Consider the following 144,179-nt stretch of genomic DNA (forward strand, 5'->3'; position numbering starts at 1 on the left):
TGATCCTATGACGCTTCTTCAGGACCCAAAAAAAAAGGAATTGTTATTAAACTACTTCTCCTGTATAGCAACAATTAATCAAGTGCTAAAAAGTCACTTACAAGTAGAAGCCAAAGTATGTCTAAGTCAGTTGGTCAGTAAGGTCGCCCATCCCATATTAGAGATTGGGCTTCCTAGGTCTGCGCTAGCATCAACCAAGGAGATAGTATTGGTTAGCTCCTCGGTGTTTCGTAAAACCTGCCCCATGCCGCGTAGTATAGTCTGCTGGTGGTGATGGCCTGGATGACCCTCTTTCTGGTTTCAAACGGTTTACATTTGAAGATCTTACGTAGCAGGCAGATGTTATGGAACCTGGAGGAAGCAACTGTTTTTATCTGCTGTTTGAAGGTAAGTTTGCTGTCAATGATGATGCCCTTAGGGGTCGAAGGTTGTCCAAGCATGGATGGCCACCCGGAATCGTCCCAGAGCGAGTGGTTGCTTCCGAAGATGATCACCTCAGTTTTGTCGGTGTTCAGTTTCACTCACTTGGAGCTCATCCATTTGGCGACGTGTGTCATGGCATTGCTTAAGTTGTCTCTGTGGGTGGCGTGGTCTTCGGAGAGCGAGAGTATTAGTCCCGTGTTATTGGTGTAGGAGATGATGTTAAGTCCATGGAAGCGGACTAGCTTGGCTAACTGCGTCATGTAGACATTGAAGAGGGTGGGGCTGAGGAAGGATCCCTGCGGGACGCCACAAATGTTGTTCTTCAGTTCTGACGTGAAGGGTGGGAGGCGGACCCTCTGGGTGCAGCCTGTAATGAAGGCATGGATCCATTGGAGGGCTTTGTTTCAGATCCTGATGTGGTTGAGTCTGGAGGTGAGGGTGAAGTGGGAGTTAGTGTTGAATGCAGCAGAGAGGTCTAGATGGATCAGGGCCGTTTTCTCTCCGTGGTCCATGAGAGTCCTGATGTCGCCTGTCACTGCGATTAGGGCAGTCTCTGTGCTGTGGTTGGAGCAGAAACTGCATTGGAAGGAGTCTAACAGGTTGTGTCTTTCAAGGTGTTCGGAGAGTTGTTGGCACCATTGATGATACATTCAGAAGCCTACCTGTGTCAACACCAGGGCAGTGCGCGCTGTATTGGCGACTAGAATGCAAAAACCCAGCACTCTCAAAACAACGTAATTTATGCATTGTGCTGATATGTTGTTGTTTAACCTTTTGCATTGCAGAGTTCAATCCTGAAGACTTATTTTTAATGTGCTTACAAATGCTGTTCATTTGCAATGTATTGCTGCATGCTTTCAGAGTGTGTTAGGGTGTGGTCCCTTTCCAGGGCCTTCTAGAAACTTTCCCTGCAACATGCCTGGGTGTGGTTGTGGGCTGGGCCAAGACTCTATAAAAAGGAGCCAGCCCAGCTCCAAGTGCTCACTATTCAGAGGTCCCGGTGCAGAGCAGCAGCTACTTCCTGAGCTCCTGTCCCGGTGGCCTATTTGATCTTCCAGACATCTGACTTTCATTCTTCATTTGGAGATCCTTGTTCTGGGCGGTAAGACGGTGGTTGGGCTGGCCTCCCGACGCCGTTATCGAGAACTCTCATGTTCTTGGGCCTAATTATTTTATGATTTGACAGAGTACTTTGCGCGTGTGAAATATGGGCTTGAGTGTTTGTGACATTTGCAGGGTGACTTGCGAATCGGCAAGACGCGCAATTCGTTTCATGATAATTTAATCTTGTTATACATTGCGCGCTACCATTTCTTGACATTTACATGGTGGCTTGAGAATCGGCAAGACGTGCGATTCGTTTTATGGTGTTTTAACTTTGTTGTTCATTGCGCGCTACCATTTCTAGACATTTACATGGTGGCTTAAGAATCGTCAAGACGCGCGATTCGTTTTATGGTGTTTTAACTTTGTTGTTCATTGCGCGCTACTATTTCTTGACATTTACATGGTGGCTTAAGAATCGGCAAAAGACGCGCAATTCATTTCATTATACTTTGATCTTGTTATTCCTTGTGAGCTGTTATTTCTTGGCATTTACATCGTGGTTTACGAATCGGCAAGACGCGCAATTCGTTTAATGATGATTTGACTTTCATATTCATTGCCTACTACCATTTCTTGGCTTTTTACATGGTGACACTCGAATTGGCAAGACGCACAATTCTCTCCTCGAGTTTAATTCATGTTGTTTATTGTATGCCACTATTCTAAGATATTTATCATGTAATATTCGAGTTGACAAGTTATGTGATTTGTTTTTCCTGAATCCATATTGTGTTATTCATGGTGCACAATCCTTTTATGGTGTTTACTATATATATATATATATATATATATATATATATATATATATATATATATATCTACAATATGCGCAATTTGTGTTGAAACATTTTAAGAGTACACAGAAGATCAGTGTCTAGATGCAATATTGTATGGTCCTAGTATGCATTCTCAAAAAAGGATTTATATGACTGGTTTAAAATTTAGTCAGAAAGTTTTTCTGATTCTCATGTAAAGGAAAGTACTTGAATAAGAAAGTTTTCATTTAATCCATCTTGATTCCCTTACAGGTATCCGGCCATCTTGAAACTTAGTCATTTTAAACTTAATTCTTAGATTGTTCATGTTTTCAGAATGACTATGCTTAGAATCATAGTCTAGTATTGATTTCAGGAGATATAATTTTCATATTGTGTGTTCTAACTTTTTTCTTACTACAGGTCTCCTTCCCAGCTGTTTCCCTTCCTAATCCCCTCTTGAACTCTCTTAGCCTCTGTGATTTCTCCATCAGAGTCTTGGAGCTGTTCAGTGGTGGACGTGTTGGGAACGTGCGCAGACCCCGACGATCTGGTGACTCTGACAACCTGTCTGTCTGCTGATGACCGGGAAACTGGTTGTTTGGATTGAGATTTCTCCAGGAGCAGGAAATTGGGTAGGAAGATAGGAGCACTGGAAAGCTGCGAGTTCTTCATCCCTTTCATCCGTTGTCTGCTTGTCCGTTGGTCAGGGATGCACTCTCAGCTAACATTGAGAGATTTTTCAGACATGATCAAACCTGATTAGTGGCTGCAGTGAGTTTCTTCTTTCCTGGTGTGGTGATATGGTTGAGGGTGGGGCTGCACTCTCAAGGACACTCTTGTCTATGAGCCTGGGCCAATTCTCTCACAGGAGTATGGACTGAGAGGTCACCTTCCTTTGTCTTCTAGGTGCTGGCTGGGGATGGCAATGGGGTTAGAAATGGTGAAGCATCAAGGTCACCCCAACACTCCATTCTAGGTTGGACTCCATTCAGGGCTGCATTACACAAGGACCCACTACTGTTGCATGAGAACTTTTCACCTCAGCACTGAGCATCAGAAAGGGAAAATAGGGTGGCTGGCATACAGGGTCAACCAATACAGAGAGTTGGGAAGGTTAGACTGACTTGGCAAATGGATAGGGGAAGGGGCATTATTGTGAGCATGGATGTCAGAGAGGAAAGTAAGTTGAATGACATTAGTCTATCTGCCTAGGCTCATACTCCGCTGTCAGAGAGAAGTTCCTCAGACTAGGTTGTGTGTATGAACCTAGTCACTGGAGCACTGTCAGAATGTACCTCATTAAAACAATATGGTTCTGGGTTTCTACAGTGTAATCTTCCCACGCTTCACTTGTGTCCTTTGTTCTTTAACGGAAGACAGAAGGCTCATTTCATACAAACATTTGATGTTGCTATTTTACATCTATACCCGCTGGCAATGTTTTGCAGAGGATCCATGATTGTCCGTTTTCTGTCCTACCCTCTTTTTCTGAAAGTTCGAGGCGCAGGAGGCGAATGGAAACCCACCAGACTGTGAAGTCGGCCCTCTGAGGTAACGATTAGAGAGGGTGTAAGTACTGGTGTTACATTCGAGCTTGTAATCACCTATTGACAGCACAAACCTCAAAAGCACAGACACATTTCGGATCGACTAGCTTTCCACAGAAAAAGGTGAGCCCAATTTTAAAGGTAGAGTTATCCCAGGGGAGGTATCTTTCCAAATTCTAGTGGATACATTTTGCGGTTGCGAAGTCTGCAATCTGTTCAGTAAGTTTTGCTTAGAATTAATGTATTTCTAGGTATCTAGTTTAAGTACCTAGCCCCAAAAGTATGTCAAAAAGGGATATTAATTGCGGTTTTCTATTCTGTAACTTTCAGCTTTGTACCAAATGCTTTGATTTCTACACAAAGTTTTGCTAAAAAAAATAGTGTGCCATTTAAAAACAATCCTTTGCGTTTTGGTACAGGACTGCTGTAATGTTCATGAGAAAACAGTCTGCTTTATGAGGCCTGACTGAGCTGACTAGTGTAGGTAGCGCTGTCCTCCGAATAATATTTAAATCTATGAGGAAGTGGCAGAAAGCAGGTCTTATTTGGAGCTGTTGCTACCGGTAGTAAGTATGCATGTCATTACATCTACTCATAACGCCAGCATACTACCTAATTTGTCAGCTACTGGTGTTATACGTTCGGACAATGTCAATACATTTGCACAATTTGGAAAACAGTACGAGTATCAATAATGTAAGAATAATTAGGGCCCACGATCGAGCTGATGATAAAAAGTGTGTGATTAGTTTGTTAGAAGAGACTTAACTAAAAGAATCAATAAACCAAGATATATATATAGGCGGACATAAACCTTCACCAAGTGACCTACCACATTTATGATAAATAGATTAAAATCTAGAAAGGTTTTAATCTATTTCCTCAATCTCAGTATTAAGAGGCAATCCTTAAGAGGCCTTGAAAGAAAAAGAGATGCAGCCTACAGTACTGGGGTTTAAGATTTGACCAGTTGGTATAACTTGAGCAAGTGATTGAAAGGTGGAAGTTAGGCAAATGTTTGCAATGCCTGTGACAAAGAGATGCAGCAGATTCCAGGAGAGACAGAAATGTTGAGGGAGCAGAGGCCAGGAAAGTGGAGTAGGTGCCTGTGGGAGCAAAGAGGTGGGGAAGGAAGTTGGGGGAGGTAAAGGTAAGAGGGGAGAACAGAGGGTGTGAGGCAGAGGATGCGAGGCAGAGGCAGGGATGTTGCCTGCAAAAAAAATTCAACTAGCAAATGCAGTGAGCTACAGGATTGCCTGCATCTGTACCCGTATACATTAAACAAAGCTAGCCACAAGAATGCAAGTGCCAGGATCTATCCGTAGATATAGACAGACGAAGGCATTGTGCATCAATACGGTTTACTAACTCTTCAGTAAAACACCTATGGAGGAGTGGAAAAAAGAGAAATATCTCCTCATTCAGTTAGAAAACAATTATTGGACAAACGATGATTATTTCAAGAGAAATTATGTGAAACCATTTGAGGAGAAAGGATGATTATTTCAGGTGGAATACAGTCCCAATGAGCAAAGGTGAATGGCTGTTAAGTGTACAGAGAGAGAGTGGATTTCACTACTATGACTTGTAATGATGATGATGATGATGAGGACCAATACCATGGTTTTCAAGCAAAGTAGCTTCATTTCATGGAAGGTCACTAGTTTGAGAGGGTTGCACATTAGACAGCCGTGATGCTGTTGGTACGACTCATCACTGCTTTGCATCTGATCCCCAGAAGAAAAGTTTCTAAAGCTATAGGTTACAATGTACCTCTGAAACATAGGTGTGATGGTACCCTACAGTGGAAAGTAGATGTGCATGCTGAGGAAGATCGGTGTAGCAGAAAAAAAAACACTGGGACAAATGGATGTTACCTAGAGATGTTGATATATCTCTATATAAGAGTTTTGGTATAAAGTGCAATAGATACGTGTCAAATTACAACTACGGAAATATTTTACAAATATGGTTCAGTTCAGTGCCATACATCAGAAGAAGATCCACACTGTGGGCCTGATTACCACCTTGGCGGATGGGATACTCCGTCATAAACGTGATGGATATAACGTCTGCCGTTTTACAAGTTCCATAGGATATAACGCACAGCGGATAGGATACTCCGTCACGTTTGTGACAGAGTATTCCATCTGCCATCGTTGTAACCAGGCCTAGTTTGTTTCCAAATTCCATAAATTAAAGTGCCTCTCTTACAAAATAATACTTAAAAAAATATGTGTGCCCATCCACAAAAGCACTTATGAGTACAGGAAGTGGTACTACAGGAGTACTCTTTTACATACTCTTATAAGCCTTTCTGAATCAGCAAGGAAACACCCACCTCTTTATTAGTAAAAGTGCAAAGAGGGCAGAATACTTTCTAGTTGTACTAATTGTCCCTTTATATATTCTCGATATTACCATTTTAGATGCTTTGGGGCCAATTCACAATTGGATGTGAGAGTATGTAAAAGAGCACTACGGGAGGCTTGTTTTATGTCCTCCAAATGCCTTTGTGGATAAGGCCAATAGTTTCAGTCACATGCTAAAAAAGTTGTGCTTTGTCCTATTGTACAGGTCAATGATGTTACATCATGCATTATTCCTTAAGAACGTTTCTAATGGCTGAAAATCAATTTGAAAGTCGCCAAAAGGAAGCAATGTATTTAGATGTTTCTTGAACCAACCTTTCGTTGCATGCACATGCATGTTCATATCATGAGACCACAAACAGCATGAGCCACAGAGATACAGGTGTCAAAACCCCTTTCAGGGTGCACGCTGGGGCTAGTGGTCTCAACTGTGGTGGTTGAGGCCAATTACTCCTGCTTTCCCAGTGTCCTGTCTACTATGGGTCCTGAGCACCTGGGCCAAATACGTCTTCTGCACTTGACTCCCAGTGGTAGCTGAGGTCGAGCAGTCAGGGTTCCCTCATGGGGATGTAGATACAGGTCAGTGAACATGGCTCATAATTCAAAATACAAACAGTGGACACAATAAATCAATGTGGAGTCCAATACTTGCTTTTGTAGAGAAAATAAGTATTTTATTTCTAATTCTACACATGCAAAGGTATACGACATTTAAAAGCAATAACCCAATCCTCCCTTGAGGTAAGGACAGTAGTAGTTATCAGGCAAATCCCTGTCCCACCCTCCTTCGTGTAACATGCTTGGAGTTTTCCCCCATTCACTGGTGGCCTCATCCAGGGAAAGCAAACTATTAGGCTGTACTCGAGTTCTCCCTTTGAATCTTTTAGGAATTAGTCAAAAGTTTCTATGGTGCCACAGTACCATTAGCAAGTCCCCTGGATACCAAAGGCAATCAGTCTTATCCGCTCCTGCCATATGGAAGTGGTCAGCAGTGCAGCGAGGGCCCTTTCTTCAGTCGCTCCCAAGTCCGAATCCTGTACGATTAACTTGGGGGACCTGCGATTGCTGCAGCACCTGGGGGCGCAGGCTCTTCCTGTTGAGGAGCACTGCCAGTCAGTTTTCAGTGATCGGAGCTGCTTCCACATGGTGGACTCACAAAGGTAAGTTGCTCTTCTCCTACCAGTGTCAGGGGGTATTGCTGCTGGTGTGATCTTCCGACTCCTGACTGGAGCTCCAACAAGGGTGTGACATTCTCAGTGACATATCGGTGAACCCAGGGGACGCTTCGTCAGGTGCAGATCACAGCATGCAGGCTTGACCCGCTTGCCACAGCAGTTCCCCTCTGGCCTGGGCAACAACCTGAAGCCTATGTCAAAGTGGTACCAGCAGCCCATCATGGCATATGGGGTTGCCAAGGCAATCATGATCTTGGTGAAGACTTTCCCTATGCAATCGCCTCATTACAGCAGCACATCCAGGCATACTGGACCACCAATTTCAACATTTACAGGTCCTGCGCATCTAGCCCAAGTCAGTTCATAGGTGACCCCCTTTGGCATATGGGGTCACCGTGGCAGGGTGGTGTGGCTTGGTGCTTCCTGCCCAGCGCTTCCATAACAGCTCAGAATAATGCAACCCTCTCCTGGCATACAAGGGCCGATACTGCACATGGGCAGCAGCTTGATTGGTGTATAGCCTCACACCTCGCTCAGGGAATTCTCTTGCAGTGCTCCCCACTGGACCTCGCTCGCTCCTGCGCTCTTCTCTCCCTCACAGGACACCCTAGTCCAGGCAAACAGGCAGACAACGGTGTTTAAGGGCAGGTGATCTTAATGTCCTAAATGATGTCTCCTCAACCAACAGGGAGACTAGCAGGCCTTTGCCCCAGTCCTGGTCACACAAAGAAGTCTTGCAAAGCTTCCCTGTCTCACACAGCCTGTGTGGCTGCTTGCCAGATGACATTTTTGGGAACTCGACCTCCCCTTCTTATAATCCTTTAACAGACACCAAATGTGAATTTGGGTCTTAGTTTCTTAAGTTTTATGTTGGGGTTCTGCTTCTTTTGAAGTGGAGACCTCTCTTTTTTTCCATATGAAGGATGTCTGTTCAGGTTCACAAAAATGCAGCAATCCACAAATCTGTCTTGGGGGTATTTCTCTCCTCATGGCTTCACAAGCCAAGCATGGGCTTCCCAAAATAGAATCCAGGGTCCTTCATTTGATGCACCCCTGCAGGCACATTTTCTCAGTGTACACTGACAGAACACTTACTGTCCAGCACTAATATCTCTATGTTTTGTACCCCTGCATGTACACATGCATTCAGCACACACGCACAATCTGTGTGCACTGTTCAGTACTAAAGCTTTCCTATACTCAACCAGGTTGTGCTTATTTTAAAACATACACATTGTCAGCATACACACTCACTGTGTGTGCGCTGCACAATACTTCACCCTTTGTGTATTGTACTTCATACAAGCACATATACAGCCACTACATGCTTTCCTCGCACCCACACTACACAGCACTATGTTTCTCATGTAATATATTCCTCTCAGGCATACATACACCCAGTACATGTAGTAAGCATACACGTGCACTCCACATTACTGCTCCAATCTGGTTCTATACCCTTCCCAGGCACACATACAACCAATGCAGAGTCACTCCTCCTACATTGCGCACTACTTCACATCTACTTGATGTAGGTGAGGGGTGAGTTAAATACACAAATAAAACTTCTTAAAAGGTGAATTAGCTTGCAGGCCTCACTCCAGTAACCCAGGGTAAAAAGTTCCTGTTCCCTACTACTCATCACTACATGGTATGCTGCCACCACTATGCTCGTGCTACTTAACTACTGGTGAAGGCAGTACCCTTCCACCACTATGAGGGTAGCACTCTGGGCACCCCTTCTAGTCCAACAAAACCACAATATGTGAGAAAGGGCTATGTCAAGGCGCACACGCATGATCCGTGTTTGCCTATGATAAAAAAAAGTCAACATTAGGGATCCAGGCAACAGTACAGTAGGGCATGCACGCATGATACATGTTTGCCTATGATAGAAAAGTCAGCAGTAGGGATTCAGACAACAGTACAGTAGGGCACTCCAGGAGGGGTACACATCTTCACAATGCCGAGGACTTTTCCATCTCAACTACAGGTTCCCCTCAACAGTCGCTCAAGTGTGTCTTCAGTCTGCAGTCTTAGAGAGATTCACAGAGGAGTAATGCATAGACTTCTTCCATGAGAAACATGGAAGCCACGAAAATGTCTGCATCTGTTCAGAATGGGGCATTATGAGAAACGTGTGAGTTTCTGTCTGTCTCCAAGAACGAATCATTGCACTAAACTATGACAAAAATACTGATAAAGCAAGGACTTGAAAATTCACATAATAACAATATTTTTCTATTTATCTTGGCCTGGTATACGAAAATATTGATTTAGTATGCATTGCTGCAGAGCCTTTATGCCCAATTGCTGCCAAGCTGTAATTCCTTGAGAGGGTATACTCTGTCCACCAGGCTGGAAAGTAAAAAGGTCAGGAATGGTTCTTCAGGGTGCACGGTGTGGTGTGCCCTTCCTAGTGACGTTTATCCTGGAGAGGACAGGATTCCCAAGAACCACTCGCACCTCAGCGAGTCTCTTTAAGGCCACGCCTCCCCTGCTCACACAATAGCTCATAATAACACCAAGGAAAAGCTACTTTATTGATGCACAAGTGTTCTACCAACTCTCATATGTAGATTAAGTGTGACTTGTTCCTTGTTGGATCATCTGTGTCTCGGCCCTCATGGATGCTTCTGTGCATACGTTCTTGGGATGCCCGAATTTTGATTCGCGGTTTTCCAGAAGGCCTATGACCAGTCTGATTTTTTTTCAATCTGCCAATGGAGAGCACAGATTCTGGCCCTTCACAAAAATATTACCCCACAAATTGTAAAATATTTTTCAGCAATATATATATAAAAAAAATATGGGACGCCTGACGGAAATCCCAAGCAAGCATTCTGCAGAGGAGATGCACAGGCAGTGCCTTACACGACCAGAATGACCATGTGCCAGTTACTAGTTTGCAAGTTTCTAACAGGAGGACGGAATACATACAAGGTGCACCCCAATTTAAAAAGAGAAACAACTTTTAGTGTACAAGTTTTATTGATGTTTGTGAAACATTACAATACGTTTAATGGGAACAGAGTACATCTAATATCTAATATCTAATATCTAATATCGACACTGCAGCAAAGAAAAAGAGAAAAACAGTGAAAATACATACTACGTAAGATACAGCATTCCCTTTTCTCTGGTGGAGAATTTCCAGAGTCCCTTTCCAAACTGCCAAAGGACTGAGCTGTAAAATACATCAGATTAAGTAGCTCCAATAAGTCATGCACAGAAAACTTCAATTTGCGTTTCATCAATTGAAATTAGAACAAACATTTTCAAGATGTTTTTTGCTCTACTCAAACACTAATTGTTGCTTGTGCTTCAAGTATAGCTCTTCATAAGTAGAGATTTTCGTACCATGTATTTTTGGCCCATATGTTCATGGAAAAAGATCATAGTGAGGTACTTATTCAATATTCTCAAATAGAACCTAAGAAATATGAGGTTTTGTTAATTTCACACCAATGTAGTGGCCTAATGTATAGCAGCAAATTCGCAACTCAGCTGGTGAATCATGATTCTATCAAATCCCAAAATCACTTACAATGAGCTAAATACCTGTAGACATTTGAGTGCTGACCAAAAAAAGCAAGCGAGCGCAAGGTTTTCTAAAAGACAAACAGCTTGACCTCCAAACGAAAGGGCATATTTTCCTGATGTATACACATAGCATACCTGTTCCAGAGCTGAGGAGTGTGGACGACAAAGCTCCAACCCCAAAGTCCGATTCTCATAAATCGTGTACCTTATCGGAGGACCACCAAACATGTTCTGATTCATACACCTTACCCAAAACGGGTAACCATTTATGGAATCTAGAAGGACTTCATCACTTTCAGCTTGTGATGTAAACTGTTTTGCAATACCTGCGTACAAATCACTGTAGTAATTTAGATCCAACATTAGGAAATTGTGGATGGTTCCCACCTGTGCATAAAAAACTGCTACTTTTTTGGGACAGCTTTTGGTATTAAAATGTACCTGATAAATCCACTTTGTATTGAACATTGTCTTACTTCTAGGTTTTCACATTATTTGTTCTTCTAAAACCTTTTTACTTAGAATATTTCTTCTTCATTTTTTTTATTCTTTCCCCTGTCCCCGTTTTTTTATTTACCCTTTTTCTTTTACCTTTTTATTTCCATCCTGCCATTTATTTTCTTCTTCGGTCAGTTCTTTTTCTCTATTGCTTAATGTATTTAACCGTTTTTAAATCTTTTCTTCTCCATAATTAATGATACATTTTGTAGTTGTAGCTTACACCAAGTTTTGTATGTTTCCTTACAGGGGTACCCCCCTTTTCTCTCTTCATTCCTGGTATACCTGGTCCCTCCTCTGTGCTGTTCTTTGCCAGTGGAAATGCTTCCTTTTCTTGTCAATGTCTATTGATTTTCTAACAAAAACAAATGGAAAGAGGGACCGGGAGTTTTCTGGTCCAGTGTACAATCTCCCAACAATAGTACTCAAATGTAGGTACACTGTTCCAATAAAAATAATATACCAGGAGACCTGCGATCTCAGGAGCTAGAACCCTCAAGCATCACATTGGATGGCTGGCTTCATCATTGGGAAAAGCTCCTCACCAGGCTGGCACTGCAATGCCTAGTGGGCACCCCAGTATGGGGAGCTCTCAGCCAAATTGACGTGGTAGCGACTGGTACGTTCAAATGGGCAATCGTGATGCTCAAAGTCACCACCAAAAAAGTGATAGAAAAGATTAAAATTGGTTATTCATCCACTAATACCATCATTTAATCAGTCTGAAATAACAAGGATGAAGACCAAGGTTAAAAAATAGGAAGGCTTGAAAGAAGAAATGAGGATTATGCTCAGGTCTTTCAAAGGTGAAAAATGTAGTGGAGAGTCCTTAACATTGAACGGACCTCTATTCACTGGTCGACATGTTTCGCGTCTGTTGGTCCAGCCGGATCCATTGACGCTTCATCAGGACCTATGTAATATAATAGTGGAAATAGGTATCGCACATAGGGATACATAAATATCAGTCACTTACATTGAAAATAACTGGTTAACACAGGTAACCGACCCCCAGTCGAGATCAGGTTCCTTGGGTGGTGCGTTTCAGGGACACAAGGGGACAAGATTCGTCCAAAGTATTGGACCAAGGACAAATCTTGTCCCCTTGTGTCCCTGAAACGCACCACCCAAGGAACCTGATCTCGACTGGGGGTCGGTTACCTGTGTTAACCAGTTATTTTCAATGTAAGTGACTGATATTTATGTATCCCTATGTGCGATACCTATTTCCACTATTATATTACATAGGTCCTGATGAAGCGTCAATGGATCCGGCTGGACCAACAGACGCGAAACATGTCGACCAGTGAATAGAGGTCCGTTCAATGTTAAGGACTCTCCACTACATTTTTCACCTTTGAAAGACCTGAGCATAATCCTCATTTCTTCTTTCAAGCCTTCCTATTTTTTAACCTTGGTCTTCATCCTTGTTATTTCAGACTGATTAAATGATGGTATTAGTGGATGAATAACCAATTTTAATCTTTTCTACCACTTTTTTGGTGGTGACTTTGAGCATCACGATTGCCCATTTGAACGTACCAGTCGCTACCACGTCAATTTGGCTGAGAGCTCCCCATACTGGGGTGCCCACTAGGCATTGCAGTGCCAGCCTGGTGAGGAGCTTTTCCCAATGATGAAGCCAGCCATCCAATGTGATGCTTGAGGGTTCTAGCTCCTGAGATCGCAGGTCTCCTGGTATATTATTTTTATTGGAACAGTGTACCTATTGATTTTCTAAGGCAAATTCGAAGGTGTACTCTTTGTATGTAAAGCGCAATTTGAGTTTTTGTTGTTGTTTTGTTTTACAAGTGTCAACATTTCAAAGTGATCATTTCCAATCGAGGTAATACTATTAGTAGTAGTTAGTAAGAACTCGCTGCTGAGCTAACCAGGCCTTTCACAGTCAGAGAAGGGTCGAAGAAAATGCAGAGGCTTGTAACTTTGGACAAAGGAACAATGTAAGAATCATCAAACCTAATGCGTGAGATACCCATGTTCATTCAACCAGCTCACGATCAGAGAGAAATAGTGGAACCTCAATCTTGGCAATGATCACTTTGATCCAACTAACTCATCTAGTTTCTCATTTTACAGAGACTGGTTGGTGCTCAGTAATATCAAACAAAATTTGCAATGATAGTTTTAAGATCACATACGTATTATCAGTATATGTAGTAAAATGTAGTCCTACGCCCCAAAGAAAACCTTGAAGTGGCTACAGAGGCACATTAAATAAAGCGGGGGACAGGCAGGTTTACTCTGTCACCAAAATGAATTTTCAAGATGGAGACTTCACCTCATCCTAGATCTCCAACAGGTTATTCTGGCCTTCTACAATGGTCAGTTCTGTGCCCTGCCCAGACCTACAGCCAGTCTGAAAATCACCCACGAAATTATACGTTTTGAAGTGATCCTGGAATTGCATTTTTCTAGGATTTTAAGTGGAAAGGTGATAAACAGAATCAATGGTTAAGCACAGGAAAGTGCTGATTTCAGTGACGGCTTTTTGAGTTAAGGAAGAACCCAACCTTTCTTAGTGGCAGAGGCAGTGGTATGACTGTCTGGCAAAATGGCCACACGGTAGTGCAGCTTCAATGCCGCTATAACAAGTTTGAATATCCTGCAGACCAGCCCGCAATAGGATTCGCACCAAAAGGACCTTTCAAGAAGCACTGCTGAACACTCAAAAAAGCACAAACATCTACAGATAGTAGTGCAAGCATTGTTGAGGAGGATTGCTCGAGGCCAGATGTGGGATGATCTTGGGTGGCAGGAGACAGGAAGCCAGATGCTGCCAGGAGCCTGCGTGAGGTCACAAAGGCAGAAACATGCAGTAAGCGGGTGCAGGCACAGAGGGAGTATGGAGAGCTGCAGCGCTGCACCCAGAAATCGGATGGCTGTGATTAGCTTCTAGTTCTGGCGGAAAGCAGGGATGAGACCCCGCTGGACTATTTTGACAAAGTATATGGCAGTCTGTGAGGAAAGGATTAGTTGGTGGGACAACAAGAGGCTGCTGGTCCATGCAAAATAGGCAGACTGGAGTTAAGCCTGGGCTTCTTCTGCATTGCACCGCATCCGCATGGGCTGAGAGAGCTGGCTATGGTGTGATCGGTGCTGTCTGCTTGGCAGCAGTAGGTGAAGGGAGGCTAGGCTATCTAGTTTTTGGGCCCGGCTTTGTGCCTCTGAGGCGATGCTGCTGATCTGGCTCCTGACTGCCCTTGAGAAGGAAAGTCAGCAGTAATAACAAACTGGACACTGGACTGATGTAACCTTCACAGTGTATATTAAGTACCATTGAGACCATCAGGTTAATAGACAACACATCATTGGGCCTGGATCACCAGTTTCCATTTTTACGTGCTGATAGGAAGCCCTGGTACACTGCATACAAGGTTGTGAAGAAGAAAGTATATTTATAAAGTGCAGAGTACCCAACAGTGTTATGGCGCTGCTGACACCATGCATGATGGGAAAATGAGATCATCAGCAGGGCAAGATGATGTTTGACAAAAAGAGAACTTCCAAAAAGCAAGGTGCGGCTGATGGTGGGACTTGCACCACATTCAGGAAGGCTCGGCACAGAGCGATGAAGCAGATGTAAAACATGTTGGGCTGGATTTGAGCGGTAATCTGAAGTCCATTGATACCATCACTATGTTAGTGGATAAGCTAAAAAAGAATCTCGATAAGCAGCATATCAGACTCGATAAACCAGTATGCTGAATATCTGATTTGGAGGAAAAGGCCACAGCTACAGGTGAGAGAATAAGCAGGCTGCAGAAAGAAGTGACTAAGGTCAGACCTATTTAGTGAGACACTGCTTTTTGAACGTGTGGAATGTGCGAACATCTCTGAGTTTTTCCAAAGTGGAGCTAGGACAAAGGCCACTGGCGCCAGGACCGCCACTGCCGAACCAGTCTGCACCCAATCACTGTAAAATTATTAAATACAGAGACCGTAATGTAACTCTCCAGCTAGCCATAGAAAGAAGGCCCCATAAGATACCAAGGATTATCAATAGAGATTTATCCAGATTTCATCACAGCAATGGAAGCAACGGGAAAGTACTTCAAAGACATTAAGAAACAGCTGCAATGTCAGGGGATTAAATATTCCATGCACCATCGCGCTAAGTAGAGCGGCTAAGGTGGTGACAGTATTCAGGGATGACAAGAAGGCTGCCACCTTTTTCACGAAACCTGGACTAAAAGCCAGAGGGAGGAAAGACGCTGACAAAGATGGTGAAGACCTCCCCCGCGCACCTGCAGACACGGGGAACCTCGGTGGCACTAAACTATGGGATGCACAAGCATCTCTATGCTCCTTTCTGTCATCTTGTGCTCTATGATGTAGAACATGACTACAGACCCCTTGTTGGGGTTCTTGGTGAACCTGACACTACAGAATGCTTCCATACACCCATGCGCACAATTGAAACTTATAAACCCAGTAGGATGCTAAATAATCCAAAGATTTAGCTAGTTGTAGCGCAGATTTAAAGGCTCAAAATGGATTTAGCAAAGCTACAAGGGACAAAAGTACCCCAGGAAATGCTCTCTCGCTTTGGCACTTTTTCATTCATTTTTTTCCTTTCCCACTTTTTTGTCTTTCTCTCTCACTCTTGGTCAAGGTCTGATGAGGAAAAATAAGTGCCAGTCCCCAATCATGAGTGCTGGGGGGTCCCACCTGCAACCACTGGCTCCAATTAAGCAGTGGCTGTTTGACTCTGTGTCACACAGAGACCATCCATTCCTAAGCTTCCAAGCCAAAATAGGGCTGCTGAGGCCTCAAATTGCAAGATGCATACCAGGATTACAGTAATGTTGCAAATGACTCCAAATTAAATTCCACTGTTTGAGTTCGCCACACTGTAGCTCTAGAAGACAAAATGTTTTATGATTATAGATTGTATTTTCTACTGTATAGATCTTGGGAAAACTAATAATGTTATAGGATGCAGTTAGATTAACTTTGAGAGCAGAGTTGTTCTAGTCAATTTTCATGCATGTACTTTTGCACCCTTCAAAATCCATTCCTAACTTTTGGCACAAATAGATAAGTATTGTCAAATTATAGTATCCTAAATATGAATACAAATGAAGCCTCCACAGAGGATTTGCCAATATAGAGACAGTGTGCAAAAATCTTTGAGACTGCGGCAGCAACAGACATTTTATGATTACAAAATTGGTCCACATATATGCATGTGAAGCAGTGACTAGCTGCATTTTAGTCTGAATGAAATCTCCTCAAGCCACAAAGCTTCTTTAAATTTAATTCAAGTACTAAAATGAATGAAAATTTGAGGTTTTACATTATCTTAAGGTTCAGAATCTGATGGTAGGCACTTCCATTTCCTTTGAATGTTTGATGCAATGCATCTGAATCAGCTGAGAAGCGTGTAAGGGGAGCTAGAAATATCAGCAGGCCCATGTGGAAGTAAATGACATAGACCTCTCTTACTCACCAGAATTTCTGAAGCTGGGTAAGATTGGTGGTCCCTAAAACTAATGTACAGTATCATCATAAATGTCTTCTGTTCACCAATAAAAGATCCCCAAACTTACTGAACACAATTCTTTGTAGGACCATCATGGCGCAAAACTCCATTTGTCTAACATCAAGTTAACCAACTTTTAATGTAGTATCCTTCCTTGATTAGCATACGCCATTTATAGAATAAAGTCATACCATCAGATACACACCATTCATCTTTTATATTAGTCCTCCAGGAACTGCTTTCTCCATCTCTGGTTGTCAAAGAGGAAAGGAGCTCATGAACTTACACTCGGCCATCGATACTACTTGATCACAACCAAGTAGCTGTAAACCAAATGATTGTGTTCATTGTATATATAGTCCACATTTTTTTAATAGACGGTAGGGCGCCTTCCTGCCGGATTCCATTGCCCCAGACAATGTCAGCATGAACAATTTTGAGAGGGTAAAACTGGTGTGGGCATTCCCCAGCACATGAATCGTATACACTGGCAAACCTTTTATTTAAAATGGAGGAACTAGAAAGGCACATACAGACTAACATCTGAGGGATGACATCAGTTAACCTAAGCTATATTACAGATTTTGGCACTCCACTATTTTTATCATACGAGATGTGTTGTTGATGTTTACAGCAGCATCAGGAGAACAAAACTTCTAAGAAACTAGAATTATAGTTTAGTGCACTTTCAGGCCCATATGAAGCAGTCCGTAGAAATTTGAAGTGTTGGGTATTCTCAAATGACGTGGCTCTAGTATGACTAAGCTTTCGAAATGAGAACAAACTCCATGCCTGGCTTTCAAATTCCCTATGCCTTCAGAGAAATCCTCCAAGATGTTTTTCTTCAATACAAGGATCTCACAACAACCGATTTTTAGTGTCTTTCAACTGTGCTGCAAAAGCTAGAATGCCAATAAAATGCACGCTCCACAGTTCCTCTCGGGTTAATAACATGACTAGGTATACTACACTCTTAATGTTTAAATACCCATTAGAACATGGTATGTTAGAAGCTCTGTTGAAGACAATGAAGTGGCTTAGGGCTAATATTGGTTAGTACAGACCTGCTTCAATATTCCCTTGTTTGTCTTTCTTTTACTCCCTTTATAATTTTCAACATTCTACCCAAGTAGAAGGTATTTTCTAATACCCTTATAAACCTATTTCTACTGGCTATAAAGGTTGTTAAAGGACCTCACTCTCAGCCTGTGGCTCGGTCCTATATCCTGTACTTACATGAAGCCTTTACACTTGTTACAGACCTACAGTGAGCTACAACGCTTAATAATGACAGGATAGTGGGCATAACCTGTTCCAATTGACTGTTACTAGTACCACAGACTTCTTTACCCATCTCCTTTACCTACAATAATTCTGCTTGGGATCAAAATATTTGTGGTCCTGCCCATTTTATATGCACATATTCTAATATAGATGGCTCCTGAGGTATATACAGCAACCTCATTGCCAATTCGATATGGAGCTGGCCTGCTGTCGATCAATGTAGGAACCTATAAAAAACGGTATAGCCCTTAGAGGAAGAGGCTCCAATGTATACAAAGACCAATCTGCCTATCAAGGGCAGAATTAAACCATGGCGAGGGGCACAGGTGGAATGCTATAACGTTATGAATGATGCCCTCTATTGCGCTGTGGGCTTCAATGGGATTTCCAATATTCCAACAGTGTAAAGAGTATCCGCTACCACAGGAGCTTCAGCGAAGTTCCCGGTGTCTTTCCCTTACATATGTCTACAGCTCATGTGTATATGAAGAGGCTGCAGACTCGCACACGTCAACCTAAGAAAATGCCAGAGGCAGCAGAAGTGACATTATGCAATCTCTGACCACGAATGATATCAAAAGATAAAGCTTGTTTCTTCCTCTCACCACTTAAAACTCTCTATTCAAAACTGAAAGCAAAGGCAAGAAGTGGGAAATGCAGAAAGCAGATAGGACTGGAAGAGCACTTGTTATTTTCTGTTCCTGCAGCTGCCTTCATTTCAGTTTTGTAACGGGGTACCACTTGTACCCTTCTGCACGCTCCAAAACAAGTCTAACAATACAAATCGTTCAGAATGTAAAAGGCCTTATCCGATTTTTAATTAAAAAAAATGCTTTACATGAAATAACAGAAAAAGTGCACAGTTCTTACAAAATAAAAACAATTTAAACTATTCCAAAGTACATCAAATGACCAAAATCTACAATTTGCCAGTATTCAGTTGCACCCAGCAAATACCTATTTACCAACACGGCAGTCTTCCAGTCCTCTTCTCTTTTTAATTTAAAAAAAGAACATGGCTTTGGCGAAGGCAGGTTTAAAATGAAAATTTTTTTTTGCATTTGTTGTTTTCCTCATTTTCAAACCATGCAGTTCATACACTTGACAGTCTTGCTGCCGTAGTCAATGCAGTCGGGCCCAATGCACTCACAGCACGCGTTGTGGAACCACCGATACTTGGAGGCGCCGGCGGACTCACAAGATAGTTTACACTGGTGAATGGACATGCAGTCATCGAAGTAGATCACGGTGCACATTCGCTCTACGGAGGAAGGCAAAGAACAACAAATTGGGTAGGTTGAAGAAGAAATGTCCTTCTACATTAATATCATAGCTAGAATATCAACTACTACAATATTCTAAAGGTAAATGCATATACGGAGGCATAGGTTTACTATTCGTAAGTCTACACCTACGCATCTTGAAGCCATAAATATCAAGTTACATATATTACATGAGTAGTCATGTTACTACTATTGTTAGGAGAGGCTACTCAACTAGGATGAACTAGTTTTAATCAGTGATGACTTCAAGACAGTGGTGGCAGCTATCAGACTGCAAAAAGTTGTGATGACCTTGATTTATTAAGATCAGTAATCCGTTAAAATACTGTACTAAATTTAAGGAGACTGTGGCAACTACTAGCAGTGGTGTTCACTAGAAACTTAGAATAGACACTGGTGCTCTTTGGCACCAATGACACCCAGGTACCTGCTTACTTTTTAGAGTACTGCTTCATGAAAGTGGTAAAACAGGTGTGCTGTAAACCATTAGTCCATGCTACTTTTGGAAAATGTGAAGGGGGGGAGGGGGAAGAGAGAGGACTGCTCACTCTCTCATTTCCATTTTTGCCTTGGTGGAAGAACCCTTTGCTGCTTTGTTGAAAAGAAACCTCCCGGATCCTAGACTGGTGGTGGAAGACATGGAACATACTGCGAAGCATTATGTGAACAACACCCGTTTACCTAATGGACGTTTCAGGCAGAGCCTTGGCTGCTGGAGGTTACTCAGAATTTGAGTAATTTCGGATTAAGGTTGAACTGTAAACCTGTTCTCTTCCAGCTGGGTTTATCAATAGCGTGTAGCCCAGAGGCACTGCTGGTACTCCCACAAATGTGGGAAAAGGTTGTGCTGAGATGCAGTCCTGTTCTCATGATGATAGGTGACAAAATGAAGTTGTTGATGTTTGGAAAACCCTTCCACTTTGTGATGTGGTGATCTTACCACATTATAAGTATGTCTTTCCGCACTGCTCGTACCTCTACCTTAGACAGCCAGTAAAAGATTCAGATAGTCCCCCTTCCCCACATCAGTTTTGTGAGTAACAGCGGCGTGCATTTCTCAGACCTTGGGGATTATTATGGAACGCTGAAACTAACTTCATTCCACTGCCGTCTGGTTCTTGTAGGATGCTGGTCTGGACAAACAAGTGTCCGCTTACACACTGTTGGCACCTCTTTGGCGAATTACTGAATTCAGGTTGTCAACTAAAAGTATGTTCTTTAGGAAGTGGTCGGCAGGACTCCGTTCCACAATGGGGGGCCCTATTTCAATTAAAGAGGCCCAGGGAAGGTTTTGTACACTGCTCAGCTAGGGGCAGATGGAGCTCCTTCCTGGGGGCACCCCAGGAATCTAGTATACTGCCAGCCCCATTAGGCCCTGCTAGGGCTAGTTAGAGATGGCTATATGATAATCAAGGTTATCGGCACATAGGGCTGGTTTCTTCCACCTGCTCTGGAATGTCCCAAAATCTACCAGTACTGGAGGACTTTCGTCTGTAGCTTAGGAGAGTCACTAGCCGTGGTAACTCTTCAAAACCACAAGGCCTGCTGCTGGATATGTGCCCAGAATCAAAAGGGAACACGATAAGAAAGAAACTGATGGCCCCTGCACTGCTTCTGGAGAAGAGAAGCTGAGGCTGTACACGTCTAAGACAAGATAACATGAAACGTTTGAAGAGGCTTATCTGCTATGGAATGGGATTTCCCAGTCCAGGATCCCCATGTCACACCCTAGAATGTGAAACGTAAAAAAATATATATATATAAACAAGTCCAATTGTTGGCTTCCATTCAATACTTAGAAAAAGTAAGGCAAACGCTCAGGATAGGCCCTGAATATGGAGCGTACTCTGCCTGCCCTGACCTTCATAAATGAAAAGATTTTCAGTAGCACAGAATTAATCTCTACTGACATGTAAATCATGCATTCACGGGGTGCTGGTAGGAATGCGCAGTAAGCATAATGTATGACGCACAACGTTTTGACAATCCATTTTTGGGATCTGTGCCAAATTTGTTTTTTTCTGACTGATGCTAGTGGAAATGGCAAAACTCGTTCTGTTTGATTTCAGTTTAATGAAGCGCCTAAGTGGGTCAGACATTCATGCCAGAATGTGTGGTAACATGGGGTCATTTAACCTTCAGTAAAAAATAAGACCTGCAAACAGTACCATGGATTTGCAGGGCGTTGTGATTCTCGCGGTGAGCTCTGGAGAGCGGCGTCGCTGGTGTCAGTTCCAGAGTCGGTAAAGGAGTCATCAGGCCCTTGACGTCACGCACCTCGGGGATCGAACTCTGGGCTGATGAAATCAGGTGCGCAGGCGTGGATGGCGTCAGGGTTGCGGTGCGAAGCGGGACAATGCGACGTGCAGTGCCCACAGGTCACGGTGCAGGCAGCGGCTCGGTGATGCGTCCAGCGGCGTCAGTGAGACCAGGGCTGCGGTGTGAAGTGGGGCGGTGCAATGTGTGGTGTCCACAGGTCACGGTGCAGGCAGCGTCGTCGTTGTTGCGGAAGCGCTGACGTCAGTAGGCCCAAGCCAGTGGTGCGGGACGGGACGGTGCTTCGTGACCCTCACGAGCGGTGTCCACAAGCCACGGTGCAGGCAAGGATGCCTGGTGACGAAACTGGAGCTGATGGTGCTGGCGTCGGTGGACCAGGGCTGCGGCGCAGGACGGGATGGTGCTTTGTGCTCCTCACGAGCGGTGTCCACAGGCCACGGTGCAGGCAGCGGTGCCGGTGTCAGCAGGAGCAACGTTGTCTGGGATGCCCAGGCTGCGGTGTGAGCAGGTGACGCTGGAGTGCAGGGCCCACAGGTCGCGGTGTGAGTAGCGGCTCGGTGAAGTCGTCCGATGATGGCGTCGGTGAGACCAGGGTCATGGTGCGAAGCGTGTCAAAGCGACTCCGTGCTGCGTAGGCAGGTCAAGGTGCAGGCCAGCGGCGTCGTTGGCGGCATCGCAGTGGTTTCTCCTCTTGAACAACACAAAACGCACAGTTCCCAGTGCTGCAGGTTGAGGAAGCTGAAGTCCTTGGTGTCCCTAAGACTTCCAACAGGAGGCAAGCTCTACTCTAAGCCCTTGGAGAATTTTCTCAAGCAGGAAACACAGCAAAGTTCACCCTTTGCACTCTTTTCAGGTAGAAGCAGCAACTGCAGGCAAGTCCAGCAAAGCAACACAGCAAAGGGACAGTAGTCCTCCTTCAGCTCTTCTCCCGGGCAGAGGTTCCTCTTGATTCCCGAAAGATTCCAAAAGTCTGGGGCTTTGGGTCTTCTTATACCCAGTTCTGCCTTTGAAGTTGGCAAACTTCAAAGCAAAGTCTCAAGTGTTTGCAAGATCCTTCCTTGTCCAGACCAGGCCCCAGACGCACACCAGGGGGTTGGAGACTGCATTGTGTGGGGGCAGGCACAGTCCTTTCAGGTGTGAAAGACCACTCCTCCCTCCTCTCTAGCTCAGATGGCTCATCAGGATAAGCAGGCTACACCCCTGCCCTCTTTTGTGTCACTGTCTAGAGGAGAGGTGTGAACAGCCCAACTGTCAAACTGATCCAGACAGACAATCCACAAACAGGCAGAGTCACAGAATGGTATAAGCAAGAAAATGCCTACTTTCTAAAAGTGATGTTTTCAAACAGACAATTTACAAACCAACTTCACTAAAAGATGTATTTTTAAATTGTGAGTTCAGAGACCCTAAACTCTACATTTTTATCTATTCTCAAAGGGAATCTGCGCTTTAAGGATATTTAAAGGCACCCCCCATGTTAACCTATGAGAGGGATAGGCCTTGCACTGTGAAAACCAAATTTGGCAGTATTTTACTGTTAGGACATATAAAACACACTAGTATATGTTCTACCTTAAACATATACTGCACCCTGCCCCTGGGGCTACCTAGGGCCTAACTTAGGGGTGCCTTATATGTAGTAAAGGGGAAGGTTGAGGCCTGGCAAATGGGTACACTTGCCAAGTCGAATTGTCAGTTTAAAACTGCACACGCAGACACTGCAATGGCAGGTCTACTAATGTGGGTGGCACAACCAGTGCTGCAGGCCCACTAGTAGCATTTGATTCACAGGCCCTGGGCACGTTACTAGGGACTTCTTAGTAAATCAAATATGCCAATTATGGATAAACCAATCCACCGTACAATTTCTATGGGGAGCACTTGCACTTTAGCACCGATTAGCAGTGGTAAAGTGCGCAGAGACAATAACCCAGAAAAAACAGAGTCCAAAACCAGGAGGTCAGAAGGCAAAAAGACAGGGGAGACACGCCAAAAAGCTGGCAGGTCTAACAATGATCTACAGCAACGCCCCACAAAGATACAGTTTATGAACAGCGAACAATGGCATGTGGGGAAACAAGACAAGCAGGAGGGGCCTAACCTATTAGCATGCTTCGCCTGATACCAAAGCATCAGCTGAAAACACTCACAAAATGATTGGGAGTTGTGTGTACAAATTGGGCTCACCAACTGCATGGGTAATACTATTAGTACCAGGCATAAGATCATTTTGGCACTCGACTGGTAGTTTTTAACCAGGCAATCCTGAATAAAGGCATTTGTGGCCGATTATACAGCATAGTACTTCAACGTAACACACAGTTTTGCCAGTGCCATTTCTCCCTCCTAGAGGAAACTGGCCATGCAAAAAATCCACAGATGAGTGAAAATTAGCAGGAAACCGGAGATTTACAATCAGATGCAAACACTGCTTGGACATAATTTTAAAATTAACGCAGTGCTCGGAATGCGCCTGTAGAAGATTTAAGACACTCCTATGAAGTCCACTGACTCCAAGGGCAACTGTGTCATGTTGGACGAATCAACAGGACCTATATGGAACGATTTTACATCAGAGGATTGACTCACTCAAGACAAATCCCAGGGAAGACCAGCTGGAGATCTATCCATGGAGATAATCATCATGTAAAGACCTACGTTTATTGTGTGAAGTGCTTTGATTTTGCTCCCATGAGTCAGAAAAAAAAACACGACATTCTCTCCACACAAACCCCCCAAAAAGGGGGAACTCTCTTACTCTTGTTGATGCTGACGCCATTTTCAGAGTGGAGGTACTGCCATCAATATTACATCACTGAAGTCCTAGGGATTGTGAAAAATCAAGTGCCACCAAAAAAGAACAAGTGCAGCAAATTAGACATTCCCTTTTAGCAGGAGAATGGTAAGGGTGTAGTATGTAACCAGCGGTGCACTTTGGAGCACACTGTTGCAAATATATTAATAAAACATGGCGGTAGCACTCTGTCATTTACGGACAGCACACTTTCCACTGAAATGGCCACTACATTTGCACGGGGATACAGTTTTATTGGTAAAACTATAAAGTGCACATACGATAATATGTGTAAATTGGTTTTGAGCAAATATTTATCATTTGTACATTATCGAGAAGAGTGTCTTGATCTGTTTTGATCGAATTAAAATCTTTGTTTTCATCATAATTCTAAATTACAAGGACAATGCTTCACACTGAAGCAAAGAAAGAACTATGGAGCACTCAATCAATCCATCAGTTATTTGTAAAGCGCGGCTACGCACCCGTGAGGGTCTCAAGGCGCTGGAGGGAAGGGGCCTCATACAAAGAGCCACGTCTTGAGGTTCTTCCTGAGGATGGTGAGCGATAGGCTTTCGTCTGATGTGCAGAGGGAGGTTGTTCCAGCTCTGACCACACAGAAGCGTGGGACACGATTCTCGAGCACTGTCTCCTAATAGATAGCATAGGGCAACTTATGCCAATCATTGAGGACGTTTCCACTAAGGAACACTAACCTGATGAGCCTTGGATTGAGGTGATGATATGGCCCAACATACCCAATCCTTAGGGTTCCCCCATGCTTCCTTACAGGATCTACTGCATGGCCCATCTCACTGCTTGGCCCTCGCCGGATGTGAGGAGCCTTTTATTCCTTTATTTAGTGACCCTCTCTCAGTTCTGTTCAGTTGCCTGTTCCCCTTTACTTTTGCTGGTGAATGCTTTCCGCCCCACACACTGTTTTTCATCCTGCTTGGTTGTTTGGATTTGTACTTCTTGCGAGAGATAATCTGCACATGAATGGGTGTACACACAGGGGTTCTTATCTGGACTGTTGTGACTTATGTTATTGTAACACTGATACCCCTGTGTGGGCCCTACGCATGAGTAATAGATCATGCTCACTGAGATTTATATTGCCATGCTGGTAATAAATAAATAAATGTTTTTTTTTTTTTTAAACGCTGAATTACAAAATAATGTGCAGAATGTGCTTGAATTCTTTTACAAAGTACTCATGCTTTGCAATGAAAGAAAAGAGAACACCAATCCCTGTGTTAAAAGAGTAGGCAGCGATTTGTCATACATAGCCTACCATTTGAACTCTGTCTCTGAACCCACAACAAATGTGACAAGATAAAAAAAGATTAAAGGACACTTTATTGCTCATTAACCTTCTGAACTCCAGCATGGTTATTTTGGAGGTATACTGCGCCCTCCGCAGCCCTACTTCCACCGCCTATGTTTTAAATCCCCAATTGTCATCATTCTTGTGTTCATGCAAAATACATCTCCAGCTGTCAGTCATAGACAGCATTGTTTACAATATTGCACTTATCCGTCAGCCCTTGCTCATGATTAATTCATTTCTAATTAATCTCAGTTCCCTCCATTTGACATCAAGCCTACTAGACCGTGCAAATGTCTTGGTTAATAAAACCTAATCTGGGTCTACCAAGAACTTAAAGGGTCTTGCAGCAAGCCTATTGGTAATTATTAGTTGTTTTTATTGTCACTAATTTGCTCGCTTCTTATTTAATGGAAATCCGTGCCCCATCATGTATATCTTGTGTTGTCTCTCCTCTGAAGCATAACTTCTGTACCATCCCTGATTAGCCGGCTTCTATCCTTCCACTGCTCTGTTTTAGTGAACTTTTTTTCTTTGTAGATAAGCAGCCCTTGAGAGTGCATGTGTTTTCCAGCTCTCTCCTTCTCTTCTCCATCTGCATGATGTGCTTCGCTTGCGTACTTCTACTCCGCCCCTCGCACTCCATGTTGTTTTCACCTTTGTATGCTTATCCCTCCATCTCCCTGTGTTGCTGTCACCGCTATGTGCTTCTTGCTGTAGTGCTTAACCTGCAGTCCGGGGATCCACGGGCATCCATGACAGCTATTCAGGGGGTTCGCAACTGCTTAGAAAACTAAATAATATTAGCAGATTAATAAAGTTTATATAAATAAAGAAGCACCATTTAAGACTGAACACTTTAAAAAGTTCTGCAAATCAAAGGAATTTTAAATTGGAGCCTAAAAATAAAGTTAGTGTCCTCAGATTGATTCACAGGAGCAGTTCAAATGCATCAAACAGAATATAGTATCAAAGAATGGGCGGCCTTAGGTGAATTCAGAAAAGCCTTAACCTTCCCATTAAAACGAAATTACTGATTTTTTTTTGTTTTTTTACATTTGTTTGTTAATCAAAATATTTCAGCATTTATGTATTTGCTTGAATAATGCTTGTTTCTGTATTTTTGTGTATTGTTTTGAGGTTCAAATCATCGAAATTGCTTAAGCCAGGGTCCTGGACTTCCAGCAATGACTCACTGGGGTTCCTAAGATATCCAATAATGATATAGTGGGGATCCACTAATTTCAGTAATGATTAAGTGAGGGTACCCAGAAGATTAAAGGTTAAGAACCACTCCTCTAGTGTAATTCTGCCCTGTGCTCTGTGTTCTTCTGTACCCCACTCCTGCTATTCTCTCGATGTGTGCTTCTCCCCCACCCCCTGTATTGGTCTCTCCCTTGTATGATGCTTTAATCCTCCTTGTTGCCTCCCACTCCACCATTCACTCCTCAGTTACCCTCACCCTCACGGTCATCACACATGCATGCCTCAAAGGAATGATGTGACCACGAGCAGTGGTTGCATCATTGCACCTTTCTTTTTTTATGGTAATGCTGCACTGAGTAGGGAAAAAAGCCAGACCCTTCAGAGCAGAGCCAATACGTCCCAAAGGTGAGACCTATTGACTTTGCCAATGCTTGGTATTGATAGCTTTTTTCCCTTTTAGTGTTTGCCCGTCCCCTGGAGTGTAGCCTGTTCACCGTCATTTTGACTGGCTAGAGGAGAGCCTTTCACTGCAGAAGTCGCTGACCTACTTTTTTCAGTGTTTTTTATTTTTTATTTCATTACTGGTTTAGCAGTCCATAGGAATGCATGCCTTTAGTGTGATAAAAACTCCACTACCCGCCTCATCTTAAAGCTCCTCCATGGTGCTTTGTGTGCCAGATTGCAGCCTTGGTGAAGCACTGGATGTTTCCTCACATAGACTCCTGGCCCGATTCTTCCCGATGCTTCTCCATGGAGGGCCAGGTGCAGCATTTCAGGCTCGGCGACTCCCTAGATGCTGTCCTGGTTCACTATTCAGCCCTGTTGCCCTCCATGATGGCAGCTGTGATTAGCTTTTCCAATGCAGAAGGCTTTTAAACTCCTGCGGCTCAGGCAAAGCCAACAGTGGCGACTGACTGGGTTAAAAAGCATAGAAAAAAGTGACAACGTTGTTTACATCTACTTTCAAAATGACTGCTACGTTGTGTTGAACTGCCTGGTCAAGGCAACACATGTGATGACACACAGCATCACACAATGTCACGGACATCTTAAAAGTATAAAAGGCAAGGTTTTCATTACTTTCTATACTTCTATAGTTGACGCTCAACATTGTTTAAACAAGACCGATTGACTTTGCTAATGCTTGCTAAAGTCTAGTTTGGTTTACTGAGACCTTCACACGAGGGTCCCTTTCAATGCCCCATAAAATATGCCACATTCTACTTTAAAAAATAAAGAAAAGAAAACAATAACAAAAAACAGGCTATTGCATTTAATGTGTTTCTGGTTCGTCCAGTCTATCCACCTTCAGCACAGAAGTCACAGGACAGTCTCCGGGCAGCATACTACCTCTCCCGTCCAACCTAGAGTCTCAGGAACCTGGGGGCAAGGCCAGCCTTCCCAGACCAGGACTAACTTGGCCTCTGCCTGCAGGAAGGGGGAAGGCACATCATTTTCCATTGAGGTGATGCTACGCAGGAGAATCAGTACTTAAGACCGAGATGGAAATGGTAATAGTTTGCCATACCGAGCATGCATCGTTTATTTATAGACACTCCCATGGGCCTGATGGCGTAGAATTTGTACACTGACGCTAAATTCACCCTAACAAGCAGTATTTGGAGTATTTGAGGACAAAACCGTCATCTGTACTGACTGCTTCCACTTCAGTGCTCCTTGGACTGCCCTACATTTTGTTAATCCTCGGAAGCAATGGCAAAGGTCCCTCTTTCAGGTGTTAATTAGGAGAGCCCCTGGAAACTGAGTGCAGCTCCACTGTAGCCGCTGAACCCCTGCCGAAAGCCCAAGCCCATGTACTGAGGCGAGGGGGCAACTCTCCACCTCTAGGGATTTTGGGGCCACTTATGGGGAGCGTAAATCTTTCATTTTCTTAGAGGCCACACCGAATTCTAAGCATTCAGCGTAACTTCTATTATAGGTTTCCTACAATCGATACAATAAAATATTTAATGGGAATCGACACTGACGTATGTACACAGGAGAAACTAAACTGTTATAAAAACGGGGAGAGACACTTTACTTCATAATTAATAGAACTAGGATACCAACCGTAGCTATCAAAATTGCAGCATTAAATTACAGAAATGCAATATCTCCTAACATGAAACGTATCTAATCAAAAAATTGACCATTTTTAGATATGTATGCTTGTGTTTCCCTTTAAAGAGCCTAGAAGTGATCGGAGTTACTTTGCAAATGGCAATACAATATTCATTGATTGTTGTAAAATGTTCACGTGCACACACCTTTTCTTTTTTGCTTGTTCTCTTATTTGCTGCCTGGTTTAGTTCGGAATTTACCATAATTTGGGAATAAACAAGTTTCCCCTCTAAACAATTACGTTGCTTGATCTACTCAGGAAGGATATATGTTTATAAATCACACAGACATGATTTTTGACATTTCCTGACATTCAGGCCCCCCTCCCCCCCCCCCAAAAGAATGTTGCTTTTTCTTCTCTTGATAGTTCTGGAATAAATATAAGAAGCGCAGCAATAGCATCAGTTCACACAGAGCAATACGCCCCATGACATTTAATGGTAACGTCTGCCATCTTTGCAAGTCTGTCTTGGCGAACCAAGGGGGTTAATGTTGCCTCCATCTTATATGCTTCTAAAATACTCTGAAACTCTCTTACAGTTTAAAACTGCTCCAAAATACTGTTTCATGATGCAAGTTGCTTTTTCTTTCCGGTAGGGCCAGGAGAGCTTGGTATCATATCCGATTGACTATCTACGAAAGTGTATACTTCTTTCAACTGGTGCGCCATTCACAGGGAATGTTCGCTTCAGTGGCGTTTTACGGCTTATAATCATAAATATTGATTTACTTGAGATGATTGCAAACTTCTTTTTCCACGCAGTAAGTTTGAAAGCCCTTTATGATATTGCGTAATGTTGTTTTGGTCCGCGTCATGAATGGCATCATCAGCAACCATTTGGTTTTAATATCTTATCACACTAAGTTTTGAGGAATCTAAATTCATGTTTAAGAGGTGTGCTTTAATGTAATTATATATACAGATTAGCTTGAATTGTCCCTAATACACACCCTGGTGGACCCCCCAATTTAACAGAAAGCTGTTTGCACATTCTCCATTACTCCAGTATCTTACTTTGATCCATCTTGTGGATGTAGTTGCATCAGAGCTGCAAGCAGCTGTTTTAGAATTTCTTCCTCATTCAAAACTGACCACAATATACTTGTATCTACTGAGTAGAAGGTACTTATTAAATTGATAAATGTTAGATATACAGCAGTTTTCCTTATTAGGCTTCACTTTGTGCAGATGGGGTATATACTTGCGACTTGTTCAGGGCTGCTTAATCCAGCTCTGTGCCCTGACTGGGCCCTGGGCAATATCTTTTTTAGCTCGATCCACTCGATAGTAGCAACTCACCATAAACTTTTACAGCTTCATCTAATAATGAAATCTGGCAATAATTTGCTGGGTAGTAATAGGCTCTTTTTTATAATTTGGTACTATAGTCCGATTGTCACGAGCAAGAAGCATATCCTGCCTTGCACGGCATTAAAGACAGTTGACAAAGTTGGCACCAAGGTCGCTATAAAAAAGGATACATGTAAACTGGGACTTCATCTGAGCCCTGGGGCTTTATTTATTTATTTATTTATTTAAGATTGCTGCTGTAACTTCATACATAAATTTTAAATCGCCTGTATTCAAGGCTTGGGTCACAAGTCCTTGGGTCGATTTGTCTGTAAATGAGAAGTTAGATTCACGATGACTTTCATACTGACTTTCATCTTGCTCGGAGATATGCCAACGTAACTACTGTTGCCCTGAAGTAGGTATAAAAATACCGGGGGACTTCCTCCGCAAAAAAAGATACATTGTAACCTTTTGGTGTTTCTACAAGTTCATTTTTTTAAATCCACAAAATCAGAAGCTTGCTGGAAAAAAAAATGAGTTAGTGAGCCTGATTCTAAACAGCGAGACATGATTTTTAGTAGTAATCTGGCTTTCAAGGAATTGGTGCTGTGCAATTCCTCTTCATTCAGGGAGTTTCCACAATATGAAGAAGAGGGTTTGCATCGCTCCCTGATTAGCACGAGAATTAAAGCATGGGTGCAGGAGAGGGATGACCTTTCTTAGAAAAGGCCACCCAGTTAGAGGTGTAATTTCTTTCTTTAATTAGGAGGTAGACTGTTTAGGGAGTCACTGACCCTTGTTCACTGTTCTGAAGGATCAATTGCCCTCGTTAAAAACTCGTAGTAACTGTCTGTGCAGAACAGGAGTAACTGAAATGGAGGTGTGGGCTAAAAGGAACACAAATGCCATTTGCACCTACTCTAGCAAATCATCATGGGCCTAAATGATGCTGCTAGACCGGAGGTGTACACTTCAGAATAAAACAAATTGTGAGAACCTTACTTAGAAGAGTGATCATAACCTCTCCAGGAGAGAAAGGAGGTGGTGAATACTTAATTAACTTTACGTTAGTAGTGTAATGATAATGACTCGGTGAGCGCATGGGCTTCGTATTCCAAACCTGCCCAAACTGAATTCGCTCATAGGCGGACAAGCGAGCAGTGTTCATAACGTGGCGGCGCATCATGGCCTAAGATTTCAAGTCTGTGGTGAATGTACTATGCAATGACACCAGGCAAACAAAATTACATTATCGAGTAACCGTTGAATTCTCACAGTGTGTGGCGACGGTGTCAGCCATCTTGGATTATGGGGTATAACTTTCCTCATTTCTCATAGTGTTCTTAGTAAGCAATCATGCTACATTGTTGATGCAGCCAGGGCCGTTGCTTTGTGATTTATGTTGAGAGAACATATACTTCACTGGAGTTTGCTGAAAAGCATTTTCAATACAGAGTATTCTGGAAATCAAGTTGTATCCGAAAACGGACTGACTTTTATTTGAACATTTGACATTATTAGTTAAAGATATAGGAATGTATTACATTCCTTACACATTGGGGTTTTGTCTTCAAAAAACAAATATTTCTTATGCCAAGATATCACTCATGCCTTGTTGATGTTAATGTGCATTTAGGTTACATGTGGTGTTTGGCAAGTGATTATGTAGTGCTAAGAATGGAAATCACAGAATGTAATGAATGTTTTCTCTCTTTTTGCATTATACTTTCCCCATTTCTACAACAGTCCAGCAAAAAAATTGTTTGTGGACAGTGCTAAATATGGTGTGGAGTAGATGAAAGCATCTCTCCATTGAATCCAGAGTACATGTTTAGTGCTTACTGACATCTCAAAGACTTGGGGTTCAAGATATCATATTACTCACAGTCAAAGACAAGTGTCATAGTATAACATCGGACAGTATTGGCAGTAACCATAGCCCCCTAAAATCTATTTGGACGTATTTAGACTTGCAGTCTAAACACGTTCAAAAATATTTTTAAAATACAACAGCGAAGAAAAATGCTATTAAACAAAACAAATGGGTTATAAAAAAAAGATATACTTAAGGTCCGAAAAAGTAAGACTGAAGAAAAAAGGAGATAGGTGGAAAATTCGGAAAGCTGTGAGAAGAATGTTGAAAGGAAACATATCAAACAAACTACTGCCCTGTGACAGTGGGAAAAAAAGTGACAGAACAGTGTAGGCTGGAAGAGATGTGAACACGAGATGCCAAAAATGGCATCAGAGAAGTACGTTGGTGGGTAACAAAATCACAGGGTTAATCAGCCCGCCAAGAAACACACTATCCTGGGCCACTTGGCAGGAGCAATATGCCGACATGGTACCAGATAGAGATTATTACTGCCACTATGGATTCCTGGTGTACCCTTGGGTTGCCTTGCCCTTAAACTTCGTCCTCACTGTACTGTAACAATATAGTACTTAGTCAAGGGCAGAATCCCATCAGAAAAACCAAAGTGGAGTGCAGGAAAAGAGAAACACAGACTAAAAGGAAAGGAAGGTTGGTGATTCACCTAGAATCTTTTGTTTAAAGTGTGGATTTCCGACCAGCCCTTCACAAAGTACCTGTTGAGAAACGGCCCAACGCATGTTGGCCAGGTATTCCAATCTACCAAAGTAAAGGACTGGAGGAGAGCAGAGGAAGTCAGAACAGAGACTGGCTTTAAAAGAGCTACACAGTCATTCTGGAGGTGGTCATGGAGGGAGGTGGATGTATTCTCGGAATCATAGTAGTAAGTTCTTAGAACTGAGTGAAGCAGGAGATTTTGAGTTGGCTGGACGATGGATCAAGGCAGATATATTCTCATAAGCCTGCTACATTTTTGAAGGCAAAATATATTGATTTTTAGAAGGGAGTGAAGCATGAGGAGATGTGGGTGGTTGGTCAAGATGGTTGGTGGCCAAACGCTATCAACCTTACTTTCTCTTCACAGGGAGAGTCACCACAGAAGGCTAACCCCCCTATGTTTAAGAACACTAAATAAATACTGCATGTAAGGTGAATGACTTGTTTTGTTTCCTGTGCTGCCAAAGTCGCTTTTTTTTCTCCATAAAATTAATGAAAATAAATCTACCAACTCGACTTACTTGTGAACAGCAGGCAGCGAGGCCCAACATTCTTCTCAACATCTTTGGGACATCATTCCTTTAGTTCTGTTATACGTTCCTTAGACATTTCAACCTTTAAGACCCTTCATCTAGCATGCTTTACTAAAACATGTCACAAACCACAAAATAAATCTTCTGTCCATATTAAAACTTCACACTGTCCCTGGTTACCTTTTTCATTGCTGCGTGACACATGGCCGTTGTTCTTTCGAACTGAGACGTTTTGATGCTGAGGCTCGTTCACGGTTTCCAAAAACGATACCAGATTTTCATGATGGGACAGCTCTTCAGCCACAGGGAATGAAACAATGTTCCAGTTCAGATGTCTTTCTCCGTCTGTTAGGGCCCGGAACAGAGATGGGACCGGGTCGTGGAGATCTTCCACTGTGCTCTTAGATGTTGGGGGAGTGTCACTGTAGTTCCTTGGATTGCACATTCCTGTAAACATATAACACGGAAATACTTTAAATATTCTAGCTTTTTTATTACTCTAGGTCTTTTTATTTTTGTTACTTTATTCATAGTACTGGAAATAAATATATATATCAATACAATATTTTAGAGTCATAACATTATGTACGGTCTTCAGAACAAAGAAAGTATCAAAACTAACAGGAAACGAGGACATCAAAGTCTTTCTGGCCTGCCCTCTTTTTTTAAATTTCTTCAATACTATATGGTCTCTGGATTTTATGTCAAGACCTAGTTATACTTATGCCAGTTACTCAATGAACTAGACAAAGCTATATAAAGCATAAGCCTCTGTTCCACTGTTAAATCAAAAAGCAAGCAAAAAAAAAAAACACACCAATAAGCACTCAGTACTGTTCTTTGCCTAAGGACTAAAGATAGTCCTCTTTTTTTGCTGCTCATCAGTTGATTTAGTGCTCTGCAGTCTTTTCTGACAAACAATTTTCACATCACTGTCATGTTTTCTTCGTCCAGAAGTATGAAAATTCGGTTATTAAAAGGTGCCTTGTATACTCCATGTGCATAACTCTGACACTTTCTCATAAGCAAGAAAAAAGTGCAATATTGAGATCTTTGTCAAGTTGTGTTTACAGTCGGCGACATAGAATTTTGTTCTGGTAACAAAACTCTAAAAGCACCAGATTTCAAATGGATGATCTACTCACACCTAATATGGGATAAATGAGCAGGTCAAATTAAAATATCTGAGGTTATCCCACATCAAGTTGGAGCGTACTTTCATCTCTGAAGTTTATTTCTTCAACGTATTAGTTTCAAGTAAAATCATAACCGGATATTCTTTACCAACATATATATAGTCCCCCAAACAGAAGGAATAGCGACACTCAGGGTACCAAGAAAGTAACATAGTTCCTTTATTTGAAATGATATAGCATGGGAAGAAAAACACGCTGATTATGTTAATGACCTGGGTCAATCTTGATCACAGCTGGTGTAGTCTTCCTCCGCTTTCAACTGTCTATTTGTGGTCCTGGTTACGTGGAATTTTTCTTGGAAATACATTTTAGATCGTGTAATTTGCAGATAGAGGTTAAAAGACAATTCAATATCGTACTTAATAATGGAAAGCAATGAAACAACTTTTCTTATTGATTACATTAGTTGCTCTAAATAGGTTTGTGCTCATTCATCGTAAGGCAACCATCAAACGCCTAAAGAAAAACATCCCTGGACCCTGATATATAGATGATCCTTCTGTGTTCTGAGGTGGAAATTAACCTGAATTTGCAAAAATTTTTAAAAGCTCTAACTAACACAAACAAATTTAACACCAGACTTACCTATAACACAAGCAGAAAAAAAATTACATTCCTGGATAGCCTGATGTATTTTAAGGATAATACGATGAATACAATGATGTTTAGGAACGAGACATCGACTAACTATGTTCTCCATAGGAAACACGATGAAGAACAGCTGAAATGGAGCATTCCATTTGGAGAAATACTTAGAATCAAGTGCAGCTCTTAAGACAGTGCCCTCTAACTTTCAGACATCCCCATGTTATTGCCCACAGTAGGTTTCCAGGCTTTCACACAGCCTAAGATATATGGTCCTGAACTGCGAAAAATGTACTCGTCTTCAGAAGTAACTACCCGTCCTGATTCCAGACGTGACATACACCAAAAGAAAGTTATTTGTAGCACTATTCCTTTGATTGCACATTATGTTACTAGAAGGCACAGATTGTCACAGGAGCATTCACAAACTCACATAATAGGCTAAAAGAAGGACAAATCAGTGTGAAGGTTTCAAACTGTATTTTGTAGACGTAATTCAGCACCACTAACCATGCTTATGAATTTATTCTTGTATTCCCTGTATCAGTTTCATTTGAGCTTGCATACCTGGTTTGCAGTGCACCGAAGAGCACTCTCCCTTCTGTGTACACTTTTATTACTTACTCCAACTGGGATGAAATCAGGTCTTCTTTAGGGCAGGCAGTTTAGAAAAGCTCCAAAACGTCCCATTGTAATATATGTTTCCCCAAGACTGAAATCTAGGCAAGGTTCTACCCTACTGAAGGAGGAAAATAGGCGAGATAAGTAAACAGATGGAAATCCAATTGAAAGGGACTGTCCATAAAGAAGTGCCAGATGGTCTGAGTTTATGGTCATCGCGACAACCTCAGAATGAAAGAGTATGACGCTCCAAACAGTATGGTTGAACGTACCCTTAGATGTTCTAAAGGGCACTTTATTTGCTTCCTTGGGCATTACTCTTTGCAGGCTCTTTTCTAAACTTCGTCAACTTCGTTGCAATTTTTCCAAAGCTGCCAGGGGATCCAGACTTCACTTTTAGTAAGCTCTGTAACTAAGGCAGTAGGAAATCCAACTTTTAGTTTAGTGCCTAGATCAAGAGTGCATTCTCTGAGCCTTTGATTTTCTTTACACCACTTTTACTTGATGGCAGCACGTTTTCATGACTTGCTTTGAACACCACGAAGAGGATTAAAGAAATGAAGAGACACCCTTTAGAGTAAGAGAGGCCCTCTCCTATTGCTCCAATTCTCGTTTGAATGGTCTGACTTCAAGCTACTTCTGAATGTGATGAGGCCCTTCCTTCAAGGCAGAAGACGAAGGAAGCAGGGCTGCTCTGAGCATCATTTCCAAGGCTGCTTTTGGCACCCCCAGTCTAGTCCTGGCAGTGGTAGATCAAGCCACCACTGATAAAATGTATCAGCCTGCTGTCTTTTTTACTGCTTGGCAACATTTAGCCCTAATGAACCTCTGCTAAACGTAGACTCATCAAAGTGTTGACCCTCCGGATCAGGAGCAAGAAGTCCACTGTCATTTGTTGCAGAAAACTTTTCACAGATTCTATCTACTCCAGCCTAGTATGGCAGAGACTGTGCACCCCAAATCTGGATCACCGGCATGCCCTTTATACGTAAGTCACTGCCTCTCTACAATGCCTTTAAATAGAAGGATAAATTCGGGACTCAAGGGCTGCAACTAGATTCTCCTTGATCATAGATCCCTCAAGAGAGAGAGATTTAGTTTGAGGATTACATGTCTCACATATTTCAATGTCTCAGTAGCCTAAGCCCTATGAAATCCCACCCTCTTTGACATCTACATGGCCCGCTCGCCGGGATCTTCAGACATCACGGGCTCAACATCATCTCATACGTCAACAACCAGCTCATTCTCTCCCTCACCAACGAACCATCAACTGCCAAAAAAAAACGTTCACAATGAAACGAAGGCTATTGCTGACTGGAAGAGGGACAGCTGCCTCAAGCTCAACATTGACGAGAGAGAGATCGTCATCCTGGTGCTCACCACTTCTGCCTGGGACGACTCCTGGTGGCCCAGCTGCCTCAGAACTGCCCCAGGAGGAAAATTAAAGACTGTATGACTGTGTTGGAACAAACAGTAGCACATGACCCAACACGCCTAAACGACTTAAAAGAATCAAATAAGCAGAAGAATTGAAACATTTGAGGACAGTAGATCTCATCTCTTACACACATAAGATATATTCAGAGGGTGACAGGGTGGGTACACTTCTGGCTCGTAAGATACAACCTCCCAGGTCCCCTACTTCGATACTCATTATTGTTTCACCCACTGGGAGGTCATGTACCACACAATTAATGATTAATGAAGCTTTCAAGGAGTACTATACATTTCCATACACGGCAGGTCCAGAAACTCTCTGGTTTCCACAGGAAGGGATTCTTAGAAGGCTTGCATATCCCTCGACAGGGATGTGAGCAGTGTAAAATATTAGGAGCACCTACATGTCGGGGGAACTGCGGGCAGCCATCACAGACATGGCACGTAATAAGACGCCTGGGGTCAATTGACTTCCCATAGAGTTTTACTCAACATTTGGGGCACAGCTTGTTCCTCGGTTGCAGAAATTATACAGAGCTGCCCTTGATATTAGTATATTACAAGGTACATCGACTCAAACCCTGGTTACCGCCTTATTGAAACCAGGTTGGGCCCCTGATTCCCTTTCTCCTGTAGACTACTATCAGTCCTGACAGACTATAAAATTCTCAGTAAGGTGTTATCGCAGTGCTTGCTCCCTTCTCTCCCAAATTTGAATCATACGGACCAATGCGGGTTTATATCTCACAGGGGCACATCAATGAATATCTGCCGATTATATCAAATTATTGAGATGGCTTGTGTCCCCTTCCCTACAGCAGGATGTTATTCCCGAGATTTGCAGCAGGCCTTTGATTCCCTGGAGTGGGAGTATTTATTCCTAATGTTGTGGAAATTCCATTTTCCAGAGATTTTCATTAAGTGGGATAGAGTCCTTTACACCAACCCAATAGCCAGGGCCAAGACGGGGGCGTATATATCGCCAACTTACCCACGTGGTCTGGCTGTACGTAGATGATATGCTAATATACACACGCATTGTTTTGCTGGGGCACAGCATTACAATTAACCTGTACCACGTTACCACATGTCCCTACCATTCCTCTAAGAGGTTTACCAACACTAATGGGGGTACTCTCAACAACTAAACTAATGCACTGGGAAGAGCAGGGGGTATCCACAGTGGGGGATCTTTATGAGGAAGGGACCTTAATATCACATCGTGAATTCATACAATCACATGCGCTGCTGCAACTCTTTCTCACACATGCTTTTCTGTTACGGTATATACATCAATACCGGGTGGAGACTGGAGAAGAACCACAAACACACTGGGGGGAGCGATATACGAGATGGGCTCAGGCAGACTCTGGTGCAGTGGTATATACGGCATTGCGTTCCCAACTACTGATGACAGTACTAAGTCCTCTAAGGGATAAATAGGAAGCAGATCTAGCTCACCCATTACATGACAAGCACTGGTGCTTCCTACTGGAATACCCTACTCTAATTCCTCGTAATACCGGATTTAAATGTATACAATATACAATTCTTCACAAAGCATATTTAACTTCCTTAAAGGTTAACAAACTATTCCCCATTGACTCACCGGCGTGTCCCCAACGTCATGCAACAGAGGCAGACTTACTCCGCATGCTATGGCACTGCCACAAGCTATTACCCTACTGGGAGGGTATCTGTGAAACAGTAAGGGTAGTAACGGAATCACTATAATGGGACACTTTGCAGCATTGTATACTTGGGATGTACCCGAGACTCAAAGGTTTCAGTACCCGTTTTGTAGATTTAGTGTTACGTATTGCAAAAAGGCAAATAACAAGACGCTGGAAATTGCCAGTTTCCCCACTGGTATCCACCTGACGAAATGAAGTGTGTAGATGGAGACTGGCAGAATGTTCAGCCCTGTGCAGGGGGGGATATGGAGGGTTACAGAGACGACTCATCTCTGTAATAAACACATTGCCAGAGCAGTTCCGGTTGCAGGGAATGGGAGATAGTTATTAATTAACACATGGGATATATCCCAGTACTTCCACTTGATCCCATCATGAATGGAACCATAAGTTTGTCTCTGACAGGAGTCACGGTCAGTGTAATGAGCTTGTCACCAACTCTTATATTAATAGGTTCTCGTCTACTTACATTTAATTGAACATTGTAAACATGCCGAGTTGAATTATCAAGGTGCCATGTTGGGGCGTCGGGGTGAGTGGTTTAGTATGTTGAGGACTTGGACAAATAAATACAGGAATGGAGGGAGTAATTGACCCACAAATGTAATTGTCAATATGCACTGTATCTCCTTTATTGACTCCACATTAAGTTGCGTATTTATCACAATGTATTTGTGGATGTCCACAAAATTAACAAAAGTTTGTTTAAAAAAAAAAATATATATGGCTATCCTAGCAACCGCCACACCTATTTGATGTTTCAAACTAACCCCTCGTTCTTATGTTCTTGAAGACTTATCATTGAGTAGGGTTTGATCAGCTGGGCTAATACTATCAATTGGCTGCTGTATTCCAACTATAGAACGCCTACCCTTTGAACCTAACTCATCTTTCGGTAGCTTGCTCCAATTGTGTGTATGCATGTGGCATTGGTATTCTGTGCTACGGCACATACATTCCATTTTAATGTTGGAGAGGGAACAACCGATGGCTTCTGGTCATTTGCACGGAGTTCTTGTCCTTTGAATGCAGCTCCACAATTGAATACCACCTCAAGGGTCATGTTACAAATAGGGTGCATTGTTCCACTCTGACACACATTTAACCAGGTGCAGAATGGTGTAGTGTTCTTTATTACACTTCAAGCCGCCTATCTGCTTCTCAAAGAGATGACAGGCATGGCCTCAAATTTAATGGGAGTAGGGATCCCCTGCAAGTGGATGCTGTGAGTGGCTGCACCCACCTATGTATGGCGGTGGGGAGGGGGTGGGGGTAATGCATGCTAGGTCATTCTAACAAAGGACAGCCAATAACTGTGCGCCACATCTAGGTGGTGCAGAGTCTTTGCGCCTTCCGACAGCTAGTTTCCTCTGTGCCCACGTCCATAATGCAGCCCAAATGGAAAGGTTTCCTCAATTTGCATTGGACCACACCCCCATGTAAATGAGAGAACGCTCCTGTAAGATTGCACCAGCACATCCATAGTACTGATTGGGCTGTGCAAGCTTTGTGGCAACTTATGCAATACCAACGTCCCATGTGGCAGGCTAAAAACTGGGTGGACAAGACTATTCCATCCCTGGGCACTTTGCATAATACAACTCCTGGTCACTGTCCACTTAGGTGAGTTTGGGCTGGAAATGCATTACACATCCTTCTCTGGATCAAATGCTACTAGTCATACTCAGGCTCATGCTAGTGCTTGACTGCTTAGTCCAATTCTTATTTAACAAATACAGCTTAAATATCTAAGGGATTTAAGGCTGGCAGATTCAAATTGATTTCCCATTTACTAATAGAGCACCACTGGTTAATTTCCTTGCCTGGATAATAGGGGAACTAAAAAGTAAAGGGAGAATGTTTATAGATAGAAAATGATTATGGTTCTCAGATGATCACCGAAAAAAAGCTTTGCTTTATCCTGTCGCAGCTGCTAGTACCAAAGGCTGTAGTATGTCCCCTGATGGCACTATAAGTACCGTAGGGCCTGCAGCTACTTGCACTGACCCTTCTGCAATATGGGCCACACCTGCAGGATCCATAGGAGGCGTTTCCCCACTTTTATTTATGAACAGCCCCATGCAAATGAGGGAAACCTTTGCGTCTGCATTATATAACAAACACGGGTGGTGAGTCAAAGTGGCCGTCAGGAAGCACATTGATTGTGTCCCCCCAATTCCGCCCCTAAGCACACACACACACACACCCTCAAACCCGAGACATCCCTTATGAGGTGGTGGCCGCAGGTGGTCTCAGGGACCCCCAGGCATTTCATATAACTGCACTCGCCTACAGGGAGGGGGATTCCCGGCCCTTTCAAACGTGAGTTTCGGTTTCTGGCAAGTTGACTAGAGGCCTTAAACAGCAGGTACATCTTTCACCAATGCTCTGCTGCCAGCACAGGGGAGAATTCAGGCCTGTACCGGGGACAGATCACTGCATACCCAGTTAAAACATGGAAAAAGGCTCGACAGTCCAAGATGACAGCACTAGAGACAGGCCCAGCCTGCCGCGGGTTACACATTCGGAAACCCACAGGGTTATTCCTTCATTCATTCATTCTTATGGAGGTTAATAAAACGATAACCACTAGTTTCGGTAATAAGAGCACCTCTTATCCATAACTTCCAAAGGAGTTTCAGTTTTCGGAATTTGCTGCTAGATAAATGGGCATCATTATTAATTATGGCTATGAAGATGCCCATACGTAGTTATCTTCCCAATGGACAATGTAGAGAAATGCAGAAATCTCAGCCGAGTGGTTTTTCATTTTCGCCGGGGTGCATTTTCAGAATTCCTGTTTGTCATGTTTTTGTTTCTTTTATTTCTATCCTTTGCCCCGGTCCTATTCAATGGTAAGAGGGTGCCTGGGATTCAATCCCCCCTTATTTACCCTCGCTGCTCCCATTTTAATTGCGCTGTGTTTGGATCCTGGGTTAACCGATTTCACAGTGTTTTTCTCCAGACCCTTTTTGTGCTTCAACCAATCTGTATTTATGATCAGCGGGCCCTGCCATCCCACCATTATCCTGTTTACCGGAAGGCTCGTTACAAACAATAATCGTAGCTTAGTGCTATGCGGAAAATCACAGGCTGCAGGCTGAGCCGAGAAAAGTGATGCCACGCCTAGGTCGAAATTAAAACGTCAACGTGGCAAAGTTAGATGCATACACACTTCCCCCAAAATTACCACTGAGAGCCACATGAACGTCAATTCACCAAAAAGCCAGGGGTAGCGGAAGTGACATCACACACCCTTTGAACTTCAATTTCACTCAGGCTTACACATACACACATATTTACACTTAAGCTTACACATATATTCACTCACACACACACACACACGTAAAAATACACCCGTCAACGTGCGCAGGCGGCTTAATGACGTGTGAAGTGTGTGTGTGTTTTTTTTTATCTACCACAGTGTGTATTTATATCAGAACGCACACTGGATGATGGTGCTTCTTTGACTTTGCTGCATAAATAGACCGGCAAACTTACTGAAGAAGAAAGGTGATAGCTTGATTTAAGTTTTCTTAATGAAATAAAGAAGACTCGTACAATATTAATGAAGCCTCAAACATGGTAAATGGTGACGATGTCCATCTCCAGCCTAAATTCCAGGTGGACCAAAGTAAGTGCGACATCCTGAGCCAGACCTGGCCTTTTAATAACACTTATGGATTTGCAGTTTCAAATTTCCCAATTTAAATATGGGCTTAAATGTCCCTGCTTCGAAGTGCTGTTGCATTAAAAAGCCAGGACTAGCTAAAGGCCACTGAACAGCCGTGCGCCGGTAAGAATAAAATAAAACCTACTCTGAGAACTACACAGCCTGGCACTCATGGTCCAGATGCACTTCACATTGCTCATCACAGCATACAGGCTTCCATCTTGCTTTTGTTTGTTCACACCACATGTGTACTGTTACCCTGTGCTTTTGTCTTCTTGAATGGACTCTATTGGACCATAAATAGAAGGTGACATTTCAGAGAAGTGGATGGAATGGAACTGCAGAGTCCAGCTCCCACGAAACCACTTTGTGGGTGCTTCACGTGGGCTTCCAGACAGACCTTTACTAAGGCAATTGTTGGTTCTTCTTCAGAACGTCATATGTCCCAGGTGCATGATACAAAAATGGTTTCAGTCAAGCCTTTAAGCCAGCATTTTATCCGTCACTGACACAAGTTCATAGGTAATTTAAAAGCAAGAGTGTTCCCAAGGTAAAAACAACCATGTTAAACTTTAGTTGAGTGGAAGTCATTTCTAATGCTTCAGCGCAGGAAGATCAGAAATAAGTACGAAATGCCACCATTCAAAGAATAAAATTGACTTATGGGGATACCTTCCCCACCTGAGATCACACATTCAGTGACATTTAAAAAATGCTGGAAATGACATAATCTTGACATAAGATGCTTGACCACCACAATACGCAGGCCAAAAGGTTTCTACCTTCCTCTTCCCTAATTTAGGTTATACACATATTAGTTTCAGGCCAAATGTTGCAGTTTATTATGCTCTTTAAACAAAGCTGCAGCGGCATCAGCACCCTGATTATAAGACAGTCGGGGCTCTCCAGATTATTGCGCTGTATGGCCATATGTACAAATTAAACTGAAGCAGTGGCAAGATGAGGAATATCATAGCGTGAATGACAACAGTATTATATAACCCAAAGTTTGTGAACTGCTTACTCAGCAAATAAGGCAATTCATTTTCTTCCGTCCTCAATGTCTTTAGTCTATACACAAGTCAAGTTTCATAAACATGGTGGTCATCTTTCTTGCTCACTTGGGGCAATCATCCAGTCCTTATCTAGGAGCTTGAAGTAGAGTTCCTAGGGCTGCTAATGCACCTGTATGCCTAACAGTACTTTAGGGATAGGATAGCTGTTGATGTTGCCATTCATTGTGATTTTACCAATCCCACTCCGAGAATGCTCCCAACACTAATGACTAGATGCGTAGAGAAGCACTGTACTATGTTGAAGTTGAAAGCTGGGTTTAAAAATAAAAACAACAATGTCCCAGCTGAGTATTATAGCATGTTACTAGCTAGTTAACTTAAATCCGGATTCGGATAAAATTAGATTTTCCCCTAAATTGGGATTCGGAGATGGGTGGGAAAACCCACACATTGTGTAGGTTTCCCCATTAACATTTCACCACAAAAAACCTAGTGAAATGTGAACAGAGTCAACGATCTGAAAAGAGGTAACCATAAAAAAACAATAATTTCCAATGCAATAGGTCTCACATTTGCTTGATTTAGAGCTATTGGTGTTGTAAATGCATAACTGGACTTTTCTTGCCACATAAATTAATCAATCCTGCCACATAATTTGGTCCTCTCTGCCATATAATTCCAATGCCCTGCATATAATTAAAACACTTCCATTTACCTTCTTCCTCCAGCTGCAGCATAAAATGAAAATATTGCCATAATTTCATATATATATTTATATTATAATTTTGCAGCCCCCTCAACCTATTGTGGGGAACCAGAAATAACCTAGACAGAAAGAACACGTCATGCTGAAAATTGTGATGGTGGTCCTAGGACCACCACACAGTGAGTAATGGGCAAAATGTTTTGTAAAAGGAATGCCTTGCAAAGCATTATGGGGTGATTTTCTGAGGGCAGCGAATATTGTAGTATCTTGAATGTAATGCTCAGAACAACCCCTAGAGGGCACCACAATAAAATAGCATTTGTAAGAAACATGGTCATGTAACCATATCGTCAGCCCCTAGAGAGCATAACCACCTGAAAAGAGAATGGCAGAATGTAGTGCAATGTAACCATATATTTAGCCCCTAGAAAGTGTAGTGCATTACACATTTTCAGACCTAGTAGAATAATATTACAAACAAGGCCCTTAAAACGAACTTCTCCCAGCTGTAAAACAAATTTCCAGCCATGAGAGAACTTAAAAAGACACTGAATGGTGGGAGGATTTATTATTTTGGGGCCCCCAACTTAGTGTGGGGACCAAGAAATGACCTGGACCGAAAAAGTGTGTTGTGCTGAATGTTTTGATGATGGCCCTACTGTCCTAGGATCACCACACGCTGAGTTATGGGCAAAAATGTTTTTCAAATGGAATGCCCCGCAAAGCATTAAGGGGCAGAAAATATTGTAGTATCTTGACTGTAATGTTCATAACAGCCTCTAAAGGACACTACAATAAAAACAGCATTTAGAAGAAAAGGTCATGTAACCACATAGTCAGCCCCCACAGAGCATAACCACATGAAAAGAGAATGGCAGAAAGTATTTTCAAGTCTAGCAGGCCTACTGCAATAATATTCCAAACAAGGCCCTTAAAAACACAACCTACTCCCAGGCGTAAAACAAAATGACTAGCCAAACGGGCTTAAAAAGATAGTGAATAGTGGGTGAGGTTACTATTTTGCCCCCCCCCACCCCAACCTAGTGTGGGGACCCATAAATTACTGAAACAGAAAGAGCATGGCGTGCTCAACAGTTTGATGGTGGTCCCAAGACACTGAATGGTGGGAGGATTTATTATTTCGGGGCCCCCAACTTAGTGTGGGGACCCAGAAATGACTTAGACCGAAAGAGTGTGTTGTGTTGAATGTTTTGATGATGGCCCTACTGTCCTAGGATAACCACACGCTGAGTTATGGGCAAAAATGTTGTGTAAAAGGAATGCCCTGCAAAGCATTATGGGGCAGCAAATATTGTAGTATCTTGACCTTAGTGCTCAGAACAGCCCCTATAGGACACCACAATAAAAATAGCATTTGGAAGAAACATGGCCATGTAACCACATAATCAGCCCCTAGAGGGCATAACCACATGAAAAGAGAATAGCAGAAGGCAATGCAGTGTAACTATATGTTTAGCTTCTAGAGGGTGTAATATCTTACACATTTTCAGGCCTAGCAGGTCTACTGCAATAATATTACTAACAAGGCCCTGAAAAACACAAACTACTCCCAGCTGTAAAACAAAGGTTCTAGCCATGAGAGCTTAAAAAGACACAGAATGGTGGGAGAGGTTACTATTTTGGGGTCCCCACAACCTAATGTGGGGACACAGAAGTGACCTAGACAGAAAGAGTGTGCTGTGCTGAACACTTTGGTGGTGGTCTCATTGTTGTAGGAGCACCACAGGCTGTGTAGGTTTCCCCATTAACATTTTACCACAAAACACCTAGTGAAATGTGAACAGAGTCAACGATCTGAAAAGAGGTAACCATAAAAAACAATAACATTATTATTTAATATATTTATATTATAATTTTGGGGTCCCCCCCAACCTATTATGGGGACCCAGAGATGACCTAGACAGAAAAAGCACGTTTCCCGAGTGCAGCGAGTTTCCCCGAGTGCAGTGAATATGGTACTATCGGCTCTCCAACTGTGCCGGGAGAGCTGCGTTGAGGATTTCTGTTTTTTTTTCTGTTTAAAATGGGCCAGTTTCAGTGCTTAATTTGTGCTCGTTGTTTCCAGGGCTGAGCAACAGCACTTATTTTTGAGAGCCGGAGTTTATTCTTCTGCCTCAAGCATTTGCTGCAAGCAAAAGACACATATGGAAAAGACAGAGGAAGGGGAAAACGAAAAAGTGCCACAAAGGGAAAAGGTAGAAAGCTGCAAGAGTGAGCTGAAGGGCAGGCAGTGGCTTTACATGGAATGAAGAGGCCAGAGATGGCTTCAGGATTACGCCGCCTCAGGATTCCGGTTTTAACACATTTAATTGCAGCAGCCGCATGTTTAAGAGGAGGGCTTTGGTCACCGGCAACTTTTTATTTACAAATTAAGCACTGGCCAGTTTGTATATTTTTCAACTGCTAAACTTGTACGTAGGTGGTACTCATGTAAAGTGCTCCTCCGATCGAGTCTGTGCTGTATGAAACTTCAAAATAAATAAATAAATAAATAAATAAAAAAGACCCCCCCCCCACCTCCCTCCAGCTTGCAGCCTTTGGGCACAGACACCACAAAGAAACAGCGGCATGCCCAAAAACAAGGAAGAGGAAGAAATAGCATACGGGCATGAAGCGCAAAGCAGAGAGGCAAAAAAAAAAAGAAAGTAGGGTGCCACACTAAGGTATATGGCAGATCGTGCAATAATCCACGTAACTGAGTCAGTCTCCAAGGCGGTAACAAAACAGCCTCAAGGTGGGACAAATGTAAAGCATTTACCTACGAAATCAAGGGAATTTTGAAAGGCAGGCCAAGGAACAAATTAAAGTGATGGGTGTGGTGAAAACCCACAGAAGTAGATTATAACATGTCGAGAGACATGCGCATTCGCGCTGCATAGGCTCGACCTAAAAATGGGTGAACAAATACAAGTGTTGATGTTATTCCTCATTCCAAGCAGCAACACGGAATTGTGTAATATAGCATCTTGTGGTATTGCTATATACAGGGTTTAGTATTACTTCTCAAAAAGCACAAAACTAATAGAAACAAACAGCTCTTCAAAAGGTAATTTAGATCTGTGTTTCGTACTGCCTCTAAATGAAATAAGCATTTTAAACAAACATTTTCTTTTATTCAGTCTCTCCATAATCATGACTTACTCGTCCAATGCATTTTTCATCCAAACAAGCTGAATGAAAGAGAGCGAGGAGGTAAGAAAAGAACAGAGCAAGATTAAGGGGCAAAATATGTAGTAAAAACAGAAAAAAAACACAACTCAGTTCAGCCTTCAAACCCAAAACAATAATATCCTTCCTAATGAGCTGCAATTCTTGTAGTTGTGGCTGGGAGCCACGGGAGATGATAATTCTGCCACTATTTAGCAGTAAATCTCTCCTGTGAAGTAGTTTCAATCGGGATGCAAGGTGATATTCCTCAGTTTTTACTGAGGTTTCTCAAGGTGAAGGAGGAGGACTGAACGCTATTCTATTAAGTCAATGTAAAGCAATAATCAATGATTGCACGTCAACACATTTGCACTGACTTTTAACTTTCATTCCCAGCACATTCACTTCATTGACAGTATTGCCTTTTTTAAAGGGACTAACCTAATTTTGGATTTTGCATCTCTGGGTGGGATTTGAAACACAGATGAACTAATATGTGAGCAGATGTTTGCAGTAGTTTTACCTGATCATAGAAAAAATTACTTCCAACCTCTTTTCCTGGTTGCCGTTTGAGTTACCATTTGCCTCAATTTAGAAATCCCCAAGACAGCTCCATTGTACCAGATTCTAACTCTTTGTGATCATTGTACCTTGATAGAATCCATAACACTATGTGTACCTCTGTTTTTCCTGCGGCAGAAGCCACCAAGGTATGGAAAGTGGTTTATCAGTCACATCAGTGCAACATGGTATGGCAGGAGTGGGACACCCGTATACTTGTTTTTTTTCACTCTTGCATGCATTACCGAGACACTTTACTTTTGTTTCCATCTGAAGAATCGAGGCGAGGATGCAGGTCCTGAATTTCTCTTGTGTAAAGCCATTCTCATTCCTCTGCATTCCGATTCGGTTTTTGTGACCTCTTTGGCTATTCTTTGGTACTGTCTGAAGTCCGGTTTACATCATCTCGTCCAAGTCGCTCTCAGTGAATTCAACCTCCATGTCAAGCCACTGAATAGAGTGTTGCAGCTGGCTCAGTATCACGATGATCATGGACTATCTAGTAGATTCGCAGAACCAGTGCCCAGACACTGTCCACAACCTTGCTTTCAATGAACATTCATGCAGCAGAAAGCTCTGCAGAAGTCATTAACAGGTGGGCTTTGTTCTTTTAAGTTCTTTGCCTGATTCAACCCCAAACCTTTTCATGTGCCATGAACAAATTCACGAAATGGGGTGCATCTCTTCTAATTTCTAGTATGGTTGGAAATTTGCGCACTGATTACGCCATTCCGTCCACTTCATCTGCAAACCTGTATATGCTGCCGCCCTCGGCAATGGACACATCCACTTCTACAAAAAACAATCTCAAGGTAATGTGGATGTCCTGTGCACCTGTAACTGGAAGTAGATTCTCAGGTTTTAATTCTGGCTCATCAGGATCGTCGCCTATTTGATTTCTCTGAGCCCAGTGTCTACGTATCCTAAAACCAGGTTCTGCTGCTCTGAACTGCCTAATAGAGAGAGCTAAGGCAGATCCCTCTGCAATCCTGTATAGTCTGTCACTCGGCAAGATCCATTTTCTTTCTTTAATTTCTTGTGATTTGATTTTCAAAAAAGAAAATTACAGATTAGAAGCAATCAGTATTTGAAATTAAAATACAATGGCACAGTTGTTTACGTCCCCAACCACCTTTATCACCACTCCCTGCCCTAGACCACATTTTGCGAGAGTAAAAGGGTCTGATATTAAGAGCCAGCATTGAATATGTCATTCATATTGTAAGTGAGAAGTTGCCAAGTGGGGACGCTAATATTTAACAAGTTTGAATGCATTCAGTGCATGTTGTATTATTTGAATGTCTTCCTTCAATGGAAATTGAATTCATATAAGTTGGATGAATCATAATATCCTGCACTTTCATTTGCACAGTTTGAGTTTTGTTCCACGGCTAGAGTTTCCCATACTGTCTGCAAATTGGCCTCCCCCATGAGTGGGTCAGACTTTTTCAAGTGACTTGCAACATCTTGCTTCGCAGACAAAAACATGTGTCCCTCTGCCATTCTTTAATATGTCGAAAAACATTAGAAGGATAATTCCAAAAGTAAAGGGCTAGGTTAGTCAGAGAATGGGTTACTTAAAATCTTCTCCGAAGTCAAGATCTATTTCCAAAGCATCTTATGCGGAGGACAGAATCATCAGGCCTGCAATTATTTCCTTGTGGTTTAGCATTCTCTTCTTCTGAATTAGGATCTTTCATGACAGGGTACCTCATGTTTGGAACACGAACTGAGCGCTACTGGATTGGATAGCTCTATGTCAAAACATGTAATATCCCTCTATATGACCTTCCATAAGCATTCCAATCTGTCATATTCAATCATGGTATTTCGTACTGAGTCTTTTCATGAATTTTCATTTATCCAAATTATTATAGGTGTTTCGGCCTTAACAGCGAATGAATACTAGGGGCTTGAGAACAGTCCCATACAAAACTAGTTTATTTTTCAAATGGTGTCAGATCTTTTATGCTGCAGCATTGTTGTCGGAATGCGATGCCCAGTGACTAACCTTGCAGAATTTCCCACTTCCTTACTCCAAACTGCTTTGGGCATTCACAAATTACGTTACCTTATTTAATCACGTCTGCATCTTCCATCTCTCCAACGTTTGAAACAGCTACCCTGTATTCCAGCAGTGAATTGATAGTTGAGGGGAATGTGGCAGGATGAGGATGGGATGGTGATCAGCCCATGCATTATTGTTAAAGTGTTCTATCTGTCCAAGCGTTCTCAAAACCTTATTTGCTCGTTCTGAAATGATATGTTGCAAAAAGGCCTGTCCATTACAGTACGGTAAGTGTGGGTTTAATCCAGGTCTAATTGAGCCAGTGGCCAACATGGAACTATTGTCATTTGAGCCACGGAAGCTTTTCACATTTGAGAGGGCCAGCAATTTCCATTCCGAGGGTGGTATGCTCAACAACCAAGTATCATTCCTTTCCCTGACAAAGCCTAGGGCTTGAAACAGAAGTAATAATGTAGACCAGATATGCAGTTTAATTACATTGAACATTTCTAGTCATGAAATAAATAATTTAATCCATCTGTTGAGCTATGCTCGATTATTTCTGCTACAACATGATGTTAGATTAATTCAGTGTTTGGACAGACCTGATGGTGAGTCCTCACACTGCTGGATCTTTCAGCTGCTTTCGACACAGTTGACCATCCCACCCTCAAGTAAGGAATGGGATTAAATGGCAATGTCCTTCACTGGCTCTCTTCCTACCTTTGTAAATCACATGAACCTTGACAGCTACGAACCTCAGCTCTCACTGAATGTTAAATCGCTCGAATTCATCCTTCACATCAAACTCTCCTTCAAGGAACATATTTAAAAAAAACAAAAGTCAAACTATTTCTTCTGGAAAGTAACTTCAGAACTGCAGTTCAAACTCTTCTTCTCCTCCCCCCTCTCCCTCCCTCCCCCTCTACCCGTCTCCCTCTCTCCTTCTCCCTCTCCCTCTCCCTGAAGATTCGCCTCTTTAACAAATACTCCATCACAATGCAATAAATGTCAACATCGCCGTTTTTTCTCCTATTGCTCGCCAACTTTAATCTTGCCTTTGACCATGTACAGCAATCCTCTGCATTTCAGTCAGATTTGTGCAATAGAAATACATAGACACATACATATGTACAGTTTTTATAATCAAATGTCCGATTGGACACACCCAGCTGTCGAACAAGTCAAGATTCACTTTGTGTTCAATCAGCTTCACTTTCGAGCAGAGTTAAAACAGTGAGAGGACAGCCCCTTCCAGCCCGTTACAGGGCTCATTGTAAGGAGTTCTTCCTCTTCCCAACGGCTTTGGCAGGGATAGCCCCAAGCTTCAGTTCGGATTCTTGGGATGCCATACACTTCTCCATACTGGGGTAACCACTGGGGGGATGGGCGATCTCACCTTCACTCCTCTGCTTTCACCAGGGCCCAGGCTCAGTCCAGCCCTTGGCCACAGCTTGCAGCAGGAGTGCTGCTTGTCTTCGACCTCTAGGACCACCAGTGGCACAAGCAAATCTTCATGACACTGCAGGCATGTCACCATTGGTCCAGATCTAAGGGTAGTCACGGATCAGATCCCAGGCGTGCCCAGAGGCCCACGCCACTGACTTTGGCCTGAGATGAGGATCAGAGCCCCTGTGCCATAAGAGTGCTGCGCCGGCAGCAGCAGGAGCCAGAGTATCAGAATTGTGCTAACATCAAGACATGATATGCCCACAATTCAAGGGCCTGAAATACTGGCATGTCCTGTGGTCCTCATAGCATGGGACCATAGAGGATTATGCGGGCTGGGACTCACGCTTTAGCTTCTTACGTCCACCCTCTAAGGCCACACTCCCACTTGATCTGTTTAACAAGAATGCTGCACCCTTTTAGAATTAGTGTTACCCACTTAAGACATTTCTTCCTTGTTTGAAGTGAAACTTACGACTTTCTGCACAGTTTGCTGTCTGTGAATATAGCTTCTAGATTGGTGATGTTCAACAGTTATCCCTACTCTAAAACTTCATAAAGACTAATGATGCATAGGTGAAAGACCAAGGAAAGCACTGGCCGCAATTATTTGGAAACCCTAGGCCGCAAACGATGTACCCCAAATACTGCACAATGACTGTCAACTGAGATATGAGGGTGCAGAAATACGAGCGATGTTCCATGCCTGTTACAGCAAACTTTACTCTTCTAAATGTGAGTATGCCACTGCACAAGTACAGAAATACTTTGACAAAACAGCTCTTCCGTGGCTGAGTGTGGCTCGTCATGGGTTTTTAGCGCATTCACTCAAGATTGATGAAATAAAAGACACCATTAGGAGGCTGCCCAATGGCAAAGCCCCCGTCTCCGATGGCTTTACGGCCGAAATATACAAAAGATACATAGACCTGTTAGCACTGTTAGCTTTATTAAGAGGCTCTCGGCACTGGACACGGTAATGATGAGGCACACGTAGCTAAGTATAAGGCTTCTTTATTTCACCGTTTCTCCACACAATATGGGCGCCCAACCGTCACCGCGCTGAGCGTCCGCTCAACATTCCAAAAGCCGCGCGCACAGACACACGGGGCGACAGACAGGGGGGGGGCAGAGACAACACGGAGGGCTGGCGAACAACGCATTACAGTCCACTGTTATGGTAGGACATTACATCTTTTCCCCTTTTACAACAATGAATCAAACCCTCTAAACCTGTGGACCAATACGAGTGCTACAGACCTCAGCCACTAAAAAATTGAAATGTTAAAATACTTGCTAAAGCCATTGCAAATAGATTGTTTCAACTGCTCCCTAAATGTGTCCTGCCGGACCAAGCTACCCTTATTCTGAGGAGGTGTATCATGTATAACCTCTGAATTATGTTTGCAGTTTTACACCAAACTGACCCCAATACACAAGCCACTGAAATCTAATTGGCTGCTACAAAAGTGTTTTTTTTGTTGGCATGGAGCTATTTTATGGCCACCCTTGGCTGCACAGGAATTCCCCCTCCAGTTTTGGCCCTGGTCAAACTTCTTTGCGCTCTACTGACGGCTTGCCTAAACATGAATGAGGGGTTCTCATTGCCACTCACAATTGCACAAGGAACTAGACATGGCTGCCATTTCCCCCCGCGCTTGCGCTTTGCTCCAACAGCACTACACGTGAAACGCCTTGAGGTTCAGAGGTAGACCCCTATGGATTTCTATTCACGTGGATTACATTACCCTGACTTATAAGGGACCCGCAGAAAAATCTCAATCCTGTCTTCCGCAAGTTTATTAAACTTGGAGGTCTATCTGGCCTGTCCATAAACTGGGGTAAGTCAGCTATTGTTACTTTAACAAGACAACCGGCTAGATTGAACACTGAATATCCTCTGCAGAAAGTGCGATCTCATCTCCAGTGATGTCATACAACAACCTGAGGTGACTTATACCCATAGGGTGAATTTATCACAAGTGATGACCTCCGAGCATGCTCAATAGTCACTCCTCTCGATACGCTCCTCTACCTCAGGTTAAAATCAACAGGAAAAAGAAGACACCAATTTTCCCACAGAAGCCCGACAATTCAGACCTTTAGAGGCTTCTTTAAGTAATATGACCCCCAAAAATGTTATTACACTGCTATACTGTGCAGCACAAGCCGAAATGGCTGGCAGCTATAGCACCCTTCGAGCAGGATAAGAGACAGGTCTAGGTGTCCCTTTAAAGGATGAAGTCATGGAATACTGATATGCCCAAACCGGAGAAGTCCTGTCTAGCAGCTGATCGCAATTAATCCACTGCTAGTACATTAACAGGGTATAGTACACACTAGTAATGCTACACAAGTGGGGACTGAGGGAGGACTCTGGATGTGCCCGCTGTGAAGCGGAGGATGCCGACTTCTTCCCCCTAGCTTAGAACTGTTTGCAGATCTTTATGTTTTGGGGCTGGGTGTTCCACATTATCCAACAAATTACAGAGGTTCTGTTGCAGATACTTCCTTTAGTGGGGTGTTGGGTGCAGAGGATTCCTTACACAAATCGTAAAATTAAATCCCTGGCTCCGTTGCCAATACTCTCGCCCCATTCAAGAATCCTTCCAATAGACGCACCAACAGAAAGGCCTTCTGGTTTACCGCCGACCTCCACGAATATAAGCAAAGCAGCCGAAGTCTCGAAAGAAAGTGGCGCCAAGATCAGACTCTGGACAACCACACAGCCTTCAAAAACGCCATCCGCAGACACCATCAACTCATCCGAGACGCCAAAAGAACTGCCTTCAAAGACCGAATCCACAACAATGCACACAGCCACTAGGAGCTCTTCAACGTCGTGAGGGAACTCTTCAGCCCCAGCTCCAACGTCAACAACATCCTGCCATCCCAAGACCTCTGTGGCTCCCTTGCCTCCCACTTCCACCGCAAGATTGCAGACATCCACGACAGCTTCAGCACCTAGACCCCCGCGGCAACCACCAACACCACAGATTCACCTCCAACCAAGCTCCTGCTCTCCTGGACCCCCGTCAACGACAACGACACCATCGAAATTATGAACACCATCCACTCCGGCTCTCCATCTGACCCCTGCCCTCACCACATCCTCAACAAAGCAAGCTCCGTCATTGCACCCCAACTACGCAAGATTATCAACAGCTCCTTCGAGTCCGCCACCTTCCTGGAGAGCTGGAAACACACTGAGATCAACGCTCTCCTCAAACAACCCAAGGCAGACCCAAAGGACCTCAAGAACTTCCAGCATATCTCCCTGCTCCCCTTCCCCGCAAAAGTCATCGAGAAGGCCATCAACAGACAACTATCCCGCTTCCTAGAGGAGAACTGCACCCTGGACCCTTCCCAATCTGGATTCCGCAGCCACCACAGCACCGAAACCGCCCTCATCGCCGCCACCGATGACATCAGAACCATACTGGAAAGCGGTGAAACCGCAGCCCTCATCCTCCTGGACCTCTCGGCCGCGTTCGACACCGTCTTCCACCACACCCTACGCTCACGCCTCAGCAATGCTGTTATCCGTGACAGAGCCCTGGATTGGGTCACCTCCTTTCTCACTGGCAGAACCCAGAGAGTCTGCCTCTCCCCATTCCGCTCAGAGGCCACCAAAATCATCTGCGGCGTACCCCAGGGTTCGTCCCTCAGCCCGAAATTCTTCAACGTCTACATTGCCCGCTCGCTAACATCGCCCGATCCCACAACCTCAACATCATCTCATACGCCAACACCACCCAGCTGATCCTCTCCCTCACCAAGGACTCCGCCAAGACCTACCTCCACGAAGGAATGAAGGCCATCACCGAATGGATGAAGAGCAGCTGCCTCAAACTCGATTCGGACAAGACGGAAGGCCTTATCTTCGGCTCCACACCCTCGCATCGGATGACTCCTGGTGGCCTGCCACTCTCAGAACTGCTTCGAGTCCCACCGACCACGCGCGCAACCTAGGATTTATCTTGGACCCCTCACTATCCATGACCAAGCAAGTCAACACCATCTCCTCCTCCTGCTTCAACACCCTCTGCATGCTCTGAAAGATCTACAAATCGATACCCACCGAATCCAGAAGAACAGTCACCCAAGCCCTCGTAAGCAGCAAACTGGACTACGGCAATGCCCTCTATGCAGGAAGCACGGCCAAACTCCTGAAGAGACTGTAACGCATCCAGAACACCTCCGCACACCTCATCCTGGACATCCCCCACCACTGCCACTTCACAAACCACCTGAAAAACCTGCACTGGCTCCCAGTCAACAGGAGAATCACCTTCAAACTCCTCACCCACGCTCACAAAGCACTGCACAACACCGGACCAGAATACCTCAAACGAGTCTCCTTCTACTCCCCTCCCCTGCATCTCTGCTCCGCTGACCTCGCCCTCGCAACCGTCCCACGCGTCCGCAGAACTACAACCGGCGGTAGACCTTTTTCACACCTCGCTGCCAAAACGTGGAACACTCTTCCCACCCACCTGCACCAGACCAAAGACCTCCTTACCTTCAGGAAGGAAACTTCTCAAGACAAGGCTGTTCGAGCAGTAGCAGCAACTCCCCCCCCCACCTTCTCCTCCTCCCCTCCTCAGCGCCTTGAGACCCTCACGGGTGAGTAGTGCGCTTTACAAATCCCTGATTGATTGATTGTTGCTAGCCAAGCAATTGGTGATGAAGAGCTGGGACGGGACGGACCCAAGCAATCAAATAATAACTATTTGGGATTAGATATTGTAATGATCAACCTGAACTGCACAACAAACTCCTAATCAAACCATCCTACTCTATAGATGTCTTGGCCCCATGCTGCTACTATCTGCTGTGGCTGCCGAACCAGACAAGCACTGAAATACTGTTTGGAAACCCTTGAATGTGTGGCCTGTGATGTCAAATTGAGACGCATCGCATGACGATAGGAGGTGCATGGGGGAGCCTTGTGAAGCAATGTATTAAATATTGTGTCAGACTTGTGTTTGCGGTCTGTTTTCCTGTATTGCTCTGTTTTTTCAGTTTTATTTTGTACTTTATATAAACGTAATTAAAGAGGAAAAAAACAAAAGGAGTCATGGTGGATGTGGGTAGGGTAAAGGGCAGCATCCAGGTCATTTTCCAGTGAGTGGACCATGTCAAGTTATCCATATTATGACATCATGTGTGAACATCAACCCTTCGGTTTGATTCAGACGCTGATCAGATTAGCTGCTAGAAGGATAATATGTAACCAACCGGGAACAAATGTCCTTACCACTTTTGCTTTCTAGTCTCGAGCTGCAACATTCACTTACAGCTTCGCAAATGTTTTTATTCGCAGGCACAGATTTCATGTTTGATATACTGTGCGGATGAAAGATGCGTAGAACTGCATATTCTCTTTCTTTCCAAGCCCCCCCTTTCCACAGGTGAACTCAATTCTAATATACAAAAATACCACAGTGTAGTGGAAATTAAGACCACATATCTGAGAATGTCTTGGTCTCTTTTCTTCAATCACTAACCTAAAGTGCTGCTCCATTAAAAAGTAGCCTCAACAAAGGCAGGAATTTACTTCCTAGTAGCTTACCAATGAAATGCAGGTGTTTGCAAATACAAAAATAAACTACTTGTAGCATGCAAGTAAGGAATAGTAACAGAGGACTAGAATTTAAATGCAACTAACCGAACTTGGATAGTGGTCAGTGTCTGAATTCTTAACAACTAACAAGGTATTTTGTTTCCACACAGTTGCCATGGTATGGGCAATGGTTTCGGAGGCCAAATAGCCCCAGTGGGTACCAACAATGCAATTCAGATTGGAACCTCTGCATGGTTCTTACATCATTAAGTGCAAAGGAGATCAAAGGTAGAAGAGGAATTCATGCCTATGAATGTATCACAGCTAAAGTACTGTGCAGATTCCTTCTGACCTCACAGGGAAACGCTTGAACTTTTGTAAACCTGTTGAGAAGATTATAAATGATCTAGGACAAGCCCTAAAGTATGCACAACTACAGTGATGCAGTAATTTCACTGGAAACACTCAAACTACAATTCCTGCATTTTAACCTTCTGTCCTGTTTTTTTGAATACCACATAATAATGAGCATTTGTGTGGCTAAGGCTCATAACGAGAGTACAATTTAGCGACCAAGAGCAAATGCTGAATTACTAAGGATAAAGGTGCTTAAAGCTTCCACTAAATACGCAGAATTGAATCCTGTCTTCAGAGCTGTATCTCTTAAAATGTACTTGAAAGCATAATGCTATGGATGTGCTGTCCATGCATGGCGAACAATTGGTCTCCTGCTCATGAAACGAAACAACACATTACAATTTGGCACTTCTGGAAAATAAAATATTGTGCATCTCATTTGGGTAGTAATACTAAGGGTCAAACTGACAAATTCCACTCTCTGCCTTGATAAGGGTTTCTGGTCATAGGTTTCTGAAGTGAAAAAGCATGGAAAAAAAAGCAGGACACCCAGGATGTGAAAAAATGCACCAATGTGTTTGGAGGGTGGGAATGAGCTTTCTGGTATTCACCGTAAATCTCCTCTTCGTTGCTCACATAGTGTGCAATCTCCTAACAAAGTGTGATCAAAGACCCCGCCAGACAAAAATAAAAAAGTGAGGAAATAAAAAAAATACCATGGATAATTGTGGAGGGTTTTCAAGAACAAGGCAAAATCAAATGTTTTCAAGAATTTTTCTGTGTCAAAGACCACTAGACTACCAAACATCACTCCTCCAGTTCACGAAAACTTTGAGCCACAATCAGCTACAGATGATATAAAACCTGTGCTCTAAAGGTGATTTAACTTTCTGCCAAAAACGCTGAGCCATTCTGTGGCCTGTGTTGAGAAGCATGGAACAATGACACACACGTCCTCTGCATGAAGGAATGAGCTGCCAGTTTCCAAAGTAAAATTACAATAAGTAATTCAATGCACAACTTACCCACACAGTCACAGCACTCATCCCACAGTGTGCTGAGACAGAGCATGCATTCCTTGCAACATGAGCAGTTTCCGTCACTTGGGCGGCACTGGCAAAGCTCCTGCAAATTCAATGAACATGAGAATGTCACACATTTAATTTGCAAGCATGGCCACAGTTTGATATATGCTTCTTCAATAAACGAACTTTAGACCAGTGGTTCCGAAACCTTTTAAAAACACAATCCACTTTTTAGAACAACAAACTTTTGTGACTCACCTCCCAATAAAGGTCGTGAGGCCAATTTTAAAATGTAACTAAAGCATCGTATGGTGGCACATTGTTATTTACAGACAGCAAATTTTCCACTGAAATGGCCACTAAATATGCACAGAAATATATATTTGATACAACTATTTATATAGCACACAAATGATAAGGTGTTGAAACTGTGTTTCTGTGAATATTTATCATTTGTGCATCACCAAGTAAAAAGTGTCTCGAATTGTCTTAATCCTATTAAAATCTTTGTTTCCATCACACTTCATAATTACAATAAATGTGCTTTATTTTTGCTTTCCTTACTGCTAAAGGCATACACTTCATTTACAGGTATTTGCATATTATTGTGTACTGCAAAAAAGTAACCTACAGCTTTTACTTTCATACTCTAATTCATTTTAAAAACTCTTCTCAATTTGCAGTCTGAGAAAGAAAAGTAAACACCAATCCCCTTGTTGAAAGAATAGCAACCTGGAATTTGACCTCTGTGCTCGAAGCTCCGGCAATGTGACAAGATGAACACAGAATTTAAAGGCATTTTTAGTTATAGTTTGGACTTTCCCGACCCACCACAAATCATCTTATAACTCTCATTTTGGGAAACGCTGCTTTAGATTTAAATGTGAATTTCATTGCTGTTACCTACCCAACACTGCTCCCCCTTTGCCAAATAACACTCCACAGAAGTGTGAAAGGCTGAGGCCATTTTATATTGTTGATTTTCTGATATACATAGTTTGTAGTATAAAGTGGCTCAGACATCCTCTGATGCATCTAAAATATATTTAACACTTTAAAAAAAAAACGAGAAAAAAAAAGGTTGTTTCCCTTTATACAACAGCCTTCTCAAAGTGAGGACTGCAGTGATGAAGACCAGATCTCAGAGATACGGATTTCCAATTACTTGGTAGTTATAGTATAGTGCTGAATTCTCATTCAGATTAAAGAAAGCACAAGCTGTGCTAAATAAAGAGGGCTTCATTCAGAGGCTCATGGTGAATCAGATGTCTGGCGGCGCAAGCTGCGTTTATGCTCGATTCTAAAGGGTGCAATCATTTCATATGGTTTTACCATTAATAATTTCAGCCCCCTGTTTTCATCATTAGCTTGTCACTATAACCAGGGCCACTGGAATTATGCGATTCTACGTCAGCAGCGTTATTAGCATAAACATGGGTTTGCCCCATGTTCCTTGATCTGCTGCCCGATTTGCAGCTTTTAGCAAAAAATAACAAAAAAAACAATTGTGTTTCTAGCTCAAATGGTTTAAATTGACTAAAAATAGAGTGATGCGTGTTGTGCAGTGGAAGGCATTGAGCAAAGATTGAATGTTCAACTTTCAAATGTATATTGTTGTGTAAGGTGAAACCTTGTCCAGAGAGTGTGAATATGTGTAAAAATGACAAAATAATGAACTGATACTAACACAAAATGAGCCACATTATGCAGCATGCTTTGCATTTTATGCCACATAATTTAGTAAACCTGTTGCACAATTTGGTCCTTCCTTGCTGTGTAATCCCAGTGGCCCTGACCATAACCAACTCAGGCCAACCATATTGAGAATCATCTCTGCAAATGCATGCACTTGTTTTCAGAGGAAGCACGCAGCTTCTGCGCGATTAAACCCAGAAGGGAGGCTTCTTTCTGTGGATCAGATAAGTTCTGGAAACAGCTGTGCTGTCAAGTCAGACCTAAAAGATGAGGGCAAAAACGCTTTTATGGCAGCACTATGTTCATTTTCACAATCAATGGCTGTTTAAAAATATATTTTGTATTTGCTTGGCACCTTTCAGGAAACTACATCAAGGATTCACAGACCCAATGTGTTGCGACTAAGCGGTTTATGAAATCCAGCTAGGGATGTTTCCCAATGAGGCAGGCATTTTTCATCCCAAGCATTACCAAAAAGACTCCTAACTGCACAAACATGGTATTTTTAATGTAGCAATTTTCGAAACCTCCATTCAGTAAATGCTTTCTTTTTAGATATACATTAACTCTCTGGTGGGAAGGGTGGGGTGCAAGCTAAAATATCAAATCAAGAATTCCACACATACGCTTGTTTGCCTGATGACAGAATACTAGAACATTCAATTCAGAAAAGAACTGAAAAATATGTTATTGGCAAAAATTAGTGATACATCAATAAACTGGAGTTGTGTGATTCACATAGATGCTGCTACATTTTACTGTTCAGATGCAATGCCAAATACTGAATCAATTCTGTTGCATATAATGGTTCGGAACAAGGCTCCAATAGATACTGCCCCCTTCTCATATTCCACAATACCTTAAGGTACATGTAGACCTAACTGAAGAATTTCAGATGTTTGTGGGCATTTGGCAGTAAAAGAAGGACTACGATTGCTAAGATGCTGTACTTTGACACTACTACAAGCAGCAATACTCAGCCTCCATCCATTTTCACGTTTAGATATCAAATTTCATATAGAGCTGGAAAACGGGAAAGGACCTATATATGATGGCAGAAAAAGTGCCATACAAGGCTAGAGGGGGCCCGAGAAAGTTTAAGATCTGGGGTCGGTCCAGGGAGGAAATATTACCATCTTGAAGATAGGAGCGGGAGGGAGGGGCACTTGCAGATTACTGTAGTAGGCAAGGATTTTGAGTTGGTATCCCCCTCTGGCTCCTGCCAATCCTCCCCCCACTCCCGTGACAAACCCTGCGGGCGGAAGATTGGCATTTTAATATTCCATGTTAACACTCTTAAGAGGGGTTTAATATTGTTGTGCTACTGTAGTGAATTTGATTTTACTGCATGGTCACCCCATAGTTACACCTTCTTCCAGGCCCTATTCTTGCTGATATTAGGAATCTGTTCACTCTGACACTGATCAGTGTCACAGCGCATTTGTTCTGGCTCTAAAACGATATTGGTAAAAATTACTTCACCAAATTGGTCTATTTAACTTTCGTGAAAGGCCATAATAGATGACACAGACGTAAGCACCAACGGCAGAGGAGTTAAATGGCATTTGTGGGCTGCAGTACACATTTACACCACCCACAAATATGACAAAAATATATTGCTGCCAGGAGTACCAATGTGCTGCAGTTACATTGAGGCTTAAAGGCACTGCAGTTAACATATGTCAAGGAAAAGTACCATCGCCATGTAGAAATACATATTTTTATATATTAAATGTCACACCTGAAGTGTGCCTTCTTAGTCAACAAGGCAGCGTTCCTAAACTATAAAAAAGGTATATTTAAAAGGTGTACCCTCACAGCGGAGGCCTAAAAGCTATTTCCCTTTGTTGGTCCAGCTACGTTTACAATAGGGCAGGCCTAACTAAGTGTGATCAAAATATTTAATCTCATATCTGCACCTGCGAAAGTGCTAGTAAGGTTCTCCAATGTTATTTCTTATTTAACTTTTAAATGTGAGTTTAGTGCTTAAATCAGGTTTTGTTAACCTCAGTGGAAAAGTAATTTTAGAAAAATGTAGTCTGCTTGAGCCAAAACTGGCTTAAAATCAGTTGTGCCATGTATAGCTCCTTGAGAGCTAGATAGAATACAAATGCTTGTCTGGGAGAATAGACCAACAACACAACAACCCTGGCTCAGATGACAATGTCCGACCTCTGAGCCCATGAAGGACAGAGGGTGTAAACTACTGCCTATTTAGCATGGATTAGATTTCTGGGAATGGACAGGAACAATTGGCAGAATAAAGGACAGCCTCAGAACCATCTCTTCATCGCGCAAATGCATTTTTTCTATTTATTCTACCTGGCGAAGACATTTTTCCTTATATAGGAAGACCTTTCCCTACAGCCTCAGTAAATCTGGGGTGATCTGTTCCCTTTTCCTACCTGGAAGGGTGTTAAACCTGCCCATGGTGAAGTAAATCTCCAGCCATTTCCAGAGTGAAAAGAGGGCAGAGTGGATTTTAGGATAGCCTACAAACATAACAGGCCAGCCTTGAAATGCCCACTTGTCATGCACTGGGTGATATTCACAGACCTTCTCTACATTCTTACTGTAATAAATGCATATCTTTCTGTAAAGAATCTATTTTTTATTTCCAGGAAGGACTAAAAAGGGTAAACACTGGTTTAAACTTGCATTTACAACCAAATTTTACTTTGTGATTGAATGGGTCCCTATATGCCTATATAAAGGATAGGTTATGGACAATTATGCATTATGATTCCACATAGTGTCTGCAATCGAAGCTAGCGGTTTGCATATTTTTGTTTAACCTCAACTTTGTGAAGTTCAGAAATGGCAAACTATTTTAAAAAACGTTCATTCTGCTACACAGGACCACAATTACACCACTATGCAAACCTGTGTTACTGGTCGCAGTAAAATGCTTAAATTCCTTTCTCCAATGCTGTGGTCCAAGGCAGATGGAAGTTGTTCAACGTGGAAAAAATACTCTGTTATATTAATAATAAAAACATGGAGGCCATGTCATGCAGAAATAACTTCAGAATTGTGGTATGTCGGAGTCCACAAGCATGGGTAAACTGGAGTACTATACTGAAACAATGCTCACCATTCTCTTTGGAGCAGACAGGTTCTCTCATCTCCTGATAATTAGAAAGGGCTCATTGTTTACTGGTATACACCCTGCTGCTGACCACTCCTGCCTGGTCCAACATTGCCTGCCTTTCTAATTTCACCCATCCTGACAGCACTCCAGCTGGCCAGGGAAAAGGTATAGGAGGGCAACGTCAATAGTACCCTACCTGGATTTTCACCAACATGGTCCGGAAGGCCCACAGGGAATTTCTACCAGTAAAAAAAGAAAAAAAAAACTTCAACAGGCTGGTCTGGAATAGGCAATGCTATACTTGGAGCCACTTCCAAGCACAGTCACTGTCCCCTAGCACTAAGAGTTGAAATGGCCTACTAGGGTACTACGAACCCCACTCTCCCAACCTGCCCCACCCCCCCCAACTCACATGGGGCCATATGTACGAACACATTTTCCCATTGACACAGAATGGGTAAAACCCTTTGCTACATCTGGCCCATGGATGCTTATGTGAGGAACAGCCCTGAAAGATAGGAATACTGAGCCTCATTTTATTAGTAGCCCAAATATTTGACCAACACACAAGTATATAACTGAAGTATTCAGAAAGTGACTTAGAATACACCAGGGGCATGGAAGGTGCTATACGCTTACGCCAAAGATACAAATCGTAACAGTAGGTCACACTGTGCCACAATGGAAAACATTATTATAGTATAGAGTATGTTGCAGCCCTAACAGCATTTTACTACTGCCTCAAGTGATAGGATACTCACGGGTTCAGTTTCAGAAAGCATCACAACCGAATTCAAATGTGTGGGGATTGGACATCCGTAATCAAATCCAAAAGAGGAATGGTCTCCTTTCTCAAGAGCAGATCAAACTGCATTCTCAAGGCAAAAAATTATGTTCGGTAACCAGGTGTGTCCTACAACCACCATAATAAAACTATTTATCCTGTGAAGTGTCCACTGAGAGTGCCCTACCATTACAAACCTGGGGTAATAAAGAGATGGGCAGGTTCCTCAACTTATTAGACAATCTGATCAGTGTCCAAGCATTTTACATCAAGCTGCAGCAGTTACTGAAGATACAGAGGAACTGGTGATGCTTAACAGTAGAAAACAATGTGCCAATTATAACAGTGTGCCATTGGGAACACTGAGCCATTGAGGATACAGAGCGATTAATGGTACTTAACTACTAATCATACTAAGCCACTTGTACTACTCATGCATTGATAAAAATGAGCCACTGGTAATGAGGATAACTGATAATCCTGGTAATTGATGCCAAAAAGCCACTCATGAAACTGATCCACTAACACAGAGACATACACGACAATCAGCTTTTCATTATAAGTGATTTCTGAGAATATGTCCCTGCTGAGCACTATGTTGTGTCTCCAAGCTAATCTTGGTCACACCTAGAGGATTTCTTTTTCACCCACTAGCCACTGCAGACATGCCAACTTACCATCTGAAGTGGGGAAGACAGGAGTCCAATGAACCCCCCTAAACGTATCTGGAAGGGATCTACATTAGGTACAGACAAACCTGACCGTATTTAGACATGTATGATTCATGGTCTCAGTGTGTGTGATGTAACGTGCTCAGGCACCCTACACTGCTATGAGAGGTGCTATAAAACAAATGAAATAGATGTGACAGAGGGACTTTGGAGAGATCAGAGGCCTTTAAGGTTTTACCTCCTTTCTCCATCACATATTTGTGTGAAAAAGCTTTCTAAGATCGTATGTACCTAGAAATAAATATAGAAATTTCATGAGACATGTAGAATCTGACCTATGGATTCAACTTTCTGAAGTAAAACCAAACATTGAAGAGTTAGTAGCCGAGATGCAACGCCAAACCTTCCCATTATAACTTTTCAATTTTTGCATATGTTTTCAATAAACAAATACTACAATTTTTAGTAATTAGAGCATTTGTTTGGTGTGTACTTCTTTGTGTATTTTCTGCAAATTACTGTTTTAATGTTTGAAATTTAAATCGTACAAATTGCTTGGGGCCCCAGTCTTCCAGTAGCGATTCAGTGGGGGTCCTCAGGAGTCAAAAGGTTAGGAACCACTGTAGTACAGTACACTTGCAAAGCAATGGCCATAATCCCCACAAATATAGTAGGATTACAGAACATAAAGGAAGTAAATACTATGAAAAGATAACTTTCGAGAAATCTCTTCCCTACTGAGCCTTTGCTAATAAAAGTTAACATCTAATAGTCCTGCCATTCTAAGTGGTAGGATACCCTTACTCCCAAGGCCAGGACCAATATGCGAGAGCCCAAATTATAATAAGCCAGTGCTATGGAAGAGAAACGAGATCCCTGAATGTAAATATGTGTGCTCATCTGTCTCAAAGAGCTGAAAGAGTGCTTATTTTATTGTTTCCCTGTGGAAACACAATAAGGTGTTCTCGTAATTTCTGATAAAGTGTGTGAAGAATCACATGAGAATTATTACAGTGTTACATCCGAATATAGATATGGAAAAACACTTTGGGGGTTATTCTAACTTTGGAGGAGGTGTTAATCCGTCCCAAAAGTGACGGAAAAGTGACAGATTTACCACCAGCCGTATTACGAGTCCATTATATCCTATGGAACTCGTAATACGGCTGGTGGTATATCTGTCACTTTAGGGACGGATTAACACTCCTCCAAAGTTAGAATAACCCCCTTTGTCTCATCTACACACTATGCCGTATATCACAATAATTAGTAATGGCAATAGGTGTGGCTTTAAAGGAATACTGAATGGTAATGTGAAGCAATACAAGTAAAATAGGATGGGATTGGATATGTATTTGTGTGTAAGCAAAGAACTGTAGAATAATATTGGTGTATTCCTTACAGGGACGGAACACGTTGGCTGGGCAGGATTTTGTTACCAATAAAGTTGATTTTTGATACTGAAGTATGGCTCCCATCTAATGATGATTTAATAGAAGAAGAACTTTTGCTTCAGCTTGGATATGGATCATCTTTTGGATATGTTGCACTTCTAGAACAAGGACAATTCATCTCATGAACTGTGGCGTTCCCTTTTCTTTGTTAGTACCATTTTTTAGTATTATTGTTGAGTTTATTCAGTGAACATAGTACAATCAATGCAAGATACAATAAACGTGTACATGCCTGTGGAAAGATAAAACTCATTAAGAGACAGATCTTACATACCCCCAGTATAAAGTTTCACATTTTGCTAAGTACATTGCAATTATTATAAGCTACTTAGCACTATTCACCAGGTTATAATATAAGACGTTTGTAATAAGGTATGTTTTCAGGCAATGCCTGCCCTGTACCTCTCTCTAGTTCCATTATTCTGAGATATATTTTCTAGTTCATACGCTCGCGAATGGCTTTGTATATAAAAGTGTGACCCTTTTTAGGAAGTAGTGACTAAAGTTTATAAATTTAAAGCTGCAGATATTACCAGCTTACTATATCAAAAGCCTCTTTGTTACCTAATGATACCAGGGCTAGCTCTTCGGCACTGATCTCCGCCTCATTCATCACACTGGCCAGTCGCCTAATATTTAATTCAATGCACCTGCCTGGTATAAAACCACTGTGGTCAGTATACACCAGGTCCTCACCAACACCCTGCAACAGCTACTCCAATATTTTAGCCAATATTTTATAATAGGAATTTAACACTGACAAAGACCTATATGCCCAACAATATGTCGGGTCCTTACCTTGTTTCAGTAAGAGTATGATCACTACTTCTCTTATCATTTTAGGAAGCTCACCCCGTGTAAGGGTTTCCTGATACACTACTAGGAGCTTTTCAGGCAATAAACCCGGAAACAACTGGTATCATTGAGCCGGCCAGCTGACTGGTCCAAGGCTTTTAGCTGTTTTCAAATCAGCTATTACCGCTTGAACTACAGCCTGTGTGATCAGTTCTTCCAATTAATCACATTGCTCATAGGATAATTTACAAGGCGACTGCGTTTGTCGTAATGGATGTTCCACCTCAAAATAAGCACTATTGAGTAAGGTAAACAAAATCTTGAAAATTAAATGCTGGTAGTGGTCACCTGTATTCTAATGTATTGAGATGTGGAACTCTTATTGCCCAAGGAAAAAGTCATATTGTTTGGGATCAGTGACGACAAGTTTTAATGTTTAATTTACTCACTGGACAAACCGGTTGAACTCCGTGTAACACAAAACGTTTGGCTAGCAAAGTCTGCAGTGCCGGCCTGTATGTTTCAAAGAGGACTGTCTGCAACTAAAAGCAAAATTTGAATCCATAGGCATAAGTTGTTCAGACGTGTACATATGGATCATTAATATTAACGTTATGCCTATTAGGGTGAGCGCTCCAAGAAAGTGCAGTGAGAGCAGTTTGTATTACTGACACTTGTACCAGAGCAAAAAATGTGTACGTTTGAAAACTTCAACAACTTCTCGATTCTACTTATGATGCTCCCAAAGTGCCGCCTGAAAAATTGCAAATACTTGCAGAAGCATGAAAGCAAGACTGGCGAGCGCTTGCATTCATGTACAAATGTAAACTGCAACTTTTGATTACGTTTTATGCAACTTTAAATAATGTCTCTGGGAGATCATTTAGTACAATGTGTTTGATGCATGACAGTACTTGAATAGAATAATTATAATGGCCAATCTGTGCAAAACCATTATGGGTAAGCTGAAAATAAATTAGGAGACAAATTCTTACAGGAAGTCATAAAAGAGCACCTGAGGGTACACGCCCTTGTCATGGTGAAGACTTGCATCATTCAGGACTTCACACAAATTCAGAGCAGTAGGCCAGGGAACTGTATTTCTGTACGTTTTTGAGAGTTACGTTATTACACGAGCAAATATAAGCATGTATATTTGCCAATGCAAAACTCAGCTAAGCAACTGCAAATTTACTTTCCCTACACCTCGTTTTTCCCACACTCTGGAAAAGGTTTTACTCCTGCCTTGTCAAGAGTAAGTTTCCCGCCTTTTTATGTCTTGCCTAACAGAGCGCAAGAGCAGTTGCTGCAAGTAATATTGTAAACAGTAATGAGCTTGGAGCCCACCCATTATTTACCATTTGCCGGCTGAACTGTTATTCTTGTAGCTGCCTCGTAATTGGTCACTATGGGCCAGATGTATCAAACTCACATTTTGCATTCCCTAAATAGTTAACTTTAAGAAATCGCTATTTAGGGAAAGCAAAATGCTATTTAACAAAATAGCAATTCCCTAATAGCGATTTCTTAATATTAGCAATCGCTATTAGGGATTGCAGCTCCATTCGTTTCTATGGGCATAAAGGCTCATATGTACGAATAGTTTTGCATTTTCTAATTTGCTCTTTCCTTGTAGGAATTAGCAAATTAGGAAATGAGAAACCAAGAGTGTCTAGGGCCTAGGGCCCTCCTTGATGCACCCCAAAAAACAATTGTACACATTTAAAGTGCACACAAGCCCGCCTCACTCCAACCCACTCCACTCAATCTATCCTAATCTACCTGACTGCACTCCAGTCTACCCGACAACACTCCAATGCACCACAATCTACCAGACAACATTCCAATACACCACAATCTACCAGATGGCACTCCAATACACCCCAATCTACCAGACTGCACTCCTATCTATCCAAATCTACCACACTGCACTCCAATCTACCTCACTCCAATCTACCCCACCCCAAACTACCCCACTCCACACGACCCCAATCTACAGCACACAATCAGAATCTTAGCTTAATTACCCCACTCCACACTATCCCAAACTACCTCAGTCAACCCAGCTCCACTCAACCCTTCCCAATCTACCAGACTCCACTCCAATCTACCCCAGTCTACCAGACAGCACTCCAATACACCCTAATCTGCCAGACTGCACTCCATTCTACCCACATCTACCACATTCCACTCCAATCTACCCTACCCCAGTCTACTCCAATCTACCCCACTAAAATTTACCCCATTTCACTCCAATCTACTCCACTCCAATCCACCCCAATCTACCCAAATCCACCCCACTCTATCCACTTCAGCCCACTCTAGACCAACCTACTTCACTCCAATCTACTCCAATCCAATCCACCTCACTCCAATCTACTCTACCCCAATCTACTCTACCCCAATCTACTCTACCCCAATCTACTCTACCCCAATCTACTCTACCCCAATCTACTCTACCCCAATCTACTCTACCCCAATCTACTCTACCCCAATCTACTCTACCCCAATCTACTCTACCCCAATCTACTCTACCCCAATCTACTCCACCACACTCTACTCCACCACACTCTACTCCACCACACTCTACTCCACCACACTCTACTCCACCACACTCTACTCCACCACACTCTACTCCACCACACTCTACCCCACCACACTCTACCCCACTACAATCTACCCTGCTCCACTACAATCTACCTCACGCCAATCTACCCCACTCTTCCCAAATCTATCCCAATTCAATCTACCTCACTCCACTCTACCCCAATCGAGTCCACTCCAGTCTACCCCACCCCATTCTACTAATGTCTAACCATGCTGAACTGCAGCCACAATGGTGTCCAACATGTCTAAAACACATTGCCAAACCAATTGCTCTTGCATAGGTGAGACCTATTGGTTTTGCCAAAGCTTGTTCAATGTGGGAAAAGATGAGAGCATAGTTGGTGGGTCATCCTTAAATATGTATGTGGGTATGCACTGGCTCACAAGGCATTCAGATCCTCATACTACCAATTTCTGCCCTGCATATTGATTTGCAGGAAGGAGTCAACATCACAGCCTTGCCAGAATAGAAACTCTCATACAATATGAGCCCCATTACAGAGCAACACGTAGAATTATGTTGGACATTGGTGCATATTATATAAAGTAACAGCGTCCAACCAGGTGTTGTTCAAACTTAGCAACAAAACATTTATGTAAGGTATTATCAATAATGTCTTAACTGTCCAAAGGAGGCATATCATTCTTATCCCTCAGAGCCTCTAGCATTGCTTCCCACACATTCACATTCAGCAGTTTCCTTTATATGTGATGTACATATTGCCATTTTACCTTTTCCGTCAGCCAATCCAGTAGGCGAGGAGGGCTTGAGGACTTCCAAACCATAGCTATTTATTGTAATACTGGTATAAAGACTAGGTCAATACACCTAGCTTTGAGTTTAGCACCCTTACTCCCAAGCCCCAGAACGCATCTCATTAGGTGTAATACTACAGCCTTTCCAGTTACGGCCAACAGCACATCCACCACCCTCTGCCACAATATCAATCTGACACACCATCAAAACATATGCAGTAGATCTGCATTGCAGCACCAAGGACATACATCTCTTGTTTTTGGGTAAATCCTATGCGGTCTGTAAACCCAATGGAGTATCAATTTCACTGTCACTTTTCTTGAAATGGTTGATGGATATTCAAGGGCTCTGGTCCACTCCTCTAATGTGAACTGTATAAGCAAGTTGAAAGCTCCATTTCTAGAATATCGTAGTCTGTGATATCTTTGGCTCTTTTTCTGGATTACCTATAAACTGGCACACATCTTGTATCTACCCTCTAGCGGAACGGGAGCCCAGGGAAATATGGTGCATCCGGTTCCCATCGAGGAGCAGGGGTTTAGCTACCTGGGTCTCTGCGTGACCAGGGGTCGTCAGCTCTTTTATGATAATAATTTCCACAGGCTGCTGAGTGACTATAGGAGGGACGTGGGCTGCTGGAGTAGACTACCACTGTCTTTGTTTGGACAAGCAGTGCTCTACAGAATGATATAGTGGCCTAAATTTCTGTACACCCGGCAGAATTCCCTTTATGAGGCAGCTTTCTCAAACAAATGGCGGCCATGACAAGGCTGTTACTGTGGGATGTCTGAGCCCCCAGAATTAGGATGTCTGTATTGGCTAGGGAAATATTTGGTGGTGGTATTGCTCTCCCGGGCCGCCATCTATATTACTGTGTGACTCAGTTAGTCATCATCAATAACTGGTAGTTAACAGAGCAGAAGGATCCCTCCTTGGCGGTGAATAGGAGAGCAATGGAGCCGGGGAGCTATAATAGGAAGCTATATGGTAAGGGGAATTTGAAACTGTTGTCTTCCCACACCGCCATAGTGATTGGGACCTGGAGAAGAGCCATGAAGCATATTAGATAGCAGGGCATCCATACTTTGTAAATGCCCCCTGGGATGCCGAAGCATTGCCACCACTGCAAGGAATCAGGGGGCAGGGTTTGGTGGGGGTTGAGGGGGAGAAGGAGTTTGGGATCTCCTGTGGATTTCGAAGCCGGATGACTATGGACATGTGGTCTACTGGGGGGTCTCCTTTTTGAGGCACTTCAGGTGGAGCATGCATTGGCAGGGAGTCAATATTTGCGATACTTGCAAATCAGATGCCTCCTCTTTGGTTGTATAGGCTGAGGTGAACCCAGAGGAGAGCTCCCTAGAGTTTAAAGTACTGTGCGCACCACTACACAGGCACGCCATATCAGCGGTATATAACACATTGCTAGCTAATGGCACCCCGCCACTCTGAGTCGGGAGGGGGATATTTGCAGATTGGAAGATGATGAGTCGGGGAAGGCATTCATGTACCCCGGGGAGGAAGCGCTACGGGCAGACTTTTGGTGAATCCCGCTCAAAATACTCCATCAGGCATATTTCACGAGGACACAGCTTTTCACTGATCAGACAGGTGCATGAGGGGATGCACTAGGTGTAATATAGGAAAGACATCCTTAGGAATGTGTGACTACAGGGTCTGCCTACCTCTAGATACATATGAAGCTAAGGAGAAGCTTACCTAATATACTTTCACAGGAGATTTTCCTGACCTGAAGCATAAACAGAGATTTTAAATTACGACTACAGCACAAGTTCATGAGTAGTAGTGAGCATGTGCACACCAATAGGGAACAGGTACATAAGATTAGGGATCACTTGGTCCTGAAGAAAGTAATTTGACCCACAGGGGCAACAAAGACTTTGACTGAAACGTGTAGACTGTAGATGGGGGAGATCATAACGCTCTCGCTCACATCAAATCTTGTATTGAACCTTACCTAAGAAAGAATCCCAGGACTGAATTTTTCCTTTTGGGGTAGGGAAAACTTAAGGTAATTTTAACTATCAAGATCCTTAAACATCAATAACCTGCTCTGCTGTAAACCAGGCGTCGAAGCACGCCCAGATGCACCAGGTGTCTCGGTGGGATCTCTTATGATGAAGCATGGCACTATCTGATGTTAGTGGGTGAGGGTTCTTCTAAAAACTAAATAGGAGCCACTCCTTCATCTGATCAAAAGGTTTTACAGGTTATAGAAAGCAGGCTCTCTCTTTGTGACTGTTTTGATGAATTTGGGAGGTGGAGCGAGACCACTTTCCTTTCACCCTCCTGTTATATGTAGACAATACCCTGATCATCCACTCAATCAACAAACAATATCAAGTTTACCATTAAAATATTTTGCCTAGATTATAGAATTTCACTTTATTTAGACATCCGTGCTTATCTCTAGCATCCTTTCCAGTTTGTTCAAAACTTTGCCACCAGTCTCATCTCTGGCTTTCTCTTCATACTCCTGTTAGCATCCATTTGAAGATTCTTCATTGCCTCCTCATCTGCAAATGTTCTATTTTAAAGACACTGTTATTGTTTATTGGGCTCTTAATATCAGTTAGTCGATCTATCAGAGGTAGAGGTTCCTTCTATATCATCCCTCGTGAAATTTACATTACACCACAGAAATTGTGCTTGTGCTGTATGTTTTAGGTGAACCATTCTTGTAGGCCACTCCTTCCCTTTCCTAGCTACTGAGCATTGGAATTCCCTTCAGCTCCCTATCCGGAACATTTCAGATTAACGTCTCTGCAAAAGATTTGTAATCTGGCTGTATTAGTTGGCCTTATAATTCCCTATTCCTTTCAGTCTTATCATTTTGCACCATAACAACATTTTGGGTTATCAGTCACACTATATACATCTATTCTATGTGAAGTAACATGGTGGATATGAAGAATTTCACCTATATCTTTTTTGACACAGCTGTCAGCCCTACTTTGGAACTAAACATGGGATACCTTCTGTGAAGTGGGGCAAGTCGTGTGTATGGCAGCAAATAAGTCACAGCAATAAATCTACCATGTACTTGAAAGTATCCTGTACTCCTCCCACATTTTGGGTTTCCTCCCACCTTTGAGCCTGGTAAAAATGCCCTTAAGGCCCCATCACTAATCCAGTCCTGTAAGCATGCACCTAAGCAGAATGTGCATTTGTGTAGCATAAGCAACGTGCACTCTGCACGTGCCTGGAAAGTTCAGTGGAATTGTGGGTGCTTCCAATTTTAGAAGCAGAGATGTGGTCATGAAAATTCAATGAAAATAGGTCAAACACCCACGCAGTCATAATTTCATGCCTAAAGCCATTTTGCTTTACATGCAACACCATTATGTCAACATACTTTATATGTGAACGATCAATACATAAGACACGAGTAGAGTGAAAGACGACATTGCAAAGTACAGCATGGTATTGAATGAAAATGCATTATAAAAACAACAGCACTACAGTTGTATAGTGTGTGTTCTTACAGGCTTAGGGAGTTAGCCAAGTATTAGCAAATTACAATAATATACATCTTTCACATAGTTTGCATGCATTTCAACCTCTATAGCATACACATTTACTAGTGCCCACAAGAACGGAGGAAAGTGCATTTCTACAACTTGCAGAAATTATATATCACTCACTGTAAATACAACAGTAATTTCCTTTAGATACAAGGCGTGCCCCAATAGAGAGACACCTAAAGCCACTAGATGGGTCAGTGGCAATTTTATGTGTGAGTTGTGTGTGGCAGCGTGCAGTGTGTGGGGCGGTGTGTGGTTTGTGTCAAGAGAACACAAAAAATAATGATGCCTGTGCCTATGCCACCAGAGATTCAAACTAAGTGGAACTGGACCATAAAATCCCCATCTCTTAAGTCTCCAAAATAACTTGAAAATAAACCTCAGACCATACCAGAGACGACCAGGAAAGATATGATGGGGTCACCAACGTGCACAAGGGTGACTAGGAATTTCACTGCTCATCCACTTCAATAGTGATCTATGTCAGAAACTCAAAAATGTATGGGTGCACTGCTCGAGTGGTCAGTACACTCAGCTATACAATTATTTCAGTGGTGTGCACTGGAGTTTTGTGAGAAGCTTACAGAGCAGTTTATAAGTGGGAAATGGCTATGATTATGTCTACTACAGTAATAACAGGGAAAATGTGTCTACATTCATGGTTACTTTCAGCAGTTGCGGTAAATTTACCTCTGCGTTGTTAATGTAGATCAGCATATTATACACGTATGCGGAAATGATAACTTGGTGTTTCCCCTGGTGGAAACTTTTCTTATTATGTAGCCAGGTGCTTTTACCCCATAGAAAAAAGGTTTGGGGAGTAAAGTAACCTTATCAATTATTCCTAAGTAATTTTGAAACTTCTAAGTAAAAGCTGTTGTGCTACTGGCTTGGGGGGGGGGGGTCCTAAAATAATAAAATTAAATATAAAATAGATAATCTACTCGTCAAACTCCATTTTTAAAGGTACGTAGAACAGAATGTACCACTCATTTTAGTCAAAGGCTTTCTGAATGCCAAACGTATGAGTTGTTTCCAATATATTATGGATAAATTGTGTGACACTGCCAAACACACAAGTTAGAAAAAAGTGGATCAACTGACCAATCAGTTAAGCACCGCTTTGGTAGAACCTGTACAACTCCAATGGCCATTATCTTCACTAGCACTTTGAAAAGTACATCATGTGGGTCCATGATTGGAGTGTTCAACGTAAAGCTCAGTCAACTTATGCCATTTGTTTGCTCTGTTAAAATAATAGTCATTTGCTCACACACTTTTTTTTTTCCACACACAGTTACTGAAACTATAAATGCTGTTTTGTGTTCCTTAAAACAGAATCCAGTTGAAAATAAATTTTAGGGGGTCCAAGTACATTCTAAACACAGAAATAATTTCATGCTTAAAGGGTGAGGCATACAAAAATTCCTGGAGAACAACATGATGTGTACCTGAAGCAGAGACGCATGGCCTTTAAATAAAATTACAGAGGTTGTTTATTCCACTTTGATGAAAAATGCATTGTTGTTGTTCATTTATAGAATGACTAGCAAAACAACACAGAGCACAAGCATACCTGAATGAGGCACTTGCTGACGTCACTAGCACAAAGAGCTTTGTTGCAGCCCAGTGTTGGCAAGATCCAAGTGAAGCTCAGCAGGACAGCAGTAGTGAGAAGCACAAAGTAGAGTGGCCTCATGATCTATGGCCTTGGTCAACTTAACCAACTTTCAACAGCTGAAAAATAAATTTGAGATAAGATTAATTGGAACTGGACTATTTCAAGCTCTTGATGCTTTCTCCAAGCATGTCTGATGTTTTGTTACTTTATCAACTTCAAGAAGCTGTATGACTCTTGGAGGTCTTGAGGTCTGCCCTGCATACTGCTACAAATTTGTATGTAAAGTTGGCCACATTTTAGCAAAATTACTCAAAAGTCTTTTATGGATTCTGACCAGATAGTTCTCTACACCATTCTGATCAAATCTCATTGCAGGAGAAGGATACATTCTTTATAACAATAAAAATTACACTGTCAATCCTGCAGTAAATGCATCAAAAGGGGATCCTTCTTAACAGAAGTGTTTTTTTTTTTTAAGTGTGTGGGGGGGGGGGTGTCTAGTGAGAGGGTGGGGTAGGGGTTTCTTAGATGCCCGTCACTGGTTCTGCCGACTAAAGGGATTGATACTAAGACTACCTCGTCTTCATTCCATTTTATGCCTCTTTCTTCCACCACCCTAAACGTCCTGTCTCCATCTCATTCTTGCCTGTTCTTTTTCTTCACTGATTTATCCCTTTGTTGCTGTTTTCCTTCCTAAATCCTCCTCTTTCTTTATTCCTTTTCTGCCTTTTGCTTTCCTGTTCTGGGCCCACGACGGATGATGAAAAACAAGTCCCTGTCCACATACATCACTGTTGGTGGTCACCTACAACCACGGATACAAATTAAGAACTGCTTTGAAGTGAACTGCCTATGAACCCTTTTGTGTGAATGCTGGGTTACACGGCTACATCCACACTTCTAGAACTGCATCCAAGTAATTAACTACTGCCCATCCCTAGCTTGACCGCCGAGCCCAAGGCCCCCTCAACAGAGAAATACCCTTTTGCTTTGTCACCATCACTAAAGATACAAGTATTGCTAGAGCTGGGCTGTAGGTCACACAGACTCTGATGCAGCAGGCACCCTCTTCAGTACATGCAGGCATTTTTGAACGACACACTAACAGGATAGTGATCTTTGTGTACACGGCATCCTGTGCGCAGGACAGGCAGTGCTCACAGCTAGCAAAGTTAAGGCCTTTGTAGCTTCAGACTGCGCAGAGACATGGGGCAGGCTCTTGCATGGGAATGCATTAGATAAACAGAATTATGACTATAAAAACATTGATTTACCATAAGGTGTCAGAAGTCTGGTTATCAATGGGACTAAAAGTCTACATTAGACCAGAAGTGCTCACAGTCAAAAGCATGAAAGGACAAATATAAGTTTTAAATTAGACTGCAGCTACATTCCCACCCAACTCTGATTCACTCACACACACAAACACATACAGACACACACACTCACACACACAATGAGCTAAATATATTAGTAGAGAACGTAATATCCACGGAAGGGTGCAGAATGTGATTCAAATACTCAACATTTCAAATTTTTCTGAGGAGGTTAACAAAACGGTCTTCCTATTACTAATGAATAAACTGTCAACATACTTACTATTCAACATACATATTTTCATTTGTAAAGTGTTGTTACCAACAATAAAAACTGACTATTTTGTTTGTAAAGTTCGTTGAACCCACCATATAAAGCACTACACCTCAATATGTGGTATCCCCCAACATAAGTGCTTGTACTTCAACAAGGCGGCAAGGCAGCCTAAGGATACTCACAAATATTCTATTTATATTCTAAAAAATTCTTAATTTAAGAGGATGCAGCTGGCGACCTAAAGCAAGTAATTCAGTACATATCCGCTGGCATTCTTCGGGCTTTTTAATATAGTTATTAGGAGTTACAGCATCGCAAAATTATTTCACTTATCTGTTTATTATTTTTGCAACACATTAAAGGCACGAGTGTAGTTATTGCTTACACTTGAATGAATCATGTATTGTTTAACTATGAGGCTTGGATCAGTCAGTTTTAAAAAAAATTATACTTTCTTGCACAATGCCAGCACATAGACAAAACTTTGGGTGTGGTCAGGCCCCATACAGCTTTCACTCCATCTGCAAAATGGGTTCGAGGAGTGTCAAAGAATACACGAAACGTGCATTTTTTTTACAATGTATTTTGATATTTTTCACCAATAAATGTATATTTACAACAAAAAAATACATTTATGCCAACCACTTTGTTGAGAAGTTGTGATGCTATAATTGTGTTTGACCAATGACTTTGTTTCACCACTGCGCATATTAGTTGCTCAATGTTCACCAGTAGCACATTATATGTTGTGTTCAGTTTAGCTGCCTATTGGCTTTGACATGGCATTAGCAATTACATTCTGTATTCAGTTTAGCTGCCTATTGGCTTTGACATGGCATTAGCCATTACATTCTGTAATCAGTTTAGCTGCCTATTGGCTTTGACATGACATTTGATATTTAGGTTAGCTGCCTATTGGCTTTAATGTGGAGTTAGACATTGCAGTTGAGACATTGCAGATGAGCTGTGTTTTTCCAAGTTGTGTTTTTCCACAAGATGGACCAAGCTGTTTTCTTCACACCAGACCTTAGCTGATAAGAGCATGTAGATTTTGTGTTTACCTCGCAATCCAGTCTGAGAACGGGGAGCTCCGGAGAATTGGCCTCTCTCCAAGGTTCTTCGGCTCTCACACTGAGCTTGCTTTTAAGGATGACTCTGGGCTACAGTGAGGTAGATTAAATCTGCTTGACTTCAGACAGGAACTAGACGTCAGTTGCCTGTTTCCCGTTTGGGTAGAGAATCTCTTTCTCATCAACTTGCAGACCCCAGAAAGATGAAGCTGAGCTATAGGCCCTACAGTGATGAATTTTGACTTTTATGCTTTGCTTTGAAGTTATGCTATAATATAATCACCTATATTTGCTGTGTACATTGCAACCGAGAAGTACTTTGATATATTTTGCTTTCATTGCTGCGACTACTTTTGAACGTGTGCTTCCAAACTACTAATTTCATCTCTCAGGAACTTGTGGGTGGGGAATTAATAACAATAAATGTCTTCTTTAAACTCAGAAGTGCATTCCAGAGAGGTTCTGTAAGCTTGGTTATGAGATAAGAGGGAAAGCAGAACATTTTGGCTTAGTCATCAGTTTTCAGAGTCGGGAAATTGGAGATTTCTTAGTGCACAATTTAAAAGTGTAATTGTTTTTTTTTTTGTTTAGAGAATTACAGAAGCACAGCAGACCATGTTTGAAAATGCATGTGAAGTTAAACTGCCTGATGGTGCTGTGAGAAACATGTTTTCTTGCTGTGATAAAGCATATTTAGAAAATGTGCCTTTTGAAAGAAATGATGTTCCTTTTGTTTTTGACAGAAGGGTTTGGATACTTTTATCTGCATACAGAAAAATGCAGGAAGGATATAGGCAGTTAGAACATGAAAATAAGAATTTACGTGAGCGAATTAGCCAGAACACATTAATGCAAGATAATGCTAAAATCTATAAAACTGCTGTTTAAGAAGAATCTGGCTTTTCCCATTCCAGTAATGAGGGGGTTAAGACAGTTGTGAGCCAGCCTGAGCCTCAGTGTGAGCCGGGCATGGAACAAAATACCCCTCAGTTTTTGGCAGTTGAAGTGCATTCCTTAACTGATAACACTGAGAACAGAGCTCAGAATGTTATTTACAGACCGCTTCTGCAAAGAAAAATTAATTCGGACATGGCAGTAGTACCGTCGCAAAATGTGCAGTTACTGGCACAAGTAAAACAAAAGATTCTTACTATTTGCACAAAGCAAGAGACACCGAGTTTCAGGAGCTGGTTTGATTTTTGGAAACAGTATAGCCCTCATCTGAGTGAAATCTTAACACTTTGGTATAAAGTCACTAGGAAAAAATATAAGCAGCTGCGCGCTTTTAATTTGGCAAATTAAATAATTCAGACTTTAGGTTTCTGCGCAGTGCAAGAGGGAAACACTGACTTACATGTAAATCAGGAACAGGGGAAGACAAGAGTGCCCCTGGAACTTTGGAGTATGGAAACTGAAATATCAAGCATGCAGTGGGGGATGAGTTCACCTAAATCTCACAGTTTAGGACAGGCACAGGAAGCTAGTATCATACACTGGATCTGGTACATGCAAGACAGGGCTAGAGTCACTGCAGCCCTACATGAACAGGGGTTACATGCCCCTTTTCAGGATGAGGAGAGGGTGCAGGGAGTACCACAAGTAAAAGAGTCACCAGTGAAATTGAGTGCACCATTTGATTTTGTGTCCCCTGGGGATAAAAAGCATGTTTGTTTGACTGATGATTCATTGACTGAAGAGCTGTTTTCTAGCACAGGAGAAGGAACAGCGTTGTACAATGTGTGTCAGACTTTAAAGCAAGAGCTGCTTGAGATATGTCATTTTTACACTGATTCTTGGTTCACTGCCAATGGTTTAGCCGTTTGGTTTTCCACATGGCTTGTACATAACTGGTTCAATTCCCTTGCAGATGTTAAAGAGAAAAATTCAGAGTCTGAAGTGTACACCCAGAATTCTGACTTCGTGGGGATGGCTAAGTGGGTGCACCAGAAATGTGGACAGCTGGGAGAAAAAGCCACTTACAGGTGGGCAGAGATGAGAGAGATGCACATTCCCCTAAATCTGAAAATAAAACTGTGCAGCACGCACAAGAGCAATCTGTCCCACAAACAGTCACAGAGCAGTTGGGGAGAGAAAAGATACCAGGACAGATATGGCAAATTGATCAGGTTTTAGGGGGAGTGATTGCTGCAGATTACCTAGGAGAAATCAAAATTATGCTGATAACTAGAAAATAATCTGATTCATTCATACAAATTGGAGACAGAATGGCCCAACTTGTCAAAAATGCAGTGAATGGAGGTTTGGCAAAGAAGGAGTCTGCCCCAGCCCTTCTGACAGTGCAAAGAAAGGGAAGCTGTGGTGCAGCAGATAAAAACCTCAGTGCCAAGGTGTGGGTTGAATCCCCAAATGACCCTCCAGAACCTGCAGAAATCATAACAAAGGGCCCTAAAAACGTCCTGCTGATTATAAAACAGGGAAACGAAGAGGAAGGGCACATTTCAGATGACAAATGTTATTTGCAATAAAAGTCATACTTTTTTCTTTTGCAGATCCTACCACGTTTCGCCACTGACCATGAGTGTGCTGTGTGGTCTCCCTTCGGGTGTGTGCGTGTGGGGTCGGGGAAGGGACCGAACCCCCAACCTGAACCTGACTGGAGTAAAGTACAAGCACCAAGGATCCATTTTGCTCAAATGGCACCTTCAGTTCAAGTTCAACTTGTTTGATTACGTTCTTCCACTGGAACTAAGCAACCTTAACAGTTAACTGTCTGTGTTTTTTCGTGTGGAACTCAGACTTTCACTTACATTCCTGCAAACCTTTCAGGTGGACCGTGCACCTTTACATGAGTAGAACTCATGCTACATCAAATTGCTGTTTTAGAGACACTGTTCAATCAGTTATTATCCCAGTCAGAGTATATAAGTTTCAGTCTTTTCTGTGTAGATGTATCTGATGAGAAAGGTTATGAGATCAATATGTTAATCAACTTCCATTGCTTTACAGTGATTGCTTTTATCATTCAAATCTGATTTGCTTATAATGTTTTTTGTGTTGATGTTTTTGTTTGAAATAAGAGGTATGTGAAACAAAAATTCATTGGTCATAGGGTGGAATGTAATGCTATTAATTGTGTTTGACCAATGACTTTGTGTTTCACCACTGCGCATATTAGTTGCTCAATGTTCACCAGTAGCACATTACATGTTGTGTTCAGTTTAGCTGCCTATTGGCTTTAACATGGCATTAGCAATTACATTCTGTATTCAGTTTAGCTGCCCATTGGCTTTGACATGGCATTAGCCATTACATTCTGTATTCAGTTTAGCTTCCTATTTGGCTTTGACATGACATTTGATATTTAGGTTAGCTGCCTATTGGCTTTAACGTGGGATTAGACATTGCAGTTGAGACATTGCAGATAAGCTTTGTTTTTCCACAAATTGGACCAAGCTGTTTTCTTCACACCAGACCTTAGCTGATAAGAGCATGTAGATTTGGTGTTTACCTCGCAATCCAGTCTGAGAACGGGGAGCTCAGGAGAATTGGCCTCTTTCCAAGGTTCTTCGGCTCTCACACTGAGTTTGCTTTTAAGGATGACTCTGGGCTACGGTGAGGTAGATTAAATCTGCTTGACTTCAGACAGGAACTAGACGTCAGTTGCCTGTTTCCCGTTTGGGTAGAGAATCTCTTTCTCGCAGTTGACCGGAGTCATCAACTTGCAGACCCCAGAAAGATGAAGCTGAGCTATAGGCCCTACAGTGATGAATTTTGACTTTTATGCTTTGCTTTGAAGTTATGCTATAATACAATCACCTATATTTGCTGTGTACATTGCAACTGAGAAGTACTTTGATATATTTTGCTTTCATTGCTGCGACTACTTTTGAACGTGTGCTTCCAATCTACTAATTTCGTCACTTGTGGGTGGGGAATTAATAACAATAAATGTCTTCTTTAAACTCAGAAGTGCATTCCAGAGAGGTTCTGTAAGCTCGGTTATGAGATAAGATGGAAAGCAGAACAGAAGTCCTAAATTATACTTTTTTTTTTTTAAATGTTGCTCAAAATTGACCTTATCTCAAAATTATTTTGTACTAGTCCATCCATTGGGGACAAGGATACGCATTTTTTCAAGCTATAAAACTTCAGGGATATTTAAACGCCTATTAAAATATCTAGCGTAATAAAAAAAGATACATTCAGAAGAATGCAGAATGAGGTCTCATGGAGAGAGCTTCCCCGTTCATATTTACTTGTCTGTCATAGATGTTGTAGGGGTTCAGTGACATAAAAATAGTGATCCAACTTAAACACTGTTTAAAGAATTTTTATAAGCTGAATATTTCGAAAATCAAAAAGTTTCAGGTTAGACAGGAAAATAGCAACAAAACATAGCATGAAGGCCTTCCCTTTAAAATGTCTAACTTCCTCCCATTCTGTGACATAGTGATAGAGTGGAAACTAAAATCATGTACTTGTTTACCTAGGTTATGTGTAATGCAGAATCTCTCTGTGAAACTGAAATAGAACTTGTTTGGAAATTCTCTGTAGATGAGTTTCTAACTATATGCTGGTTCAACCCTTTCCAGAAATGCTTATACATTTTTCTTCACTATATGTCTCACCAATTATGGTGGTTTAATTGAAAAACCTTCAATCAGCTAACCCAGAGTTTAATACAATGTGGTGCATCAAGCGAGGTATTGTACACAGTTCCGTTCCTCCCTTCTCGCCCTCACATGTGATCATGCCGCTGACCACACCCATCTTACCTGAATGAGGAAACTGGGGGAGTGGCAAGGCCACACGGTCTGGCTGAGGGCTACTAGAGTAGGACAACTGATTCACTGCTCCAGAGGCACAAACCAACTTGGCAGCAGATTATCTCTTTCATGGGACTGGAAACAAAATGTCTCAAGAAGATGCACGAGTGTCTGGTGGGATTTTTCTTTTTTTTCTTTTTTTAAAATCAGATTTAGACTAACTCGTATGAATCATCAATTTGCCCTATCATGTGAAATCCTTAATAAGCCAATACAAAGCACAGCTTATCACCAAATGCCTTCTTCATGCCTGCCAAACTCCGACCAACCCTATTTCAAGGCAAGTCCGCATAATGTCCTGGTGCCATGCCCCAGCTGAGACGGAATCTTGCAAATGTGAGGGAGTTTGGAGACTCAAAAGTCCCCCAGGTCTAGGTACAAAACTTACTGGGGTAGTACTTAAAAGAGCTAGGTTCTACATCATGCCATTAGCCAACTTCCAAGTCTAAAATATTTGCTGGTGTTTTCTTCTCTCCTTGCATGTTTCACCTCTAGACAGAAAATAATATTTCTGGGTGGAAGAACAAACCGTTTAGTCGCATGTCTATGTACCTCAAAGCCTTGTTATCCCCTCAGATAACCAGTTCCTTTTATAAGATGGAGTATCTGAGCTCTGCAACCATCTGCCAAGTAAGCGCCTGTCCCCAACTTTAAATGTTTACACCATTATGCATCTTGTCGAAATTAGTGCTATTGTGAAAGCTGAATTAATTAATAATACATCTGCATTAATTAGTAACTAAGACTTGACATAAATTATACTAATATAGAGAAATCTAGTGTTTTGGAAAATGTGCCCTCCTAAGTAGCAACCATAATGTGTATGACACTAATAAAGAAATAATATTAACTGTCTAGAAATAAAATGCACAGATAGAATTAAATGTAATAGTGGACCATACTAATGTGTTAATTAAATGTATTTGCTTCCTTTTACTAGGCAGAGAGTAATTGTGAAATGATGGGCCTAGTCGACAAGGCCTCATGTTAAGCTTCATGGCATAAATAAATGTTTGTAAATGTTTTCTGTATCAGCAGAATTTACACTTGTTCTTTGTTCACACTGTGCTGACCAAATAGATTTGTAATGTTGCAACATTAAACTAGGTGATGTCAAACTTTCTTGTGAGAACTGTCTGCTGTAATGCGTTGTACTAGCTACAGATACATTTTTATCTTTGATGCATGAGAAGCTGAAGTTCCCAGGATACTACAATGGTTTCACTGACTGGAGTTATGATTGCAACTAAAAGGTTACCTGGCAAAACTGGTGATGGGAACAAGAGAAGAGGAGCCAATCATCGACGTGTGAAAGACTGTCTAATTATATCACACATTTAAGAATGAATGTGTATTGGTTCCACTGTGAACACACAATGTTCTGACCAATGACAGCATGAGAAATTACTTTGTGGATTTAACTTATCCTGACTGCTCTTACCAGGCGCAGCGCAGTTCCTAGTTTTTAGCCTCACCGTGTAGTTATTGCTGTTGTTAATGTTATTGATTATGTTGCCTTAGTTTGATGCCCTTTTTAAGTTGGTTCAGTTAATTTTAAAGCTCAATTGTGGTTGAGCCAATCCCCTTCACTTTCCCCTGCCGACGCTGACTAGACGGATGCCCCACTGACGAAGAAGTCTTTACTTGCTGATCCATTTGGAGAGGTATAACAAAATGAAATTGTCTTTGTTATAGATTTTGTTCTTTTCTTCTAGTTACCAACCACTATTTTTAGAGCAACAGCAAGATGTTTTCCAAATTAACTTTGTCAAATTTTTCTTTTGCATGAGAGCCCAAACATGCCAATCGAATTAGAGGGTTAGTTAGTGTGTCCATGTTTAAATAAATGTCATTAACAAAGGATTGATTTTAGTCGCCTGTTGAGTCCAGGTGCATGCCATTTCTATTGTTCAGTTACTGTTGTTATTAATTTGTACTGTAACTCTTGAATGTTTAATGATAAGTGCTTTGGTTAGATTGGGATTTTTTTCACCGCTTTGGTCAGCCTGTGCCGATCGTGTATGTTTATCATTTGGTTTTAAGATTAATTTACGTGATATTAAAATTTTTAATATAGGGAAATAAACTTTCTAACTTTACCAAAAGGTGTGGTTATTCATGGTCACATGGGCAATGGTGTGTTAAGTTTACTGATTCAAAGTTTCTGGTAATGATTTGTTAAACCAAGTTGTGTTGTCGATGGTTATGTCATGAGTAAAGTTTGTGTCCATGGTGGAACACTATCAGCGGAGTCAAAAAGGTCCATCGAACTTCTAACGCGTCCCCTTATAAATGAATTAGCAAAGGCCAAATAAGGCCAGGCACGCGCACACCATTCTCACATTAATAGATTCTCCTTTCATCCCTATTGTGCTCTGCCCTGCCTTAAAAGGTTTTCTGAAGCGAGAATAGAATATTTATGTACAAATTAATACACAGCATAAGGAGAGAAAGAAGGAAATAAAGAGCAGATGGGCAAATGTCGGAAACAAGTGAACCTTGTCATAAATTCAACATTTGTCAGGAGAGGTGCAATCCCTGATCCTTTTGTAGGATATATGATCCGCACTCCTGCCAGTCCTAAAATGTCATGCACTCAATGTCAGTTACACTGGTGGCCATAAAAATTACTAGGTATATCAAGGCCCTGCAACAACCAAAGACTTCTCTGGACAGAAGTGCAATTCCACTGTTCTTCCCATTTCCCCTTTTCTGCTCCTTTGTCCCCCAAACCAAATATCTCTACTTCTTTATACGGTTATCTTTCACTCTTCCTTCCTTTGCAATCTTTACCTTTCCATCAGTCACACTCTATTTGCCCCCCCCCCCTTTTTTTTTTTTTAACGTTTTATGCTTTCTTGCTCCTGGTCATGCTTTACATTGGAGAATATCCTAGGGCTAAAATTTCCTGAACAGGAATGCGTTTTCTGCATTACTAGTGCAAACCAACAGAAATTACAAAAGCATTGCCATCTCTGTTCCCCTGAGTATTTTCTGCTCTCCAAGAGGAGCTCCATGGAATCTGGATTTATAAAGTGGAGGGGAACAAGAGTAGGAGGAAAGGTGAGTGAACGGGAGTGCCCTGCCCAAGGAATTCCAATGCCCCTGGATAAAATTCCACCAATTCTGAAGGACCAAAGAGACACATAGCCCAAGCAGGTTTAGCAAGAAAAACAATTCTGAAATTGAGATTTAGAGACACTAGTGGAGCATGGTAGGAAAAGTCCTTTGAAGAGAATTTTGGTTCTTCCGTATAGTAAAGCTGTTATTGAAGCTTTTATAAACTAGCAAGATTCACCCACAGAGCCATCCAATTACAAATATAACCAAGAAAAATCAAATCAAACAAATAACAGAAAGAATCAAACATCAAAAACATAAGTTGTAAGCCTTTGTGGAGGCGACAAATAGAGCTCCAAACACAGTGTAGAAAGTAGAGAATTTAAAACCGGGGCAGCCAGGTCAGTAAATAAAAAAATAAGAATTGTTTTCTTTTTTGAAGCTGGACATCCCCACTCTCAGAAAATTCCACCTTTTAGTCAATTTCTGTTCCCTGCCCTCTTAAAAACATAAAGAAAGGAGCGCAACCATAAACTGCAATTGGGCATCAAGGATTAATTAATGTATACTGTGATCAAACTGTACCACCTAGGTCATGGCACAAACAAGTGCAGCGTGCAGAACTTCCTTAAAGGGAAGAAGACAGAATAAAGGGAGGCAGCTAGTACTTCATTTACACACTTCAAGTTAAATAAGACAAGATCGTAATCCTTAATGCAAGTCAGAAGCATAAGCTTCCAGGAATCAGATGAATATGAGACCTAGACATGGGTCTTCAGACTCAGTCTGGAGAATATAATGAAGCCTAAACAAGCATTCGCAAAGCCAATATGCCAGATGTGCTGTCTGGTAGCCTTTGATCTAAAAACCATCCCTGGCTAGCTAACACTGGTTCCTAAGTGGGCAATTTCGACAAGCCAAGGTGGGCATGAACAAACATCCTGCTGTCAGAAGGTAGTCAGTATTGGAAGGTCTTAGCTTACAGCAGTACTGGCCACCAAGTCCTCTATCACCTGAAGGCAATTCCACAGGTACTGGATGTCTCTGAGGGGAGACAGAAAAATAAACACACAAAACCGAAACAAGTAACCATTACATCCCATGGTGCCTCCTTAAACAAGTTAAACAACAGCGGTGAAATGAAGGAGTCCAGATGGACTCTAAAGAAGACCAAGACCAATCCAGAGTCAGTTTACAAGTTCCATTATATCCTATGGCACTCATTTTCCATTATATCCTACGGAACTGGTAATACAGCGGATGGGGTTTCCGTCACGTTTGTGAAAGAGTAATCCCCTCCTCCAACGTCGTAATCAGGCCCTGAGTATGGATATTCTTTTACCACCTCTAGTTATCCCCATCAAAAAAACCAAGACCTGGGAGATTTAACACCTCTAACTCCCAGTATCATAATTTTAGTGTTCCTCTCATTGACTGAACAATTATGTGCATGTGGAAAGGAAGCTAAAATGTCAAGTTGCATCTAGAGCCATTAATACCAAGTCATCAGCATACAAAGATGAATCCTCCCTAGATCCAATTTTGGAGGTTCTGTAAAACTCTGGCTTAACATAGATGGAAAATCAGACATAGAGAAAATAACAAAGGGGCTAATATACAACCTTGTTTGAAACCGTTGTTTAGAGGAATTTTATCAGACTTTTCGTTACCATTGCCCAAAAGTACTTTTAACCAATAATGTAAATGACGAACGATCAAGGGGCACATCGGATTGCAGAGTTTCACAAGTCTACGCCACAGTGTCAATCGGTCTACAGAATCAAAAGCACTACTAAAATCAACTCTCTGTCTTCATTTTCCACACTGTGACATACTTTTCACTCAGCATGCACAAGGACACAATGTTGACTATTGTGCAACAAGCCTTGCAAAAGCCTGACTCTTCAATAGGCAAAATCTAGGCAGCATTCACCCAAGACACTAAGGGCCTGGTTACCACCTTGATGGATGGGTTACTCTGTCACAAACGTGACGGATATCCCGTCCTCTGTATTACAAGTTCCATTATATCCTAATTAACTTGTAAAAGGGCAGGCGGGATATCCATCAAATTGGTGTTGGAGTATCCCATCCACAAAAGTTGTAATTAGCCCTTAAATGATTTAGTAAATGATTTAGTAAACATTTAGCAAGAATCTTCCCGGTGACATCTAAACGTGCAATTGGACTATAATTTTTTGTTTTCTTTTTTTTTTTTAGAAGATTCCGATCTCCTTTTTAGGTTGAATTTGCTAATGACATCTCAGGGACATTCTGAAAGCTTCCCTGGAAATGTATCCTGTTGCTTACCACAGGCTTTGTGGTTTGTAACTCACATTGTCTTGATTTCTATTTGCTGGCTTTATTTGTTTTAGGCTGTCCAGCTTCAGTTTATCCCTTCTGTTGACCAAAGCTTATTTACAGTATCCTTCCGAGTGCTTCCTTTCTGTAAACAGACCTTTAAATCTTGTTCTTATCTTGTCATGTCTGCTGTGCATTCAAAGACAGAGGTCAAATATCAGGCTTGGTCTTCCAAAGGAGCTTGGTGTTTACTTTTCTTCTTCTGACTTCAAAGTGAGGATATCGGTGACAATCATGCTGGCAACGGGGGTAATTCTGACAACTCTGAAGTTTGGTGGAAACAAATATTTTAATGCCATCAAAACAAATCAGTACAATACACTGGGAGATGACATTTCCACACATTACAGTTATGGGGCGCTGTATACCTTTATTAGTATAACTATATGTCTGTGCAAGCGTAATTGGCAATTTCAATTGAAGATGCATTTGTCTGCAATGGATGTGAGCTACCACACCATGCATACTTCACTCCACTCTGCACCACTACACGCCTCTGCACCACTCTACATTGCATCACTGTACTTTACTCTACGCCACTTCAATCCATGCACTCTACCCCATTTTCAACTACAATGAACCACTTAACTCTTTGGAACTCCACGCCACAACCCTAAACTCTATGTCACTGCACTCTACACTAATGCACTCTACTCTGTGCCACTCCACTCTAAGCCAGTGCACTCTATGCCATTTACTATGAGCCACTCTAATCCCCTCTGCACTACTGCACTCTACCCTGCACCACTCCAACATGCGCCACTTCACTCTACTCTGAAAACAATCAACTTTGCGCCACTCCCCTCTGTGCCACTCTACACCACTGCATTTTACTCTAACTAGTACACCTATGCAATCCACTCCACACCACTTTACTCAAAACCAATGCACTCTTCACCACTATGCTCTATGCCAATCTACTCTGCAACCCTGAACTCTGTGCCACTGTACTCTACTTTGCAACACTGAGCCATTGCACTCTATACCACTACATCCTACACCATTGTTCTCTATGTCACTGCATTCTACGCCATTCTGTTCTGCTTTGCACCACTGCAGTCTATGCCACTGCTCTCTACGTCACTCTACTCTGTACCACAGCACTCTACAACAGTCTACTCTGCATCACTGCATTCTCCGACACTCTACTCTGCACCACTCCACTCTACACCTTTGCACTCTACGCCAATCTACTTTAAGCCACTGATCTACACCACTGCTTAACTCTACCCTGAAACAATCTACTCTATGCCACTGCACTCTACGTCACTGCACTCTAAGACACTCTACTCTGCAACACTACACTCTGCCACTGAACGCTGCGTCACTCTGAGCCATTGCACTCTGTGGCGCTGCACTCTGCGCCACTGCACTCTATGCCACTCTAATCCACTGTGCACCACATCACTCTACTCCACTTTAAACCTCTACTATGCACCATTCTACCCTATGCCAATGCACTCTTCTTTAATATGCATCACATCACTCTACACCACTCCAGTCTAGGCAATTCCATTCTACTCTGCACCACACCACTCTACACCAGTGCACTCTAAGTCATTACTCTATGCCACTCCACTCTACCTTGCACCACTCTACTCCGCTCTACTGTGAGACAACCTACGATATGCAACTGCACTGTACACCACTCTACTCTGCACCACTGTACTCTATGCCACTCCTCTCTACAGCACTCTACTCTGTAACACTCTATGCCACTCTGCACCACTGCACTTCACTGCGCTCTAAGCCACTGCACCACTTCAATTTACCCTGCACCACTTCATTCTACTATGAAACAATCTACTCTATGACACTGTACACTGCCACACTACTCCACCCTGAGCCACTACACTCTATGCCACTGCAACCTAAGCTGCACCACTCCACACCACTCTACTCTACCCCAATGCACTATAGGCCACTATAATCAAAACCAATCCACTTTACGCCACAGCACTCTAGATCACTCCACTCCATTCTACAACACTCCACTCTGACGCTCTACTAAATTAAATTCTACTCCACTCTGCTCTATGCCACTCCACAACACTATGCAACTCCCTCTACGCCACTCATGCCACTTTACTCCACTCTATTCTACGACACAGTACTCCACTCTAACCCACTCTACGCCACACCACTCTGACACTCCATGACACTACTCCACTCTATGCCACCCTCTACGTCACTCCACTCTGTTCTACACCCCTCCTCAACAATCTATGCCACTCCATGACAGTCTACTCCACTCCTTGACACTCAACTTCCCACCATGCAACCCATGTCTACTCTACACCACTCCACGACTCTACGCCAACCCATAACACTCAACACCACTCTCCTTTACGCCACTAACTTTTATTCATGGTGAATAGCTACCAAGGAGGTGAACTACATGACTAAAACATATTGTCAAAGCCAATTGGTCTTGCATGGGCAAGACCTATTGGCTTTGTCAATGCTTTACTATAATGGTGTATAATATTAATACCATGCCAAGACTTGAGTATTACATCTGCCTCCAAGCAGTTTCCTTTATCACAGCTCTTCACTATGCCCCTAAAGGAGAAGAAAATGGAAAGAGAAGAAAGAAGATCCCTTTAACTAACCCTTGGGCCACTAATTGCTCTAATGAGGAGCAGGAGGTGAAATTATCTTGGACAGGTCCATCTCGATGGCTTCCATAAAATAAATACATACATTTCAGAATATTGAGACTAAAGGTAATAGCCAATAAGCAAACTAGAAAGTACTGAACAGGTTGTCAGTGATCATTCCAAGAAGTAAGGAGAGTATCTACTATAGTGGAAAAAGTCGGCTTTGGCCAGTAACTTTCAATGGGGTTTTAAGATTTTGCTTTAAATTCTAGAATTCATCTGGGGAGGCATGACTTGGGGCACTACGAAGCGAGATGTGCGTCTGCGATGCTCCTGGACAACATCCCAGTTATGGCAGACAGCCTGAATAAAAAACACCAATAATAGCACTCACTGACCGTGGAACACTCCTTGTGGCTGCAGACATTAGGAAAAGGTGATTACAAATCCCCTTGGCAGAGGATGATAATGGATTCAACTTGGAGCCTGGCCTACCATCAAAATCCCAGGATGACGCCAAACATGAGGGCACTGTTAAAGCACAGATCGGAGGGGCAAGTGAAGTGTGGCATTAAGCAGTCTAGACAGAATGACTCAGCCTGCCTTGTGGTGTGGGAGATGGGTTGCCCCACATTGCAGTGAAGAGGCAGCAGGCTATAAAGGGGCTATAAACCGCAGTCAAACACTCAAGAGGGAGGTCCAGGACAGGCAGAACGACCAGTCAGGTAGATTAAGTCCTTTATGGGCACTACACAGGTAAGAAACAGGACAGTGGGGTTGAGTGAGGATAAAAGAGGAGAATAAGAAGACACCATGAGTGCAGCCCGCTAACCTGCTGCACTGCTGTGGGATGCAATGTCCCCCTCCCCCCATGTGAGCAGAGAAGAAACAAAGCAGTAGGGTCCCACTTCAAGCTGTCTGTACACAGATATTATCTATTGCACAAATGCCGGTCTGAAAGCATGGAAAGATAAACAACAACACCCACTCCCCATCCCGCCTAAACACCACCTTTGTTGTTAGCAGTAGGGATGGTTGGGCAATGCAAAAATCACAACTGAACTATAGCTCTGAGAGGCCAATAACTGTGGGTCTGAATAGACATCTGCTGAAGTAGCGTATATGCCCTAAGAGTCGGTGTGCTTCTGTAAAGTGGCTGGGGAGTGGATGTAGTGGATACGTGCAGTGGGACCAGATGGAGCCCCTTGCCTAAACACATTTGAAACTGCATGGGTAATACTGTCAAATAATAGTCCGTATGCTAAGGAACACACTGCTCGATTGGCAAGAGCTCTTCATAATAGAGTGAAAGCACCCCTCTCTTGTCAAATGGCTTCCGGGGACAGAATGGTGAGGCCCCAAACCAGTAAAATGCAACCCATTCAGGAGATCTCTAGGCCGCAAACCTCCAGGGGGAAAGAAGAGAGGGATTTATTGAGAAATGACCAAATCCACTCTTATCTTAAACAGAAGGGAATAAACGTAACACATAGCCTTGCTACAGGAATCCCATATTGTACAGGATAAGGGGATGAAACTCCAAAAACAGCACAGGGTCCAGATCTATACCATCAACTATTCAGCCAATGCCAGTGGTATAATAATCTGGGTGAAAACGGGGAACTCCCTCAGGATTCAGTCCCAGACACGGACCCAAAGGGATGATTTTGCCTGTTGAAGACTCAACTTGATGGCTTCCCTATAATCACAGGCAGCATTAATGCTCCTAATTCCGATCAGCCAACATTTTTCCATATATTATAATCTCATCTCCAAGCTGAACACACATACCATTTCTTCTTGATGAGGATTTTAATTGTGTACAAAATCCATCCATCCACCGCTCCCACCTCCACTTCCCTCTGCCCTGACAACGTCCAAAGCACACAGCCCAGCATCTCTTGGCTTTAAAAAATGGTCCCTGACTAATGTTTGGCAGCCCCTGAACCCGAGGATCAAACTCTACTCCTACTGGACAGGACTGTCTGCTCCTTGTCCCTCAGTCCCTATACTGCCTCCCCAGATTTCCTCGGCAGGGAACTGTCCAACTGCAGTCCCTTGATACTAAGCCTTGGCAGGAACCCCCCCACTAGTTCCCAAGAGGCGCCTGCAGGCTTCTGCCCTGGAAGACCTGCCCATCAGAGACATGATTCTAGACCAGCTTTTAAAATATCCTGAGAACAATGATGGCACATCCTCTTCAGTGGCCACCACGTAGGAGGTCTTCAAAGTGGTTACTCGCGGTACTTGCATCCGTATGGTGCCCTAAGTGTACAAAATAGTACTCTGTGAGCTGGATGTGGCTGAAGACGACTACATCACCATGGAGAGGTGGGAAACCGAGGATCCTACAATTAGGCCCTTGGTGGGCCAGCTCTATGAGACCAAGTTCCAGCTTATGGAGTAGCTCTGATGCTTTGACTATACCTCCTACCTGACCCACACACATGCCGAGGGTGACAAGTCCAGTTGTCTCCTGACGTGGTTCACCAGCAGCCTCAAGCAGTATCCATCCTTTGTACAGATGGCACCCTTCTCAATTCTCAACAAGCCATACATGAGACCTTCACCAGCTACTATAGGATTCTGTATCACCCTTTGCCTGGAATGCAATCAGACTTGATACAGACTTTACCAGTGGCAGCCCCACTCCCTGGTCTCACCCCGGAAAAGTTTGGCCCCAGATAACCCCATCACCACTCAGGATGCAAAGGCAGCGTTAACAGGGTTAGAGACAGCAAATTACCTGCAACGGATGGTCTTCCGACCAAATTCTGTAAGACGTACAGGGGCTCCGGGTCCTTAAAATGACCAGGTTGTATGAAGGCTTGTATGAAGGCATGTTGGAGGGTGGGCGCCTTCCGGCTAGCCTGTGCAAAGCCTTAATAGTCTCACTCTCGAAACCAGGGAAAGGCACCACCGACCTTGCCTTGTATCACCCTATCTCTATTCTAAACATGAATTACAAATTCCTTAGTAAGAATCCCAGCCACCCACATCCAGCGAGTGCCATCTCGACTAGTACACGCAAACCAAAATGGTTTAATGACAGGCAGGAAGATGACTTTGAATATCTGACTACTTTACCGAGTCATGGAAATCGACAGAGGGTTGCTGGCCCCGAGCTTCTATCCTAGTGCTGGACTTTCAAAAGCCATTTCAATACCCTCATTTGGTATTATCGCTTTCGCATCTTTTCCAAATCTGGCTTTGGGTCGGGAAATATTGCCCAGTCTGCATGTTGTACACAGATCCTACAGTCAGTGTCAAGACCAAGGGCCTTCTCTCCGAATCCATCCCAGTGGGCAGTAAGAAAAGGCAGGGCTGCCCACTCTCACCTGTTCTAATTCCTTTAACGATTGAGACGCTGGCAACCTGGTTAGATAGTGTGGCACAGAGGGGGGGCATCCCTCTGCCTGACAGAATCCATATAATATCATTAAACACGGCTGATGTCCTCTTTTATCTCAAGGTCTTATCGCAAAATCACTTCTGCATAGCTGACCTAAAGACAAAGTTTAGTGCAGCCTCTGGGACTGATGGGACAAATTTTGTATTTTCCCTAAAGTTGGGTGAGAGCGCACCCCCTTTCCCTACCTCTGCATCTGTACAGAACCTGCTCCACAGGACTCTGACAACAGAGGTCTTGTCACTTTGGTCACAGGTGACCTTTTTGTGGTTCCTCCCATTATCTGTAATTGTCCTCTTCACTGTATTCAAGATGGTCATGCTTCTTTGCCTCCTGTACTATTTCGCCAACCTCCTAATCAACAACTCCTGGAAGTTCTTCCAGGAACTACACAAGCTCCTGGGTGATTTAATATGACAAGACTCTCGCAGGAGGGTGGCTAACTCAAAACTGCAGCTCCTGACAGACCACGCAGGCCTTGAGCCCCCAACTTTGAATATTACTATATGGCAGCCCAATTGAAGTGGCTCTCCTAGTGGCTTGCTGACTGCTTCCTTGAGGAAACCTGCATGATGGGCCCACTACTCACCCACACTGAATTACTATCACTAGTAATCCCAGGATCTTGCCTAACCATGGCCACACACCCCTCCTCCGGGTGGCCTTTACCTGTTTTACAAAAGCTTTAAGGGCTATGAAACACATTCTTCCCTACACACCTGCGATACCTATTCTTGTCCTTCAGACAAGTCGGGATTTGCACACCTGGGACCAGGCCGGGATCCTCACTCTGGAAAACCTATTCCAAAATGGTGAACTGCACACTTTCCTAACCCTGCTGGAACAACATGGGCTGTATGAGGGGCAACTTCTCCTCTATGTCTCCTTAAAGGGAGGACTTAGGGATACCTGGGCCGCCTATGACACAGAACCGGCCACTCATCAGCTACTGCAAGCCTTACATACGCTGGGCAGTTGTCGAAGACCAGTAAGCTGGCTTCAAGTGCTTTGGTGGCTTTGACATACACCTTGCTGAGGCTGGTGAGAGATACCTGGGAAGCAGAGTTCAACCAAACCCTCCACAATAAGAGAGTGGGTTAAAGCGTTGCCATACCCAAGGATGGTTTTGCGGAATGCCCGCCTTGAACTCATTCAGTTTTATGTATTACACAGGGCCGACCTCTCCCCTCAGAGGATCACCACAATATTCACTGGAGCCACAAACCTCTGTAACTGATGCATCAGCACCGCAGCAGACATGAAGCACATGCTATGGGATTGCCCTCAATTGCACCCCTTCTGGGACACAGTGTTGTCCAAGCCTGAGATGGTCACAGATTTACAGGAGGCAAGGTCCTGACAGATGGGGGTCCCTCTGCCTATACTGTAGGTCCCATCAACAAATAACAGTAGTGTGTTTATTCAATCTTCCTTATTGTCGCCCTTAGGACCATAACCTTGAAGTAGAAACTCCCAGCACCCCTGTCTCCCGAGGCTTGGTTCCACTTGCTATGTTGCTGGGCGAAAGCCAAAGCCAAGGCTCTCCGCAGAGGAGATACAGGGCCTAGACCGCCACCTTATAGCCCAAGACTAGGATGCACAGCTCTTTAGACTAACGGACCCTCCCGACTGCAGGGATTCTGAGCCAGAGACCTCTAGAACCCCATCCAGTCCTTCAAATAGCAATACCGGTTCCGCTCACGTAATTCTCAATAGCTAGAGGACCATCTAGGGCTGCCTCACAATACTGTGGGGTAGCTCTGAGCATTGGCTGGCTGGCTGTCCCTCGCGTGAAGACTGGTACTCAACTCCACAGGGTCTTCTATCACATTACCCCTCAATAGTTTAGGCCCTATGAGTGGCATTCACTGCCAATCGTACTCAAGACACTGGGCTCACACAGGGAATTGATTTTCATAATATTTACGCCCCCTCTTTTGTATCACGGGCCACATCCTTGAAATCTTCCACCAAGCTGGGCAGCCAAGTCACCGTCCATCTCCACCCCTGTTACCAGCGGCCATGCTTCAAAGACCCATTATCATCCGACTATCATGTTATGCTCTAGTATTATACATTTGTTGTCCAAAAATTAATAAAAATGTAAAATAAATTAAAGCAACAGCAAAACTCCTTTCTGTACTACATTATACAGTGATAAGCTTACTGGGGACCTTGGCTGTTGAGAGCAAAGATGGGACAAGGTGGCAAATACACCTCTAACGGACGGCCAACCGCAAAACCTGTCAAGACTAACCTAGTGCATTTCATTACAAGCGCAAACTATTGCACTTTAAGTATTTATATAAATTAGATTATACTCCAAATAGGCTTTAACATATGTACCCAGATACCACTACGCAGTGCGTTCAATGTAACTTTGACAGGAATGATTTTTACACCAGGCACAGCTATACCGTAGCGTACAGGCATCTGGAGAGCAAACTATTACCAGAACTGAAACGTGGGCTGCTTCAGGAAGCCCAAGAGACCCAATAGTGGTGTTAGCAGCTGGGGATACACTTGAACTTCCAAACATCACAAGAACGTTTGTTTCTATTGCCTTAATCTTAGCAAAATGCAGAGTTGTGCTTTGCTGAGGTAAGAATATACCATGAGTAATATACAGGATTCCTTTTTTGGTAAAACGGCGTGACGTTGAAGGTAGGTGAGAGAAGTCAATCCTACTGCATAACTGCTGAACAATGATCTGAACTCTGAGTATGGAAACACAGGGACATAGATGGATGATTTATAGTGTTTATGACTGATGGGATAGGAAGGATACTTGCACTGCTAGCAGGTGTGCTCACCTATACTGAGTATCTGGCTATATGTGACTTGTATCCTGACTCTGACATTGGACCTGATGTCACACTAATCTACTATGTGCATGAAGGGCTATGCTTATCTGTGACAATGAATGGTCCAGGACCTGTCCTGTGTCCTGGAGACGTTCACAATGATTGCCCTAATAGTCAACAGAGAGACACTATCCTCATCCCACGTGTACACAAAAAGCAGTGGTGGCAAAGTACTATGTTTTGTGATTGATAGTGTGACCAGACCCTTTTATCTGTGTCAGTGAGTGTGGACTATGGACTTCTTTTGTGTAAAGTTCTGCTGTTACACGTGATCCAGAACCTTGCACTGTCAGCCTGTGTGTATGTCAAGTGAATGTGTGTTTAAGGTATGGAGGTAGTACATACGTAGCAGTACGACTCTAGGTGTTTAAGAGTCCCTGCACTGAAGCAGTGCCGTCCATTTTGGAAGTCCCTGGCTTAGTATGGCACAAGATGGAGGACAGCTTTCCCAGGCAGTGGTAGTGTATTGCCTGCATTCCTGTGGCTGGAGAGTGAAGATCCTGACAAAGTGCGGAGGACGGAGACAGAGCTCCCTCTAGAAATTCCATATAGACTTTATTTGCAAAGGTTTGTCAATTAGTTCTTCCTGAGCACTGCTATGAGGTTGATGGTAGGGCTGAAAGATGGAACTGCACTTTCGGTTGTTTACGGTGATGACATTTCTAAATCAAGCTGATCCTTTTATGGCACTGAATACAGCTTTAAACATTCGGATGATAGCCAAGTACAGAAAACTCACACTTCCCTAGTTGTATGGAGACAGCCCCAGTGTTACCTGCTGTGAGAAGAATCCCTTCAGACACAGGCTGTGTCTGGAGAGCAGCCTGACAAGGGCACCACCAACTGGTTCTGAAGTTTAAGACAGTGGATCCACATCCACTGTCTGATAAGTGTGTATAGTGATGATATCCAATCAATCTAATTTGTTCCAGTCCCTTGACATTCGCGACCAAATATGGGAGTGCTCCACACAGAACTTTAATAGAGCTGCTGTGTAAACAAGCTAGTTAGTGTCCGCTTTACAGCCAGTCTCCCGGAGGTGAGGAGGCATCACTTGAAATCTGCACTTTCTGCTTGATGATCTAAGGATATGCCTAGTGCCTAGAATCCTGCTTGCTGAGAGTGGGAAGGAGTGTCCCTAGCCTTGCAGGAGAAGAGACTCTGAAGGAGGGAAAAAACCCACACTGTGTTCCTGGTGTGTGGAGCACCCAGAGGAAGCAGACAGTATCAGAAAGCAAAGCTGTGATCGGCCTGTACCATGAGTGGGTCTCAAGGTATTTCTGTGCAGTTCCTATACGAGAACTGCCCCAAAGGTTGCAGTAAATCAAGTGCTGGCATGTTCATTGTCAGTCACTGCAGCGATGGTCTAGGGCTGCCAACACCAGAAAAAACAAAAAGACGTGTTGCCACTCGGTCAGCCTAATCGGCCTCAGAAGCTACCACTGTGAACATGAGAGGCCGCAACTGTGCATTGCGTTAGGGAGCCTGACTGGCTTGGGTGGCAGGACGTGCATGTCACCGCTATAAATCTGATGGGCCAAGGCGATTACAACTATATGAGAAGCCGGGCCTTGGCACTTGAAACTGCTGAGCTGAGCGACAATACGAGAGAGAGGCTACTGATAAGACAGAAGGACATTAAAAGGATTCACCTGCGGCTGGACCAAAAGGGCTGAGATGCTCTCACAGGCGATTGAGCAAGAGTGTGAGACTTTCTGCCAGGGTAAGAATGGATAGGCTGAGCTGTGCTTCTAAGCCCAATAGAAATAAAAATAAAATAATCTGCGCAAATGCTTCATTCATGTCTCTGCCTTCAGGTACAGGGACTAGGATTTCTTGGGTGTCGAGAAGATACTGGAGCAGGAGGGTGTAGTGCCTTGCAGATATTGTTAAGAACCAGTGAGAGATAAAGTGTGTTCGAGATGAAACTGTGATGGATTCTGGGGATGTTACCCTGGTAGAAAACCATGGACGGAGCGCTCTGGTGTCAGGCTGGTAACCACTGAGCAACGATTGTCCCCAGGCACACCCCGTTGTGTCCCTCAAACTTGCTTTCCAGTGTTTCACCAACAAATGTCCACTTATCCACCAAGTTCAAGTGTATCAGCTCCAGGTTTCATTACCTTGGTTAGGTTAAATCCTAAAGCCCCAACGGACAAGACTGTGCACCAAAGTCTGGTGTGGATTTTAACCCCTAGGCAGTGAAGCAAGATCCTGCCAACCAGTACTGGTATCTCTGTCAGTGGTAACCTGCAAAGCATCACCCACTAACTCTTGACACAGGAATGTGAGTGGTCAAGTTCTAGGGGTCGTGCTCCATAAAGTGTGCCCCATCCAATATGGGAAGCATTAGTGAATATGCATTCTAGTGGCTCTGCTCCAGCCTAATGCCAAAGTGTCCGGATCATGGGTCATAGAGAAGGGTCCCCCATTCTATCAAGGGCTCTCCCTGAGGGAGATCATCATTTTTTTCTGTCTCCCATACACACAGGAGGATCAGGGAAGGTAGAAATAATACATGGGGGACCTCGAGAGCAGCCTCTGTCTAACACAGAAGTCAAATCTAAACCTCTCTAGTTGTTTCCACCACAATCCTAATCTCTCTCAACAACCACGCTCCTGTAGGAGCGCACAAGTCATCACTGCAGACACTTATCCTCATTCTGGATTGGCTTCAGGCACATGTGAATACCTCATCCTTTCCTTCTGACAGGAGATCCAGTGTGCTTCCTAATTAGTAAATGACTGAGACTGTATTGCTTGATTAAAATAATTGAAAATAAGTAAATTAATAAAAGTAATTTTAAAAAATGTCAGGTTTTACATTTTCTCTTATGACTACTATTCTGAAGAGCAGCTGTTAATGCAATAAAAGCGCAGCCCTGTGGGGCAAGTATTGGGAAGTGAGCCTCTATTTCACATGTAGTCATGGGTCCGCAATGATCTGAAAGTGCAGTGTATAAGACCCTTTGCCTTACCACAGGCACACAATAGATTGTTAGCTACCTTGCTCATTTCTGCTAGGGGGAACTACATAAACTTGAGAACTCGAGAGGCAGACTAGCGGGAGGTGCCCGATAGGCAGGCTTCTACCGCTAAATTACATGTTCTAATGCTTAGGCCTTTAAATATGGGTTTTAGTCAAAAGTGTGCTTCCTAATAGTGCATTGCCCAGAGGCCTGCAATACAGCACATATACTGCAATCACTGTGCACACTTCACTTATATATCAGAGAACACAGAGCTAGAAATAGCCTTCAAAATAATGAAAACTATATGGGTGCAAACCAGAAACTCTTACAAGTGTCTAGTCAAGGCCAGGAGGTGTTTTTTCCTCACATAACCACTCATGCTTTGTAGCCATCTAATGGCCAAAATGTGGTCAAAAACTGCACCATCATTCGTTGTTTTAGCCTTTTAGAAAAAAAACATGGCAGCGATAGCTCCAAAATGTGAAGAACTGTAATGGCAATTATGACAGAACTATGGCTGGTGTGTCAATGACACGCACACTATGTAGGCCGACTGACTCCAACAAAACTAAGGGTCTCCCTCAAAGTATTTGGTAGGACTCAGAGAAACCTGTGTTGATATGGCCAACCCCGCCTAACAAACAAACGTAACTCCAATGTCCTGAACTGGTCCAGCGACTAACAACTGACTGGCAACTACACCAGAAGAAGGCTGCGGCCCAGATCCAGAATTCCCAAACAGCACCATTCCACAAGCTCGAGAAAGTACTGTGCTGTCCTCAAAAGAATTCAGTACCCACCTCTTCCCAGAACTACTTCCACCCACAGGCGGCTAGACACCGATCTAGCAAGTCACTGTACCTTTCATGACACATACTCAATTCTATAAACAAAAATTAAGTATCACAAAATAAAAGTGAGATAGCTAAAATAGGTGGCTTCTGGTGCAAATTTTATTTGTTAAATGTATTTACATCTGCGTGATGTAGGAAAGTAAAGCACACATCCCAAGCTTCCATAATGATTGTCGTGTACGTGACAGAAGCTACACCCCAAGATGAAATAGAATCCTGGTCTGTATCAGATGTCTGTATCAAAATTCAGGCATCCATATCAAAGCCTTCCTGTTTGGGTAGGGTCCTCCAAAATCATACTGGTACTGAAGCAAATACCCGAATATGCCCAGGCTAGTTTTTCTAAAACTGTAAAAAAAATAATTTTGAGCCAAGCATATTTGTTTTCATACGAAGATTTGCGGTAATCGGCCGTGAGCCCTCAAGAATATGTTTTATTGAGTTGTCATCACCGGATGAACTAATGTAAACGTCACCTCCTGTTTACAAAAACAAATAGCAACATAGCTATGTCTCGGAGAGCCACAGAAGTAAAAAAATAAATAAATAAAAAGAGAGGCGTGTTTAGACAACAAACAGGAAGTGAAATGAGGGCAGGGCCCTCTAAGTGAGAACCATTTAATTTGACACTCATCATAGGCAGGTGAAAAGACAGTTAGAGAAAAAATGACTTACAGTGGTTACTTTTTTGTGATTTAGATTTGTTTATAGCCAAACACTCACGTCCCTTCTCACTCTACTTGGTATCAATAACAGAAAGCCGTTGGTTTTTCAAGAAACCACTTTCTGGAAGAGTTTTCTTTATTGAGACGAAGGAACTTAATTTAGAATGATTGAAACGCGGTCTATTGTTTTGGGACGACTTGGTGGCTCTCTGATAAAAGAACACATTCTGCAATAGGGAGTGTGGAATACAACCTTTAATACCATATCAAATGTACAGCCGAACTTGTGGTTGTTAAAGGGATTGGTCTTTTTTTTCCAAAGTATAACTTTTATACACGCGTTAATAAGGCCCACCTTTTTATCTCTAAATCTTGCAAAACGGGAGTACACATTTAAAATCGTTGCCTAGTTAAGGGAAGTAATTTACGAAGCAAACGTTTGAGTTTTAGGGGTGATAGCGATTATTTTAAATTTACGAGCATGGCGCTGCTTCGCGTTGTTAAGAAGATGTAAAACAACCCGTTCTTGGCCACTTTACAACAAAGTCCTGGAGTGCAGGGGTGTTTACCTTGCCGCTGACCGGACTGGCCCTCCGCCGCTCCTCCTTAGTGGCGAGCTTTCTCTTTTTCGCCGGGCCTCATAAAACACCGAGCCAGTAGTCGCACTTCCTTCGTGCCTGGTCGGATCCCGGAGGCGGGTTTTGGGGAGGCAGCCACAATACCTCCGCCCGAATGCACATCGGCTCACGAAAGCAACAGCATCCCGGAGCTGCCTTCAGCGAGCTTAAAGAGACACTCACTCCGCTGCTCAACCCACGACTCCCCCTCCTCCTCCGCCGACAATCTTGAAAAACCCAGGAATGCTGCTGATTTCATCTCAGTCTCTAAGAGCCCGCAGCGTCTTGGAACAAGTTTTTTTAGTCACGCCATAAGCATGCGTAGTATATAACGTGTGCGTAATTTTATTCAATATTTTGACGCGGGAAGGTGGTAGTTCGGTCACTTATTTGTGCGAGAAAAAGACAGTATTTTTACCTGCGGGAGGCCGATTTCCATAGAAAACAATAACATCTACGTCTGAAAGGAAAACGTTTCGGCTCCTTCTAGATATTATTTTCGCCATCTGCTGGGCACTACAGGGAAAACAACTTTATGCAAATCACTCATATTTGGCAAATTAGTTTGTTGTATTAAATGGCTTATAGTGCGCTGCTTGTTGTAAATATAGCGCATCACACCGTATTGCCGCTGGTTCCTAGCGCATGACTGTTGGCGCTATTATTCAATTTGACGCTTTTGAATTTAACGACCAGGGTATATTCAAAGGTGAGAGGGTCTTGCTGAGATCCGATACGGTGACCTGACGATAGCCGAATTGGTCATCGGCAACTCCGGGTATAGACACTTCATTGATTAATACATGTATCAAGCAACTCAACTCTTGCTTCAACAAGTATATGTTCGTTTGAACTGGTTGACATTAAACCATAAGAACATTAAACCATAATAACTCAAAATACGCATACAAACACCCTCTCCATCACAAACATACACAATTATCAAGAGGAGAAAAATGCAATTATCCAAATGTATATCATTATGTTTTTAAATATTGAGAATGCGTGATTGGTAAATAGTAACAAGATCCATCTATGTATTGGGTTGTGGAGAAATGCGCGCACATATTCTTGCATCAGTAATACTCGGAATGACTGGCTGCGAGGACGCCACTTGCCCGCCCCCTATTGTGTCTTAATGGCCCAATCTAAAGATCTGCTCGCGCCCTAAACAGGTGACCATTGTCATTTCACGGAAGGGGGTGGGAGCGGGGAGATAGCACAGCTTTGCTCAACAGCATTCTTTGCAGTTTTTTCAGGTTGAGCGCTCTCTCACTTAGGTCCTGCTGCGAACGAGGAGCACCCGAGAATCCACTAAAGCACTCGAGAATCCACTGGAAGAGACTTAGTGGAAAAGGTCATATTTTATCTATCGAAGGACTGGCACAGATTCCTTTCCAGTTAGGAAAGGAAACTGAAAGGACATTGATATCCCCGAAATTGTGTGTGTGTGGCGGGGTCTTTGGCTGTTCTGCAAGGGGAAAACATTTCCCCACGGAGAGGTAAAAAAAATAAAAAATTCATATTTGCACAGGTCATCCCATTTTCCCTGTGAAGAGTTCTCCACCATAGAGATCGCCTTACAGAGGGGCTGGGATCTCGTTTTTGGCAATGATATCATTTACTAAGGAATCCTCATGATAATTTGCGCCAGGAGCAGCTTTTCATGCAGACTCAATGAGGCATTTGTGAAGTCTAGAGAGTAGCAAATCTAGATGTAAATCTCCAAATGTATATTTTTTATTTTCGTTGTGAATTGACCACAATCTGGACAACTGCCTGTTGGATTCCAGAAGAAAAAGAACCAAACAATAAACCCACAAAAAAGGTTCTGATGAATCAAAACGAATACCCTGAGTCACGGCCCTTAATTTTGTGCACAATCAATACCTCATAGGTAATAGAGTTTTCTTCCATACGCTACCAAATTTGATGCAACCAATGTATATGGTAATCATTGTTTCAGGATGTGAGCCGACGGTCAGGAAAAATAACTGGAACCTTGACAGTACCTTATTAAACCCCAGGTCCAGTGTGCAGCACAGATGTATTCTGCTAAATTATGAGGAACAACGTTGAAGCCCTTGTAACATGGACTCCCCATCTCCATCAAAAGAATTCAAGGTGGCACATCATCATTCCCCTTCCCTTAGCTTCAAGTTTCCAGTACCAGTTGATCATGCTTCTGTACTGCAAAAGCTTTGCTTATACTTCTCTTCATTTACTCTCTCCAGGCCCCCAATTCACCACTTCTTTCATCCAACTTGAGCTTTCTGGGGCCCTTGTTGACTTCCAGGCCACTGCAGTACCCCTTTTAGCAATCAGCAATGCAGATCCACAAACCTACCACTCAACCTCTTTTTCTTGGATCAGGGTATTAACCACAGCAAACACACTTCTGGTTTCTCCAGCTCTGTCTTCCCTCTTAATTCCATGAGAACATCTGTTACCATTTCTCAATATTGTGCAATACATGGGCAGTGTCACACTGTGTGAAACAATCCAGTCTTGTCACTGAGACACCAGGGACAGGACATGTATTCAATCTATTACCTTAGGAGTAGGATATGGCCTGCTGAAGATTTTAAATGACTACAAAACTAGGTTTACTGGGACACCTTCAAGATGAATTTCAATATCAACTTCTAGCCTCCTTAACCCAGTTCTCTACCTTTGTCAGTTTCCTTTAGGATATGCAAGTTTGGACTTCATTATTCTCATCAAAGACTAATAGTGTAGTGCCACAGAATGCCATCCCTTTTCCAGATTGAAAAACAGATGCAACACTTAGTTCCTGACTTGGAGTTTGGTGGATGGGTACGCTGTCACAAATGCACTTGTACTAAGGCAGACAGGATATCAGTCACATTTGATATGGAGTACCCATCCCCAAGACTCTAAATCAGATCAGGCCCTTAGTGTGTAAGAGTGTGAAGGTAAATATGCACATACAGGTAAGTGTGGGAAACAAACTTTATTTATTGGATATTTACCAATTTGCCAACTCGCAGAGACTTCTGCCGCAACTGCCTAACAAGCGATCAGAGTCTCTGTGAAGCACCAGCCTTAAACATGGAATACAGCAGTCGATTTAAAGAAAAACATCTGTGTGCTCTAGCTTCAATGGAACATAACCTGACCCCTTATAAATACAAATAAAACATTAATAATTACATTAAAACTGCATAAATACATTAATGAATACATACGAAATGCACACAAACGTACAACAAAATGCTAATGTATGCAAAACCTTTAAATCTCTCAGAAAGATTGACTCCGCACAGTTCTAGACTCATGAGAGTAGACATTACCATCAAAATTACCATGGATGACATCACTACTGTCACATACCGTGTTGGGAAGAAGTGTACAGGAATCCAGTGTAGCACCCACATCTGAAGTAATTTTTGAACCAGCAGAATCACTCTCAAATTGAACATCACTCTTACTTGATGCCTGGATCATCCAACAACCATAAACCTGTCTGGAACATTCTTAGCCTCCATTCAAACCGAATTTAGACTTCAACAAGATGTCAGCTTGCTGAAGTGACAGCTTCACCAAACTTTACCTGCTCCACCACCCTTTACCATTGATAAGGACAGAGGACAGCCCCTTTGGATACCCTGACAATTTATGGTGGAGAAAAACATTGAGACTCCCCTTTCTTGACTCTGAAGTTTTTTTAAATCAGAATCCAATCCCCAGTCTTCAAATCAATCTTTTTAACATTATGGGGGTCATTCTGACCCTGGCGGTCTATGACCGCCAGGGTCGCGGATGACTGAAGCACCGCCAACAGGCTGGCGGTGCTTCAAAGCCCATTCCGACCGCGGCGGTAAAGCCGCGGTCGGAAAACCGGGTACGGCGGTTTCCCGCCGGCTTTCCCCCGGCTGGGCTAATCCTCCATGGCGGCGCTGCAAGCAGCGCCGCCATGGGGATTCCGACCCCCTTCCCGCCAGCCTGTTTCTGGCGGTTTTCACCGCCAGGAAGAGGATGGCGGGAACGGGTGTCCTGGGGCCCCTGGGGGCCCCTGCACTGCCCATGCCACTGGCATGGGCAGTGCAGGGGCCCCCTAACAGGGCCCCAGCATGCTTTTCACTGTCTGCTTAGCAGACCGTGAAAAGCGCGACGGGTGCAACTGCACCCGTCGCACACCTGCAACACCGCCGGCTCCATTCGGAGCCAGCTTCAGTGTTGCAGGCAGCCTTCACGCTGCGGACACCCGTACCCGCCATCCTCTTCCTGGCGGTCGGAATGGGCTTTGAAGCACCGCCAGCCTGTTGGCGGTGCTTCAGTCATCCGTGACCCTGGCGGTCATAGACCGCCAGGGTCAGAATGACCCCCAAAATCCTTTTTTGCACACAGCAAATCGGATTGAACAGTACTCAGGACATTGTTGTACATTTCAGTTTCACTGATACTAGTTTGCCCATTGCACTTTAACCAGTCTGGACATAGAGAAGATCTAGGACTTCTTTTTCTTAATAACACAATGGGAGAAGCTCCTGTTGTGCTATAAGGAGTAGTCAAGTAGGCCCAAACCATTTGTCTTAAAAAACTTTCCAACTGAACACCAATTGTTAATGCAGTCTGAATTATTTCGTGAGGGTACAAAACTACTCTAAGATGTGTAATCTGATGTAAGTCAATGAATTGTTTAATTTGAACCGAGGTTAAATGTGTTCCATTGATTGTGACAAGAACTGATGGGTGCCCCCTCTATTTGAAAAACTCTTCTAAAAACTCTGATCACAGTGTTGTGTTAGAACTGCTGCAAACTGAAAGTAGACCCATTTTGAAAAAAAAAACATCTACTAAAACCAACAGGAACCTTTTGCCTGTAGGTAACAAATCAAAGGGTCCGGCAAAGTCCAGGGATACCATATCCCAAGGTTTGTCAGGCAAGGGAACAACATGCAACGGTGATTCAAACGTTTTCCAGTGCTTATCTGACTGAAGACATACAGCACAAGAATTAACACATTTTGCCACTTGGACATCCATTACGAGCCACCAGCAGCACTGTTTGAGATTACTGTATATCCCACTTATACCTAAATGCCCTTCATGTGCTAGGCTAATTAAATCTACACAAATAGTTGAAGGAGGGATGTACAAGTCTTGACATATGAAAAAAACATTCACAATACATAGTTCCTCTGACAGTTTAGCAAAATGTCTAAGCCCAACATCCAAATTCCTCTCATAACTCCATTAATTCCAGATAAGACTCATCACTTTCTTTAAGTCCTGATCTTTTTCAAAGGCTTGTAACTATTCATTTTTCTCAAAGCCACTCCTTTGTCTTTTATCACATCCGCCAAAAAGCCGCATCACAATCAACATCATCCTCTTCTTGATCACAGTCAGATTATAAGGGCATCCTGGATAGGCAATCAACCCTACTGTTCTTAGCCCATGCAATATATATGTATGTGTGTGTATCTATAGAAACCCTTTTATTTTGTTGATATGAGCAGCAATAAGAAAAACAAACAATTTCTATTGTCAAGTATAAGACAAATACAGTGCGCCCCTTCCTCCTATGGGGTCCTCCACCACATCTTGCAATATTAAACTTTTTATTATCCCTCAAAACCATGATGTAACCACCATTTCCTCCAGATTCTTTCATATTTGTGTGGGCAGCCTATAGCGTCATAAAGGGTCTCTTCCAACCTTCCACACCTGTCCATGCCTTTCATCCACTGCCACTGACGGAGCTGTGGGGGAAGTCCATTATCTGTATCTCTTTTGGCTATCACTGTTCTCAGACCCACCAGGGTTCTGTCCCCTCTGAGCCTGTCCACATCATCCAATATGCCCAACAGAGCTATCCTTGGCTGGACCTTTATGTGAATCCCTACTACGTCAGACAGGACGGAAATGACCGAAGATCAATGATTGTGGATCAGCGAGCATCTCCACACCATTTGATAGTAGTCCCCTCCTCTAGGTTCCTGGCACCGGTAACAGGCTGGTGAGTCCCGGATACCAGCTTTCCACAGGCGGAGAGGTGTTTGGTAGACCTGGTGGGTGGAGATACTTCAATTGCACTAGGCGAAGTCTTGCAGCAGTCACCTGTAAGTGGGGTGCCATGCACGCATCCCTCCAGTCTGCCTCATCCATTGCACCAACCCATTCCTCCCACTTCTCCCCTGGGGAGCCCAGTAATTCTGGGGAGTGCACCACAAGGGTTCTGTAGATCTATGAGACCCCGTCTTTTCCCAAGTGGCCTATAAGCAGTCTGCCCTCTAGTGGGCTGTACTCTGGGATATTGTCCAAGTCCTCTCGGTAAGAAGCAAGGGCATGACAGAGTTGAAGATACCGGAAGAACTGTGAGGGTGGCATATGGAAGTCCATGCTCAGGTCCTAGAAGGCCCGCACATGGTCTCGTTCCTGGACATCACCCACCTTCAAAATACCTATGTTGTCCCATCCATTAAAGCCCTCCAATGATGACACCTGGGGCATCCATCATCCCTCCAATAGTGGAGTCTCCCATGTAAGTTTGCGGTCCCGCTCGGTCCACCTCGTCCTATCCCAATGCATCCAATTATTACAGGGGTAGGAGATGAGTCTCCAAATAATACAGTCAGACACCTGCCATGGCCCGGCCCCTGTCGCGTACTGCGTGAACACATTTGCCGAAGGCCACCCTAGGGGTCTTAACAGCTCATATAAATTTGCATCTCATGGCCAGTACAGTGTTGAACCAAGTCTGTGGAATGTGCAGGAGATAATTCTGAAGAATGTACAGAGGCCTTGGGAGTATCATCATTTTGAAGAGTGCTAGCCTGCCGAGAAGTTTGAGGGGAAGTTGGTCCCATCGTGCAATGCCCTCCTGGGTTCTTCGAATCATGAGGCAAAGGTTCAGGGTCCATGTAAGGCCCAGTTTCCAGGCGATGTATATGCCAAGATACTGGACGCTAATGCAGCGTACTGAGATATAGAATTGTCAGGCTTCATCTTGGCGATCACCCCTCAAAGAGACCAGCAGGGTTTTGTCCCAGTTAACCATGAGCCCGGAGGCTGACCTGAAGACTTCCAAGATATAGAGGAGCCGGGGTCCTGTCCTGTCTTGGCTGGGCAGAACAAAAACAGTGAGACATCATCTGCATAGAATGCTATTCAGACCTCCAGCTCTAGGCCCCAGTCAAACCCCTAAACCTGGAAGTTGCACCGGATCCAGACTGCCAGAGGCTTTATGGCCAAGGCAAACAGGAGAGGAGGGAGGCAGCATCCTTTCCTGGTGCTCCTCCCGATGGAGAACCTATGAGATAGCACCGTGTTGACCCACAATTGGGCCTGTGGACCAGCATAGAGGACCCTAACAAATGCACAAAATTTAGGCCCAAGTATCATCCTGAAAAGAGTTTCTTCTAGGAATGACCAGTTGACCTTATCGAATACCTTTTCAAAATCTATTAAAAGTAGGGCTGCTGGACCACTATGGGCCCATATGCAGGCCAGAGCAAGATGCACTCTGCAGATGCAGTGCCTGGTGTTGCATACACTGGTCTGGATGGACCAGGCAAGGGATGACACTTAGCAAGCTATTGGTTTACGCATAACTTAACCTTTGTGTCAAGAAGAGAAATGGGTCAGAATGAGGCACACTCACTTTGAGGGTGGCCCGACTTGGGCAGTACCACTATCTTAGTCTGATCAATATCAGGAGGAAATAGCCTCACTGTATAAATCCAGCAGGGGTGGGAGAATGTCTAGTCGCAACCCGCAATAAAACTCCACTAAGTATCCATCTGGTCCCAGTGTTTTCCCAGAGTTCAGTTCCACCAGGGGATCTCCCACCTTCTCCACCGTAATGTCTCTGTCCAGGGATGCCCTGTCAGAGCAGTTAGTTGAGGTAGCAGGAACTCTGCCACCAAAGAATCAGTTGTTGTGTATAACCCCTCATAATATTGCGCAAATACTACTGCAATGCTCTGTGAGTCTTCAACCTACTGTCTGGCCTCGTCCATTATGCGAAGTATCACCCTAGTTTCTGAATCTTTTGTGGTCCGTAGGGTGCAAAAGCTTGCTGGACTTCTCCCCCCATTCATAGACCTGGTACATGGATGCCATCAGACACTTACGGCCCTCCTCCATGCAGAGTTGGTGTAGCATTGCTCTATCGAGCTCCAGCTGACATCTCGTCATTTCAGTCTGCTTATCTGGGGCCTCCCTCTCTCTAGTTAGTATTGATACTTCCAGGTCGGTGATGCAGCTTCATTTTTTGTGGTCCGTTCCCTGAGCATGTGAATGGGCAATGACCCTAATGGAGGCCTTGCAGGCTTCCTATAAGGTTCCAGCTGAGTCAATTGTGCCCCTATTCAAGTTTAGGAAAGTTTTTAATTCTTCAATCAGATAGTCCTTAAACTGGTCATCCATGAGGAGCCAGGCATTTAGGTGCCACATGAAGCGGTCCCCTGCATGCTCTGAGCCGAATCCAAGTAGGACCGGGGGATAATCCAACAACCTGCAGGGAAGGATCTGTGATCCTGTGATGTGGAGAAGGTCGACAGCTGGGAGAAACGGGTAATCTATGCAGGATAGTCACATATGAGTGGGTGTATTCTAATTTATCAGGGTTCCATAGCCACCAAAGCCTAACTTCCCTTAATAGGTAAAAGTAGGTACCTAAGCCAGGTGGGCGTTTGTCTCATGGTCTGTGCAGAGTGGGTGTCTCCTATTATCACACATTTGTCAAGGGTAATGCCCTTTAAATTTCTACCATGCCCCAGACACAGCCGACTGCCTTAGGTTACCCACTTTGGGAAGGAAGCCTTTTTTACTTATACTCACCAATGGCAGTAGTAGAGGGATCCTTTTACCCCTGGTCAATGCCCAAAACCTAGTATAGCCTTTGTAGAAGGGTAGAAACATATCAGCACTATATGGGGCCACAGGGGCCACAATACCCCTTACTCTCCCAAACTAATACTTTTTATTCATATTTTTATCCGTGCCGGGATACAACCACATAATGCAACCCTTATGGTTTATCCCAAAGTATTTTGAGTCAATCAACTGGATCCCAGAGAAATATCCAGACAAGTAATCTATAAGAACTCCCTCGAGGTAGTCCCCCTTGCGGTTGAGTTGACACTGGTAGTATTATTTTACTGGGGTGGGATGAGGTGGCCAATGATGAAGCACGTCACATTATGTGAGTGAGCCCACCTCATCTAAGTCTTGGAATTGCCCTGAGATTGAGTAGGCAGGTTTCAAGGGTGGATAGTACTTCTTGCGAATGAGTACTAAGGATAAAAGACATAGGCCATCATTTTGAGACTGTCAGTAAAAACCGCCTGCCGCCACAGCGACGGCCACCAAAAGACCATCTCTGCAGCTACCAACTGTCTGCCGTATTATGACCACAACCGGATTTCTGCCAGAAGAATGGCGGCAATCTGGCTGTGGCCATGCCAGCGGATGGCCGTAAGGTGGCGCTGCTGCCACCAGAAGCACCACGCCAGTAGACCGCCGCCAGCTGTATTATGACCCATAATACGGCCTGGCGGTGTTCTGCTGACGGGCGCTGCTGGTGGCAGCACCACCCCATCTCCTGCCAGAGGACCCCCTGAACACAAGTAAGTTGGGTCTCCGACAGTGGAGGGGGGTAGGGGTGGGGGTGTCGTGTGTGTGTGGGGGGGGGGTGGGAATGTTTGTGTGTGCGTGGATGTGAGTGGGTGTTGCGTGTTGAATACGTATGTGCATGTATGGAGGTGTGAGTGCGTGGATGTTGTGTTATGTGAATGCGTGTCTGCGTGTATGTATGAAAGTGTGTGCGGATGTGTGCGAATGGATGTATCCATGAGTGGATGCATGTGGGAATGGGTGTGTGTATGCGTGTGTGTGTGTGTGTGAAGGGGGCGTGAATGTAGGGGGGTTGGTGGAGGCTTTGGAGAGGTGGGGGGTTGGGAGAGCTAACTGGAGTGGGGAGAGGAGATCCCTATCAGTGACAGGGAAGGAATTCCCTGTCACTGATAGTGCCTACCACCATGGTTTTTGTGGCGTTAGGAAAGTCACGAAAACCTTGGCGGTAGGCAAGGTCATAATCCCGCAGGTGGAACAGTGACGCCCGCCGGGCTGGAGATGGATATCTCCAGCCCGGCAGCTGTTACCACCGTGGCGGTCGGAGTGGTACATTGGCGGGTTGGATTCAGCTAACCCGCCAATGTCATAATATGGCAGTGAGTACCTCCAGCCTGTTGCCAGTACTTACCACCATATTATTGCCGACCGCCGGGGTCGTAATGACCCCCATAGTACCATATGATTCAATCGCAGTGTCATGATGTGTTTGTGATAGTTTACCTGAGACATAGGCGGGGTTTGCTTTAGCTTCCTTTTCTCCCCAAGTGTTATAGAGCTTTAACCAAAGTGTCACAGCAACAGTATCACAATGAAAAGGTATGTGCTGCAATTCAGTCCCATTAGCAGGAAAGTCTGGATGGTGGAACCTCGTGGGTGCTACCAAAGCTTTACAAGTGGAACAGCTGTGGTTCTGTGATGTCATAACAAGGGTCTTGGAGCAGGGCCGGTCATTACTCTCCCCTAAACGCCCTCCAATGGCTTTTGGTTTTTCTGGTTATAGTCAATAAAGGGCCCTAAGCTGACTGATGGCATGACAGACATGAGATACAGATTGGTCAATTAGTCTTTCCATCCAGCATGAAGTGGTGGAGAGATAAGGCATCAAATCTCAAGAAATACAATTTTAAATTGACAGTATGACCCATGTGGCCACACAAGAAAAACTCCAGTCTGAAATAACGTTAAGGGTTTTCTTACAGATTCAGGCTCAAATTTATGTAAATTAAGCTCAAAGCAAGGTTATAAAGGTACAAAATTACCATGTGTGGACTAAGGTGACCAAAACAAATTAAAGCGAGCTAACATTAAAAGGACTAAACATTCAACACTGGTAATACAAAACATCAAAAGGATAATTTGATGGGCAGAAAACAAGCACTGTTCTTTTAAGCATTAAAACACTTCAACAGCCATCTAAGCTTAACTTGCTAGGGCAAGGGAAATTCATACAGATTATCAAATCTCAATTTAACATGTGCTGGGCTAAAACACATGAGGACAAAAAGTAAAAAGAAAAAAGGACAAAAAGAATTTGGAAATGTGACATCTGGGGCAAAAGGTGACTGACCAAAGTTGGCAAAAAGTAAGTAAAAAGGGAAGGCGTCAGCATGTCAGAAGCATGGTCAAGAGTCTTCTTCTCTGGGTCAGGGGAAAACATTCTAAGTCTCAGCAAAGCACTGGAAAATGAAGGGTAAGGTTAGAGAGGTCTGTACCTCTCAGAGTCCAAGGGGATCCTTTCCAAAAGGGAAAAGTAAGAAGAACGCTGCTAACCGAACTGGGGGACAATTATAGTCCAAAGTGCAAGATGATTCATTCTTCCATCACTCCACATGAATCAGAAGGTTTAACTGTCCAATCAAAGTCCATCATGAGACATGGAACTGCGGCATCAGGGAAGATTCCCATTACTGACATGGGAAAGGCATCCATTTTAGCTCATCCGTACGGATTGAAATAAATGTATATAGTCCATGTCCACAGTTTCTCACTGTACTTGGCTCAAGTTTTTTTCCCAGGCTCACTATGCATAAAACAATAGAATATCTATTTCCAAGCTACCATTTCATGGGAACAAAATCTGAAAGAAAGTCATGTTAGCAAAAATGACTAAACACTTTTCTACACAGTCAGAAATCAGGGGCTTGCAGGCCTCACTGAACCTAAGTAAAGTGAATTAAAATGACACATTCATTTATGCAAAATAAGCCACATATAACATTTAAATTATGAATTCACCATCAATAAGCTTTGTCAGTGTTCATGTTACAGTAGTTTTAAAAGTAAATAACCCTGTTAATACATTTCATTAACTATAATGCAGGACTGTATTTCGACATTTGCATGTAATATTTAAGACTACTTTTACGAAATACATGATCGTTTTAGTGCAAATTATTATTTAACATCATAAAGAATTACATGGAATTGAATTAATTTGTTATACACAAAGTTTTAGGGCTATACCACAGCCCTCAACATTACTACTCTACAGTGAATACACATTAGTATAGGCTTTCAGTGCATCAATTTACAGTTAATCTATTAGTGATTCAAATAAAAAAAAAGCAAAGATTGTCACATATAGATGATTACTGTGACATCAAAAGGAGCAATAACATTTCTGCTACATTATACCCCCCGATGGCGAATCAAGCCATCACATCAGTTTACTGTCTCTCATGTCAATAAGACAGATCAAAATATTTGAGGTCAATCCAAGAAAGATCTTCTGGACTCCTCTGACTGCTTAATGGCACTTTAACACATACTCCTTCTAGTCTCTAGCTCAATGTCTTTCTTTCTCTTTCCTCCCTTTGTTCTCATCCCTTTCAGCTTCTTGCATAACTTTTGGAGACCAAAAGCAACTAAGGCACACAAAGTTATTATCAAAATAGGTCTCAAGATATTGCAGATAATTCCTTTCCCTAAACTTCCAAACCACTTTCCAACTGCTGAAAAACAATACTCTCTTGATTCTCAGGCACCTGTCGTCTCTAAATCCTCCCATCCCTTTTCAAGTCTGTTATATTTGCAATGTACTTTCTCAGCTCCTTACTATTGTCCGGAATGTAAGTACAATATTATTAAACCTGCAACATCTTGCAAACTTCGCCCACTTTCGCAAGAAGGATGGCTAAAGCAATACCATTTTGTAAAGCCATGGATCTTAAGGCAACCATTCCTGTGTCTACTAACAAGAAGGCACCTGCGGTATCTGTAGATAGCCTGTCTACAATTGTTGATAACTTCCTTATCTTGTGAGCATTCAGGATCACTGTCACAGATGAAATTTTGGCACCAAAAATATATCCCACACTTCTGAATCTCTGGCACCACTTTTGACTCTGGCATTTGACTTCTCATCCCAAATAGGATAATTGAAATCCTCCACATGATACATTTTTGGAAAGAGTACTCCTGGATTACATTTTCCATAGCATCCTTTAGGCAGCTTGTAATAAGCCTTTTTCCCACTGGTGGGAATACCCTCTTGGTATGGTGGGGTCTTGTCAAGCTAACGTGAATGTCCAAACCGTCTTAATCAAAAACATTCACTAGTCCCTGTAAATTTTGTGTCAGGTTTTGAGTTCGGTCTATATACACACAGTTTCCCTACATGTTGCCAATCTAAGGCAAGGGATGCTTGATTTTCTGCTAATAAATGAGCTTCTCCTTCTCTACCCAAACTATGTAGCACTACTCCTTTATTTACTTTAGCTTTCATTGCTCTTCTTCTGTCTTCAACCTGTCCTATAAACTCCTTTTGTACTTGGGATAAGAATACAGGTTAGATTGTTTCTATGGGCACAGACTGTACCGCATGTCAATGTAGGTTCAAAGAAACCTCCCACTGTGTCAATGTTTTTAGCTTTGGCATTGCTGCTCAAATGGTTCATGATGGGGACAATAAAATAAACAAGATCATAGTTTCAATAATATTACTGGAAATACTCCTGCTATTACAAAAGAGTCAGCAACAAACTACAGGGAATTCCATAAGTCAAGGGGACACTATGGTAAGAGATTACCTCACTAACTGATGAAGGCAACTGGGTACACATATAACAGTCTTTAACTTCCATGGTATTAACATATTCATACAACAGTTTATAGTATACATTTGTAGACAGAGTAGAAATATCACCCCTGGAACCATCTGCATGTAAATCTTTCTCATTGAACACAGACTTGTAGAACTCAGGACACTTGTGGATTTAACCTTATCTGAAGTAATGGGTGTGGGTAAACTTAATCCAATAAGCAACAACACTATCATTATAACTGCCACAACTAACACTCCTACACATAAATACTTAAGTTTACTATTCTTGCTTCTATCTGACTGCACGAGTTCCATAATTTCAGACCAAAGATCAAAATGTAAAATGTAAAAATTCAAATTGTGGCAACAAAATATCAACTGACTCATTCAGTCCTTATTTATTTGTGAGCAAAGCAGATATCAAGAAAAGTTTAAAACAACTTTTTTTTTTTAAAGTTCAGGTGTCAAAATTCATGAAAATGTTCAAATTGCTACAAGGTCCATCAAATGACTCTAATAAATGTTTAACTGCTTCTAATAAATGCCCGCTCTGAAATCATTAGTAATCAAATGTAAGATATATGGCCTGATTCTGATCCCGGCGGTTCTTTACCGCCGGGGCCAGGGTCGGCGGGAGCACCGCCAACAGGCTGGTGGTGCCCCGCAGGGCATTCTGACCGCGGCGGTTTTGCTGCGGTCAGAAGTGGAAAACCGGCGGTCTCCCGCCAGTTTTCCGCTGCCCTGGGAATCCCCCATGGCGGCGCAGCTTGCTGCGCCGCCATGGGGGATTCTGACAGCCCATACCGCCATCCTGTTCCTGGCGGTTCTCCCGCCAGGAACAGGATGGCGGTATGGGTTGTCGTGGGGCCCCTGGGGGCCCCTGCAGTGCCCATGTCAATGGCATGGGCTCTGCAGGGGCCCCCGTAAGAGGGCCCCACATTGTATTTCAGTGTCTGCATTGCAGACACTGAAATACGCGACGGGTGCCACTGCACCCGTCGCACCTTCCCACTCCGCCGGCTCAATTCTGAGCCGGCGTCCTCGTGGGAAGGCTCTTTTGCACTGGGCTGGCGGGCGGCCTTTTGGCGGCCGCCCGCCAGCCCAGTGCAAAAGCCAGAATCACTGCAGCGGTCTTATGACCGCGGAGCGGTGTTCTGGAGGGGGGAACTCTGGCGGGCGGCCTCCGCCGCCCGTCAGGGTTAGAATCACCCCCATAATGTCTCAGTCTGTCAAGTGGCAATGAATTTTCAAAGTACAACTCTGCCACAAAACAAACTCAAGAAGGTTCAACTGGATACATACTGTTAAAGCAAAAGACTGCTAATTCCTTCTCCCACTCACTCGATGCGAAATATGTCCATTCAGGGGCTGCTTGCTTTTGACAAGAAACTCTCTTTTTCTTTGATCTCTGAGCTACTGGTTTGTCAGTATCACTGTTAATCTAACCAGATTCTTCGTTTATTCTGGAACAGCTGGGGGTGCTTGCACTACTGGCACAGTCAACATCTGAACTTTTCAGAGACAACTGTTTCTGTCTTGACCCTTTTGTACCAACCACTGCTGTTGACTCACTCAGAACCCCTCAGATTGCAATTGTGCTGTACCAGTTACTTGTGCACCCCAACAGCTTGACTTACCTGTTCCCTCTGTCTCAGTAAAACCAACCCTTCAGGGGCAGGTGCTGAATCATCAAGGGGACCTGGAGCATTGTCAGTATGACTTGCATATGCCAATTAGGTAGACCAGCACACTTCACAGCTGTTGTAGTCACCAACACAACTTGGTGAGGACCCTTCCAACACTGTCTTAAGCAGGACTTCAGTGTGTGTCTCTTCACCATAACATAGTCACCAGGACACTAGTCATGGCGGAGTTCCAGCTGTGGCTCCAAGGTAGCTTCTCCAACCTGATGATACACAGAATGAACCATGTCAGCTAGTCCTTTGCAATAATCCAGTACTAAATCATCGGTGATGTTCACAGGTGCGTTTGCAGGTACAGCTGGCAATCTCATAGTATGACCCACAGTAATTTCATGTGGGGACAGACCAGTTTTTCTGTCTGGAATACTGCACAAACTCATGAAAACAAGAGGAAATGCATAAGGCCATTTCAGAGAGGTGGAGGCACAAACATTTGGCAATCTGGACTTCAAAGTTGTGTTAACTTGCTCCGCCAATCCAGAAGCTTCAGGCCTGTAACTGCAATCTAGTCTTTGCTCAACTTGTAACGCCACACATAATAATTTCAGGGCTTCAATCTTGAAGTGTGTCCATCGGTCTCAGTGATGTAACAAAAATGGAGGGGGTCCCCATGCAAAGAACATGGAGGCCCCCCCTCTGGACTCACCCAGACCAGATGCTGTACCTAGGGTACCCCCCTGAAGTTTACCCCCCTGCACCGTGGCGGCTGCAGTGGTCTTTGTTACGCCACTGCTCGGTTTGACTCTAAAGAAGTCGGGAAGCCAAACCTCGGAATCAGCTCTCTAAATAACTGTTTAGCTACTATAAGACTCTCATTTTGTCTGGTCGGGCAAGCCTCTACCAAACCAGAGAAAATGCAAACAACAACCAAGATGTATCTCAGTCCATTGTATATTAGAAGCTCAATACAATCGAGTTGCATTCTGTTGAAAGGTCCACCTGATCTCCCTATGTGACTTAGTGTGACTGCTGTACATTTACCCCCATTCATCTGTTGACATGTGACACATCTATGACATAGGGCTTCTGCCATCAATCTGAATCTGGGGTTAAACCCTGTCTGTTTGAGTGTCCTGACCATAGCATCATGACCAACATGAGCCTGTCCATGGTAACGCCTACCTGTGGGTGGTAACCAACTATTAGGCATCACAACTCTTCCATCACTTCAAATCCAAACATCATCTTCATCTCTTTAAACACAACCTGCTCTAATCCAACTCTGCTGTTCTTCCTCTGACACTTCTTCCTGCAACCTCTTAACTTCCTCCTGTAGAAGCTGAATTTTAGATACCCATCTCAGGATATAAACAACCGTTAGCCAACTCTTCCTGGTAGACAAAAAGGTTTATTTAGAAACAACAAATACATGTACATGGAGACTGAGCAGCATAAGTCAAGCTTGAACAGTCTGAATAAAGAAGTAATACATGATCTTTTATAATATCAAACCACAAACAGAATCGAGCATTTCATTGGTCCTTGACATTGACGTATGATCATTTCTTCACTATTGCTAAAGGTGCTACAGTCAATTCTTCATAATGCACCATTTATAGTAAATTGAAGCACAGAAAAGGAAGTTACCTAATATGTCCTACCTGTCTGATATCGCGTGATACATCTTATGACAGAACTGAGAACAGCACGTACACAAATGGTATCTTCAAGAAGGAAGACTCCTTCAGCTAGCATGCAATGACAATGATATTTCATGGTGGCTGTTCTAATGGAAAGCCTTGCAATATAGTGCGTTTCAGGCAATATCAGAAACATATCAGTAAGCATAGTTTGTGTTAGTTGTACATTGTCCCACAGAGATAGGCCCAATTGTCATCGTGTATCACAGGGCCCATTAGGCCCAAGCTGGTGAAGAACCAAAATGCGATTCCACATTCCACCCTCTGATACTCAATGACAACCTCAAAGGTCTTGATGTATTGGCGTCATTTCAACCTATTTCTTTTCTCTTTGCATTTCCTCGTACCCATGCTTAGGGTAATCTTCGTGGCTCCTACGACAGGTTGTTTTCAACAGTAGAGCTATGAAGGACGGACAAACCTGTATCAGCACACACCATGTGATCAATGCCACTATCCCTATCACCAGAACTTCTATCAACCAGATACCCCAACCCCTGAACCATACTGCTATGCCATCCAGCATTCCTCCTACCTCTGTCCCATCTTCCACTTTCTTTGCTTCTTCTTCTACCTTCCTTATTTCCTCTATCTCCTTCCTTATGTTCCCACTATTGTCCGGTGTATATATATGCAGCATTCCTGATGGATCACGGCACATACACCACCGTCTTTTGCTAGTATGATGTCTAACGCAAGCCTGTTCTGTATTATAACACCTCGCATGTCTGTGAGCTCCTCAGTAATATTACTCAAGGCTGCTGCTGTTGAACTGACCAATTTCTCCACTAATTCGGCCAATATGTGAATTTGATATTGTGAATGTGCTATTCCTAATGGCATCACGATGACATCCTGCACTGCCATGAACTTATCCAACCATGTGGGCGTCCTCTCTCTGCTTACCCTCCTAGGTGTTCGTTTTTTATCTTGTGGCAACTTTGTTACATGCACTATTCGAGGTAACAACAATGCTAGGTAGCAGGTGCCTTGCCAACCCACTGGTAATCTAAAATATGCGGACGACCCACAGATTATAAATATTCCTTTTAGGGCCGTGAGACCTATGGACAAACCTGTCGAGCCATTCCGTATATTGTCCAAGCCTGAAGTTTTATTGCAGCTACTACTTCCTACCTTTATGCCGCTATTGTCGGTAGTAGTAGTGCTGCCTTTATGGTATCGGAAACACCACAGTGCTTTCTTCTTCTTGTGTATCGCAAGGGATGCTGACGACATTTAAATGCTAGTCGTACCCTGGGTGTGACCCTTATCCCTTCCTGTGTTGAAGGCACCCAACAATTCATTTTCCCCTGCCTTTGGTGTTAATTCCCCACAGGTATTCATCCCTTTACCTTCTGTCCCTTCTTCTACACTTGTCTTAGTTGGTCGGATGCTATCTGCCTGGAGCACAGATATCAGATATGCAATTCCACTATTTTCTTCTATACTTGGCATTTTACCCGCTGCTAGCGTAGATACCCAATTTTCAATTATGCCATCCCTTTTCCCCCTGTTTTTTCCCTTCTTCAACATCCTCTTTATTGTCCCTTTCACTTCCCTCCCGAACATGTTGTTTAGTATATTACATGCAATATATTTGGTGAGGGGAATCTGAGTATAGTTACTCTTCCCCTGGGTGGTGGTCGGTAGGTGAGTGCAAATATAATGGTCGGACACATTCACTAATTCTTTTTACATAGCTGTCATCTGTACAAATGTATTTTCCTTGTAATTCTCCACATCTTCATCCCATTTTGTGCATTTCACCCACTGTGTCTTGTTCCCCACGCTTGCATTCTTCACATTTTCAACTTCCAGTACCCCCTCATCTTTACCAATTTCGTTCTCATAATGTTCTTGGTCTAGAAATGGTATCTGTATGTCTCCTCTATATACTATCAACATTGCTGTGATAATTATAGCTGGTATCGGGGTACAAATTGCCATAATTACCATAGGCCACTTGTTCTCCTCTTTTCTTCTTCTTGGCATCATGGAATCTGTGTCATAACAATTGCCCCAATGTCCTTTTTCTGAAATTTCAATCTTGCAGCCTTTATATGCTCCTCTGGTATATTTTACAGGGTGGTATCAGAGGTTACTAGCACTTGAAACCACTCCTGCTGGTATTTTATATCAATGTACTTCTTCTGAGGCGTGCTGCACGAGTAGTCTATGAAGAGATCCTGCAGAACCCGCTTGCACCTCCTGACTCCTGTAGGAGTGCAGCACGAGAAGTTCTGAAACAATGTACTTGTTCACTGGAGAACCCGCTTACACCCTCTGACTCCTGTAGGAGTGTAGCACGAGCAGCCCTGTCAGTGTTGTCTGGTGGTACTTGTTGATCGAAGGTTGTATCCCTGATGTGAGGGTGAAACTTTCATGGGCACTGTAGGTGGCGGCTGGGCATCCTTCGGTCCGGCAGCTTTCTTGGTGTGTGAGCTATGAATCCAGGATGTCAGACCCTCACACTTAACTGCTGTAGCAGTTGTCAGCAGGACCTGGTATGGTCCTTTCCACCGTGGTTGAAGACAGTGGCGTCTAGTGTGGGCCTTCACCCACGCCCAATCGCCCGGGTGTAGTCCGTGCTCCTGTAATGTTCCTTCTTCTGGCAAGGCCTGCAGTACCTGGCGATGGAGATAACGTAGTGTCTCAGTTATTTTTCTGCAATATTGTAGCAATAGATCAACAGTTATTGCCAATGGTGCAACTGACATGTGGCCTGGTATGTTTATGGGGCACCCAAATATTATCTCATGGGTACTCAATCTTGTGACTCGGTCATGGGTGCTCCTTGTGGCTATGCAGCGCCAATGGGAGTGCATCAATCCAAGATAACTCAGTTACTGCGCATATTTTCCTTATCTTATTTTTCAGCACTCCATTTTGTTTTTCCACAGCTCCTGCTGCAGCGGGGTGATATGCACAATGTAGCTTCTGTGTTATTCCCAGCCCTTTACAAAGGCCCCGAATAACCTGGGAAATGAATCCTGGTCCATTGTCAGAACTTTAAAGAGTCAGCACCCTGAAACGTGGTATCAGCTCTTTTAACAGACACTTTGCGACTGTTTGTGCATCACAATTTGTAGTAGGGTATGCTTCAGCCCATTTGCTGAACATGCACACTATTACCAAAACATATCTTATTTTGTTTACTGGAGGCATTTCAATAAAGTCCATTTGAAGACTTTCAAACGGTCCATGAGGGGGTGGAAAGTGGCCTGAAGCAGTTGGGGTACCCTTTCCAGTGTTGTATTGTGCACAAACAGTACACCTTTTGCACAAATGTTCTGCACTCTGTCTGAATTTTGTATTAAACCAATACTGTGAGAACAATTGTATCATTCCATCCCTTCCCACGTGTGAGGGACCATGGAAGAGGCGTGCCATGGAGGTCAAGAATAAAGATGGCAAACATATCCTGCCGTTGGGCCCTACCCAGATACGCTCCTCATTTTGCTTGCAACCGGCCCCCTCCCACTCCGTTAATTCCTTTTCTTGGGCCTATTGTTGGACACTCTTAGGGTCAAAATGTGTATTTTCTTCTTGCATAGTTATGGTGGGTGTGACCTGAACCATTTCGTACTCACACCCACTGAGTGCTATTCTTCGCGCTTCTTTGTCAATGAATGCATTCCCTATAGAGACGTAATCCTTTGCAGAGGTGTGTGCTGTGCATTTCACAATTGCTACTTGCTTGGGCATCAGCAAAGCTTGTAGCAAGGCAACAATCAGTGAGGCATGTTGTATCTGTTGGCCTGCTGAGGTGAGGAACCCCCTCATTGCCCATAGCTGACCAAAATCATGTGTGACCCCAAATGCGTATTGGCTGTCTGTGTAAATGTTCGCTGTCCTTCCTGCTGCCCACTTGCATGCCCTAGTAAGTGCTATCAATTCTGCCGCCTGGGCGCTTGATATTGTTGGTAGCCTTCCTCCTTCTAGCAACTTTTTAGCCGATCCTACAGCATAGGCGGCCCGTAGCGCTCCAGAATGATCTCTTATGCATGATCCATCAACAAACAGGTCACCTTCAGCCTCTGGGAATGGTGTGTCTCTTAGGTCTGGCCTCACCTTGGTGTGTCTGTCTGTGGCCACAACACAATCATGGAAGGAATTGTCTATGGTGGGGTCATCGTGATCCTTTTCTGTGTACAACAGGCAGGAGGGGTTCAATGTAGTACATCTCTTTATCTTTATATGTGGTGCCAGTAATGTTAGTTCATACCGTGAGAGACAAGCATTTGTCAAGTGCTGGGTTTTAGTGGTAGTCAGTAACATGTCTACTGAGTGGGGAACATGTAATACCAAGGTGTGTGCCAGGATGATATTTTCGGATTGTTCTACTGCCAGGGCAGCTGCTGCTACCGCTCTCAGACATGGGGGAAGACCTGCTGCCACTGGGTCTAAGGTAGCCGAGTAGTAAGCCACAGGGCGGTAGTAAGTGCCGTGTTTTTGTGCCAGAACCCCTAGGGAGCAACCCCCCTTTTTGTGACAGAATAGGTGGAAGTCTTTAGTGTAGTCTGGGAGGCCTAGTGCTGGTGCCGCACACAATTCTGTCTTCAATTTCTGAAAGGCCTCCTCACACTGTTCTGGCCGTGGTACCTTGTCTGGCACAACTTTGTGTGTTAAATCTAATAATGGTCGTGCAATTAGGGAAAAATTAGGTATCCAAGGCCTACAATAACCTGCCACCCCAAGGAAACCCCACACCTCTGTTTGTGTCTTCGACCCTGGGTGCTGTGTTATTGCCGCTATCCGATCTGGTAACAGCCTCCTAGATCCCGGGGACAGTTCATGTCCTAGATATTTTACTTGAGATTTGCAGAACTGTAACTTCTTCTGGGAAACCTTATGTTCTTTCCTGGCTAGGTGGCACAATAAGGCCACCATGACTTGGACGCATTCCGTCCGTGATGGTGATGCTAGTAACAGATCATCAATGTACTGTATCAGTGTGGACCCTCCTGGCAGGTGCAATGACGCCAGGTCTGACCTCAGGGCGTCTGAGAACACTGAAGGGCTGTCCCGGAAGCCTTGAGGGAGCCTTTGCCATGTGTATCTTCTTAATTTGAATGAGAATGCAAATAGACCCTGAGACTCCCAATGAAGAGGCACTGAGAAGAAAGCATTACTGAGGTCTAGGACGGTGAAATGTGTGGCTGTATTGGGAATGTTAGACAAAATGGTGGCTAGGTTTGGGACTACCGGAAATGATGGTACAACTGCCTTGTTGAGTTCCCTAAGGTCCTGAGTAAATCTATATACTGGGGCCCCATCTGGCCCTACTGCTGCTTTCTTCACAGGGAGTATCGGAGTATTGCATGGGCGATCTCTTACTTCCAGGAGTATTCCTTGTTTCAGAAGATCTTCTATTACTGGGGCTATACCCTCCTCACACTTGCTGGCTATTTTGTATTGTGGTACGTGTGGTAATTTGGCTCCAGGGTGCAGTGTCACTCGTACCGGTGGGTAGTCCAATATCCTTCCCACATCATTTGGCCCATTCGCCCATACCTCGCTAGGGACCGTATTCTGCAGTTCAGGTGGAAGACCCTGCCCTTGCGCCTGTCTTCCCGGGTCACATTTCATAAAGGCTTGCAACGCTATCCCATTCTCCTTGCTCTCCAAGAAGATCCCTTCAGGTGAGCAGCTGATGGTGCATTGTAATTTACATAGGAGATCCCTACCCAGCAGATTTACTGGGCAGTACCTGGCAAAGATGAACTGGGGATTTACTGTGATAGGGCCTACCTTGAATCTCAGTGGTTGTGTAAGGAATTCGTTCATAGGTTGCCCCGTCACCCTACGGGCCTTATTCGTGTTTCTGATAATGGTGCATTTGGTACATCGGAAGCTCTCAGCATAGACCTGGTGGCCCCAGTATCAACTAAAAATGGCACTGTTTTACTCAATACCATCCCATCTACACATGGACCATCTTGATCTACTGACAACACTGGGCCCGTGAAGTGTGTCTCGGTGGGAGGGGGATATGGGAACCCATTCCCCCTTTGAGGTGCTTGTGGTGTGTCTTGGTGGGTGCCCCAACCGGCACAGTCTGGATCATTGGTGTATGCATCATACACATTATTGGTGTATGGTGGGGGTTGTGGTGGCGTCTCCCATTGTTGCCTTTGTTGAGCCCTACCCCTCTGTCATCTGGTTAGCAGTGGGCAGTCTGCTTTCCAGTGTCCTGGTTGATTGCAGAGGAAACAAGTAGTACCTGGTGGGGGCTTGAAAGGTACCCGTTCACCTCGTCCCCTACCTCTTCCTCTTCCTCTTCCCCTTCCTTGGCTATTGCTGTAAAACCTCTCTTGTGCCACCATCAGTTTCACCCTATCCTTTTTCAACTTCTCCGCATCTGCTTCTTGGATGTTTGTTTGATAGTCTGCGCAGTACCTGGCTGCTGCTAACACTTTGTCAATTGGGTCTTGTTGCCAGCACATCAATGACGTTTGTAAGTGAGTTTGTATGGGTTGCTGTAATCCATATACAAAGTCAGTCACAAACGCTGGCATCGCCTCACCTAGTGAGTTTTTCATTCCACTGCTCTGCTGGTATACCTGGAGTAGCGGTCGTAGTAACTCGTCACACTCTCATTCTTTTCCTGTTTTGTATGAATTATTTTAGACCAGTCTGTCTTCCCTTCTGGTACCCTTTCTCGTATGTATTTGATCGCTTTTTCTCTTGCTACCTCTACCCCGTCTCCTGCTGCCCCTCCTTTGCCCCTCTCTGTTGGCCATTCTACCACCTTTTTGCAATCCTCCCATAGATCTCGTGGTATTATTATACTGAATAACATGTTCAAATCCTTCCACAGCATCTCTCCCATCGCCACTATCCTGTTCAACTCTGTGTACCTTCGCACAGTTTTAGATAATCTTTGGTGAAGGTAAACAAGTCAGCGGGATGCCATGGTACATAAACATATGTTGGGATATGGCCCTCCTCTCCTATAGAGGGTGAGGGCACCTCTCTCAAGGGCATTTGGGTTACTTTTTCTGTTCCTTTCTCTAGGTCCTTTAGCACCTGCGCTGTTTGTAACCCTTCTAACAATTTCTTCCAATTTTGTAATTTTAGTATGGCATATTCCAATCTTTCATACACTTTGTCATCACTCCAGCATTTCAATTCCTCCCCTGTAAAACTCAGCTGGGAGGTGTCCCACCTGTATTCTAAGGGCAGGGGGTCCGTATTGTTTGTATGTTGTGTATCTTTGTTATGCACCCCTGGTCCCTGGGCCATTAGTTCTGCGCGTGCTAAGGCCAGTAATTCTTCCCCGTATGCCCTCGTAGTGTCCCTTTTTAAATCTGCCACCTTTTTCCTACCATCAATGAGGTCTGTGAGTAAGGCGTGACACTTTGTGCTATCAGATTTTAGAAACTTATTCTTTCTTTGTGTGCTGGGGAGTTATTCAGTGTGATATACGGTGACCCTCCCTGTGACTGGCTTCCTGATATGCTGCCCCTTCTATTTCCTAGTAAACTTTCCTTATGAGGCGAGTACATAAGATCAATGTTGTACTTCGTATTGTGAGTGAAAACACATATCTCCCCCATATGATCTTATGTAGCTCTGGTATTCCTCTGAAACTGTCTCCCGAGGTATCCCCAAATTGCTGCTTCCAATGCCGCTTCCAATGTGTTTTCAATAAATTCGGCTTTTTCTTTTTCTTTTCTAATTCTACGAGTAACTTTTCACTCTATTTATGTAATTTTAGTGCAATATGTGCCACTTCCTCTTTCACCTCCCGCAGCATCTGCTGGTCTGTTAACTCTTCCCCATTTTTTTTGTTCCTCTTTTACTAAGCCCTGCGCCAGTCCATGGGCTGCAGCCTTCTGAGCTGAGGATAGCTCCCGAGGCTGTGCCCCTGCTGCTGATTTCGCACTTTGCACCATCCCCTCGGACCTTGTTTTATTACCCCCTAGTCTTCCCATTACGAGGTCCTCTATGAGTGGATCCTCTTCTTCCTCCTCCAGCATTCCCTGCACCTTGTCTTCCTGTGGTGGTGCACCTACCACAGGAACACATGGGAATGTCCCCACCACCTCAAGCGTTTTATCTATCCACCCCTCTCTCTTGTCACTCCTCTTTCTCGCAATATAACATCCATCCTTCAATTCTAATAATTCCTTGTGTACTTTATCCTTTACGTAATCTGTCATTCTGAGTTCCCGTAAACAATAATTCCAAGAATAGAAAACGTCCCATTCTAATCCCCTTATCTTGCGTCCTTTCAGGGTCAGCATCTGTCTTAAATATGAAATTTAATTCATGTCATAGGTGCCATTTTTTGGAAACTGTAAATCAGGTCTTTTGGCTGTCAGTCTATGCCATTTGTCTAGGAACAGTAATGTGTGTAGGCCTTGTTTAATAGCTACTTGGTATGCAGGACTGTCTTTTGGAGGAGTGGGTTGATGTGCGTCTAAATCGTTTTTATTAAGAGGGTTCCCCATGGCCAACTCTCCCTTAACTGACTTAATACAAGACAATTACTATCACTTCAGGGAACACAGGGGTGTCGGCAGGTGGCACCCATTGCTCATACCCAATGACACGTCAGATCTATGGCCGGTGACACACAGGTAAAGCAATAGCGGTGAACAACCCATGCACTCACATATGACAAGAAAACAAAAGACACAGGGACACAACAAAACCTTGCCCTGACAGATAGCAATGGTCCCACCCCTTGTACCGGTGTATTGTGAGTGCTGAGTGGTGATAGTGCACTGTAGTGGGGTAGTCACTTAGTTCTCCTGGGTCCTGGTATCCTAGCAGCTTAAATCAGTCAGGTTTCATAATTCATGATTTATGATTTATGTCAACCAGGAACCAGGAACCCACCCTCCGAATGCCTCCTACTGTCACAGTCCTCTCTCCTGTCTTTTAAAGTGCAAATGCATGCATTCAAATAAATACAGCACACCACTCATTTCTACCCATGCATTCATAAATCAAAGCCACTTTCATCCATACACACCGCAATTATTTCACCATATTTTTTTTCGTTTTTGTGCATCACACCCAAAACTTTTGACTCCAACATTTAATAAACATAGAACACAGACTGCAATATGGTGGGGAACAGAATAGAAAACATGAAAGAGCCCAACACCTCCTGCCTGCTCCACTGGAATGGAAAACTACCACTCCACAACACCTGGGCACCACCTGCCCCTTAGCACTGGGGTGGCCACCCCACTCTGGCCAGAGGATCCTTCTCCAGCCTCGCCGGCTGGAGATGTCACTGCTTCACGAAGCAGTGATCACACAGCGCCTCCCGCTGTGTTCCGAGACAACACCACTAGCCGCCTCACTTACGTAACCTCTTCTCGAAGTAATAACAATCTACAATAAACACAGGAAACCTAATATATTTATGCAGTCACAATGAAGGAAGGAAGTAAATGGTGCAGCAAGACAGAAACAGTGATATTAATACAAAATGCCAGCAGGCGGCGAAGAGCTATAGTCCACCTTCTGTAAATCCGCACGAGGTAGAGTAGAGGTGCCCGTAATGTGGGGAGAAGTAACATCGGCATGCCAGCGCAGACAAATAAAAAACATTATCATGAAGAAGAGCAGGCTAAGGGGATCGGTATATATAAAAATTATCCACAAGTCCATTACTAAACCTATGAAGCAGAAATATTAACGAAACACTCCACACCCCTTCTGTTTTGTAAAAAAATCAACAGAAACTACTAGAGAGAGAGCATTCGGAGAAGGATCACAGAAGCAACAGATACTCACGACAGCCCCAGGATGCCGTCACCCCCCTTGTTGCGCAGTGTCAGGAGCTGGTCTGAAGAGAGCTATCTGAAGGACGAGCGCCGCATTTTCCACCAAATGTAGAAGCTGAATTTTAGATACCCATCTCAGGATATAAACAACCATTAGCCAGCTCTTCCTGTAGACAAAAAGGTTTATTTAGAAACAACAAATACATGTACATGGAGACTGAGCAGCATAAGTCAAGCTCGAACAGTCTGAATAAGGAAGTAATACATGATCTTTCATAATATCAAACCACAAACAGAATCGAGCATTTCATTTGTCTTTGACATTGACGTATAATCATTTCTTCACTATTGCTAAAGGTGCTACAGTCAATTCTTTATAACGCACCATATATAGTAAATTGAAGCACAGACAAGGAAGTTACCTAGTATGTCCTACCTGTCTAATATTGCGTGATACATCTTATGACAGAACTGAGAACAGCACGTACACAAATGGTATCTTCAAGAAGGAAGACTGCTTCAGCTAGCATGCAATGACAATGATATTTCATGGTGGCTGTTCTAATGGCAAGCCTTGCAATATAGTGCGTTTCAGGCAATATCCAAAACATATCAGTAAGCATAGTTTGTGTTAGTTTTACATTGTGCCACAGAGATAGGCCCAATTGTCATTGTGTATCACAGGGCCCATTAGGCCCAAGTTGGTGAAGAACCGAAATGCGATTCCACACTCCCAGTTATCTGTAGCAGTCAACAGAAGTTTGTGACATGTTGCATCATTAACTCATTTGAGTACTCAACATTAAAGGCAGTACAATTCAAGGCACAGTATCTAGCCAGCTCATCGGCGTATTTGTTGCCTTGAGTTAAATAAGCAGTGGCTTTCCGGTGTGAAGAGCAACCGCAATTTGAACAGGTAACTGTAACACATTGAATAGATTATACACTTTGTCTCCATTCCTGATAGGTGATCCAGAAGAGGTCATAAACCCTCTCTGGGACCACAACTGTCCAGGGTTGTGAACAACACTAAAGCCATATTCACCATCAGTGAAAATAGTCACCTTCAGCTGTTCAGAAACACAGAAGCTCTTGTAAGAGCAACTAATTCAGCTACTTGGGCTGAAAAAGACTGCTTGAAGCCAGGAGGCTTTGACTACACCTGAGACTGAACAGACTGCATAACCAGCTCTCAGGATACCATCATTGTCTTTTAAACAGGAGCCATCAACAAACATCTGTAAGGAAATGCCTCCTTGGCATGGTTACCCCCTGACTTTTTGCCGTTGCTGATGCTAAGTTATGATTTGAAAGTGCCATGCCAACCTCACACTGCCTGTGGCATAGGTAAGTCACCCCTCTAGCAGGCCTTACAGCCCTAAGGCAGGGTGCACTATACCACAGGTGAGGGCATATGTGCATGAGCCCTATGCCCCTACAATGTCTAAGCAACACCTTAGACATTGTAAGTGCAGGGTAGCCATAAGAGTATATGGTCTGGTAGTCTGTCAAACACAAACTCCACAGCACCATAATGACTACGCTGAAAACTAAGAAGTTTGGTATCAAACTTCTCAGCACATTAAATGCACACTGATGCCAGTGTGCACTTTATTGTAAAATACACCCAGAGGGCATCTTAGAGATGCCCCCTGAAAACATATCCGACTTCCAGTGGGGGCTGACTAGTTTTTGCCAGCCTGCCACACACCAGACATGTTGCTGGCCACATGGGGAGAGTGCCTTTGTCACTCTATGGCCAGGAACAAAGCCTGTACTGGGTGTGCTTCTCACCTCCCCCTGCAGGAATGGTAACACCTGGCGGTGAGCCTTTGTTACAGCGCCACAGGACATCCCAGCTAGTGGAGATGCCCGCCTGTCCGGCCACTGCCCCCACTTTTGGCGGCAAGGCTGGAGGAGATAATGAGAAAAACAAGGAGGAGTCACCCCCCCAGTCAGGACAGCCCCTAAGGTGTCCTGAGCTGAGGTGACTCTTACTTTTAGAAATCCTCCATCTTGTAGAAGGAGGATTCCCCCAATAGGATTAGGCATGTGTCCCCCTCCCCACAGGGAGGAGGCACAAAGAGGGTGTAGCCACCCTCAAGGACAGTAGCCATTGGCTACTGTCAGTGAAGATGGAGACGACAACTGATTTGGCCCCAGCCCCACCGGCCTGTCTCCCTACTTCGAAGAAAACGGCAACAGCGACGCATCCAACAGGGACCAGCGACCTCTGAAGCCTCAGAGGACTGCCCTGCATCTAAAGGACCAAGAAGCTCCCGAGAACAGCGGCCCTGTTCAACAAACTGCAACTTTCTGAAACAAAGAAGCAACTTTAAAGACTCCACGTTTCCCATTGGAAGCGTGAGACTTTCCACTCTGCACCCGACGCCCCTGGCTCGACCTGCGGAAAACAAACACCTCAGGGAGGACTCCCCAGCGACTGCGAGCCCGTGAGTAACCAGAAACGACCCCCTTGAGCCCCCACACCGACGCCTGCAGAGGAAATCCAGAGGCTCCCCCTGACCGCGACTGCCTGTAACAAGGGACCCGACGCCTGGAACCAACACTGAACCCGCAGCCCCCTGGACCTGAAGGAACCGAACTCCAGTGCAGGAGCGACCCCCAGGTGACCCTCTGCTTAGCCCAGGTGGTGGCTACCCCGAGGAGCCCCCGCGCCTGCCTGCATCATTGAAGAGACCCCGGGGTCCCCCCATTGATTCCAATCCAAAACCCGACGCCTGTTTGCACTCTGCACCCAGCCGCCCCTGTGCCGCTGAGGGTGTACTTTCTGTGCCTGCTTGTGTCCCCCCGGTCTGCCCTCCGAGGATGCGGGTACTTACCTGCTGGCAGACTGGAACCGGGGCACCCATGTTTCCATTGAAGCCTATGTGTTTTGGGCACCTCTTTGACCTCTGCCCCTGACCGGCCCTGAGCTGCTGGTGTGGTAACTTTGGGGTTGCCTTGAACCCCCAACGGTGGGCTATCTTGGACCCAACTTTGAACCCTGTAAATGTTTTACTTACCTGTGAACATAACAATTACTTACCTCCCCCAGGAACTGTTGATTTTTGCAGTGTCCACTTTTAAAATAGCTTATTACCATTTTTGTCAAAACTGTACATGCTATTATGATTATTCAAAGTTCCTAGAATACCGGAGTGAAATACCTTTCATTTGAAGTATTACTTGTAAATCTTGAACCTGTGGTTCTTAAAATAAACTAAGAAAATATATTTTTCTATATAAAAACCTATTGGCCTGGAGTAAGTCTTTGAGTGTGTGTTCCTCATTTATTGCCTGTGTGTGTACAACAAATGCTTAACACTACCCTCTGATAAGCCTACTGCTCGACCACACTCCCACAAAATAGAGCATTAGAATTATCTCTTTTTGCCACTATCTTACCTCTAAGGGGAACCCTTGGACTCTGTCCACACTATTTCTTACTTTGAAATAGTATATACATAGCCAACGTCCTACAACATCACATAATCATTTTCGGATAGGGGGCTATCTTGGATATCAGGCCTTGGCTTGTTGTATAGTTCAGTGACATTTAGACAGTCGTGCTCAATTGCATCAGTGCAATCATCGTTCACATCTTTATCATTCACAGGAACTGGCAACAGATTTGCTGGATTCTAAGTATTACAGCATTGAAGATTGATGTTCTGCGCAGCAAATATGACTCGCTGATAATGTGTAAGGCGAGCACTGTTTATATGCTGAGTCTTGGTATGGGTTAACAAAAGTTCCACAGATTGTGGCACAAAAACATTCAAAGGATGACAAATAACAATTGCACTGTTCAATGCAGATGCTAACTGCCGGAATGGTTTTAAGGCAGCCAGGCGAGGCTGATGCCACAGGATCAAGGTCTGTTCACATTTCCATGCATTCGAGTCAAAACTGAGAGAGCACATTCATCCCTCTCACAGCAGCACATGCATTATAATCAGGCATTCCCAGAGCAGGGGCAAGACAGAAATTTTCTCTCAGCTCTGTGAAGGCATGTTTACAGTTGTCATCTAATGGCACTAGATCAGACACATCTTTGTGTGTCAGGCACTGTAAAGGCTTGGCCAAAAGGGAAAAGGTTGGAATCCACTGGTGAAAGTAGCCAACCATTCCTTCTGCGTCTTTTAGGGGTTCATTTTCAGATCTACTATGATTCTTTCTAGCAACACCTTCCTTGCACCTTTCTCAATGTGTTGATCTAACAATGAGACTTCTTTCTTACAGTACTGCAATTTAGTTAAGGAAACTTTATGTCCATTCTCAGCTAAGTGGTTCAACAGGGCAACTGGATCTCTCCTACGTGGTTCCTGAGTATTTGATGCCACTAGTAGGTCATCAATATATAGTGAACTAAGACTGAATGGTAGGGTATCTTAAGTGACGCCAGATTATTTTTCAAGATCTGATTATGGATGAAAGGACTCTCAATATACCCTTGTGGGACTTGGCACCATGCCAAAACACGACTTCCAAACTGAAACACGAACAGAAACTTTCTCTCCTCATGCAACGGTGTTGAAAAGAATGCTTGGCACAAGTCAATCATGGTGGACCACTCTGCGCCACATAAAATTTGGAATAAAATCACTTCTGGATTCGGTACCATGGGACAACATGGGACGACAATGTCATTTACCTTTCAAAGGTCCTGGACTTTGCAGTACTTTCCACTTGGCTTCTGTAATCTCATAATGGGAGAATTACATAGACTTCCCATTATCCCTCTTAAAATTCCCTCTTCTATCAATGAATTGATCATTGGGGTAATTTCTGCAATTGTTACGGGACTAATGATATATGGGGGCGTTCTTGGGCACACAGCATTTGGTTTCATAGTTAATTTGATAGGCTCAACTCCTTTATTGAGTCCTAACTTTATTTCTTGAAAAGTCCCAAACTTCAGGGGGCGTAGAATCTTTGAAATCTTCAGGTAAGTCATTACAAGTCAGCATCGGGTACAATGTGACTCTTGGGGTTTAATTCACAATTTTATATGCTGCATCTTTATCATACGTGTGGATGTCAGTACCACATGGTGTGCAACTGATGGAATAATTCAAATTGCACAGCAAGTCGCTTCCAAGCAGACTTACAGGACTTGAATCACATACTAAGAATTAATGTTCATCCTCAAAGGAACTTATTTTTGCATTGACAGATTCTGTTACTGAGTTGACAATTGTTTATTTTTGACTCTTTCAACTTGAATTGTCTTTCCTGAAAGAGGCCAGTTTGGTACTTTTGCTGTTCTCACAGTAGAGCATGTGGTATCTGTGTTTACTAGAAATGACACATGGTGACCATTCACATCACCACCCACATATGCACCACGCTGATCCAAATCTGAGGAAGCACCTAGCATGCACGCCTCTTCCTCTTTGGGGCACCCTAACTGAAAAATATCTGAAAAATCATCATCACTTAGATCACTCATTCGCATTTTCATTTGTAACCTGATTTAAATTCTGTTGGGAAACATTTTTGTTGCTGAGACATCAGGGCTTCTGTAACATACATCTGCTATCTTTGGGACACATTTGAATTCTGCATTTGGGGTCTCTGAACTCTCTGCATTTGAACCTGATTACTGCTTTGCGCTTGTATAACTCCATTGCTCAGTACCGGATTATTTGCAAAATTAAGGTGATGCTCCTTCTCCAATGGCCCAACTAGTCACAACCATGACACGGTTTAGTTCTTTTCAAAGTCGCCACAGCCACAACTCCATTCTGATCTGAAGGAACACCACATCCTCTAACTTGCTGTGGAAATTATTACCTCCTTGTTACTATGGGCCAGATGTATGAAAGCATTTTGCATTCGCAAACGGTGCGAATGCCCGTTTGCGAATGCAAAATGCCATTTCACAATGTATGAAATACATTCTGAACGCAATTTTAAGGAATCGCAAAAATAGCGATTCCTTAAAATTGCGACCCTGTTTAGAGAGTCACAAATTGCGACTCTCTAAATTAGAAATCGCAAATAAGGATTCCTTATTTGCGATTCCTTAGCACATGTATGAAGCAATTCCTAAATGCGATTTTTGCATTTAGGAATCTATTATAAAGTCCAATACGCAGAATTCCTTTTCAAGTTTCAGACTTTATTTTCTTCTCCACTGCTTCGCCCTTCATACAGCCTTACTGCTCACCTCCACTTCACAGCTCCTCATCTCAACATTCTATTCCACCCTCCAGTCTCCAACAGTCTGAATGTTCCATGTTACATTTCCCACACAGGGGAGCAGAGCATACCAACTCTAAAACCTGAAATACCTACTACTACTACATTTTCACTACTAATTATTTACCTAATCTTTACGTCATAACTTCCTATTAGCTTACATAACATCCCTTACATTAGTCCTAATATATTATAAAGACAGAACTATGTTACAACACACCTTCCCTTCACAATGATATTGAGAAAGGTTATCTTATGTACATAGGCTGATATTAAACAAAAGATTGTTATAATTGTTATACTTAAGAGCTTTAGAATAACGAGTCCATGCCTCATAGTCATTATCTAGTAACCTTATAGTCCTTGTGCCACACTGGAGGTCTGGCAAGACGGTTACTTGATGTTCTTTGCAGATTATTCCGAGTCATGTTTTGGGATGTCTCTCTCCTTCTGAAATTCCCACTTAGGATCTCGCCGGTGTTAGGTGTTAGTTGTTTCACAATTCTATCCATGCTCCAACATTGGCCATTTTCTAACACTACAACATTGTTTTTCACCTTAGTAATTGTAGGAGGCTGGACTGGCTTGTAGTGAGTACCTAGGGGTACTTACACCTTGCACCAGGCCCAATTATCCCTTATTAGTGTATAGGTTGTCTAGCAGCATAGGCTGATAGATAATGGTAGCTTAGCAGAGCAGCTTAGGCTGAACTAGGAGACGAGTGAAGCTCCTACAGTACCACAAGTGTCATATGCACAATATCATAAGAAAACACAATACACAGATATACTAAAAATAAACGTACTTTATTTTTATGACAATATGCCAAAGTATCTCAGAGTATACCCTCAGTATAAGGATAGCAAATATACACAAGATATATGTACACAATACCAAAATATGCAGTAATAGTATTAGAAAACAGTGCAAACAATGTATAGTTACATTAGGATGCAATGGGGACACATAGGGATAGGGGCAACACAAACCATATACTCCAAAAGTGGAATGCGAACCACGAATGGACCCCAAACCTATGTGACCTTGTAGAGGGTCGCTGGGACTATTAGAAAATAGTAAGGGTTAGAAAAATAGCCCACCCCAAGACCCTGAAAAGTGAGTGCAAAGTGCACTAAAGTTCCCCAAAGGACATAGAAGTCGTGATAGGGGAATTCTGCAGGAAAGACACAAACCAACAATGCAACAACAATGGATTTCCAGTCGAGGGTACCTGTGGAACAAGGGGACCAAGTCCAAAAGTCACAAGCAAGTCGGAGATGGGCAGATGCCCAGGAAATGCCAGCTGTTGGTGCAAAGAAGCTGCTACTGGACAGTAGAAGCTGAGGTTTCTGCAAGAACGACAAGGGCTAGAGACTTCCCCTTTGGAGGATGGATCCCCCACGCCGTGGAGAGTCGTGCAGAAGTGTTTTCCCGCCGAAAGACCGCCAACAAGCCTTGCTAGCTGCAAATCGTGCGGTAAGGGTTTTTGGATGCTGCTGTGGCTCAGGAGGGACCAGGATGTCGCCAATTGCGTCTGGGGACAGAGGGGGTGTCAAGCAAGACAAGGAGCCCTCTCAGCAGCAGGCAGCACCCGCAAAAGTGCCCAAAACAGGCACTACGAAGATGCGTGAAACGGTGCTCACCCAAAGTTGCACAAAGGAGTCCCACGCCGCCGGAGGACAACTTAGGAGGTTGTGCAATGCAGGTTAGAGTGCCGTGGACCCAGGCTGGACTGTGCACAAAGGATTTCTGCCGGAAGTGCATGGAGGCCGGAGTAGCTGCAAAAGTCACGGTTCCCAGCAATGCAGTCTGGCGTGAGGAGGCAAGGACTTACCTCCACCAAACTTGGACTGAAGAGTCACTGGACTGTGGGAGTCACTTGGACAGAGTTGCTGGATTCAAGGGACCTCGCTCGTCGTGCTGAGAGGAGACCCAGGGGACCGGTGATGCAGTTCTTTGGTGCCTGCGGTTGCAGGGGGACGATTCCGTCGACCCACGGGAGATTTCTTCGGAGCTTCTAGTGCAGAGAGGAGGCAGACTACCCCCACACCATGCACCACCAGGAAAACAGTCGAGAAGGCGGCAGGATCAGCGTTACAGAGTTGCAGTAGTCGTCTTTGCTACTTTGTTGCAGTTTTGCAGGCTTCCAGCGCGGTCAGCAGTCGATTCCTTGGCAGAAGGTGAAGAGAGAGATGCAGAGGAACTCGGATGAGCTCTTGCATTCGTTATCTAAGGAATCCCCAGAGACAGAGACCCTAAATAGCCAGAAAAGAGGGTTTGGCTTCCTAGGAGAGAGGATAGGCTAGCAACACCTGAAGGAGCCTATCAGAAGGAGTCTCTGACGTCACCTGGTGGCACTGGCCACTCAGAGCAGTCCAGTGTGCCAGCAGCACCTCTGTTTCCAAGATGGCAGAGGTCTGGAGCACACTGGAGGAGCTCTGGACACCTCCCAGGGGAGGTGCAGGTCAGGGTAGTGGTCACTCCCCTTTCCTTTGTCCAGTTTCGCGCCAGAGCAGGGCTAAGGGGTCCCTGAACCGGTGTAGACTGGCTTATGCAGAAATGGGCACCATGTGTGCCCATGAAAGCATTTCCAGAGGCTGGGGGAGGCTACTCCTCCCCTGCCTTCACACCATTTTCCAAAGGGAGAGGGTGTAACACCCTCTCTCAGAGGAAGTCCTTTGTTCTGCCATCCTGGGCCAAGCCTGGCTGGACCCCAGGAGGGCAGAAATCTGTCTGAGGGGTTGGCAGCAGCAGCAGCTGCAGTGAAACCCCGGGAAAGGCAGTTTGGCAGTACCAGGGTCCAGGGTCTGTGCTACAGACCACTGGGATCATGGGATTGTGCCAACTATGCCAGGATGGCATAGAGGGGGCAATTCCATGATCATAGACATGTTACATGGCCATATTCGGAGTTACCATTGTGAAGCTACATATAGGTAGTGACCTATATGTAGTGCACGCGTGTAATGGTGTCCCCGCACTCACAAAGTCCGGGGAATTGGCCCTGAACAATGTGGGGGCACCTTGGCTAGTGCCAGGGTGCCCTCACACTAAGTAACTTTGCACCTAACTTTTACCAGGTAAAGGTTAGACATATAGGTGACTTATAAGTTACTTAAGTGCAGTGTAAAATGGCTGTGAAATAACGTGGACGTTATTTCACTCAGGCTGCAGTGGCAGGCCTGTGTAAGAATTGTCAGAGCTCCCTATGGGTGGCAAAAGAAATGTTGCAGCCCATAGGGATCTCCTGGAACCCCAATACCCTGGGTACCTCAGTACCATATACTAGGGAATTATAAGGGTGTTCCAGTAAGCCAATGTAAATTGGTAAAAATGGTCACTAGCCTGTCAATGACAATTTGAAAGAAATGAGAGAGCATAACCACTGAGGTTCTGGTTAGCAGAGCCTCAGTGAGACAGTTAGTCATAACACAGGTAATACATTCAGGCACACTTATGAGCACTGGGGCCCTGGCTGGCAGGGTCCCAGTGACACATACAACTAAAACAACATATATACAGTGAAAAATGGGGGTAACATGCCAGGCAAGATGGTACTTTCCTACACAACCCCCCCCCCCCCCAAACGAAGGACAATAAGACTAGCCATGACCTGATGAGTCTTCATTGTCTAAGTGGAAATATCTGGAGAGTCCATCTGCATTGGAGTGGCTACTCCCAGGTCTATGTTCCACTGTATAGTCCATTCCCTGTAGGGATATGGACCACCTCAATAATTTAGGATTTTCACCTTTCATTTGTTTTAGCCAAAGTAGAGGTTTGTGGTCTGTCTGAACAATGAAGTGAGTTCCAAACAGGTATGGCCTCAACTTCTTCAGAGCCCAGACCACAGCAAAGGCCTCCCTCTCTATGGCAGACCAACGCTTTTCTCTAGGGGTCAACCTCCTACTAATAAAAGCAACAGGTTGATCCTGGCCCTCAGAATTAAGTTGTGATAGGACTGCCCCTACTCCTAATTCAGATGCATCAGTTTGGACATATCATTTTTTAGAGTAACAAGGGCTTTTCAGGACAGGTGCAGAGCACATGGCCTGCTTCAGCTCCTCAAAAGCTTTCTGACAGTTTGCTGTCCATAATACCTTTTTAGGCATTTTCTTGGATGTGAGGTCATTAAGAGGGGCTGCAATGGAGCCATAGTTCTTAATGAACCTCCTGTAATACCCAGTGAGGCCTAGGAAGGCTCTCACCTGAGTCTGAGTAGTAGGGGGAACCCAATCTATAATAGTTTGGATTTTCCCCTGCAGTGGTGCAATCTGTTCCCCACCAACAAGGTGTCCCAGATAAACCACCTTCCCCTGCCCTATCTGGCACTTTGAAGCCTTGATAGTGAGGCCTGCCTTTTGCAGGGCCTCAAAAACTTTCCATAGGTGGACCAGGTGATCATCCCAGCTGGAGCGAAAGGCAGCTATATCGTCCAAATATGCTGCACTAAAAGCTTCCAGCCCTTGCAGGACTGTGTTCACCAACCTCTGAAAAGTGGCAGGTGCATTTTTCAATCCAAAAGGCATTACTGTGAATTGGTAATGGCCTCCAATGGTTGAAAATGCAGTTTTAGGTTTAGCATCTTCTGATAATTTGATCTGCCAATACCCTGCAGTCAAATCAAAAGTGCTTAGATACGTGGCAGATGCCAGTGTATGTATGAGCTCATCTGCCCTGGGTATAGGGTGAGCATCAGTTTTGGTTACCTGGTTGAGACCTCTGTAGTCTACACAAAACCGCATTTCCTTCTTTCCATCCTTGGAATGAGGTTTTGGTACAAGTACCACAGGAGAAGCCCATGGACTTTCAGAGTGCTCAACCACTCCCAGTTCTAACATTTTCTGCACCTCTTGCTTTATGCAGTCCCTGACATGGTCAGGCTGCCTATAGATCTTACTTTTGACAGGCAAGCTGTCTCCAGTATCTATAGCGTGCTCACACCAAGAAGTGGTACCTGGCACAGTAGAGAAGAGTTCAGAAAACTGACCCAGGAGATTTATGCAATGGTCTTTCTGCTCAGCAGTAAGACAATCAGCCAAAACTACACCTTCCACTAGAGCATCTTGTTCTGTGGAAGAGAAGAGATCAGGTAGAGGATCACTGTCTTCTTCCTGTCCCTCATCAGTTGCCATGAGCAGGGTGAGATCAGCCCTGTCATAGTAGGGTTTCAGGCGATTGACATGGAGCACCCTAAGGGGACTCCTGGCAGTGCCTAAGTCAACTAAGTAGGTGACTTCACCCTTTTTCTCAACAATTGTGTGGGGTCCACTCCATTTATCTTGGAGTGCTCTTGGGGCCACAGGCTCCAAGACCCACACTTTCTGTCCTGGTTTGTACTGAACCAAAACAGCCTTCTGGTCATGCCATTGCTTTTGGAGCTCTTGGCTGGCCTGAAGGTTTTTACTGGCCTTTTTCATGTACTCAGCCATCCTTGATCTGAGGCCAAGTACATAATCCACAATATCTTGCTTTGGAGCTTTTAAAGGTTGTTCCCAACCCTCCTTGACAAGCGTTAGTGGACCCCTAACAGGGTGTCCAAAGAGGAGTTCAAAGGTGCTGAAGCCCACTCCTTTTTGGGGTACCTCCCTGTAGGCAAAAAGGAGGCATGGTAACAGGATATCCCATCTCCTGCGGAGTTTTTCAGGGAGACCCATAATCATGCCTTTGAGAGTTTTGTTAAATCTCTCCACCAGTCCATTTGTTTGTGGATGATAGGGTGTAGTGAACTTGTAAGTCACACCACACTCCTTCCACATGGCCTTTAAGTAAGCAGACATGAAATTGCTTCCTCTGTCTGAAACTACCTCTTTTGGGAAGCCCACCATGGAAAATATTCCCAGGAGGGCCTTTGCCACTGCAGGTGCTGTAGTGGTCCTTAGAGGAATTGCTTCAGGATATCTTGTGGCATGGTCCACTACCACCAAGATAAACCTATTGCCTGAAGCAGTAGGAGGGTCAAGGGGGCCAACTATGTCAACCCCTACCCTTTCAAAGGGAACCCCAACCACAGGCAGTGGAATAAGGGGTGCCTTTGGAGTGCCACCTGTCTTGCCACTGGCTTGACAGGTTTCACAGGACTTACAAAATTCCTTTGTGTCCTCAGACATTCTAGGCCAATGAAACAAGGGAACAAGTCTGTCCCAAGTTTTCATTTGTCCCAGATGTCCAGCTAAGGGAATGTCGTGGGCTAGAGTTAGGAGGAACTTTCTGTACTCCTGAGGAATCACTAACCTCCTGGCAGTTCCAGGTTTAGGATCCCTTGCTTCAGTGTACAAGAGGTTTTCCTCCCAGTAAACTCTGTGAGAGTCACTGACATCCCCATTAGCCTGTTTGACAGCTTGCTGTCTTAGACCCTCTAGTGTGGGACAGGTTTGCTGTGCCACACTCAGCTCCTCCCTGGCAGGCCCCCCTTCACCCAAAAGCTCAGCAGTGTCTGTTTCCAGCTCCTCTGGTGTAGGTTCTGCACAGGGTGGAAATTCTTCTTCCTCAGAATTAGAATCCAATGTAGAGGGAGGGATAGTAGGAAGTGCTTTACTTCTACTAGCCCTAGCTTTAGGGAGCACTTGGTCCATTGTTCCAGGGTCCAAGTTTCCCTGTCCTTTTTGCTTTTTGGCCTGAGCCCTGGTTAAAGCAAAAATATGCCCTGGGATGCCCAGCATTGCTGCATGGGCCTCCAACTCCACATCTGACCAAGCTGATGTCTCCAAATCATTTCCTAGTAGACAGTCTACAGGTAAATCTGAGGCTACCACAACTTTCTTTGGACCAGTAACCCCCCCCCAGTTGAGATTTACAACAGCCATGGGGTGGCTAAGTGTGTTGTTGTGAGCATCGGTTACTTGGTACTGGTGACCAAGTAGGTGTTGTTCAGGGTGGACCAGTTTCTCTATCACCATTGTGACATTGGCACCTGTGTCCCTGTAGGCCTGAACCTCAACACCATTTATTAGGGGTAGCTGCTTGTACTTATCCATATTAAGGGGACAAGCAACTAAGGTGGCTAAATCAATAGCCCCCTCAGAGACTGACACAGCCTCTGTGGTCTCCCTAACAAGACCAACCCCAACTAAGTTACCAAAAGTGAGCCCAGCTACTCCCTTGGATTGGCTATTAGTAGGTTTGCTCCCACCATCACTGCTATTAGTAGGGACACTAGGTGTAGCAGTCGGGGTTGTAGTGGTAGGAGGCTTGGTGCTTTTCTTTGGACAACTGGGATCTGTTGTCCAATGGCCTTTTATTTTACATAAACAGCACCATGGTTTCTTTTCTTTGTTTTGATTAGAAGAGGATTTGGGCCCCCCCCCCACCAAAGTGTTTTTTTGTGGCCCGATGAAGACTCATTTTTAGATTTGTCCCCACCCTTGTCAGAAGACTTACCATCCTTCTTCTTGTTGCCATCTTTGTCACCCCCTGTGTGAACTTTTCTGTTCACCCTTGTTCTGACCCATTTGTCTGCCTTCTTTCCCAATTCTTGGGGAGAGGTCAGATCAGAGTCCACCAAGTACTGGTGCAACAAATCAGACACACAATTATTAAGAATATGCTCTCTCAGGATCAAGTTATACAGGCTGTCATAATCAGTAACTTTACTGCCATGTAACCACCCCTCCAAGGCCTTCACTGAATGGTCAATGAAATCAACCCAGTCTTGTGAAGACTCCTTTTTGGTCTCTCTGAACTTTATCCTGTATTGTTCAGAGGTTAAGCCATAACCATCCAGGAGTGCATTCTTAAGAACTTTGTAATCATTGGCTTCACTTTCTTTCACAGTAAGGAGCCTATCCCTACCTTTTCCACTAAATGATAGCCATAGGATAGCAGCCCACTGCCTTTGAGGGACATCCTGTACAGCACAGGCCCTCTCAAGTGCAGCAAACCACTTGTTAATGTCATCCCCCTCCTTATAAGGGGGAACTATCTTGTGCAGATTCCTGGAATCATGCTCTTTTGCAGGATGACTATGGGGAATACTGCTGCTGCCACCATGGGTTTCTAAACCCAACTTCTGTCTCTCCTTTTCTACTTCTAAGGTTTGTCTATCCAAATCCAGCTGTTGCTTCTTGAGCTTCAGTCTGGTTTGTTCCACTCTCAATCTATTGAGCTCCCTTTCTAACAATCTGTCATCAGGGTGGGTGGGAGGGACATGCCTTGAAACAGAAGTATGGTGAGAATGGACAGAAGGAGACCTATCCCTTACAGAAGGCACCCTAACAGCTTGGTTAACAGAAACATCACTTCTACTGTGGTGAGAATGAATGCTCTTGCTATGATGTGAGACAACACTATCTGTATGGTGTGACTCAACCTCAGTACCAACTATGCTAGACTGTCTAGTAATGGGCAGGCTATGAAGTTTCTTTCCTGAATCTTTTCCTAGGGGTGTCCCTGGATCAGATTGGGAACCATTAGCTACTTTTTCAACAGATGGGGCCCTTTTGGCCTTATCTTGTTCTCTAAGCATGTTAAGCAATAATTCCAAGGAAGGATTCTTCCCTACACTCAAACCTCTTTCTACACAGAGACTCCTTGCTCCTTTCCAGCTAAGGTGGTCATATGCAAGTTTGGACAGATCAACAGTTTGGCCTGTGCCAGACATTTTTAGAAAGAGTTTAAGTGATAGAAAAAGAGAAAAAAGTTTTCAGAACTTTTTAGAAAGACAT

The 144,179-nt window shown here is 43.5% G+C and overlaps 1 protein-coding gene across 1 annotated transcript; it reads right to left on the reverse strand.

Moving 5' to 3' along the window:
- Window positions 1-18,997: 18,997 nt before the first annotated feature.
- TWSG1 (twisted gastrulation BMP signaling modulator 1) lies at window positions 18,998-102,752 on the reverse strand. Its single transcript, XM_069216599.1, has 5 exons — window positions 102,522-102,752; window positions 75,673-75,833; window positions 58,701-58,800; window positions 33,816-34,082; window positions 18,998-19,471 (listed from the first exon to the last, which is right to left on the reverse strand). The coding sequence occupies exons 2-5, from the start codon at window positions 75,793-75,795 to the stop codon at window positions 19,290-19,292; spliced, it is 672 nt and encodes a 223-aa protein (XP_069072700.1). The 5' UTR covers window positions 75,796-75,833; window positions 102,522-102,752; the 3' UTR covers window positions 18,998-19,289.
- Window positions 102,753-144,179: the final 41,427 nt, after the last annotated feature.

The sequence above is a fragment of the Pleurodeles waltl genome, chromosome 2_1 (assembly GCF_031143425.1).
Source record: "Pleurodeles waltl isolate 20211129_DDA chromosome 2_1, aPleWal1.hap1.20221129, whole genome shotgun sequence".
Taxonomy (NCBI): domain Eukaryota; kingdom Metazoa; phylum Chordata; class Amphibia; order Caudata; family Salamandridae; genus Pleurodeles; species Pleurodeles waltl.

Excerpts from the sequence above, each read along its gene's own strand:
- TWSG1 (XM_069216599.1), bottom strand. The coding sequence starts at position 75,795 with ATGAGGCCACTCTACTTTGTGCTTCTCACTACTGCTGTCCTGCTGAGC. Across the intron at positions 34,083-58,700 it reads TGAGTGCTGTGACTGTGTGG|GAATGTGCAATCCAAGGAAC; the intron begins GTAAGTTGTGCA and ends ATATGTTTACAG. Across the intron at positions 19,472-33,815 it reads GTCACGCAGCAATGAAAAAG|AGCGAATGTGCACCGTGATC; the intron begins GTAACCAGGGAC and ends CTTCCTCCGTAG.